Below are 140015 nucleotides of genomic sequence, written 5' to 3'. Positions count from 1 at the left end.
GTACCTATTTTAGATGTAATTCTGCTTCTGATTTTGTGGGAGCCCATTAATGCTGCTAACCCTACCATTCCCACATCTGTAATCATCGTGGGCTGTAGTGCTTTTAATTTCAGGAACTTTTAGAAAGCTCTCACAAACAAACATAGCAGAAGTAAGTGGCTCTGCTTGTTAATACGTTGTACTACATGTTACAGACCTTATGATGTCTGGCCTCTTTCTCCAAACCAAAATGTGCTTTGTCCAAACAACAAAATCTCATCTCTTTATGTGAAGGAATTAAAAAAAGCAACCAGCAAAAAAACTCCCTATCAGCCCTCCTCTTGCCTGGTCCCTCCCAGCTTTCCAGTATCGGTGACTATTTTCAATTGCTACGCAATATGCATGTTTTCTGTTGTGAATTATAAGTATCTGAGCTGAAATCCATCAGACAAACCCTATTTTTCAAACATGAGTAAAGGATACACTTGAGTAAGGCTGCAGATCTCTTTGATTATCACTCTGGAAAGAAGATAAAATGAATGAGAGCCCAGAAAGTTCTCCATGTGAGATATGCAGCTTAAAATAGGTATAATTGGCATGCTGTTTTTAAAACATATAATTTTTAACTCTGCTGGGGTGTCCCCCTGCACCCTGACACTGTCCCAGCCACCTCATCTGGCTCCTCTCAGTTGTGCTGGCCCGCAGGAGCCGCTAACCCTGCCGGGAGGTGCAGGGACCATCGGCCTCCTGCGAGTGGCTTCCCTGCCACGCCACGCAAGGTGTCTTCCAGTGTTTACTCGGAAGGACTGACCACTGTCAGCACAAACATCTGCTTTTTTGCCCCAATACAAACAGCCGATTTCCTTTGCTTTACTAGCCTGGGGAATTCCTCAACCCCAGTCAACAAGCTTTCCGTTTGTGCCCACCCTTTGCTTACTTGATTATTTTCAAGCAAGTGGAAACATTGGCTGAGCAAGGAGTCACAAACCCAATATCAAAATAATGCCATGGCAGCAAAACGTCCGCAATCACACGTAGAGCAGTTTTGTTTCTTGTTATCTCTCTCTGAACTGCGTGCTGAGAAGTTCAAGTTTAGGCTCGGTTTAGGCTCTGTGTTCATTTTGGCAGGATTACCAGACGTGCTGTGACATTTTGCCACACGCGCATGTTTCCCAGCAGCTGCTGAAGAGCAGTGCAGTTGGTTCCGACCACCCAGGGCCAGGCTGGAGCTGAGCAGCAGCAGTGCCCCTGCCCAGAGCCGCCGGTGCCCCGTGGGTCTGCCCCCGGCAGCAACGCCCGCGCGCAGCCGCCGCATCCTCACCCAGCCTGACGCTTCCTTGTAGTCACGTTACAAACTGGAATGTGTGGAAGTGTAAGAGACTGCGGCTGAGCCTTATACTCAAAATCCCAGAGCTCTACAAAGTTTTGTATCCTGAGGAGGTTCCAATCTTTGTCTTTGGTCCAATTTTGCCTTGGTGAAGATGCCAGTGCAAAACAACCCTAAAGGTTTGAAGGCATTTGAAGATGAGCAGTCTGGCTGCTGCATAAAGCTTGACGATATTTTCAGATTAACTTATTGTTAAGTTGTTCCCCTCACCTACATGGAACACGTTTCAAAACAAAACCACGTCTCTCTCATTGCCTATAGATACACTTCTTACTGTAGCTAGAGATATTACTGCTGAAAAAAAGTTGTCTACTTAGATGTGGAATGAGAAAGCGAGAGGTTGGGGCAAAAGGGCTCGCTTAGTAAGCTTTGCGTGTTTAGCAATATTGATCTTTAGCAAATTGCTTCATCTGCTCTTCATTACCTGCTCTGCATGCTGCTATTTCAGCAGCAAAACCAAACGCTGATCTCCCTGTGCTATGAGGTACACAGCCTGCAGATGCTGGGCTGGCAGGGGTGGATGCTGGCAGAAGCGGGTTGGTTTCGAAGCTCCCAGGTAGTCATTCAAACCCGAGCTGGCTTTGACTGCGTAACACTCCTTGTCCTGTGTTTAGCACAGGTGGAAATGGAGGAAAACGTGCGCCAGAGACTGACGCCGAGTTATCGGTTATCAGCCACGTGGATTCAGAATCAGCCAAAACCCTGCATTAAGAACTCAGCAGTGCTGACTCGTATCAGAAAGGGTTTAACTCTGTGTTTACACTAATTTTGCTGGCGACGGCATAGGCAGCAGTTGATCTTGTGCCATGTAAACACTGCAGAGGAATAATCCTTTCTAAATGTTGGGCTCCCATCCAGAGACCCAGCCTTCGCCCAGTGACATGCGGCCGTCTGGGGATGTGTTTGAGGGGCAAACCTGCAGAGCAGCTGGGAGGAGCGGGGCCTCTCCATCGGAAGAGTGGCTCTGTGGAGGAAAGGAGCTTGAAATGGTCTTGTTTCTCCCGTTATCTTGCTTTCGTGCCTCAAATTCCCTGGCGGGGCTCTACAGCATGTCACACTCACGTTTGCAGCCATTCTACAAGCACCCTGAGCGCCCTGCCTGACGTGGGGCAGCCTCGCAAAAATGTGCATGAGCCGGAGCAAGGGACTTGTGAGTGCAAGCTGGCTGTCCAGGAAGGAACTGCAGAGCCCTGAAGAAATGTGAGTTTTCATTGCAAGTTACATAGATCAAATAATAATTAACTGTGCGACCACGACCGATACATCAATAGAAAAGGGCGGGTTTGGTTGAAGTGGCAGGTCTATAGTGTATGTCTAATGACATGGAGAACAACGGCTGGTGAGTTAACACAGCTAACCTAGTACTCTATGAACCAAGTCCAGGCAGGGCTGATCCGGCGTGTTGCTGAGGGTTGGTAAATATTAACGGCGCAAAGCCGGTGGGCCACGGCTGGGCACCGGCCGCTGGAGCTGCTGGGCTTTGGGGCTGCTGGGGGGGGCCCTTTGCGAGGCGGCCCCTTCGGGGGTCCCCACGGACCCCCTGGTGCTTTGTTGGCTGCAGGCACTGGGGCAGGCTCGGGGGGAGGCAGGCTGGGGGGGGTCACCCACGGTGCGGGGAAGAAGTGGAGAGGGGTGACCCACCCCTCCTGGGAGCGATCCGGGGGGGGGGTGGTGTCTCACCCACCGCCCCTGAGAGGTGATGTCAGGAGGAACCATCGCTCTGAGCGGTGACCCGGTGGGCGACCCGCCGCATCCGCCCCTGCGAGGCGGCGACCCGGCGGAGGGGACCCCCCCGGCGAACCGCCCCCCCGCGGGGTCCCGGTTCCGCCGCCGGGCGCCGGGGACTCCCGGCGGGGTTCCCGCGGGGGGGTGGGGGCGTGTCGCGGCGGGGGCGGCCCCGCTCCTCCCCCCCGTGGGCGGCGGCGGGGCCGCGGCGATTTTAGGCGGCGGCGGCGGCGGGGCCGCGCTGTGCGGTGCGGGATGTCGTCGGGGGCCGCGGTGCTGGCGCTGGCCGCGCTGCTCTGCGCCGCCCCGCCGCCGGGTCCTGGCGGGGGTGGGGGGGTGGCGGCGGCGGTGTGGCCCGCCTGGGTGAACGTGTCGTGGGAGGACGGCGGGGACCGCAACCGGAGCGGCTGGGAGGCGAGCGAGAGCGGCCTGTACGGGCTGGACTCGCCGCTGCAGGCGGCCGCGGGGGTGCTGGTGCTGCCCGACGGCCGCGACTCCTTCAACGCCTGCAGCGCCCGCACGAACTTCAGCGGGGCCCCCCCGCCCGGCGGCGGCTCCCCGGGCTGGCTCGCCCTCATCCAGCGCGGCGGCGGCTGCTCCTTCGCCGACAAGATCCGTCTGGCCACCGAGCGCGGCGCCGCCGCCGCCGTCATCTACAACTACCGCGGGACCGGCAACGAGGTGCTGCCCATGTCCCACCACGGTGAGCGGCCGCGGGGAGCGGAGCGGAGCGGGGGGGGTCCCTGCCCTCCCCTCGGGGCCGGGGCGCGTCGTGGGTTTAACCTCCCCGCGGATTCCGCTTGAAGGTGGATGCTCGGTGAGAGACTGGAATTTTGCTTTCTGCAGAAGAAGAGTTTCTGCCGGGACTAGCCGGTCCCGTCCAAGGCGCTGCTGTTGTTGAATTCTCTGATTAACGAGTAACGATGTCTGGTGGCTGAGGGCGAGCAGGCGGCTGCCTGAGCTTGCTGGCCTGGGTGGGCTGGGCTCTGGCCGCAGGTGTGCGGGGCCCAAGGTGGGAACGGTGCCTCCGGCTTCCTTGGATTTCTGGCATGGCCCGGTAGCTGCCCGGAGTTGATGGATGCTGGCTGTTTTTAAAGTCTGTGGGGTAGATTTGGGCCCTGAATTAGGGTAGGTTTCTGCACCCACACACAGTTTATCCCCATCTCCTTTGTGCTAACCAGCTCAGAAATAGGCAGAGTGTGAGACTCTTCCACAGGTAACTTTTCATCAGCAAAAGGCTATTTCCAGTGCGAGTAGCTAAAGCCCGTTAAAGGTTGTTTCCATTTCGCAGAGGCTGATGACAGAGCCTCTCTTCTCTCGCTATAGAAAACCTCTTACTTGCCAGCAGTGGTGTTGTTTTTTGTTTTTTCTGAACTACCTATCTTTCAACTGAAGAATGACTTTTGACTGTATTTCAGGCTAGTGTTTCCTGAGAAACAGCCCTGGGCTGAGAGCTGTGCAACTGCCTCCTGGTGACAAGCACAAGTCTGGAGGGGCAGGGTGGGCTGGCTCGGGGGGCTCTGTCCTGATGCACACACACCTCACGGGTGTGCTGGTATTCTGCCAAGTGGCGCTGCTTTGGGGAGCCACATCTTCTGGAGAGAAATACTGCAGTGAGAATGAATAGTAAGTCTTAAAGCTTTGACTGGGCTGAAAAATAATTATGCCCTTGCAGCACCTCTCTTAGAAGGGGTGGGGGGGATTTCTGTCTGTTAACGGCGGAGGTAAGCGTTCTGGTGAGACAAGGAAACAGTAGCTGCCTCTGGAGGTTGGTTGAGTGCAGTCTTAATGAGCTGTATGACTGCCTGTACTCTGCTTTTAAGAATTTAAGATGTAACATCTGGATGGGCTCTGGCCTTTGAGGCAGAGCTTTCTTATGTAATCAAATCATCTGCTGACAGAGGCTACTGAGATCTGGCTATCGCTGGGTGAGTTCCTCCTGCTGAACTGGCAGTAACATCCCTGCCCGCAGCACTGTGCACTGTGTGCCTGCCTCATCCTGCAGCTCTCCACGGAGCTCCTTTGGCACTGCTGAACCTGTTCTTGAGGGGAAGGTGTCTGTGACCCCTCCTCCATCCTGGCTGCTGGGAGACCCACACCATCTTAATCTTGCTCGGAGCCGTCTCTTGAAATGAGCCATCTGTTCTCTGCAGGGCCTGCCCCAAGAGGAGCTCCCTCCTTTCCCATGCTGGCCTTAAGCTTTCTGCTAAGGGATTTATGTCAGAGTGGCTCTAGCTGTCCTGATTATCCTGCATGATGGGTTACGGGCTCGAGGGCATGTTGAAATTTCCTAGCTGAACTGTAGACAAACAGGACAAGGACTTCTTGGAGAAGACAGTTTCTGTCAAACGGCTTCTTTCATCTGCATGACTCCTCCTCGCCATGTCCTAGGACAATTACTGGGCCAAGCTTGCTGCTGTTGCTTTATTCCTTGTCCTTGTTTTAGTTCCTCACTTTATCTCCCGTTCCACCCTCCCTTTTCTTCCTCTCTGGACCCGAGTGTCCCTGTTCTTGCCTCTTCCCACAGCGATGCTCATCCTTCTGCTCAGAGGCTCTGGTGCCACGTTGTGCTTGGGCCACCCCTGCCCTGTGCCCCTGCTGGGAGCCAACGCTCACCAGACAAACGTTGCTGGATTTCAACACAGCACGGCCAAGAGGAAGCAAGCTACAAGTAATCAGCCTCATTCATTTTGCCAAGTGCAGGATATTCCTTGTATAGTGCTGGTATAGTGCTGTAGGCTGAGCTCAAACTTAAGAGTTAGGAACTGGTCCTGTGCTGAACTGTGGTTTGGTATGGGTCTCCTCTTCTGGCCTCCAGTGGTGGTACTGGTGAATGTAGCCCTGCTCATTAAAGAAGAAGGTTTTTTGTGCATCTGCGACTCCTGCCACTGCTGTAACGGCTGTAGCTGTGCTAATGGTGATTTCCCAGTCAGGGTTTCCTAACTGGCTTCATTTCTGCTTTAACTGGGCCATCATATGCTGTCAAGTGAAACCAGACAAGGCTGAGCACTTCCTCCAAGCTGAGGCAGGGGGATGTAATGGGAGGTGGCTTTGCTGGGGCAAGGGCGAGCTAAGCCTGAGGGCTTTCCCATCTCCTGACATGCCTGGACTAGCATCTCCTGCCCAGGCTGCAGCTGAGCCCAGGGCTCCCCTCTCTGCGGTGGGGCACGGGAGGGAGCTGTCATCTGCTTAGCAGAGAAGGAAGATGCCCGTGGGTGGGCTTTGATAAAACCTATGGCACAACATTCTTTTCTTCTCAGAACTTTGGTAGCAACAGAGCACAAAGTAACTAACAGAAGCTTAACTAAAAGTATAGTGTGCATTTTGGGGGTTGGTAAGCTTGGCTTTTGAAGCAACTTTCTTGTTTAGAGACTTAAACGTGCCTGTATTTGACAGCAGTGTTTGTCCTAGTCATCCAGCTTCCAGAGAGTTCTTATAATCATCATGTTTAGTCTGATGAATTCTTTATTGCTTATATCAGTGTACTGTGTGGAAACTTTTTGGTGTGCCAACTTTTTTTTTTAAAAAAAGACCAAAAACCAAACCACCCTGGCAATGAAAACAACAGAAGACAATAAATAGCCAAATCAGATATGATCAAATCCTGCCTAATCCTTTCTAACACATAGAATGTCAAGGATTTAATGGAGTCCAAAGTAATATTTACTTTGTACTTGTATAAGCACAAAACCGTATCAATTAGCAAACTTGAGTTTTAATTGTGCTCATTTTAAGAAGATGGTACCGCTCTGTGGCAGGCTGAGCAGGGTTTCAAAGTACAGTTCTGTGTGCTTATAATTGCACCTCTCTGTAATCTATATTGACCTTCTGAAAAAGACATTTGATTGGAGAAAAACAGCAGCATGTGGGGAAAAAGTGCACGATGAGTTGGTTTGTTTTAAAGGTGGACCTTGACTTAAGATAGAACCAGGCTGTTAGGTGGCTTTGGTGTCAGTGTACGGTGGTAACCATGGAAAGTGGTTTTCAGTGTTACATATTTCCTTGCAGCTTGTAAAGAAGGATTCTTTGCAGGTCAGAAAGCCATTGTGATAATTTTCTTTGGTTTCTCTCTTGGTGTGTAACTCTAGTCTTGAGAAGCACATCACCTGATCCGCAGATGGCTTATTCTGGGGGAACACAGCTAAATAATTCTGGCTAAAACAGTAAGTGTGTCTCAGGCTAAGAAGATGGGGTTCAAGTGTAAACTTGCATCAGTGGGTGAAAGGGGAAGGAAAGGTTAAATATGTAGTACTGCCACTCAACTAGTTCTGCAGGAATTTCACTGAGGTGAAGGCTAATTTCCATATGCTTAGAGGAAATGGTGTATGGCAAAAGTGTATGATTGTGTTCTTCTCCATCTTCGTGTGGGGCATGATCTTTAGAAACAAGCTAAAACTTTCCCATGTATTAAAAGGCTGATGTGACCTGTAAAACTGTTCCTGTTAGAGACTGAGACAGAATAGTAATCCCAAGGCAGGCTGTGCTGAGGCTTTGTAAATGTTGTGTAAACAAGTAGTGCACATCTCCTTTGCAGTGGTTGAAGACTTGTGCTGAGTACATCGAGGTGAGGAATGAGGATGCAAGGTCTAATTAATGACACTGGCTCTCCTGTGTTCCCTGTCCGGGTGAGCTTCTGAAGGTTATTTAGTCCTTCCTACCACCAGCTCCTTATTGAGAAGGAGCTTGAATGGACCTGCTGTGCCTGGGATCATATTTGCAGTCTGTACTGCCTGGAGTTGGTAGCTCTTTGGATCTGAGAAGAGCTATTTGATGTGTATGTGCTGCAAATTTGTGTTCAGTTATCCTGGCTTCCTGGTTTACAGGAAGTTTGTCACAGCTATAGTGGCATTTGGGCGACTGACTGTGGTGCTCAGAGTCTGGCTGGTGACCCTGATCTCCCACCTGCAGGGTATGGGGGGTGCCATAGTGACCTGGGGTTGCCCACAGCACAGAGGCGTGTGAGCAAGCATGAAGGGCACTGAGAAGCGGCACAGGCTGAGCAGTGCTACTGACAGCTGCTGATCCCTGCCCTTGCTCCTTTGGGTCTCCTTTAGGTACCTCTGGGCCATGGAAAACTGCAGGGTAGGCACCAGCCCTTAGATAGCCTGGAACAGTCTGTGATGTGCCCTTGCTCGTCGGGTTAACTGTGCTGCTGAAATGTGAAAGGATGAATTAAAATCCTGAGTGACAGCTGTGGTAGCAGAGGCTTCCTTGTGTGACATATGGCCCTGAAACAATGACGGTGCTTGTTTGCCTCCAGTCTTGAATGTGTCAGTGAGCAAACAGCGGTCAGGCTCAGCACTGTTGCCCACTGTATCAAACGTGACCTGTCGTCTTTCTGCAGACAGATGCCTTCTGGCTTACACTGTGCTGGCTTACGTTATTTTATCATTAGCGTTTTCAAACTTGCTTGTTTCCAGTGGACACTTAGCTGTTACCAGTATGTTGAGAGCAAGGGGTATTAGCTGGGAGCTCAATCTCGTCTGAAGAGGGTGAGCGGTGCATTCACTAAATCAAAACTGCTGAAAGCTGTTGAGTAAATTCACTGAACAGTTTTCATTAGGGAATATTGGTTGCTGTCTCTCCAGATGATTTTAGATGCTGTTTGCTAGATTGAAAGATGATACTTTACTCTTGCAAGTGCCATTGACCGAACAGCATGTAAAGAGAGCTGTCCTACAGAGCTCATTCATCTCGGTGCCCTTAAGCGTACTGTCTTGGCTGCTGTTTTAAAGGATGATTTCATGTTCTAAAGGTTCTAAGATTTAGGGCCTGGCAGCATTTACATAAATCTTAAAGGCTTGGGGGGGAGGAGGGGTGGGAAGGCTGGTAATTGTTGGATTCACTTGGCAAATAATAACTTTTAACACTATTTAAACTAAATAGAATGTAGGTTGCTTTGCACCTCCAGTATCCCCTGGGGGCCCATGGAAACTCATGTCATGTAAAAGTACATTTGGTCTTGATGTGCTCCTTAGACACCCAGCCTGTTTAGTAAAAGTTTCCCCACACTTCCTAGTGTGAAAATCTTCCTTATCCACAGTAACTGTTGGGTGGCTGGTCTGGAGGCCAACCTCACCAAAGAGTCTCCCTAAACAAACATGGGTGGTAGTTCCCAAGCAGTGTAGTCCCATTAACAGATGCAGTGTTGGGGAGGAGGATATGGGGGGGGGGGTGTTTCCAGGTAAAGACTGCTGTGGGCATGAATTCTCCAAAACAGGTGTTTTTGTGTAGCACAACCACCAGTTAGCAGGGGGCTTCTTTTCTTCCCTCTCTTCTGTCCTTACCATGCTGAAGATCTTTGAAGGGGCTGTGATGGTCCTTCTCCCCCCTCTTTTTTTTTTTTTTTTTTGGAAACATTTTCTTTTTAAAGCTCTGTCTATTGCTTCCTTCTCCAGAGTACTCCTGCCAATTTTTGCAACTTTTTCAAGGGTCTTGCTGTTGAATGTTTACCTTTGTACTCTTGAAAGACTTGTATGTTGAAAAGGAAGAGATCCGGCATAGTGCCAGCTGCCAAGTAAAGCAAGCTGAAAGTAGATTTCATTAAGCTTAGGTGGTAGTGTGAGCAAGACAGTTCAATCAGAAGGCTGGGGTCATAAGGAGCTATTGCTTTAAATAACTGCAAGGTAGCCTGGAAGTGAGCAATTCTTTTATCTTGATGCCAGGTAATGTTTGGGGTGGAGAGGATGCAGAGCAGAAGAACGGGGAGGGACAAGCCTACCTATGTGTCAGTTTATCTAGGCTTAAATTGCTCCTGGAACTATGAGTTCAGCCACCCTCCCCTCTTGCAAAGGGGATCGCTTATCACAGGGCAATAAAGGCACGAGGATGACGTTTCCTCTGACAGTGTCTGGGCTGGAGGGTGAGTGCCAGGATAGGCGCTGCTCGGTCAGATCTGCGTTCCTGATAAGACTTGGCCTTGTGCACGTGGATGAGCAATCGTTAGATTTTTGTCAACATTGTACCATTGATGGGAGCAGAGCTGGCGTGCAGGTGTCTGGTTTCATAGCCCAGCTCCGAGGGCGCGCGTAGCCCTTGCGTGTACAGCCCTTGTGTCCCTGGTGTGGTATGGAGCCCAGACACAATGGCTTTTGTGTGCAGTGCTGGCCTTTCGGTCGAGATGAATTGCATCATGTCCGGAATATCGGCTCAGTCTGTGTGTGCTGTTAGTTTTCTCTTCCCTTCTACTGTAACAGATAACAGTAAACTTGCACCAACCTGTTTGATAACCACCAAAAATCCCCTATTTCTTCCTATTTCAAGAAGATGAGATAAGTGGTAGTCACTGTTAGGTCTTTTTTTTTTTTTTTTTCCAAAACCTGAAAGACAGTATATCAAATATTCTTATGTGCCTGAAGAGCCAGGTGTGCTAATCTGGTAGGAAATTGTTGGTGAGTCAACTGACAGTGCCTTTCATGTTAAAGTACAGGAGATGGCTTGATCCCCTAATGTCTTTTTGCTGATGTTGGAGGGATGCCAGGGGAGTGCTACTTACTCCTTTGGCTAAGGCTGAAGGCACAGCTAGTGCTGATCTTCTGTGCTGCAAGCACTGTATCATGTAGATAAAAGATCCAGCCACCATCTGACCAAGAGCAGGGTTTGTATTTCATCTCCCTAAAGAGTCTTCAGGTAGTAATTCTGCTGTGGTTAAGGAGAGCCTATCCTTTCCTTTACAATTCAAACTCTGAAGTCTGCTTTTTGCTGCTCCTTTTGTATGTGAAGCAATCAAAATCAAAAGTAATTTCTTCCATTCTGCTTTTTCTGAGCATGTGGCTTACATGGTGGTCAGCTGGAGCTTTCTATAGCTGCAGAAAGGGGATGTGATGGGTTATTGCTGTGGCACTTTGAACAGTTCTTGTATGACTGCATTCTCTGAAGGCTTCTCTGCAAGATCATGCAAGCACTTTAAAAAGAAAATCCTTCATCCTGTAGTAGTTCTCTGGCAGAACTTACTCAGCTGAGTAGCAGAATGCCTGCAGCCTTTAATCTGTTAATAACTGCATCCTTCATTTCTCAGTCATCTTAAAACATTCAGAGAAAACAGTTCATTGGGTGACTCCTGGATTGCTGTTTAATTCCTTTGTAAAACAAAGAATAGTGATCTTTTTTCAATGACAAAAAATTCTTTGTTTATCTGGACTCTGCCACTGTGATATTAAACAACTTCCAGTGAGCTAGCTGTGGCTAGCCTGTCAGAAAACCCCTTTCTACACAGGGAAAGATAATGTTTAACTTTCAGGTAGAGTTACGATACTGTTTCCTTACCTTTCCTTTCCAGTGAATCCTGTGCAACTGTTTGTCTTCAATATTAAAAACCCAGTTGAGTCCTAAGGAAGATTTAGTGTTGGTTGGATTTTAGGTTAAAATATTGTTGAAAGGGATTTCTGATACCCCCAAGACCAAGGACTGTTTGTGGGTATACCCGAGTGGTGGGGTGAGCTGTGCTGGTTCCTGGGGAGACGAAGCTGTGGCTGTGCCAGGGCAGATGTGTTGGTTGCACGAGGTGCTCTCTGGACAAAGTGAAATAATACTGACAAAACTCCAGGTGCCTGATTTCACTCTGCTTAAAGATGATGCAAAACTGTAGACTTTCAGAAAGAGTGAAAAAGAATTATGGAATCTGAAATGTTGGAGGTTGTGTGTGGCATGCTAGCTTTTCCCTTGTTCCGAAATAACTTGCCTACTTAGCATGTTTATATCTTCCCCCCCGTCCCCCCCCAAAATGCCTACAAAACTGTTGTCTTAATCGAACGTTTTCACCACACTGTTGTAGCTAGGTCTGCTCCCAAAGGGGAAAGGGTCCCATCATGCTGTTCTACATCCTGTTTTGGTAAACAGTGATAGAGACATTAGAGAGGCTTGGCTTTCTGAGAAAATGAAGATCTATAGAATTTGCCCTAGGTTACACTGAGGCCTTTAAAATGAAATGAAAGGGCCTTTCATGACTTACCTGAAGCTGAATTTTGTTGCTTTAAAGCAAGTTTAAACAATGCAAAACGGTTCCAACGCCTGAACCAGCTGAGAAACCAATTTTAGGTGAGGCTAGAGGAGCTGACTTGGAGCTGGAGCTCTTGAGTTGACTTCCATGACATGAGAAGCTGTCAGACAGCTGGAAGTTAATTATTCACTGCAAAAAACTTTGCCAGGGCTTCACAAGAGTTGGAAAAACATACGCAGCGTTTGTCAGCGTCACCTCAGAGTATTGCACAGAGAAAATGGTAAATGCTGCTCTTAGATTAAACTAACGTTCTCTGTGGTGTTAGGTGGGGTTTCAGAGTCAGTGGTAGAGGAGGGGAAAGCATGTGGAGATGGCAAGTTTCTTAACTGAATTTTTTGCTTAAGTTTTGAAGGCACATGATGTTTTGTGTTAAGTACTAGTATATTAGACCTTAAAATGGGTTGCAACAGAAAATAGCATACAGTTGTAAAGCTGGCACTGTGGTCAGCAGTCTGAGCCAGTTCAGTTTTCTTGGTTATGGAACTGAAGCGTTAAATAAGAAATGGGGTATTACAATAAAGATTCCTTAAATTCAAATGCTGAAAATGGTTTTCTTAAAACTAAACTTGTTTTCTGGCACTTAATTGGCTGGGGGACTTAAATACTGCCTTCATAAGCTTGAGGGGGTTTTGCTAACACATCAGAGATGCAAATTACTGGAGGGCGTGCTCTTTCCTCCCCTTCCCAGGCTGTTCTTCAGATTTATTAAATGTGCAATGCAAAAGCTAAATTAAGATTAACACGGCGGCAAAGTATTCTTTTTTTTTTTTCCTAACATCTGGAAGAAAAGTCAAAGATCTGAAAGTGAAACAACAAAGTTTGACTTCAGACTGGTTGGAGCTTTGAGGAGGAGCAGCATGCACAAACAGGCCTGTTTTCTTCCTCTTGAGCTGGCTGCCACACATGGTGTGCTTTCAACTTGTAGGAGCCTGCACTGGAGTGTCTGGGAGGCAGGATTTTACCCTGGAAAACACACGGCTGTAGCAACACCCTGCTCTCCTCAAGGGGAGATTTGCTTACCAAAGCTGTCTCAGAAGGGATGGTTGCTGTGGGAGCAGCAGTGGGTGAAGTTTAGGCAGTACCCTGTGTTTGTTCTGATGCTCTCGTGCAGTGAGGGGCTTGCCTGCAAGGCTGGAGATGCAGGACACAAGGGATAAATTTTAGTTATGGTTAAGGTAGGGTTCAACTTTCATCCCAGTAGGGAAAGCTGCCTGTTAAGTTCACGCGTACAGCTAGCAGCTGTACTCTTGGAGGGCTGATGGAGCCTCCCCGGTCTCCCCAGCAAGCACAGATCTCAAGGCCATGAGCAAACTCACTGTCACCATTGCAGAGCCTCTTGTGGGCAGAACCTTCCTGCAAGTCTGCATGCTGTGGCTGTAGTCTCTGGCTTTTAAGTCTTACTCTACTGTATTTAGTCCACTTGGAGTACTAGTATAGCTCCCTTCTGAAATTTTATTTTCTCTTTCTGTATTATAGAAGGGCTTTAACAGTAGTGAGTTTTGGGGGCTGGGCAGAAAACTTTCACTCATGTAGCTTCTAGTTACTGCAAAATGTGGTGCATTCCTTAATATCTGAATCTACTTGACAGTTTGAACCCCAGACCTGGAAGCTGTACCATAACTACCTGGAAGGGTAGACAACTTCAGTTCTCTACAGAGAAATGAGAAAGGAATGCTCAGTACAAGATATTAATAATCAGTATCTAGAGAAAAACAGTTCCCTTTTAATTAAAAAAAAAGACATTTCACTGTAACATCCGGGGAAACCTGCTTGTAGTGTTTCTAGAAGTTGTTGTTATACTTGTAATATGCCTGAGAAGGAGGTAGTTCTTCTAAGCTGCTTCATATCTTCACCTGCATGGGGGAGGAAGGGAAAAAAATTCAGCAAGTTTGGAAGTCCCACCTTCTATGGGAATCAGCTTGCAGGTTTGTTCACCCTGAGAACACTGTGACAGCTCTTCTGAGTTGCTTCTGTGGGAAGAGGGTTTATGATGATAGTTGTGCAAGAATGGAGACGGTGGAAGCATCAGTGCTGTGCCCAAGCATGGATCTGCAGTGCTAGTGTTGCCTTGAGGTGTGCCGTGGAGTCCCACCATACTTAGCAATGGCACATAGAGGCTTACTTGTCTGGGACTTAGTCATGTGCAGTGGCCCAAAGAACTAAAGTTCTGGTTATCCTGTACATTGAGTATACTTAATCTGAACTGGGTAAGCAATACTTTTACCATCCCTTGTTTTGAAGCAGGGGATTTGGTTGGCCCCAAGACCTAATCCTTGCCTTCATGTGCTTTAATGCATGAACAGGTTGTGATTTTTTTTTTTTTTTTAGCTAAAAAAGACTGCTGCTAAGGCATTGATTAAGTTATGTTGCAGTCTGCTAAATATTGGGGGGTGACTGTTCTCCAGGACCAACAATTTCCTTGGTTCAAAATAGGTTTATCTGTAGCACATACACAAGTAGCACTGAATTACAATAATCCCCTTAATGAATGTGAAAAAGATGTTTACTGTGCAAAAATTAATGCTCCCAGTTCTGTGCACCTCTTGCACATTGCATTTCTCTACTGAATTGTCAGACCTGTAGCTTTGTTTACAGGGAGCAGGAGTGTAATGGCAGAACAAGTGAAGCCTTTGCAGGGCAGAGTTTAATATAGATTTAATTATATAAATAGATGCAACTCCACTCTGCATCTAAGTAAATCTGATACAGGAAGGTAAAACTTTGATCCCAGTCATGCACTCTCCTTGCATGCCAAACGTGCTCGTGTCCCAGCTCCTCCTCCACCACAACAAACCATTTAAATTCTTGTGCTTCATCTGTGCCAACCTGTATCGCAAAACGGCATCCTTCAGATTTTTGACCAGCGTGCTGCCTTCCGATTTCTGCAAAACTCCAAATATACAGAGGCAGACTATATTTGTGTAAGGTCTTGAATAACTTTCCTTCTCCAATTTCGAGGGATATGGGAAAGAGGCTGGGAAATGTTTGTTTTTGATTAGCAATGAGCCCATTATTAGCTAAACAGGCAGCAGCTTAATCTCACCTTCTAATGTCCCTTAAACTGTTACAGAAAGCTCTGCCTGAATCACAAAGCTGATGCCTAGGCAAGGAACTTGTGTTTCTGTGAGGTTTTTGCCAGGCAGAAACTGATTTTCCTCTTGCTTTGCTGGAGTCTGGGGGCGGAGGGGAAGCTGACAGTTCAGAGCAGCTGCTGCGGTTGAGACACCGCTGCAGATGTCCCCTCAGATATTTCCATTAAGATGCCCAAGTACTGTCAGGAGCGGCTCTCTAGGTTGGTGGTTTCCAGGCCACGGTGACACGCTTCAGTAATTGTCATGGTGGACCCCATGTAGTGGCTCAGGAAACGTTGTGGGTGGATGATCCTAGCTGGTTTGATTCTAGAAGCACAACAGTAGTGCTAAACATGGATTCTGGGCTTCTATCTTTGCTTCAGGCTAACAGGGCATCATCGAATCTCCTCTTGGCAGACAAGGAGGCCTTGTCTTGTGCCAGGTAAGGGTGATGCCCCCATGACAGGCCCTGTGTGATGGTGACAGAGCTTTGTTCCTCTCCAAAAGGAGCTGCTGAAGTGACTAAACTCCTCCTGTGCCACTGATGGCCAGAATTTAGATGCAGTTTCTGGGTAATTTTCCCCTGTTGTTGGCATAAGGCATTTGGTTAACTTCATGTGATGTCAGGTTACCTCACCTGTAATTGCCTTTAGAAATTAACTGTTGGTCCTAAGAGTTTGTATTACAAAATACTGAAGATGGATGCTGATGTATGCCAGTGGGGGTTCGCTCCAAGGCGGGGAGCATAGTGCAGGTGCTGATGGAAATGACTGCTCTCTCCCTCCCTCCCTTGTTGCTCCAGTGTCAAAGCTACCAGCTGACCACTTGCATGTGTTTATCTAAACCAGAGCTGACACTGCAAGAGGAATCTCTGGGGGGAAAACTGTCAGGAAAAGACCTAGAACTGTCATCTAATGACATCCTGGTGAACTGATTAGCCTGAAACTTAAATGGAAGACTTTTTTTTTTTTCTTTAAGGGTAAAACTTATTCACAACTGATGGCTTAGTAGCTGAAGTGGTTTTGCAGGCTGATGGTGACATTTCATTAACAGGAGTCCCTACGCTACATTGTGTTGCGCATAACCACAAGCTATATTTGACTAGTGAGACATGCAGGAGCGAAGGGAAACAAAGCAGAACGAGGTTTTTTTTTTCTTTTTTGGCAGGCTTTTTATTTTCTTGTTGCTACAGCTTGTTCTTCCACACTTTCTTCCATGCTTATGAAAGTCTCGGCTTCTGACTTGACCCATGCTTAATTCTTTACTTGCTCCTAACACCTGACTCCAGCTCATTTTATAACTGATGTATAAGCCCTAGTTCATCATAAAGGAGAGTAGTTGCCATCTGGCTGATTGGTTTTGTGTTGTTTTGGGTTTTTTTCCTCTTCTCTGTATGAGGTACTTCTCATTACAAGGAGCTTTCTGAATAAAAGATTACTTTAGTCACACTGAGGAGAGTTGCAAGACATCATGCTTAGCCATCTTGGATCAAAGGCATTATGTGGACAAGCTGGAAAACTAGTAAGTGCTTTCAAATAAGAGCCTTTGTGGTTTAACACCAATTCTAGGGCTTTTTTCATAGCTGAATGTTGGCTAAGGTTTCTCTTAATGGAGGGGGAAAAAAATTGGTCTCCCCATTAAAAGTGTTTGGCTGGGAGGTGAGCTAAAAATAACACTTATGTAACAGCCTTTATTCCTTCACCATGCAATATCTATTATGGATGTTGTGCACCTGATGGTTTAATGCAGTGAGACTCCTGACCAGCTAGTCTTCAAATCCATTTTTCTTGTATTTAGTTTGTCACTGGTCTAGTGACAATCTACTCTTCTCGCTTTCTCCCTTTTTTTCCTCTTAAGAGACTCTCTGTTATATTGAAGTTCCTGCAAATAGTATCAAGTGTCGTCAAGCACTTGCTTGTCACTAAAATGAAAGCAGCTTTGTTCTGGTCTGTACTTGGTGACCGGAGTTGCTTGAAATTTCTTCCTACCATAAAATTCCTTCCTTGGTTCCTCTGATGGCTTGTCATGACATTCAACTGGGTAAATGAAATCTGTTGTTAAAATCTGGATGGAGTTTGCAGTCTGCCACCAACTGTTTAAAAGCTAGGCACACCTCCATATTTGCTTCCCTCTGAATTTGCATTAGAAACCCACAACAGCATTTATAGTTCACAACCAGATTTCACTCAAACATTTCTCAATTGCTTCTGAAAATACAGAAGCAAAAGCTGATCTGTGGCTTTGATTGCTCAGTGTCTGGGGAGGTTCTTAACAGTACTGTCAAACTTAGAAAAGAGGTGTTAAGAAGTAGCAGTGGAGCAGGGAGGGAGTCAGATCCATTACAGGAAGGGTCCCTAAGCCACCATCTGTGGACCTGGCATCTCTGAGCTCCTGGAGATACCACAATCCCTAGTGACCTCACTCTGTATAGGGCTTATTTTTAACTTCATGTAGTCCAAAGGCATGTTAAAATGCAAATTGCCAAAGTCTCGAGTCTAAAATAATGACAATGCATGTCCTACATGGGAGTGAGGAGTGCTATGGAGAGGAATAAATTCTACCCATGACCTGCACAAGTGAACCATATTTAATCATACATACCTTTCAAACAGATGAAGATGACACTTAATTCCATCAGTGCATGTTGAATCTGCAAATGCTAGTTAGAAACATTCCAGTCTGTTCTTTAGCACAATGACTTCTATACAACACCTGGGAATTGAGCATGGATTCTCTTTCTCCTTTGCAGGTGCTGAAAGCATTGTTGCAATCATGATTGGCAACCTGAAAGGCATGGAGATCTTACACCGGATTGAGAGTGGCATGAAAGTGACGATGGTTATTGAAGTGGGGAAAAAACATGGTCCTTGGATGAATCAATACTCCATCTTCTTCATCTCAGTGTCATTTTTCATCGTCACAGCAGCAACCATGGGCTACTTTGTTTTTTATTCTGCTCGGAGACTCAGGATTGCCAGGGCCCAGTCCAGGACCCAGGTAAGTTTGTGTGTGCCATTGCTTGTTTTATACCCTTGAGCTGTGGATATTGAGGGCAAAATACTAGTTGAGCACCAAAATTATTGAATTTGTTCATTCAATAGGAAAGCGAGTGTGATCTTTAAAATGCTAAAAGATAGATCTTTAAACATCTTAAAACTTTCCAAAGAAACAACAAAAAGTAAACTGTCTGGAGAAAGCAACTGATCATGTTTATTATAGTTAACTGTCTCCTACAAGTTTTACTCCCTGAACTGTAGTGCAGCAGTAGTGCTGATATATTGGAGGCGGTGAGAGCGCTGAACTGCTTTTAGCTGACCCTCACACTTCCCACGTAGCGCTGCCTATGTGCTAGCTGTTATGTGAGACACGACTGCAACAGTGTCTGCAAAATGGTGCATGACTTCGGGTTGCCTTTAGACCACAAGTTGGGGAGCTGCTGCTTGTTGAAAACTGCTTTTTGAGGATTGCAGTGACGCTCTCAATTAGGAGAAAAAAAGCACTGTTAAATTGTGTTCCTTTTAAACCCTAGGCAGGCAGCTGCTAATGAGTTAAGTTTCCAAGTAACTCCCTTCTGTGCAATAATCTGATCAGATGATAGGACTAATGCTTACAGCTTTGTCTTCAGTCTTATTGAACCTACCTTATACCTGCTGCTTTAGAGTTTAAGCAAAAGCCTTAAAAGTGAGAATAAAGTCCTGGCATGACATCTGTCAGAGGTGATGGGCAGCAGTAGGAACAGGATCTGAGTGGGTCAGCTGTACCTCAGCCTTGTCCTTAGAGCTGTGTTGCAGAGGAGACCATTGGTATTTGCAGTGCTTCTTTCAGGAGCTACTTGAACTCTAAAAGAAGAGTTGTTAGAGTCATCTCCTACAGACAGCAACAGCATGAGCATCTTGCTCTACCTGGGCTCAGAGTTATGTGGATTATCTCTGGATTGGTAGTTAAATAGTTAAAGAAGTGACAGACTTCTCTGCCACTGCAGAACACCTGCCCTACTCAGGTTCTCTGCTGTCCTGGAACTTTCAGGCCCCTTGAGCAATATCCTTCTAGCTTTATCAGCTTATTTCAGAAGTTGGACACAGGTGTTGAAATTCAAGCCAATTTCAGGCTTCTGTAACACTTTAGGAGTGGCTTCTTCAAAATGTCAATGTGCAAAACCATCGTTGTTCTTGGCAGGCGGAGAGACTAGCTAGGGTGAACGACAGCAGTATTCCCAGAATTGAATGCTGGGTTCAAGTATTGGCCAGAGTTGAATGCTGGGTTCTCTCTAGTAATCACAGAACCTAACTCAGTTGAGTTTGTGTTCTGAAATCCTGTAGTCTATGTGTAATCTTGTGGCTGGTGGTCAGCTGGCTATATCCTTACTGAGACTAAAGATCTAACAGTGAGCAGAACTGTATTTGTGCCTTGTCTAAGCTCTGCCTCGGTGTCTGGACTAGACCTTCTCTAAGTGCTTTTGGATGTTCAGGTGTTATGCTACACCTGGAAGTGACATGAGGCTAATAAGGGAATAAGGATACAATAGGGAATAGTTGGAAGAGCAGTATTAGAAGTTGTCATCTGCCTGTGAGATGTAGCATTGCTGGATGCCATATGGAGTTGTCTCTGTATACCTTTCATGGAGCTCTGTAACTTGATGCTGTTCTTGCTGACATCTGTGGACAGAGATGCACACGGTGTCTCCTGCTGATGAACTCCCTCTTTCATTCCCTATCTGCCCAAGTATGAGAACTCAGTTTTTCCTGTCCAGGTTTGTTTAGCATTAAACAAGGTGCCCTAGAATCTGGTCTACAAAAGACACTGTTTATCAAATCACATGAAATTTTTTTCCTGCTCTGAAGGTATTTAGTGGAGCAGTTGTGGAAGTCCAGCTCTATTCTGAGCTATCAGGCTTTCAAAAAGCTACAAAGTTTATTAATGCCTCAGTGGTAGAGGGTACTGGGACAATCCAGTCTGCTTGGCTAGCACCTTCACAAACTATTTCTGTCTTGGGCTCTGTGTGCACAAGGAATTTACTGTAGATTGAAAAATAACATTCATGAACGACATGCCAGTTCCACATGATTTCAGCTGAACTGAAATTAAGGAGCCTTAAAAAGTGCTTTATAAACTATAAGAATAGAAGAAGGCTTCTCTGCTGTCAGGGGGTAAAAATGTACTGTTTTGTAAAAGTGAAACTCAAGACAACAATTGAAAACAGTTCTGGATTTTTATACCATGGCACCTAAAAACTGACCTCTCAATGATTAGATAAGCAAAGAATAACAAGAAAGTTGTTGTTAGTGAAGGTGAACTACAAAAGATGATGCTACAGTCTTCCCTGTTAACCAGCTGATTGGGTTTTCAGGTATATCCAAAGTTTGAGACTTAACTGCTTTAGCTCCATGAAATACCGAGTATTAGTCAAACTAGTGATCAACTTGCATGCTACATGGGGAGCTTTCCTGTCATCATTCAGCCCTTTGGAAACTCAGATTGCCTGGACTTCAGTCTGTTATTTGGTGGAGTAAAGGAGTGTGTTTTGTCTCCTTTATTGCACAGATGTCCAAGGGTTATATGTTCTTTTGGGGGGTGTCTTTAGGAAACAGCAAGTGTGGTGATAGTTAAGTATTACAAATTTTCCCTCTTTCAAAGTGAACTGCTGTTATGAACGCATCCCTTTACTTGGGGTTACTACTCTTCAAAGTATCTGTCTGCTTTTTTGACCTTTCCTATGGGGCTGTATTGCTGTTATAAGGAGTCTTGTAAAGTGTCAGTCTACCACTTGAACCAAAACGAACACTTTTGAATTGCTCTACAGAACGCTATGATACGCGATTGTGATATGTGATAATGATGCTCTGCAGCTTGTCTCTTGTTTGTTCAGGTTCAGGTTTGTCTTGTTCTTGTGGACTGAGCCAAGCCCCAGGAGAGCTCTTGCCTTGGACTGAAAAGGGCGATTAAGTTTTTGAGTCCCATTTGCTTACTAAGGGGTAGAACAAAAAGAGGGGAGACCATTTTCTAGATCCTTTGTCTCTTCTGTAAAGGCTTCTTGAAAACAAGAGCCTGGCTAGATATAAATTTTCATTCATGCGTGGGACTAGCAGTAACCCCTGCTTGAACTGGACGGCTTCCAGGTGTTGCCGTATTGGCAATATGATTTTTTTTTTTTGGCTTGAGAAAAATCTTCAGACTTCAGTGCTATCTGAAGCAAACTCTTGTTTTATAGATAGGCTGTTGAGTACCTTTAAACTTTGCCATTTGCCAATACAGTTTCTGTACTTCTTGGTGTGACTACTCGCTGCTTCTGGTGAAGGCACTTGCCTTGGATGGCTTGATCACATATAATCCAGGTTTTAAACATGTTCTCTTCAGACTTTTCTTGAAGGCAGCAGCTGTCTCTCAGCTTGAGCAGCAATTGCATACAAGTCAGTAATGTAAAACTGTGCAAAGGTTTTCTTTAAAAAGTTGAGTGACTATTGAGAAGAGCCAGTCATGTAATCTTGCAGTCCAAGCAAAAACATGAGTTTAGTGGTACATCTGCCCTGTGAATTAAAATAGAGTAGCTTTTTTTTTTCCTGATGAGCCAGCTAGCTAAGCTGTTTACAACCTGCTAGTTCTTATCTGAATGTGTATTTTCTTCTAGGCTTGAAATTTAAGGCCCCACCTCTGATCTCTTACTGCATTGTGAGGTCTGTGAGCAAGAAGGTGTTAAAACAAGGCAAGAATGTTAGGTGGCTTGCTACCTTTCTAGTCAGTGGAGTATTGGCAAATTCAGTTCCTCAATATATTAACCTTTCTTAATAATGCAAAATGGCCAGCGATGTTATCTGTGGCCTGGTTTCTAATTTTAAGCTTGAGTCTTCACTTCCATTGATTTCATAAAGATTAGATGTTGCAGCTGAGAAATGACCTAATTAATGGCTTGGAGGAGGTGAGTTGCTCAACTTCCCACAGTTCAAACCTGTTTTGGTGGCGGTAGCTACGTGTGGGGAAGAACTTCCTTAGCTTACAGGAGAAAAGGAGGAGTTCCTGACCTCCTTAGAGCTCGCCAGTCTGCACTGCCATGACCGTGCCAGGTACCTTATGCAGAAAGGGCTGGGGATAAAACTGGCAGCATTGGGCTAGGAAAGACTGAGGACGAAGCAACAACAAACCTAATTTTCCCAGTTAGGAACCTCTCTACTTCAGTATGCTAGAGCCTGGATAGGAGCTGGGACCTGACCTGATTTGTAATGTCCTAATTCTTTTTTTTCCTGACTCAACTTAGCTATTTTTTTTCTAGAGTTGCTGGGTTGGGGCTTTTAGACTTTTAATGTCATTAACATTTAATGTTTGCTTTAAAAACTTGGCTTCACAAAATGCTTTGACATTCCAAGCTTGAGTATCCTGGATCTCCTGGTAGGCTATTGAATAAAAAGCTTCCTCCTCAAAGCTTTCTCTATTCCCCTGTAGGGGTGTTCTGCTGTACTTAGAAAAATCAGTGTTGAAGGTGACTTTGCCATTGGTGCATTTCATGAAGAGCAATTAAACTTGTGCCCAGGCAAAACTTAAAATATTGTTTCAGTAAATTATTAACAATACAGCCAGTTGGGTCCTGTCTAATATTCTTGGCCTGACATTAGATGTGTAGATTAGATACTGTATGAGGGAGTACATTCCTAGAAAGTTTAGTTTTCAGTTAATAACAAGTAGCACTGATGGATAGTTCTGGCTGTGTATAAGTACAAATAATGCTGCATTCCTGCTTTATGGATGTTACCATGTTTGTTGCTGAAACTTTTGGGGGCCTCTGTTTACTGAGATGAGTATGTGGCTCCTTCTCGGGCTTCAGTCTGAAACACTGACAAGGGGAATATCATGCTAAAGTTAACCTTAAGTGACATACAGAAAGATATATTGATGTCTTCAGCAGAAGAACTTTGTGAGCTTTGAAGAAAGCTTGACTAGTTATTATTCCTAAAAATATACCTGAAAACTTGTTTGCATCCTTCACTTTTGGATTGTATGCCTCTCTTCCTTGATAGTTTTTAATAGCGATCACCTATTAAATTCCTAAAAGCATGCACATTGATGTGATGCTGTATCTTAAGACCCCAAAACAATGCTGGTGTACAAATAGATCATTTTGCACCAAAACTGTTTGACAGGGTCTCAGCAGACCGTATAAATCAGCTTGTTTGCCTTGGACTGCTTCAGCACAGGGAATCTTACTCAGACTTGAATTACCAGTTCTTGCTGAGTTTGTTAGGTGTCAGCAGCAGCCTTCCACCCGCTTGTTCCTTCTGTGCTTGTGCCACTAGCACTGCACCATCATCCCAGAAAAGATTCTTGTAACAGAACTAAAATGCGTGAAGGGGAAGTAATGCTAGAAAGCTAACATTGGCGTTCTGCACTGAGCAGACGAATTGGGGAGGGTTTTTGGTTAGCTGCAAAACTTGAGTCTAGGCTCTTCTCCGGGTAAGTCCCATGTTGGATGGCTTTGCCAGAGCTGTCTGATATGCCTCCATGTCCTGAGGCAGTAAATGCACTGAGGAGGGAGAGGACAGTCATATTGGTGGAAAGGCACTGTGACCTTTAAACAGAGATGTTGGCTCCTGTGCTAATTAAATGCTTTGCAATGACAGCTGGACAGCAACAGTAGCCAGGCAAGCTGGGCTTCTGCTGTCTGCTCATCTGCTATCCTGACAGCAGCAAGCAAATTATTGCATGAAGGGGAATGCTTCCGCCTCTGCTTTCATTAAAGCTGCCCTGTAATCCACCTGGGGCTAGTAATTTGATTTGTTTCACACCTTATGTCATGGGGAAGGGGAGAAATAACTCTGAGCCTTTTGTGGGGGTGTTTTGTTTTTTCCTTTGTGCATGCTACTTTGAATCAATATTGAGATAAAACTGCATTCTTCCACTTGTCCAGTGCTAGGATGGTCCTGAGGCGTTCATGTGCTCTGTAGAGCAGTTGAGGGGGCTAGTTCAGGGCGCACTGCAGGTAGCTGAGGTGCTTGGTAAAAATCTCACCCTTCATCAGGATGTGAGCTTGATGCCAGGAACCTGTCATAAAGTGAGTAGCTAAAATTACTGATTGTTGGACTCCTTGTTCAGTCTTAAGTACCAAGTCAGTTTGAAGGGTTCTGTTTGTTTTGGCTAGGTCTAATCTGATCAAGGTATTATCTTGCATCTTAAAGAAGAAAGCCTTGAAGTTCCTGTGCTTTGTGAAAAAGTTAGGTAAAAACAAAGCATATGCATCTTGGTGTCATCCAGAGTCAATAACCACATCAGTATGTCCTGAAACTGTTTCATGTTGTCTCTAAATAGCATAGTCATGCTTACTTGGCTTGTTTTGATAACATCTAGGTTATAAAACTGGTGCCTGCTTGCAGTAGGCACCTCGGTAAGTATTAGTAACCACCACTTAAGAGAAAAATGACTGTGTTTAACCAGGACTGCTTTCTGTTACAGCGACAACTAAAGGCCAAGGCTAAAAAGGCCATTGAACAGTTACAGCTGCGCACCCTGAAGCCAGGGGACAAGGTATGATCGATTCCGTAATCCCCCAAGCATTATGGCACACCCCCTGCACAGAACCCCGAGTGGTCCTTAGTACTGGAGCAGGCTGCAGAAGTCTCTCTGAGCCCTCAACTGTCTCTTGCAGAGATGGTTCCTCTTTCAGAGCAGGTCCTTTTTTGGGGTGCAAGACTTTCCAGTTTGCACGTTCTTATAAATCAAATTACTTTTTTTAGCTGCTTGCTTGTAGTCTTGCTGAGGTGAGAGATCCTAATTTGCTGGTAAACTAGTATATCTAATCAGCTTCCCTGGCTATTCTTTTTGTACCTAAAACTGGAAGTAGCAGTTTCTAAACCTATGCAGTAGTGCCTCAAATAATCCAGTGATGGTTTGCAGATGGACTTCTAAACTATGGGATTAAATTTTCAATGCTTCTGTTAAAGCATCAGCTTGACTAGGAGTAATCCACACAATGTGTTTATATAAGATTATATACAGGAGCTATTTTAGATTACTTTAGACCCCTCTATCTGCAGTAAATCTGACTGTATTTCAAAGGAAGCTTTCAAAATCTGTTAACGCGGTAAATTTCTTTCACTGCTTTAGGAAACTGGTCCTGATGGAGATAGCTGTGTTGTGTGCATTGAGCAGTACAAGCCGAATGAAGTAGTGCGTATTCTGACTTGCAAGTAAGTTGTCTTCCGAAGTGCCCCTTAATCCAAAATCTGGAAGCATGCCTCTTTCTGATTGTTCCTTCTGCTGTGTTAACAAAGCTGATCAAACTTTAATCAAGCTGTTGCACAGCAAGAATTCTTGAATCTCTGTCAAACAGTGTTTTGAACAACAGGAACTGTGTAAATAGACACTTGTAGTGTGCCCCGATGGCTTGTGTTCATAACTTCCCCTGTGAGTGAATTGACAAGTGTAACTTGGCAGACCACAGTGTCTCTCCAGGGGATGTCAGGGCTTTTTATTCACCAGCAAAGGAAGACATCTTTAAGGATGTTACCTCTAAATTGCAGAGAACTGGCAAAACTATGCCCATTTCTTGTCACTTAGTTTACTGGTTACTAAGAGTGTTGTGTTCCTGCTAAACTTGTTAAACCGTGCCAACTTCTGTAGTTTAAAAGAAAGCACTTCTATTCTTGTATGCATCATCCGAGATAGAGACCAAAATAGAGCTATAGCTGTTTATTTTTCTAGAATTCTCTACTGTTGTATCTCATTGCTCTGCTGCTGTGGAGGCCCGGTCTTACAGCACTAAGGGTTTAACTTGATTGCTCCTAACATGAGCAATGAAGCATTTTCAGGGCTTAAGGAAACTTGCTCTGTGGGACTTCCCCCTGTACCTGCTGAATGAGATTGCTATGGCAGAGCTTCTAAAATCAGAGGGCTGCAGTGTGAAGTGCATAAATCTTGTATGGGAAGAGGTTTTTGTAGCCCTTGGAGAAGGTTACAAAAAAGCCCTTGGAAAAATTTTGACATAGGAAAAGTCAAGTTCTGAAGAGTAGAAAAATCTGTAGCTGCTGTTGTGTGCTGAGCAGTGTTATTTGTTAAACACTATCAAATCTGAGCTGGGGTTACCTTTGTACCAGGTTAGTTTTGCAAAAGCTTTCTCTCCTCCCAAGCAGCAGGACTTCTGAGCTGTTTCGATATCACGAAGTTGGCCTGTTAAGGTGTTATCAACAAACCTCCTTGATCTAATGCTTAATAGCTTAGAAAAACCCAGAACTGAATAAGCTGTCAGACACGTGTGTTAATGATTATTCAGTTGTCTTGTCAGGTTTATGCTCATAGGTAGTGCTGTTTAGTAATGAAGTAAGTCCCATGAGTACAGAAGCATTTAGACAAGCTCTAGATACTTTTGGCTGATAGGAGACCTGTCTTCTCATTATTTCCTTATAAACCCTACTAATCTTGATATGAACTTGCAAACAAAGAATGACTTATTGGGTTAAGAGGAGAGTAACTTTTCGAGTATATTCTTTATACACAAATTTACAGCATTATGCTTTGCTCTGAGAGTGCTTTTACATGTTTATGATGTTTCATTCCTCTTTGGTCCAAATGTAGCTTTAAGGAACTAGTTTAAGATGACTGCATTTACTTGATAGTCTTCACCAATGGTAATCTCTGGCCTTATTAAATTCTTTCACATGAATTATAAACTGGTATTTACTGCAATAGCATACTTGATGTTGGTGGTTGACCTCAATGCTGAGACCCCACTTGTTGAAAGCATTTAAGTATTTCCATGAAAAAAAACAAGCAATCAAATGCTCCTGTGAGTCACATCAGTGGTATCTAAGTATCTGGGGTGTGTGTATTTGCAGAAGGCATTCTTGTCCAGATAGTCAAACTGAAGGCATTTATAGTAGCAGAGGTACACAAGACCAGTATTAAGGCCAAGTATTTAGAATAGTTGCGCATCAAGGAAGTTTCAGGTTGTACTCTAGACATCATGTTGGTGCAGCTGGAAGGAGGTGCTGGTTACATGGGCTGAATTGGAGAGTCCTGGTATCGTGATGGGGCGTAGGATAGTGAGCACTGGCTGTGGTGATCTCTGTACTTGTCTCATAATAGAGTTCTGATTAATATTGAGCAGTGCCTATCTGCCTTGATATTTCTATTCAGGTTGAGGGAACAGGCAGATTACAGGATTTCAAGTCATCCTCCTAAATCTGTGGCCTAATTCAGACCCACTGTAGAATTAAGTGTCTTCATAGAAGCACACATTTGCATCTGTAATGGCTAAACTGTATTTATTTTCTTGAGTACACAGCCTGCCGAATATCCCCTTGGAATACACAGTGAGTGCATAGACAAAGTAAATCTGTGGGAATATAGTTTATCTTGAGGGCATAACTGTCAGATGATTTTTCTGTGTAGTTTTAACAGAAACAAATGCTATTTAGTCATCTGCATGTGCATGACAGAAGTTAATCTTAAAGCTAAGGCTGAGATGTCAGTATTTGTATTAGTTAAATTATTGGCTGGGTTGTACTGTACACAGATTTTAAAAAAAACGCAAAACAAACAACAACTTAAGACTGATGTAGCAAAGATGGTAATGCTGAATTCTAGCAACTTGTGTAGAGATACTAATAAGCATAAACTGGCTACAGATTGAGAGATTAACTATCCATAATCTTACACTGAAACTTGTGGCAAAATAAGGTAATCCATTCTAGAATGAATAAATTCTCCGTGTTTCTAAATGGGCCTTCATAGCTGCCATGTGAACTTTTTTCCTGGTGTGAAACTGAACTTGTTGGTTACCTTCTTCCCCCAGCCATCTCTTCCACAAGAACTGTATTGACCCCTGGCTTCTGGAACGCAGGACATGCCCGATGTGCAAATGTGACATACTCAAGGCTTTGGGTGTTGAGGTAAGCCAGTAGTCTCTTAGTGGCAGATGCCATTATTAGTATTACACTAGCATAGTAACCACATATTAAGCTATTTAATGCTGCCTCTGGAGTGCAGGTGATAAGCACAGGCATTGCCATGTCAATGGCAAAATACTACAGGACTAATTGCCATTTACCCTTCAGCAAAGCCTGCAGCTGACCTGGTCTGAGCTGGTATCATCTAAAGCCTTGGGCAGAACATCAACCAAAATTGATTGTAGCGCATGACTGAAGAATTGCTCCTAACTCTTGTGCTTGCAGCTAAGGGTGTTTCTCAAAGCTTCAGGCAAATTTTGACAATTTGTACTGTCCCTGAAACCAGCCTCTGTTCAGTTACTAAGTATCCAGAGTCCTTGAAAGGTGAATGTGTTGGCATGTATGGCTTTTCTGGAGCCACATGACTTCCTGGGATATATAAGGAGTTTCTGATCTGTTCTATAACTGCTCATTGTGGCAAGTGCCAGGGGAAGATGCTGTTGCCAATTCCTGATGCTGCCTGGATCAGTTGAAATATATGTCAGAGTTTGCCTGGGGGAGGGAGATCTGCACCGAGTGGAAGACTCTTATTTTCCTGGCACTGGGCAGCAAAAGGGAAGAGCTGACTGAAGAATGCAGAGGCTGCATCTGAACTTCCCACTCAATTAGGCAGGAACTAGTTTTCACCTATGATGCTGGAGGTTAACAGTAGAGTGGTTTTTTTCAATTTTAAACTTTTTTTTCTGGGTAAAAGTTCACTAGACTCCAGTACTCACATGCATTGGTCTCCTGGAAAGATGTAGCCTCCTACAAAGTTCTAACTTAATTGTTTTCTCTTTTTTCATGAAGGTGGATGTAGAAGAAGTGGCTGAGTCTGTGCAAGCCACAGTATCCAGTGGGACATCAAATGGCTATAATGTTAATGAAGATGATAATCAGAGTGAAACAGCATCATCTGGATATGCTTCTGTCGAAGGAGCCGATGAATCTGCTCTGGAGGAACATGCACCATCGGAAAGTGCGTCTGCTGTTTCATCTGTTTTGCTAGATTGCATTGCACTTTGCTTATGTCTGCTGTGAATTGGGGGGCGGGAATTGCTTTAACATCTCACTGTGCTTGAATACCTTGTCTTTTGGGGTAATCTTCCCTTTTGTCTTAGCGCTTGATGCTGACACTTGGTCTTTGTTTTCAAATGGAACACAACCTAAATGTGAATTAGAAACTGAAGCCTGTGGAAAGAGTAGTTGAAAATCAGAGGGTTACTACTTAGAGGCCAAAGAGATTTTTGTGAAGATGTCCCTCATCGTTGTCTCTTTGGAAATTTCATTTAGATGAGTGAATCCTGCTTTGCCACCAGATCTGTCTGCTTTAAGTAGTTAATTACTTACAGAAAGCTTCTGGGGTGTCAGTCCTGCTCTAGCTTAAATGATGCGAAATAGAGATGACAGATACTTCAACTGTATTTCAGATTTTGCCAAGGCTGAGTCATCCTTGAACACTTTCAGAGAATTTTAATTGGAAAAGACTATCAGCTTTTCCAAATACCTTATCTTTTTGAACAGCAGCAAGCTAATTGAAAATGTCTTTTTAGTGCTCAACTTTGACAAAACACACTTAGTGTTGCTGTTGATTTAAAAAAATTGAAAGATTCCAGATAAACAAACAAAAGTAACTATCCCCTGGATTGTGGAATGGCCTTGGGAAGAGGATTGAGCAGGGAAGCTTTCAGAGGGAAAAGGGATGCTCTGGCTGTGTTTCCTTAGATTTCCTGCAGGAAGCCTAGCTGATAGGAAAATGTGGGATTTGCTGCCTGCCTACTGTAGGATAGGTTGTTCCAGTGAGTGACATGTGTACAGGAGTGCATTGTGTAGGCATCCCAGTAGAGTGTAGGGGGCACTTCCTATGAGCTAAACAGTCAGAAGTTGAAATTGAATCCCTATAACTAGTGATGCTGGATTAGTTACATGGCTCAGGCCCTTATGTGTTGTCACTTTGAGTGACAAGGACACACGCTAACACCATCCTAACAAGGTTATTCTGTCAGGAGAAGGCTTTCCTCTCTGAATCAGCCTGTGTTCCACAGTTTATCCTGAGCTTAGTCCCTAGAAGTTGCTCCTGATGCCTGTCTTCAGCAGCCCTGAAATGATGAGAATTGCCAGTCTCCTTAGAGTTGGATTTCATAGCCTCACGCGGCCTTCTGCCACTTAAGCACACAACCTAGGCTTCTTCAGCCTTAGTGAGAAGTGAATTCCAGTTCAAAACAGATACCTCTAGAAATGACAAGTAGTGTCAAGAATGGGCTCACCAACTAATGAGGGGCAGAAGAAGAGTGGTAGCTGGAGGAAAGCCTCAGATTTCCCACTCTGCAGGAAGAGTGCTGGGAAAAGACTCCACTCTAGTAGGCTTGTGGGAAATAAAGCAAGCATGGTTTGCTTTAAGGTAGCAAAGCTTGATTATGACACTTCTTAACTTGTCTTTTTCTTGGTTTTGTTCTGGACAGATGACAACATGCAGCTTGTAAACAATGAATCCCAGCCCTCCGCTGGGACTGTCCTTCCGCACGTTGACAACCCAAGTTTTGAGGCAGATGAAGCACAAGTTTGTGAAGTCAGGTCCTAAGAACATACCCAGCAACATGTTGTAAGCCTTCTTCAAGGAGCTGCCTACTGCCATCACATGCATACCAAACATTGCAAGACAGTAGCAGAAAAACATTGCCTTGACAATGCTGAGATAAAATAGACTTGTTCAAATCATAATCGTATGGTTTGCAATTCTTTAAAACTGCGTCTCCCATGTGGAATTTAGTTTTAGCACTCTTCAAATAAAGCTGTCTTAAATATAAAGAAAACCATCAGATTTTAACACTAGAGTTCCTGTTCAGCAAACTTCTCTTCAGTGTTTGAGTCATTTAAATAAGGAGATTCTTTGTCATACCTGTCTCTGGGAGTTGTTTTGACTTGGGGTTGTCATTTATTGTTTTTAATTCAAGTGGATTTTTCACTGTAAGCAGATTGACTTTGATCTGGTGTAATACTTATTTACCAGACAGTTTGGTTTAAAGCAACACTGTATTTAATATTTCAGTGCACTAATTTGATAGGAGAAAGTACAAACTAATGCCTGTCAAACTGGATTTTTGCCCATAGTGTCTTTGGTTCTCTAGTAAACAGACTGATTCTCTACCTCTCAACTCCAACCTGCCAACCACACATTCCTAAAGGAAAAAGAGAGCTTCAAGCTGACAGGCCAAACCTGACTTGCACAATACTGTAAAGGGAACAATTGTAAGAACTTTTCAAACCTGTTGATACTAGACAGTCTGAAAGATCCTCCGTGATTTTTTGGGAGTTAGAACCATCTCTAGCACCAGCAATATGCCAGAGTCCTGGCTTTAAGAGTCTGCGTTGACTTCAGGAAGACTGAACTAAAGATTAAAAGATTCTTCCCAAAGGATCTGCTGTGTTTTGTTCAGAAAATGATCCAGCCTCTGAAAAATGCTGGGCTGTTGCTGTGCATTGTCTTGCCTGTGTGCTAAAGCTGCTGCAGGGAGAGCTGACGTCCTGTAAACAGACGACGAGAAATTGTTGTCTGCTGTCTGTGGGGAGTTGGATCTGAGGACGAAGAGGAACACTGGGTGCCTCAGTAGTGAGTGTGTAGGGCCTTGCCCAGCGAAGGTAACTAAGGACATCTTATAGATGCACTTTATTTTTTTTATCTCTGTATCTATGGCTTGTTTCTAACGTTAGCAGAACTTTGTCTTAAAACCCGCAATAAAGTACTATTGAATCTGGAGAGGAAAAGCAATGCATTTTCTTAGCTATAGTACATTTAAAATTGTTGTAAATATTTCATGATTTGTATTGAATTTGAATATGAAAATGTAAATAAAACTATATTTTGATGACCCTGACTGACATTAAATGTTGATTACTAGCTCTGAGGGGAACAGATGCTGAATTTGCTCTGTCCCACAACCCTAAAACTCATTTGGTTTTGGGAGGCCAAGAAGCAGCAGTGCTTGCTCACACTAATTGGAATAAGGAGTATGAATAATGTGCAGGGTGCTACTGTTACATAGCTTGAAATTGTGTTGAGAGGCTTAAACCTGGTAGCTGTACTCTATATAAAAAACCCAAGGAGCTTAGGGTGTGTTCAGTGAGCTGCTTGATACGTTTCTGAACTGTTCTAGGCATGTTTGGGCCAAGACAGTTATATATGAACTCTTCAGATTACATCTCACTTTCCTGTCAGGCTCCTCAGCATCCCTCCCTTACTCAAAAGTTTGTTTGCTTTGCATGATAAAGCATTTTAAAAACAAATGCCTTTGGTTCTGTACTATGCAATTAGTAAAAACTTACCGCTCCCCTGGCCAGTTCAGTGGTAGTTAGGCTTGTGTATCTTTTTAGCTCAGTTCCAAGTCTAGTCTAGGAAGCGTTGGTTATGGACTCAAATTGCAAAGGTCAGTATAAGCAGACTTTACTTCAAAGCTGTATTCTGCTGCGATCACCTTTCTCTCCTACAGCTGAGGTGCAGAGCAGAGAAAGGAGCAGCCAAGCAGTAAATATACAACCCCTGAGCACTCAGTTTCATTTTCATTTCAAAAAGCACTTATAAACTTACTGTGGTGTGTAAGATGTAATATAGTAGAATTTCATGATGATATGCTCTCAAGAAATCATTTGCCAGTCTTCTGTGTTTAATAGGAACAAGATTTGACCTTCACAAAAACTCGGGGATTCAGATCAATACATTCAAAGGTGCTTTGGCTTTTTTTTGTTTGTTTCAGTCTATACATTTGGGTTGCTTGCTTTATAGGATTCGAGCCTTTCTATGTACTGTATTTTAAGAGCAATAAACCTGCCTTTTTTCCCAGTACTGATATTTCTAAGGGTAAGGTAGATGCACAGCATTGTCTCAAGGAACGTACTAGTGGAGCACTGGGGGATGCAGCAGTTCATCAGTGAACTCATACTACTGTAGGACCAGATGATGTGTATGTATTCTGTCAAGATGTGAACTGGCTTGGAGCTCAATGCACTTATGCTAATTTCCAGGAAGATTAAGATCCTTGTATCATATGTGAAGTACTGCTGAAGGAATAAATGCAGCATTTGTACCTGAACGCTATTTGAGCCACTGCTAGGCAGAAGAATTTAATGCTTCAATGGTTTTGCAGCTTAACCTGCAGGTCTGCCATGTTGTTGTGTGTGCGGATTTATTTGTAAATATTAGCTATGCAAGGGTTTTTGTTTAAAAATGAAACTATAAAAATTTCATGCCCACAGTCTGTGATACTCAACTTGGGTCTGTTGCTGTCGGACTGGAGAAAAAAAAAAAAAGTAATTTTATTGAGCTCTGCAGAGGTTTTCCCCTTTGAGTACATTGCTACAATTCTACTTACATTAAAGACATTTCCAAGCTCTACTCTCTCACTTTGTATTTTCAAGCTTCCACAGATAGCAGCTGTCTTCAGCTGACTCTCAGAGCACTGTGCAGCAGGTATTGGGGTTTTCTGTTGATGCTATGGGCTTGAATGGCTTTGTTATGTATACATACATATGTGCACTATGATGTGATAGACTTACCTCTAAGCAAGAGGCAAACAGAAATATGCCTGGGGGTAGGGTTGTTCCTGAAGTGCCACGGAAGCTTGCTGTTATTGTGCAATAGTTTTTGGGTTTGCTATATATGCACTAATGTTTGCATATAAGATGGTGGAAATTATGTGCCCACGAGTGGTAACGGTTGCTAAAATGTGTGCCTCTTGACTGTTAATATTCCCATTGAGTCACACAGACATGTCAATTATTCTGCCCCTAAAGAGAAAGCAGAACAGGCTCCAGCATCATCTCCAAGTGTTTACTCACTGCTGTCATTTATCTCTCCCCCAGGAAAGCTCTGATCTAGACACTTCACTCAAATGCTTGTATGCTCTCAAAGGGGGACTGGGAAAGAAAATTTTTTCTTTTTTTTTTTTTTTTTTTTTTAATCCCTGTAGGAGAGGAAGCCTTGTCACCTGGTGCTGTTATTACTGTGTGTTCTTGTAAACCAGTCTTTACAGCAGTGGCATTTTATTTTAAATCCCAAACCAAAATAATACAATTTTCTCATACTGAGGAAAATTTTCTGGTGTCCCTATAGAAATTCTAGCTGAGATTTTTGCTTAAGGGAGGGGCTGCAAACATAAAAGCAGTTTGAGTCAAAAGGGCAGTTAGACTCTTCCCATAAAATTGACTTAGTCCATCTCAGTATTTAGATGGAAAGATCTGCACTTGTCAAGTGACCTAACAGTTGGACAGAATAAATATTTGTATCTACCTTGGCTGTGTGATTTAATGTAATTTCATTATGTGTTTAACATACATTAGTTCAGAAGGTAGCCCTGCCTTTTCACCCAGGTTTAGATGTTTTTCCTGTGTGGGTTTGAATAGTGTTCCACTCCCACAGGGGTGTAATGGCTAGCATTTTGGAATAGATAAAAGAAAATCTAACTGGCTTTGGCAATTTAATTTTGGCTCTAAGGGAAACTTGGAACCAAACTGGAGTGTTCACCTGCTGTGAATTAACAACTATGTAATTCTCTGCACTGGTTGTTCAACTGTTGGTTATTCACAGTGAAGTCAAAATTTATTTACATATAGCTAGTTATCTATGTATATAATCTTGGATATGGTTACTTGAGGGAAGTAATTTACCATTTTTAGGAGGTCTTTAATACAGTGAAAGAAAAATTCTGCAGCACTAAATGGCTCTCTGTTGCTGCAGAATGCATTGATTAGACTGTAAAATGATTGTGCGGTGATGAAGAAAGAATTTAAGTGCCTATAAATAAATGTCTCCAAGCCGATAAAGGGGCACTCTTTGCACCTTAATAGTATTTGGTTAAGAATCCAGTGCCTGAGGGAATTGAAAAAAGACAGACATTCAAGACCTTGAACCTAGGGAGAGGAAAACAAAACCGAGGTTTTCTAAGCAGTAGCATTTTACTGTTCATTTTTTATGCAATTAACAGAGTTTGAATCTTAAATAAGAAATGTCTGTCCTAACATGTCCAGCCTGTGTGAGACGCCAAAAGCCAAGCTCTGGGTTGGAAATGCCAAGGGCAACTCTCCTTGCAATTAGCAGTGAAATTAGAAGACCTGTGTTAGATCTTTAATGGGTATTTCCTATCCAAGGGCTTGGCTAATTGGGGAAAATTAAATGGTAAACATTCTCTCTGGGAATGCTCTTAGAAGAGCAGCATCCATGCAGGAATCACTCTGTTGGTCCAGCTGGTAAATCTCCAGGAACCTGCTAATGTCTGTTACTCTCAGTCACTTGAAGTTGGGGGGATTGGAGAAACTACCTCGTGAAGATTCGTGATTATATCTAGGAGTTGATTGCCTTGTCTCCGTAGTGTTTTATCTGTGTTAGTTATCACATGCTGGCTAATGACTTTTAATTCATTTTTCCTTTCTAGTAAAGGTAAAGCACCATAAATTTGTTGCTTCCTAATCTGTTATAAAAATGGGTAAAAAAGAATAGTAGTATTAGTTAAATCTATATTCAGTCCCAAAGGTAAAACCTTTTAATACTACAGCTTCTCTTGCTGTGGTGAAATGAGTGATCTGAGGAAAAAAAAGTCTCAGTGCAATTCACCCAGTTTTGAAGCCTTCCATGAGTTAAATGTGACTGCACACTCCATTCTGCTTTCACACTGGTGCCTCTGGGTAGGCGGTTCCTTACGCAGCTGCAACTGGACGGGCATTGCCAAACATCTTTCTGTGAGCACTTGGCAAAATCTGCTGTGCCTGTGCTCACAAATAGCCCAGTGCTGGCAGAAGCATTTTTGGTAGTGAAGTACATTTGGAACTGTTGAAAGGGATGAAAGGAAGACAGGATAAAGCAAAAGTGCCAAGTTTGCAACCTATAGTTACTGCATGATGGGCATAATTTTTTTTAGAAAGAGCTCAAAGTAGAGGCTGAGGTTAAACAACTGTGTGCTGAATTTTTTGTGATACACAATTAATAAAGTATCATTCTTTAAAATCTCAGAAAGGTCAATTATGCTGGAAAGAGAGTGCCAAGGGAAAGATCCATCAGGACAGCAAACTACAGAGAAGTTCCTGGGAAATGGGAATGTCCTAACTTGCTCCATTTGTATCAAATGACATTGTGTCAGGACCAGGAGTGAATCTTGCACAGAGGTGGGAAAAGATGGTAACTCTGAGAAGTCCCCAGCACCAGCGATCTGGAACGGAAGACGCAGTGGGGCTTCCACTCCTGGATAGTTTTTGTGGTTTTGGTCAGAACCAAAAGATACCATTTAGGAAACAGAGTGCTATCAAGTCTAAGGCCTTGGGGAGAGATTTTGGAGCTCTTTGGGACGTGGTGAAGAGACTGGAGAAGAACCAGCAAGAGCGGCGTCTCAAAAGAGGCAGACAGCAGCTGGGTGGCTCTGATCATGACTGCATGGGGAGCTGGAAATTACCCTGCCGACCAGTGCTCATGGAAAGCAAGTCCCAAGGTTGTCCCACAGCCTTGGGAAATCCTCAGCTGCCAGGGACATATGGCAGAATGGTTCCAGCACCTGATTTTTTTTGAAACCTGGATGTGAGAGAACTGCTCTTTAACTTAGGAGACAGCACTAGAAGACCGGTAAGAGCAGATACTGAAGTCCAGTCCCTATGAGTATGAAAGCCACTGTCTTGTTCCTTAACAGGATAGATTGATTTATTCTAGTGCAGAGCAACTGGTAAAGTTAGTCTGAAAATAATCTGAAGAGCTAGCCACTGAGGAAAGATGCTCAAAGTCTTGCAGACAAATCATGAAAATACTGAGATGACTCAAGCTCCTGTTAAGGCAATGAAAACATCTACTCCAAATTAGTGCTGAATTGTGTTAGGTGATAGAAGCAATGAGGCAGAGATTGCCTTTTTATAATGTGAAATGTAAATAAACAACGCTGACCATCTGTCTGCTGCTGCAGCTGGGGGTGTGTGTGTGTGTGTGTATGTCACTCCTCCACTCCCGCTGTGGCCTGTGGAGGGGACATGCACTCCACAGTCGGTGGAGGTGGCAGTCATGGCTCCCTCCCTTGTGTGACAGCTTTTTCCTGTGTGTGTTTTTCTGGTTTTGGTGGTGTTTGTTTGTTTGTTTTTCTGCGTCCCAGTCTCCTGCTGCAGCGTAAGACTTAGTGCTGACAGGAGGACAATCGTAAACGTCAGTGTCTTCAGTGACGGCCGTCTTCTGCGCTGAAAATGGAATGACGTTTGGCCAGAATTGAAGATGGGACTTCTCTGACTGGCAGGGAGGACAAAACACTACCCAGCCCGCTTTATGAAGGCGGTTTAGGGACACACTGGAGGCCCGCCGGGGAGCTCCGAGCCTGCCGCGGCCAGGCCTGACAGGAGCGGGGCCGGGGCCGCGCAGCTCCCGGACAGGGTCGGGGCGGTGCCGCGTGCGCGGAGCGGAAGGACAAAGTCTCTCCCCGAGCCTGTGGGACAGAAGGGGCCGCCATTCTGGGGCCGCCCCCCGCGCGGAGCCGGGCCTCGGCGGGCGGCGTCTGCCCGTCCCCGCTCCGGCGGCCCGCGGGGGCCGGGCGGGCCGCGGCCGCGCAAGGCCCGACGGGAGCTGCAGGCCCCAGGCGGCGGCGCTGCGCGGGCGGGCGGGCGCGGGAACCACAGTTCCCAGCATGCCTCGGGGCAGCGCCGCCCCCCCCGCCCGCCCGGCGGCGGCGCTTGGCAGCGGGGCGATGGGCGGCGGCGGGCAGTGAGGGCGCCGCCGCGATGTGGCTGAAGCCCGAGGAGGTGCTGCTGAAAAATGCCCTCAAGCTGTGGGTGCAGGAGCGTTCTAACCAGTACTTCGTGCTGCAGAGGCGGCGGGGCTACGGAGAGGAGGGCGGAGGCGGGCTGGCAGGTACTGCCTCCCCCGGGGGCCGGGGCAGGGTCTCCCCGCGGCTCGGCGGCGGGGCGGGGCCGCCTCAGGCCCCGTCCCTCAGCGGCCGGCGGGAGAGGGGCCTGGACGAAGGGCTGGAGGGGCGGAGGTGGCCGTTTGCCGGTCCTGGGACCCCCACGCTCCGGAGGGCCAGTGGGGGGGCGGGGGGAGGCCTGCCTGAGGTTTGAGCTCTTGACCTGCGTGGGGTTTCTCATGTGGTTCTTTTCCCTTCTTCCCCATCCTTCCCGTCCTTTTTCCTTGCATGAGAGAGGCGTTTCCAAAGACATCCTACTGTAAAAACGGAGGTTGGATGAAGTTTCCGGCGTGTTCCATGCGGGACGGGACCTGCTGGTGCCGCGGTGGCCGGCGCCGGGATGCGAGGGGCCCGCTGGGCCTGTGCACCCCGGCAGGGCTGGCGGCAGGGGCCAGCTGCCTCCCTCGGGGTCGCCCGTCGAGCTGAGGTCAGGCTAGCCCAACGCTGGATACTACCGTAGCAGCCCATTGCTCCAGCGGCCACGCTGGCAGAGTTCGATTTGCAGCTTGTTGGAAGAGGAGACGTCAGAAGAAATGACAGCTCTGCCTTTCTTTGGCAAGATGCTCATTTCCAAATCCCTTTTCCTGCGTGCATCTGAGGCTGCTAGAGATGAGCTCCTTATTAAGCATTTCAGATCACTTATTTTAAAAACAAGCATATGATCTGATGGAGCTTGTCAGGAGGGGTGAGTCAGGAAAGGGACAGGACACTGACCGCTGTATAATAAACTTTATTTCATGCGAACTTCAAGGTATGGAGCTGAGTTTCTATGTTAAAATCTTGTCTGTTTGTATCATTATGTACTGCAGGGACCCCAGCTACCACTGAGACCTCTGCTGTGGTGGTAGCTATTCAGGCTAGAACTGGCTGCTTCACAGTCTGGTGGCGTCTGTCATTGACCCTGTCAAGGAGAAATGCTACAGGGAAGCAGAGTAAAGCTTTTCCTGAGTGGGATCTGGTTCCTGAGTGCATGCATGAGATGCATCTCTAGATTTTCTAGGGGCTCTCTAATTGTGTCATCAGAAAGCAAGCTATATTAAACATGAGGTGTAACTGTCTTGCTGAAGCATTCATTCATTCTCCCAGACAAAATTACAAAGTCCAAACTTCTGGCTGATGAATTTCAGATGTAGAAATAGCCTCCCAGCTGCAGGCTGGACATTCTTTATTGGCATCTGAACCACCTGCAGGGCACAAGGGAAGTGTAAAAAGAAAGCGTCATAAGAGCCCAGATTCTTTTCTAGGGATATCATAATATAGGTAGGTATGATATCTAGGGATATCATAATATAGAGTAGGCTTCAGCCTAGAGCCAAGCATGATATTTTGCAACCTTGGAAGTCTTGTGGTCATCAGGCTAGATGGGCCATTCTCTGCTCTGGTATCTTTGGGAGCCAGGGAAGCTGTGTCGGTATGAAGGTTGTCTTTCTGTGTGATAAAATTCATTTCAGAATTGTGACTAAAGTGAAACCATGAGAACTAGAATTAGGTGTTAATTTAAAAATGTATTCGCAGGCTTACAGCTGGGCCCTCCAAGTGCCCTTCAGTTTTTGTTGAAGGTGAGACTTCCAACACTAGTCTTCTGACCTTGACAGCATTTGACAGAGTGGAAAAACACTTGAATGGGATAGTTCCTGTAGTATGCTTTTTTTTTTTTTTTTTAACGTGGCATTGCTCATTTTATTTCTGTAGCTTTTCTCATAATGTTGGATTTATACATATTTCATCTGTGCAAGTTATGTTTTTCACTGGGCAGAAACAAAAAGTGAGATGTTATTAAAATTGTGATAAGAAAGATTAACAAGAAAATTGGAAAAAATGCTGTTACATTTGTGTTAACAGGTTTGAAAATATTCAAACCTCCTAGGTATAAGCATAATTTGCTATGCCTGGTTTTAATTTTATATTGCTATGTGTCACTCAAGAAACTCTGCACTCACTTTAGTAAAAAACAATGAATAGCTGTTATCTTATGAGGTCATCACAAATGTGCCAAGTAAAATCTTCTCCTAAGCAGCATTTTTCAGCTGGTGAGCTGAGGCTAGAGGTGACTGGCAGCAGTGAGGGACTGCGGAGTTAAGAGTGAAAGAGGCAGGCAGCAGTCCAAGAGAGGGGCAACACCTGAAGACAGGAGTGGGAAGATGGAGAACACTGCAGGGTTTGAATAGCAGTAATGGGGATTAGCTGAGGAGACATTAGCAAAGGATTCCCGAGAATACAGGAGGCTTTAAAGAGGGGAGGTGTGAATTTTGAGGGGGCAGCCAATAGCTGGAGAAGGAGAAAAAAAGATAGATGACAGCAGAAACACTTACCTGAAGGAAGGCTGGGAATTCTGGTGCTGTCCTAGGTTTAGAAAGAAGGCTGCAGTTGGATTTGTTTGTAGGACCGCTCTGGACTGACTGTCCAGATGAAATTTGTAATCTGTAAATGATACAGTCAGTTCTTAGGGCTTGTGTCCCCACACAGCATAGTTCTGTGTTGGCTAGTGTGGATAAAAATGGACAGAAGTATCTCGTGCTGGTTTTGCTTAGCCTTGGCTCTCTTCCTGCTGGTATGCACCTGCTTAGCTTTACATTTTGTTCTTTCCTTTTTTAGACCTCACCTAAAGATACAGATACTATAACCTGTTTGACTGGTTCTACATCTGATAATTCAGCATGCAGTAGACTGTCCCAAAGTATGTTGTTGTTTATCTGGCAGCGCAACTTGTCCCTCTGGTGGTTCTGTCTCTGGGAGAGGTACTCAGGTTTGCTGAGTGTATTGATAAGAATATGGGTAGGCAAAACGACCCGTGTGTGAAGCACAGTTATAATGACGCAAAACCTGTGTTGTGAGTGCACATGCAGTAACCAAGGTCTAGTGAGATTAAGCATGTTGGTCACAAAGATGTTGCTTTGGTTATAGTTTAGGCAGAACCTTAATTAGGAGATGGGTATTCCTGGAGTAGTTATACCAATGAGTATTTGGTGTCATAAAATACCAATCTTTCACTGAAATGTGAACAAATTATTTGTTTTCTGCTTCCATTGATTCAATTTGTGTCTTTCTGCTTGAGAGATTTAAGTCAAATCAACTGTGAGAGGAGAACAACTTGCTGATTAAATACCTGTTTGGAACTAGTCTTCCTTACTTGTTGTATGTGCTGTGCTTGGAAAGGTAGGGGAAAAACCTTGACTCTTCAAGTTCCAGATTTCCTGCAGCAGTTATTGCATCCAGAATCTGTAGAAGGGCCCTGCTGGTACTCCTGCTTTTCAAAAGATGTAGTTTGTTGTCTGCATCATTTCTATAGCTTGCTTGCAGGCATAGGAGTTTGGAGGAAGGGGAGACAGCTAGGCTTGTATGTGTGCTCTGGGGAAATTTTCCTTATCTGGTATCTGTCTAAGGGAATAACGCTGAAGTATTATCAAGTAGTGGATGTCAGTAACAAGGACATTTTCTCTAACAGAATTTCATGGTGGACCTTTGTGATCTTTGTACAAAAGTACTTTGTGATCTTTGTGCAAGCTTAAAGAAATTTATTTTCGTAGAAACTGCAGGACAGGTGAGGAGACTTACACTGTAGATAGACTTGGCATGCAGCAAAGCAGATGCTTGCTTTTCGAAATGTAAAGGTCTGTGCTGTGACATCACTAAATATACAGTAGTAGAATAAATGGCATAAATCGGTTATACCTCCTGGCATTTTAGCACACTGAGCTTTTGGTGTGGTTCACTTGCTGCAGGCCCTCAACTGAGATGGGAATCAAAAAGAAAACTTGCTGGTTAATAAAGATCTGAAATGATCTCTGCTGCATCCTTTTTTCAGCAAGTGTAGCAAAGATTATTTTGCAGTGTATATATTTGTGAGACAAATAACACCACTCTGTTAAAAAGCATATTTACAGTTGGGGTGACAGTTGGGAGAATGACCAGCACATGCTTCCCCATTTATGTTACACAGCTTTTTAGCCGTACAGAAACAAAAGTAAGGAGGAGCTGTGATATTTGTGATGTTTTCTTTGTACCTTCTAAGGAGGTTAATACCTTTTTTTCAGAGTTGTGCTTCTGATTTTCCCTTCTTTCAAGAATAGCTTTATTGCCACACAGAGAAGATTGCCACACAAGGGCTTGGATACACACCTTAGTTTAATGAGTTAACTGTTGTCTTACCTAAGTCATAACCACTGACCATAATGTACTTGAGCTATTGTAAATGGAGATGAAATCTGTTTTCATTGAAGGCTTAAACTAACCTGGTTTACATCTTAATTGACTAAGAACATTTGTGTCTTAGCCCATGCTCAGTATTTTATTAAGCTGAGGTTTCTTAGTCGTGAGATCAAGTTCACTTGGGAAACAAAATTAAGCAAAAAATGAGTTCTTGTGCTTAATTTGAGAAAGTAGAAAAAAGGGTCTTACGTACAAGTTGTCATTCATGTGTTTTAAATCAACTACACAGAGACAATGCCTTTTCATGGTTTATATAGTATTTGTACCCTATTTATATAGTGAAAATTGGGGATTCAGTCTTTTTTTTAAAAACTGAACCAAAATGCTCTGTAAAAATGCTGTTATGGAATGAAGCTTCATCCTGCCTGTGTAAATAAATATTTACCAGGGATTTACAATTTACCTCTCCTGCATTGTAATTTGGCAATGGTTCATTCTGGATGTGTGTTTCTCCCCTGGTATTATATCATGCACCAGAGAAGAAGCCTTTGTGGAAGTTACGTAGTGTCTGCTATGTTACTCTGGTAGTTTGTGTTTTAACAGAGCTGCATCTTCTGGGTTTTTTTTAAGAATTGCTGAAAAATGCAGTCCATTTAAATTGTAGTTGGGATACTCAAATTTGTCTTTGCTTACTTATGCAATGGATTTCCATTTTGTAGTAAATATTTTACATATTATTCCCATTGATTTTATTCCTTGAGTTGTATCTAGGTATTACATTGCCTTCAAGATTTATTTTTCTTTTTAATTCACAATTTATTGACTATGGTACCAAACCAACTAAAAAAAATAATTTTAAGTTCATTATTTTTATTCTTCACATTTATACTTCTTCAAACCTAGAAATTTTAAATACCAGGACATAGCTATTAAAAACCTCTCTTAAGGTTGCTCTAGGCGTCCTTGCTGTGACCTGTCCTCTGCATGATTCTATGAAGTCTCTTTGTGTACCCAAGAATCATATGCTGAAAGCTGAGGAGAATGCCTGTAGATGGTTTTAACTCTTGAACTATGACAGACATCTGATCAAAATGAAGGATGTTTGCTATTGTATTGGGTTTGTGTGGCAAGGTTTTGGTAGTGGGGGGCTACAGGGGTGGCTTCTTCTCCAAGACAGGCCCGGCGCTGGCCAAGGCCATCAGTGATGGTGGCAGCAACTCTGGGATGACAGATTTAAGAAGTGGGGGGGAAAAAACTGCCAGGCAACAGCAGCTGGGAGAGAGGAGCGAGAATATGTGAGAGAAACAGCCCTGCAGAGCCCAAGTGAGTGCAGGAGGAGGGGCAGGAGGTGCTCCAGGCCCGGGGCAGAGGTTCCCCTGCAGCCCGTGGGGCAGCCCGTGGGGAGGCAGCTGTGCCCTGCGCCCAGGGAGCTCCACGGGGGAGCAGACACCCACCTGCAGCCCGGGGGGGACCCCACGGCGGAGCAGGGGGATGTGCCCGAAGGGGGCTGTGACCCCGTGGAGAGCCCACGCTGGAGCAGGCTCCTGGCAGGAGCTGTGGCCCCGTGGAGAGAGGAGCCCCCGCGGGAGCAGGTTTGCTGGCAGCACTTGTGACCCCGCGGGGGACCCACGCTGGAGCAGCCTGTGCCTGAAGGGCTGCAGCCCGTGGGAGGGACCCACGCTGGGGCAGGTTGTGAAGAGCTGCAGCCCCTGAGTGGGAAGGACTCGGGCTGGAGAAGTTCACAAAGGGCTGTCTCCTGTGGGAGGGACCCCACGCTGGAGCAGGGGAGAGTGTGAGGAGTCCTCCCCGGAGGAGGAGGGAGCGGCAGAGACAGCAGGTGATGAACTGACCACAACCCCCGTTCCTCATCCCTCTGTGCTGCTGTGGGGGAGAAGGGAGAGGAATTGGGAGCAAAGCTGAGCCCAGGAAGAAGGGAGGGGTGGGCACAAGGTGTGTTTAAGATTTGGTTTTATTTCTCATTACCCTACTCTGATTTGACTGACAATAAATTAAATTAATTTCCCCATCGAGTCTGTTTTGTCTGTGACAGTAATTGCTAAGTGATCTCCCTGTTCTTATCTCAACCCACAAGGCTTTTGTTTTATTTTTCTCCCCCTATCCACTTGAGCAGGGCAGTGATAGAGCAGCTTTGGTGGTCACCTGGCATCCAGCCGGGGTCAACCCACCACAACTATCTATCACAAACTTACTTGTTTTGGAGTATTTTTTTCCCCTTTTGTTCTGCTCTGATTAGCCTTTGGATTCTTCAAATTGTAGAAGTGAGCAGTTATTGCCAAAATGAAGCTGACTGTAGCTGCAGAATATCACTTTCTGCTGCTGCCACTCAGGCCTTTTACAGTATTTTCAAACAGCTTCTTTTTGCGATGATGTAAATAGAGAGGGAGAACTCAGCTGTACCTCAAAGTGTCTACTTTTCAAAATCCTTGGTGTAATGGAGCCGACCAGTGTTGTGCTAATAGAACATTTCTGTTTGCAAGGAACTCTTACAGTCTTATAAATATTTTATGTCCCTTAACACTTCTAATGTAGCAAATCAGGAGGCTGTCTGATCTAGTTTTAATATAATTAATTATCAACCTCAAAGGTACTGTTATGCATTAGAGGAGAGAACAGGCTTGTGCTAACTTTGCTTCAGAACAATAGTGCTCTTTTAAAAGAAGACAACAGCATGTTTTCTTTGCTTCCAATTCTTCATTGGTAAAATGGAACTCATGTTATTCTGTTTGAATTACACTAGTCCCACAAAGGATAGGAAGTAATCAGGTTGCTGAGTATGATATACATATTTAAAATAAAGAAGATTCTCAGCAATAAAAAAGATGTAACTGACAGCTATAAATTAAGTCTTTGAGACTGTGGGTTGAAAATGACACCCCACCCCACCCCCTAAAAGCGTGAATATTAGTACTCTCTTGATGTACTTGGTGAAATAAATATAGGAGAACAAAGTGGTGTTGCCCCCAAATGGCAAAATGCTCAGCAGTTATTTTCATGTAACATATTGGCTTTATTGCCATAAATTGGTACAATTGAGAGCAAAATTCATTGCTGAAATGTATTGGTGCGTGCCAGTGCAGCTAATGTTGATCTTTTGCTAACCAAGTGTTTTAGAGACTTGGGAAGAGTACATCCTTATTTCAAAGCTATTCTAGATTCCTTGCCCTTTATTTTGTTTTCTAGGATATTTAACCTTATTTATTTAAGTATCTGGGGTATTTCCCAGTAGTTTTATTCAAGTATCTGTGAAGCTGAAAATATTTTCTAAAAGCTGAGCTCTTTCTCTGTGTAAATGTGTATCACCTTCTGTATCTACAGCTGAAGTCATTCCCTGAGTGAGGCAAGAGGATGATTTAGGTGGAATCCCCAGTAGAAGCTGTGGGGCCTAGCTTTGAGCAGAGATGAGAGTAGATGACCTTCTGTAGGCTGTCCCTAAAATTGGTTGTTTGAGAGCAACATGTACTGCATTTCATCAGTGAGGGATTGGTAAGTATGGCCTGAGCTGCTCTTTCCCCTTGCCTCCCTTACGGAGATAATGCTAGTGTCTGGGCTGAGCAGTTACTGATTCTTTTATTACCTACTCCTTTATTTTACAATTATTATCCTTGTCATTATACAGGTGAATTTTAAATCTTTGCAACCCTGGAAAGTGATTCATTCTTCAGCAGGCTTGTGTGAATGGAGCTAGCAGAGTGCCAGCAAACTGCTTAGTGGTCTTACTGGCCTGGTTGAAAATGGTTCTTGATTTCCTACTGGGAAACAGCAATAAAAGGGAGTGCTTGCTGAGGAGCACCCAACAACTTCTAGTTATGGACACTCTGACTGATAATACAGTACTCAAAAAATTCACAGCTCATAGAGCACTTCCAGGACTAGGGTAAGAAGGTGAGACTAATTCCTCGCAATTATGCCGGTCCCCATAGCTGTGAAATTAATTCATAATGTATGGAGTATTTGTCATCTTAAGCACAAACCTGTAGTCTGTATCACATTTCTGGATTAAGCAGCACTGACTAGTGGAACTGTTGAAGTGACTGATACTAACCTCATGCAGTTTACTGTGTCTAAAATCTAATGACCTTCCAAGCAGATGGAAACTGTTGTGGCATTTTGCAGAGTGCTGCTTTCTGGTGCGCTGTTATAATCATCCTCTCAAGCTGAGCAGTTGCATCAACCTTACAAATAGTGACTAATGTCCTTGTACTGTATATCATAACAGAAAATGATATGAGGAGAATTGTGAATGAAATAAAACATTTGCTGAAGCAAAGCCAACTTTGAGATCAGCTCAGTGTTATGACTCATTCAGTAAGCCAAAGCTCTTTAAACAGACATAAATGTTACCTATTGAATGGCTGACTTCAGTTAGAAACTACAAAAAAATTCTACTTTCCGATAATAACTTACAGTCTATGAATCACAGACAAGACAATATAGTATTTTTGATGGATTTAATGTACTGGTCTATGAGGGTTTTTTGTGTTTTTCATTATTATTCACTTCTTTTTTTTGAAGAAGAGAGGCAAAAGCATTCTGAAACTTGGATAGCCACAGTAAGGTAGTCACACAGGCTCTATGCTGAAAGTGTATCCTTAGGAAAACTGTACTCTGAGGATGATTGTCTAAACTTCTCAGTTTTGTCTTTACTTTGCTTTCTTGTATTCTCTCACAACTGTTACTTTTCAGAATTGGAGAGGGGGTTAATGGAAAGGAAGGGGAGCAAGAAGTTCCAGAAGCCAACCTAAAAATTCTGAAGTAACTTTTGAGGGATGTGTTTGAAATGACCTAGATCTAATGCTTCTATGTAATATTAAAAGCCTGAATAAAAAGATAATTTTCTGTTACTAATGGAAGGGTACTTAGAGGTACCATAAGTGATATATTAACTTTACATACAAGCTCTCTAGCCTAATAGAATATTTTGGGGAATGCCCTGCAGCCATGATCTCAGTGGGTTTGTGGAGCAGACTTTACAACATCTCTTTGGCCAATTGCATCTTTCATATTTTTGGGGGTAATCTCTGCTCTTATTTTGCAGCTCTTCTGTAGGATAGTAAAAGCTCTGTGTGATTGCTTTGGTAGCTTTGCTTTAGTTAAACTTTCTGTTTATGTGGCCACGCTAGAAAGGTGGTAAGCATACAGGAAGAAAGCATGAGGTACTGTTGCTAGTATTTTTGTTTCTGTTGTAGCAAGAAGAAAATGTTTTCCTCATGCATCAGGATCCAAAATCTTTTATCTTTTCTGTATGAATTTTTCTTCTTTTAGAATTCCCCAATTCTTAGATTTGAAAGGAACTTTTAAGATATATGGGCTAATTATTTTTATTCCGGTGCAGAAAGAATGATTTTGGCAGCCAAGATAAAATGTGTACTAATTTTCTCAGGAAACTTTTTGCTCCCAGTTATGGAGAGATAAAGTGTGTCTCATTAATTAAATTAGTATATTTTGGTCTGAACTCTGTTTAATAGGAGCTAATTCAATATCTATTGACAAGGAGGTGACATGGCCATTGTATCTGGGCTGTATAATCTATATGGGAATAATGCACTTTATGTAATAAACTTATGCATGTGATGGTAGGATGAAATATTAGTGTTCCACACTTTATGTAGGAGTCATCTGATAGGCTGTTTATGAAGAAGAGCAGGCATTTTCTAGCTATAGTGTGGTACAAGCAGCAAAACTTTTATATGTACAGGAAGTGTGATATGGTGTTCTCATGTAAAAATGGTGGGATTTTCATAAAAATCAGACATAATGGAATTACTGTATCCTAAGAGCTGTTTCCTGTGACTGGAAAGTGGAACAACAGTAAATGACTGATTAAGAGGGAGTTCAATTACTGCTTGTGCTCGTTGAAGCCTAGGAGCTACCATGTTATGTTTCAGGTTGTCCTCTGGTTTACCATACTACGTGGCTGTTGTTTTCAAGGGGTCATCTCAAAAAATGGCTTATAATGGCTTTTACTGGATCAAAATATCATCACCTCCCAAAGAGTTTCTTCTGGGAGCACTTCTTGCTTTACTTATTTGTGCTTCTGAGTTCATTAATCCTTACTTGGGTAGGATTCTTATTCAATAGGAATCAGAAGTGAGTGTACATTTCAGAACCTTAGTTTCACTATGCTGTCTACATTTTCTTAAACGCAACAGGTCTTCTTGTGGGAACATTAGATGCGGTGTTGGATTCTACATCGAAAGTTGCCCCATTTCGCATCCTGCATCAGACACCAGACTCTCAAGTCTACTGGTCCATTGCATGCGGTATGTACTATGATTTAGAAGCTAATGGAGTTTATTAAGTGAAAAATGAGGGTACAAAGCACAAGATCCATTTTTGGGTTAATCCTTTCACATCATTATTCATTCCTGTGACCTCTAACTGGTTTAAAATTATTTGCAAACCTGTGATTGACAGTAGTGTGTGGATATATCTATGGACTCTTCATATTACAACTTCAGATTACCTGCTTTCTGCAGCAGTCCATCTAAGTACTAAAGTGCTCTCTTAGATTACCAGAGGCAAAATCTTTTCTTCGGTAAGCTGCAAATTAACTTGGTACAGTTCAGAATGACAGGGATAAATTGACCTGTGCCAGTACCAAGTGTGCTGTAGGTAGGAATAACAGAAGCTGTTTATCCTAATTTTTTTTCTACTTTATCTTTACTTGTTAAAATGAGCTGGGTTTCTAGTTATGGTCAGAGCCGAATTCTTCCTCATATCTGTTGCTTTCGTAGTGTAAGAAGTTCATTCTCATGTTATGTTGCTAATCAGTAGGAAATGGAAAAGAAAATTGACCTTGAGAGTGGAGTATGTGATTTTTCTGAGAGCATGCTTTTTGATAGCGTGCATGGGTTTATTTTTTTGTGCTCTGTTTTTTTTGTTTGTTTTTTAGTTTTTTTTTTTTTTAATTATTTTAAGTTTTGCAGCTTCTGAAAATAAAGATTCCTTTATGCAGACTGCTTAACCACTGGGTATCTGAAGAGACCTGCATTTCAAAAGTTGAGAGGATGCTTTTATTCTTTAGATGAATCATTGTTTTTTCTTCTTAGGCATGGTCTTCTCGTTATATTAAAATGAATTAATATTGTCATGTGGTCTAATGCTAAAAAGTCACTGTTGTGGAATTAATCTATTTCTCAGGCTTATTGAAAACTCTGAAAACATCTATAATTACAGTGAAAAAGAACCATATATTTTAGTTCATTTTTCCATGCTTTAATTTTTTTTAATTGGTAGTGTTCATTAACGAAACAAGACTCCATTAGACTTCTCTGGGCTCTAGGCCTTCCTTTTAGCTTTCTGTGGTAAAAGATGAGCTTTGCAGGCAATCTGTCATTCTGCAAACACTTACATGCATGAGTAATTCCACTGGCAAGTACTATGCTGTTGTTACATTGGATTTTGCTATTATTGCTTTATTATGAATCGTCATTGCTTCACCTTAAATAAAAAATTGTGCCTCTTGCTGTTTAGTTAATAGTTTGCACATTTCATGATGTAATGCTAATCTGCTCCTGTTCACGTTCTGCAAGGACTTCTCTGAAGGGCAGTAGTCAGTGCTGGAACCCTTTAGTAACGATTAAATGTAATTCTTGACATGGCAGTTTGAACGGGCAGCCTTATAAAGTTGATAGAATTTGAACAGCTTGTAAATTGGTAGTAAATAAAATTTTAGGACTCCTTCTGAAGAAGTTAGAACTGATGGTGACAGGCTATCAAAAAGATACTTTGATAAGTATGTTGGAAGTACAGTCTGGGGAATTCTAATGCCAACAGGTCAGCCCTTGGGAAAACATAAGGATAATCTTTGCCTTAGGACTGAATTTATATCAGTTCTGTGCTGCATTTATATACATAAAGTATACATTACAACAAAAGGCCATATAATATAGTTGTACGTTGTATTAGAAAACAGATTGTTCCTTCTGTGAAATGAAGAAATTGAAGAGACTGCATTTTGTTCCTGCTATTGCATATTAAGGATCTGAAACAGTGCTCCTAAATCATTTAAATATTTATTAAAAAGTTTAATCTTTACTGTGTTACATCTGTGCCTCTGATTCACACTGTGACTCAAATAATTGGTCTACATTTTTAGTCTGAGAAAAATAATTAGTTTGTAATTTAATTGCTATGTTAATTACTCTTCATATAATTTTTTGAAGTGTTGCTGCAAATCCACCCCGTGTGGTGCAGTCTAACTATTTAAGCATTTTTAGAACAATTTCTATTCATTCCCAAGGCAACTTTAGCTAATTCTGTGGGGTCGATTGTAAGTTGTTTAATTAGTGTTTGCAAAGTAATTTGAGAAAAAAGAAATCGTTCAAGGTGTGTTCTTGCTTAGGGCTATTGGTAGTATGTGATTACACTGACTGATTTTATTTGTGCGCATTCCTGTGGAGGATGAAATTGCCAATTAATTTATATTCTAGAATCTCTTTATTCAAACCTGTGTAAGTTCTTTCCCTCTCTTTACCTCTCCCTGTATCCTGCCATCTGGTGGGGAGCCACCTGTCTTTAAAGAACTGGCCTGGTATTGAATTTCATGGACCTCTACTGTTGTTTCACTAGTTGTCATCTCTGCTTATTACCTATTACCACTTGCATAATTTGTAATTGAGTATATGTGAAAAGAATAAGATGAATTATCATAAGATTTTTGAAGTTGGCCTACCACATTAGTTATAAAAGTAGCTAGTGAGTAAGAGTGTTCCTTTGGCTTTGAAGTAAAACAGTAATCTAAATGTATTTCTGGAAAGTTCAGGTGAGATAGGTTTTTCTTTGCTATAAAGTTGCAGTGACATTCACCATATAATAGGTGATAGCTTTCTGAAACCTAAATTAAAAAGCAGTGTAAAGTAAGTAAAGTAACAAGGTTGTCTTCTCTCTAACATGTTTGAAAATGCAGTATTTATATTTTTGGAACATTGAATTTTATCTTGGCTCTATGGTTTCTGGTTACTTGGTTACTGATGACAGTTTTTTTAAATTACTCCTCCTCTCGCACATATGTAATGAATATGTAATGTCCTTATTCCTATGTGTTTGAGTCCCAGAGGGTCCAGAATAAAAAAAAACGAATTCTGGTGGTGCCAAATGTTGTTTCAAGGATCGTTCAGCTTGTATGAATCAGTGAACATTTTTTCTTGCATCAGGAGTTAGTTCTGATATATGTTTTCCCTATGGGGTGCAGCTCTGCTTCTGTCCCCCTGTAGAAGCCTGCAACTGCATGAAAAAAAAAATGCATTGTTTGGAATTAAATAAACAGAACTTTATTGTAGGCAGGATAACATTGTTTCCTGAATGATGGTTGCCTAAACTTTAGTGTGGTTAGAAACATAGTTCAAATATGACTTGATAGAGAATGAGATGAAACCATGACTTATACTGAGCACAAGCAGCAACTGATTGTTGGAAGCAGCATAAATGGTTGTTTCAAGTATCCAAAGAGAAATCTTTGCTACCTTCCTGGTTACAGTGATGTAATCTTTACATCCTCACCCTTGTTAGAAGGGGTTTTGCACAGCAGGTCTAACTCTTGGAGTTCTGCTCTGGAAACTGTTGTGGGCCAGTGATTGAAGCTGAGGATATCAGAAGCTCAGATTTCATTTTCTTAGTCTCAATTTGATCTCACATTTCCCATCTTCTGGACTTTTAGACTGGGATTGTCCAGTGATGCTCTGCCATCTGTGTTGGGGGAGGTACTGCTGAGCTGAAGGAGCTGTCAGTCCAAGTTGGACTTCAGCACTGAGCCACACAATGTTGACAAAGTTGAGATGCTTCTGGATGAAAAGGCTAGAAATATAGCTGCATAAAGGGCTTGAAAGATAAAAACACAGCAGGGCACGCTTTTAATATACGCCAAATACATTTTTAGTGTACACAAGAGTTGGATGATAAATTTGAGACTTGTGATTTGGACTTGTGTATCTAAATTACTCTGTGAATTGGGAATTTGCTAGGTGTTCTCTTGGTTAACATTTTTAGTGAAATGATTAAAGTCTGTCCTAATTTTAAATAATATTAACTTTCTCTTTCAATCAGGATCCAGCAGAGAAGAAATAACAGAGCACTGGGACTGGTTAGAACACAATGTTATGAAGACTTTATCAGTATTTGATTCAAATGAAGATATTACGAGCTTTGTCCAGGGAAAGATAAGAGTAAGTAACAGGCACAGGACATAATTAGAAAAGGCTAAGTATTTTTGTATTTTTGTATTTTTGTTTTTTATAAACGTTCGCAAATAATATGTCCTCTTTAGAATATCAAAGGACAGATCCATAATGCTACATACTTCTGTTTGAGTAGTATGTGGCTGTTAACTTCCACACAATTTAATGTTCCTGTTTATCTGCCTCACAATTATGTAAAGTTGTTTGACATAAACTCTTCTTGCTAAATGACACACCAGATAGTGATCTTTAGATAGTGGCCTAAAACTGCTGATAAATTATTTCACAATAATTTTAATAATGCCTGGGAAGTACATAGTATATTTTTGTGAAGGTGCAACAGTTCACTTCATATATGCTAAATATTTAGCCCAGGAATTCTTGTAATTAAGTGAGGAAAATGTATCTATTTCAGAAGAGTAGATCTGGGAATGTGGGTCTTGCCTGAGTTGTGTGGGAAACTTGATGGATGAGCCTCAAATAGCACATTTGATTTGTGACCTGTGTTTTGATCCTCAAGACTATTATTCCTGTGAAACTTACTGTCCTGTTAGGAGAGTGCTGCACTGTATGTATTCAGGTGCATATATGACACCCACCCGTGTGGATGCATATGTAAAGTAACTGGTTCTTTTGTTTTAGGGTTTGATTGCTGAAGAAGGAAAAGGTTCTTTTGTAAAAGAAGAAGATCCCGAGAAGTTTCGTGAAGGTCTTATGAAGTTTGAAAAGTGTTTTGGGCTACCAGAGCAGGAGAAGTTGGTTACCTATTACTCATGCAGTTATTGGAAGGGCAGAGTGCCCTGTCAAGGGTGGCTTTATCTTAGTACCAACTTCCTTAGCTTTTACTCATTTTTGCTGGGAGCAGAAAGTAAGTAAGCTTCAATACTAAGCATAGTCCATTCACATTTTACTACGTATCTTTCAGACATGGAAGAATTTTCCCCGTGTCTTAAGGGAGTTATTTTGCCATGTTTTAGATGTCAGTGTAGGATAGAAAAAACTGCAAACATAAAATACCTTATGGAAATGAATACGTTTGTGTAACTTGCTGCACAATGTCCATAGTTTTCTTTCTCTACATAAGCTTCAGCGAGAAGGCAGACCTGTTGCAGTTGACTGTAACTAAAAGTTGTCTGTCATCTTAAGTTCATGCTGCACGTTAATTCAGTCTGTGAGGATTGCAGTTGTTTCTTCACACACAGACAATATTTCACATGGGTGCACTATGCACTGGTGATAATTGCACATGTCTTTTTTTTTTTCTGTGTAACATTTGCATGTGTTTCAATTGTCCAAACGCCTCTAAGAGTGTGAGCTGTAACTGTATTTATCTGAAAACTAGAAAACTTAAAGAAATTAGGATCTTTTCTGAGCTAATTTTCATTTGTGTTGGGAAATGTCATACCTAATGGGCATGGTTCCTCTAAATGATCAATTTACTTCAAGATGCCCTATTGGTAAACTGTTGAAGTGGGGTAGCTTATATGATGGTGTTTGTTTGCAATTTGCAGTTTCACATGACAGCGAAGGAAAGGTGATGTAAGCTTGTATTTTCATACATGGTGTGTCTTTAATGTTTTTCTTTCTATAAAACTTTTTCTAATGGAATTATTTATAGGAATTGTGAGATAGTGTTTTTTGTGCGTGTGAGTTTGTAGCCCTTTCCAAGTGTTTATCATTTAACTATATTGCTTAATTATCTTTTATTGGTGCTGTTGACTACTATTCTTTTTTAATATGAGGGTAGCAGCTAACAAGAAGTTACTCACATCTGCTTATATTTGTATTTTCAGTAAAACTTATTATCTCCTGGGATGAAATATCAAAACTTGAGAAGACTTCCAATGTGATTCTGACAGAGAATATTCATGTGTGCTCCCATGGGGAAGATCACTATTTTTCCATGTTTTTACACATCAGTGAAACGTTCCTTCTCATGGAGCAGCTGGCAAACTATGCTGTTAGAAGACTTTTTGACAAAGAGACATTTGAAAATGATCTAGTCCTTCATGACCCCCTGCAGATCACCAAGAGGTAATATATTACTTAGGGTCTGTCTGATCTGGGCTCAGAGAGACTTTTTTAGGCAAAGGGGAAGAGAGTCCTTGTCTGAAGGAGATAAGTAGATGTCAGCAAAGCTGGTGTTCTCTTAAACAAGTGTCTCATTAAAATTTGGGTTTGAAACAATGTGAGGCATTGTAATTTGTTGTTACTTTTCAGTATCAGAAGTCTACATGAAGGCAGGAAGTGATCACATCTTGAGAGCAGGTCTTCAACTATAGGTTTGAATTTTTAAACAGCATTCTAGCAGCATTTAGGATTAGAAAATTAAGAACAAAGCTGCAGTGTCTCCAGAGAGACTGATGAGGAAGGAGAAGGTGGAGAATAAATCATTTAATAAACATGTAAATAATAACTGCCTGGCTTTTCTGCCACTGAAGATGGATGATAAAATCAATGAGTTGCCGATGAGTGCATGGCTTTCCTTATTTATGGCAGTATTTTAGGCAGTAGAAAAGTTGTGTACATTAATAACCTGATGGTTGGAGTCCTTCTTTCTCAAGGAATGTGTGTGATTATTTCTTGTAATTTTCTAGTTTCTCTTCAGTTCTGGTTTCTGTTGAAGCAAATGTCACCTTTTCTTCAGGGCACTGTCCAAATCCTCACTCAAATGTTCAGGTTTTGATATGTGGACCTCAGCTATTTACTGTTGAAAAGTAACCAGAAAAAGCAAGTCTGTTGTTAGGTAATTTGAATTCACATAAAGGGACTAATTCTTTGTCTGCAAATCAGAAATTAAGATAAAGCATTTTTCTCATAATTGTTCCTACTTAAAGCTCCATGTACTTGTGATTTAAGAAAAAAAATCTATTTAGTTTCATAGTACGCTGATAGTAAAACCTGGTTTAAGTTGTATTTCCTGGCTGATGGATACCTCAGTTTGGTAACAATGCTGGAGGGATGTTGCTTTACAACCAAAACATTGTTTCTGGTTGCAGTTACCTGTGAAGAATTAGCCCCTGGCAGATGTTTACAACATGTGCTACATTTCTAGCTAATTAACCCTCTGTCAAGCAAAAACTTGTTCTAGGTTTAAGCAGACTATTCTGATGGGTGCGGTAACAGAACAGATCAGGCTATTAGTATGTTCTTCTGCACTACCTTTAGGCCTTGATTTGGCAAAGTGCTTCACTGTGTAAGAACATGTTGAATCTATTCCTGTTTAATGAAGTATTCAAGTATTTTGTTAAGTGGGTGTATATAGATAGGTGTGGTCCTGCCCTTTGTGGCCTCTTCAAGCAAACCATAGAACCCTCCAGATCGACCCCATGGATTATGGGAGAGCATGATGATTTACGGTCTTTTCCCAAGGTATTTTTAATTTTGGTGTTTGTAAAGGCATTTTAAACTTACTTAATTTTTCTTTTCTCTCTCCTACCCCTTTTTTTGTTTTGTTTTTAACCTAGAGGCCTGGAGAGCCATGCCCACAGTGAACAGTTTAGTGCATTCTTCCGGCTACCCAAAGAAGAGACCTTGAAGGAAGTTCATGAATGCTTCTTATGGGTTCCTTTCAGTCATTACAACACCCATGGAAAAATGTGCATTTCAGAAAACTACATCTGCTTTGCTAGCCAGGATGGCAGCCTGTGCAGTGTAATCATTCCATTAAGAGAGGTAATGCAAACTGCAAGACAGAGATAGTTACACTAGAAGTTTTGCCCTTGTGTAGTTTAATGCCAGTTTAGCAAATTTTCATTAGAATCTGCTTACTTTACACGATGTTATGTATTTCCCCCTACCTTGGATACCACATGTAGGAATTCTGTTTGTAGGTTTATAGAACTGTTTTCACGTTTCAGCTTTGTTCCCTGTATCCTCTTTCCCTTTTCTGTTTGCTCTGTTTTCTGTAGCTGGGTGCAGAATGCAATTTTTTTAATACTTTTTAAAAATGAAATGCTTAATTCTTGAAGTTGAGTTAATGACAGATTCTCAAGATAAAAAGTAAAGAATTGGAGAGTGTAGAGGATCTTGAAGATTAGTAATCGCTCTGCAGTGTTTCTTTCTTAGCTCAGTAGTGCAATTCTTTTTGCAGCAGTTGAGCAGTGCTGTCTGTTCAAAAGTCAGGAAATTCCACTGACGGTCATCAGTGAACAAGTATCGATGCCGTTACAGCTGATGTCTCAACACACTGAATAGGGACTGTATTGCAAAGGACACAGCATTCATATTTCTATAGAGTACTATAGCTAGACTGTGGAATAACTTCTGATAATACAAACCCTTTTCCATCCCTCTCTTGACTTCCTGTGATCCGGGACATTGCCACATTTTAGTCTTCCAGTGATAAAAGCTTTTTGTCAGCACCTAGACATATTTTACAACAGCCTCAAAGTTAACCAGGTTCTGTAATTGCTCTATGTATCCTGTGTACATACTGCCTGACATAAGACACCTGACAGAGGGGGGTGAGCTGACATAATTTCAACAATACACTCGGTGTTCCTCACCCAGGTGAAGCATTTTATATGATCCTCTATAAATAGTCCTGCAAACAATAGATACTTCTGCAACCTGTGAAAAACAAGAAGAGGCTGTTTAAAGGAGCTGACTCTAAATATATTCTTGTGGGTTGTCAGGCCCTCACTATTTGTTCTACAGTACTGCATAGTTAAGTGGTCTTTCATTCTTCACCTATAACAATGTAAAAGCATCAGCAATGGCAGCTGGTCTAGCTATTCATGATTGTCTCACTTCTATGTGCATTATTAAAGTGCGTTATTAACTTCTCTAATCTGTAACTGTTCCATCACGGCAATTAAAATCAGCTCCAGCTCTGCCATGTGATATGACAGCTGTCTTTGAAAGGATATTCTCAGTGGAAATTCATTCTTGTGAAACTTGTTTCATTTGATTACTTTCAAAGGCCATGTTGTGTCTGCTTTCAGATGGTAAGAAAAAAAAGTAACAGCTTCAGCAGGTAGGAGGTGGCAAGATTTTCAAATAAGCTCAGTGCCCGCAGCTGGGAAAACCTTTCCAAAGATTTTTGGTACTCTGTTGAAAATCTGTTGCATAATACTTATTACCTTGTGCTAAAATAGGTCCAGACCACTGAGCTTTAAGAGTAGAGAGTTTGTTACTTGTGTTACTGATTCTGCTTGTGTGGTGCTTTATACTAATGTTTCACCTACTTTTAGCAGGTGAACCTGCTAAAACCTGTTTTTAACAGGTTTTCTCTTTCAGAAATAAGCTAGTGAAATTTGTTGCCTAATTTCTGTATCCTTGCTTCTGTAGGTCATCGGTGTGGACAAGGCAGATCCAGCCAACAGAGGAGTCAGCATTAGTACCAAAGGCAAAACAGCTTTTCGTTTCACGGAGGTCAGGGATTTCGAACAGCTTGTGGCAAAGCTCAGAATGAAATGCAATGCAACTTCAAGTCCACAACACATCAATACTGAGGTAACTGCTTTGCTAATTCTAATTTCTTAGTATCTGTTCCTAGGAATAAGGTTGTGTAATCTTACTAAGAATTTACATATCATTGTCAGTGTTTTGCTGTGTAATGCAATACATTTATATTTAAGCCTGAATCTGGATACAAGATGGGTAACAATGTCTGCTGTACCTCTAGATTTCAAGTTGTCTAAATCTACTTTTTTTTGCTTTAAAAAAATCACGTTCCCATCTCTCGCCCCCAGACCTTTCACATTAAAACAAAAGTCTACCAGTGTGATGTCAAATTACGTGTACCTGTGTTGGTTTTTGCCAGCTGACTGTTTGACTTGGGAAGTTGATGGAATGTTTATAAGGTGGTTTTTAGATGTGAAGCAGTCCGTACGTGTAGTTTCATGCATGAGAAATAAGAAAGCAATGACAAAACAGGCCTAACAAGCATTGCTTATTATAGTTGCTGTATCTTTTCTATGAAGATTTTCCCCTGAAAAACATTTAGAATCAGCTGGAGTAGCCTCTAAAGTGACAGTTGTAAGAGTGGAGAAGCGTACAAATAAATGCCTTTTGGTAGACAATAATTATTATATCAGCAAATTCTCTACCTTGAGATTTTGATTCTTAAGTGTTAAAAAGCAAAAATGAGAAATAAAAGCAAGATAGTTTGATATTAGCAGAAATGCTCAGCTGATAAGGTACAGCACAGCCTTGGGAGACCTGAGTGTTATGGTCTGCTGCTCAGAGGTGTTCCCTTTTATATTACCTTACTAGGTTATATCTGCATTATTTTGGCATACCAGGCTAAGTCATGTCCCTCTGGTTTTAAGGTGTGGAAAAATAAATAACTCTGTGCCTATATGAAAGAGAATGTATTAAACAATGGTGCTACTGTGAATGCATTCTTGTTTGGGTTCTTTTACTTTGTTTTCCATCAGGTTTTGAAAAACAATCCAGGTTCTAATGCTGGTTTTTAGATGCTCTTGGCATTTCTCTGTAGCTCAGTATATGGCTCTGTTTAAGTTAATGTTTTGCTTATGAATTCAGTGGTGATGGATGGTCAGGCCTCCCTATCTGTTACAGTTCTCATTATGAATATTTGTCCTTGCATAATTAAGTTTTTGGCCGTAGAGACAGATTTTTTTTTTTTTTTTTCAAGTGCAGCCCCCTGAAAGCCCAGCTGTGCAGAGCAGGGATTGCTGGTTTTAATTTATTTTGGAAGTCTGTATCTGGTACCTGTAACAATATAATAAATAATCATGCTTTAGAAGCAAAACAGTTTCTGGTATCAGTGGTGCTTCTTGAAGGATTGTTTGGCATTTATAACTACCACTGTTACATTTTTTTTAAAGGTTGCAGCTAGTTCTACCTCTGAGAGTCCAAAGGATTTTGATGTGGGACCATCAAAGATGGGTCAGAGAGATAACAGCAAAACTGTCGGTACAGAAGCCCTAATGACTGTCTACCATCCTCAGGATGCTGAGAATCTAGACTCTAAAATGGTAAGGGATAGAATGGCTAACAGTTTTTGGAATTTAATTGGGAAGGACTGAAGTATATTCAAAATGTATTCCAGCAAGGCTGCTGATTTCCTCTAGGGCTTTGCCAGTCTTCTTTCATCTGCATTTTCTGTATTTGGGGTCCACAGGGTGCTTCTTCGTAGCTCCATTCAATTTTATGCTTATCTTGTTTAATAATGATATGCTTTATCTTCGTGGAACTAATACCCCCTGCTCTTCTACTCCTCAGGGAAGAGTTGGATGTTTGTTTTGTGATAGTTGAACGTGTTTCATATCTATCTGAATTGTCAAGATACAAAGTCACTACAAACTCTTTGGTGGCAAGGAGAATGTTATCAAGAAATTGACTTCATTTCTTCTTTGCTTCGTTCTTTTGCATTTCTGTCTAACAAAGTTATGCGCTGGACAATGTTTCTTTATTGTTTTTGTGGTAGGACATCCTATTTTTGCTTCTCCATAGTGTGTGCAAGAAGACAGAAAGGTTTTATTTAAAGTTAAGTCTTTCAGCAGAACTGAGTAAATTAAGATATGAATTTTGATATTAGAACTATCAGAAAATAAACACCCTTTGTTCAGGAGAAAAGGGAATCCAGAATTTTAAGTTCTGCTTTTTATGGTATGTTGAACGAAAGTGAACAAAATCTACTTTTCCTTTAGGCACCTTTAATTGCTTTAACAATGTTAAATCTTACTGCTGTGTGTACACAAAATGTAGCAGCAACGTTCACCCTCTCTTAGCCCTGAAGCCTCGTGAGTTGGAGTGCCTGATCATCAGTTACTTTGCTTCAGAAAATTGCATTTTAGGTTCATACTCAATAGTTTATTAGTACCCTTGTACTTTACAAAGAATCTATCTCACTGTTTCTATCGTCTCCACTGCCTACTCTGAAGGCAAAATACCTGTAACTTCAGTTTTGTCTGAATAGGAAATTTTTGCCAGTTTCCATTTTGTGAAGCAGGTTTTATTTACATGGCTGGTCCTACTGAAGTTCATAAGCACACACTCTTTATCTTCTGTGTTGACAGAAATTGCTAGTTTGTAAAAACATTCTATCTGATTGCTAAATACTTGATGAAATCTAAAATTTATACAGGCATAAGTGTTTTAAGCTATTAATTCCCCTCCTTAATCCAGCTTCATTCTCCTGCAGATTTTCCTGATCATTGATTCTCTCCTAGTCCTGTTTGGAGCTTATGTAAATAAACTGAGGAAAGATTGAGAAACTGTGGGAGAATAAGGACACTGATGTCACGTCATCCCTCTGTGTGCTTTCCACCGTTTTTAGGCATTCTGTTCCAAATCTGTCAACTGATATAATGCAACAAAGCATGATGAATCAAAAAAAGGAAGCAACTCATTATGCCCGTTGAATTTCTGTGGGATATTATTTAGAGTTAGTACATTTTTATTGCTGTTACAAAGAGCAGTTCATAGACATGTTGGGATCGAAATATGTTAATTTATCAGAGTAATTAAAGATGTGTCTGTGACAGTGAGTTGCCTTTGCAAATAATCGTTGCTTGATTTCATTGCACCATCATGGCCAAGTACTTTTTCTCATAGTTTGTTAGAGCTCTCAAATTAGCACAGAGAAACCTGCCACCATACATAAGCAATGTAAACCTTCTTTTCACCCTCCTTCTATTGATTTACTCTTTACCAAGGAAACATTATGCTGTATATCACAAAGCAGCAACAAAAATGGGACATTTGAAAATTGGCTCAAGTTACAACAAGCAGATTTGTTTGTATGTATGTATCATACATATATATATATATATGTATATTTACATGCAAGATTCTTTTTCAGCTGTTTCCAAGAGGGAGTTTTAATGTACCTCTAATTTTTTGCCATAGGAATTATATAAATTGTTGAATTTTCTTATCCATTATGCTGGCAGTGCATTTTTGGCATGCCTCAGGAGAACTATGATGGCACAATTTGTCCACACAGTTGCACCTTGCACTGGTTAACTGTCTTGCTGCTTTATCACTGTTCATTCACTCCCTTTAAATCTGTAGTACTTTGTGATCCTTTGATAATTATGCGGTTTTGTTGATGTGATGCCAAAGCTGCAAATGGTTCAGTCCAGAGGTAAGAAATGGGGCTGTCTACCTATTGATTTAATTAAAAAAAAAAAAAAAAAAAAGTTTAGCTGAATAGTGAACAATAAAACATAACAAATAGATGGTGATGACCATTTAAAATCATGATAGAATACATGCTGTTTCAGGGGACAATGAGTTTCAGCAAAGCCTCTTTACTTGCTAAAAAGAAAACATATTTGTATTTTATAATAACAGGCTGAGAGAGTTGGGGTTGTTCAGCCTGGAGAAGAGAAGGCTCTGGGGAGACCCTATAGTGGCCTCCCAGGACTTAAAGGGGCTACAGGAAGGCTGGGGAGTGACTCTTGATCAGGGGGTGTAGGTATAGGATGAGGGGTAACAGTTTTAAACTGAAAGAGGGGAGATTTAGATTAGATATAAGGAAGAAATTCTTCCCTGTGAGGGTGGTGAGGCCCTGGCACAGGTTGCCCAGAGAAGCTGCGGCTGCCCCCTCCCTGGCAGGGTTCAAGGCCAGGTTGGACGGGGCTTGGAGCAACCTGGGCTGGTGGAAGGTGTTCCTGGCCATGGCAGGGGAGTTGGAGCTAGATGAGCTTCCATGTCCCAGTCCAAAGCATTTAATGTTCCAATCCAAAGCATTATATGATTCTCTGAAAATGAAAACCCAGCCTGCATACAGTTATTGCTGTTTATGGGTTGGAATCATTCTCAAGTGGGATGTAAGGAAATAGTTGATTTTAGAAGTGGCTTGAAAAAGGTGAAAGGGACTGATTGTTGGCTGTCTTAATACAGCAACAAGGGAGCTTCAAGTGAAGTTAGAAGGTGGCAGGTTTGAATTCAGAAAGCAATTTGCACAGAAAAATATGCTGTGTGTTGTTAAATTCAGAGAGATTGTCTCTGCTGAGGAGATGCCTGAGCTTCTATTTGCTGGACGATGGAGGAGGATTTTGCAGGTGTTTGCTTGACCTTGCTGTCCTGTGGCACATGTTTCTGTCAGATGGGATACTGGATTAGATTTCTTTACCTTTTGTCTTATCTGGTATAGACATTCTTGTAATAATACACTTGGAAGAATAGTAGGTCATGTAGGAGATTGCATTGTATGCCAAACTGATACTATGCACAGGTTAGATTTTGCTCTGATTTGCCTCAGCACTCATTTCATGTATCAGTACAGATGCCAATGCTGTCATTTCCAGTTTATGTGTATGTAACTAGAGCAAAATTTGGTCCTGTTCTCTGAAACCTGGGGAAAATCTTCCAGTATACTTTAATGCTTTCTTCTGCTTTTCATAGTTGAAAGAAAAAATGAAAGAACAGTCCTGGAACATCCTCTTTGTTGAACGGGGACATGGTGTCAGTATGTTTCGAACGAAGAAGACTCGAGACCTTGTTGTAAGAGGGATCCCAGAGGCGTTAAGAGGAGAGCTCTGGCTACTCTTCTCAGGTATTGCGTAGCAAGTATAATTGATCCATTTTGTGAACTCTACTGTACGGATGTTCTAGTTACTAACTGAACACAGTCTGACAAAAAATGCTCTTACCTTTGGCAATATATGTAAATTTTTCTGAGGAAAGACACTTTAAAATTACAGTTTTGTCTATTATTTTGGTTTGCATGGATTCAAACTAAACCTGCATCTGCTTCTTTTACATCAAGCTTAATTGAAAAATAACAATAAGAATACATGCTGTTCCAGGGGACAATCAATTTCAGCAAAGCCTCTTTACTTGCTAAAAAGCAAAGTATGTTTGTGAGCCCGTGTTTCAGTCGTTTTGATTTAAGCTTTCTGAGAGGATAGCATTACCAGACACAAAAAAAAAAAAAAGGGAATTTGGCCCCAGTTATTGGCAGCTCTTTGCTATGTGCTGTTGCTTGGTTTAAAGAGCGAGATGTACAGGAATTGTGGACTTTCTTACACACATGGGATCTCTTTCCAAAGCTCCGAGTGTGCTTTTGTGGCTTTCTTCTGTAGAACACACCTGTATCAGAGCATTTAACTTGAAGAAATGGGGCCCCAGGGATTTAAGACACTGCTTTACAGCACCTCTGCACTTTCTATTTCTGTTCACTGAAACACTTGGAAAAGCAGCAGCCGCTGACTTGAGCAGGATCATACAGGAAGCCTGTGTCAGATTCAGAAAACAAGCTGTGGATTTTGAGGAGCCACCCAGGACCTTTACCACTAGCTGTACTCACTGTGCTCCCCTGGGTAGAGCTTTCTGCTCTTCCATAAGATCTGTTTATTGTAACAAATGCATTTTGTACTCGTAATTCAGCCTACTATATGGTAGTTCCTTTGAGGACATGTGAACATGATTTATCTTTACTAGTGTTGTTTTTATGCTTCTGTTACCAGACTAATCTCTCTGTCTTGGAAGGTGTTGTCATAGTTATGGAATGAATTAGGTAAATATCAGTCCTTTGCCTGTTTTTTTTCTAATCTGTTCCCAGCTTTACATATGGAAAGGTATTGTGTTCGCCAGAAAACTTGGGCAAAATCGTAGGTGAAAAGATGTTTCCCTTGCCCCCAATGCAACAAAAAAATAAAAATCAACTTTATAATGGAAAGTGACTTAGATTTCCTCCAAGCCTGATTTTAGTTTGCTTTTCTGTTTTCATTTCAGAGTAAGTTCATTAATTTCAGTAGAATTAGTCTGATACAGTACTGCAGTAACATCTGGAGATTCATGAGGTACCTCAGTAGACACCAAAAATTTTTATACAAATTACAGACAATCATATAGATACTTGACTGTTGTCCTCTAATACTATGCAATACAATGTATTGGCAGGTGCTGTAAATGATATGGCGTCCAACCCTGGTTATTACACTGAGTTGGTGGAAAAGTCCTTAGGAACCTGCACTTTAGCTACTGATGAAATTGAACGAGATTTACGTCGCTCCTTACCTGAGCATCCTGCTTTTCAAAGTGACACAGGAATTTCTGCACTCAGGAGAGTTCTTACAGCTTATGCGTACAGGAATCCCCAAATTGGATATTGTCAGGTACAGCAGTTTTGAGACTCTTAGTGTTGGTTGTCTAAATACTAGCTCATGATGGCCGTATAGTGGCACCTCATAAAATCAGTCACATAAATATGTAAATGGTTTCTTGCTCAGTAGTTCACTTTGCTTATTTCATGTGTAACAGGAGTTTTTACATTGTACTTGAATTTATTGATAAATGCGGTCATGCCCACTTCATATATGCCTTTGCGTTCTTACAACATTTTTAGCACTTAAAAATATTTTAAGTAGTTTGAATACTGTGCTCTGTATTTTATAATATAGAGGTAAAAGTCTTACACTGGATACAACTGTAGGTTATCCCAGCACTCTAAAAACATGCTGTAAAGTGCTTTCAGAAATATAAATTTTAAAAAATGACACCAGTTGTGTTTTCACTATCTTTCCTCATAAATGCTTCCTTTCCTGTTCAAATGTTACAGGCAATGAATATTTTGACATCAGTCCTTCTGCTGTATGCTAAAGAGGAGGAAGCGTTCTGGCTTTTGGTTGCTGTGTGTGAAAGGATGCTACCCGATTATTTCAATCGTCGAATCATTGGTAACATCCGTCTGTCTTTTTATCTATCTAGAATTGAATGTAAATGATCATTCATTAAGAGCAAATATAAGGAATGAGCGGAAGGCAGAACAGTGGAGAGAAACTGTTGCATTTGTTTCTGTACTTGCAGTAGAAATTGGAACTTAGAGAGACTGTCCCAAGGCTCCTTCTTAAGCAGGAGTGGATATGTTTTTCAGATATTGTCATTACTCTAGGCATAACTACTCAGGAAGTAGTCAGTTAGACTATTATATTATTCTTTTGGAATTATAACTGCAATTCATACTATTTCTTTGAAAGTTAGACAGCTTAAATAAAGGAAAAAGAGTTACTCCAGGTCCAGATTTAGTCTTTGATCTCATACTCAGTACTTGCAGGTGTATATGCTAGAGGAAAATTGGATGTGAAGTTTCTCTCTCATTGCAGAGAGGGTGTATTGGCTGACAGGAGAATCACTGGAAGTAGCCACACCCCCCCAAACTGCTAACACACTTCACAGCCTGCAGAAAGGCTCTAGACCCATGCATAGAGTGTATAGCTTCCAGCACAGGGAATGAAGCCTGTGTTCCATGCAGCTAGGCCTGTGTTTGTTTTTTTGACAAAGTTGCATTAGGACAGGGGCTTTATTTCTGGCCAATGCTCTGAGAAAAGTATGCTTCTCTGTATTAAGATTTGGGTGGTGGTTTTGTTATCCTTTCCCTGCAGGTGCCTTGGTAGATCAGGCAGTGTTTGAGGAGCTCATCAGAGTTCATCTGCCTCAGTTGACAGACCACATGTCGGACATGACTTTTTTCTCCTCGGTCTCTCTCTCCTGGTTCCTTACCCTTTTTATCAGCGTGCTGCCTATTGAAAGTGCAGTCAATGTGGTGGACTGTTTCTTCTATGATGGAATAAAGGCAATCTTGCAGCTGGGTCTCGCAGTGCTGGAATACAACATGGAGAAGTTGCTGACTTGTAAGGATGATGCAGAAGCAGTCACTGTTCTCAACAGGTATCAGTGTAACTGTTATTCTCAGGGGTTGCATAGCAGCTACTATAATTACAGATAGGTAAGTCATTCTGGGCAGCTGAGAAGACATTTGATCAAGACTTCCAAAGGCTTTAAAGGAATCAAGTGTTCATCTCAGGCTGAAATTCTGGAATGGGTGGCTGTAAAGTGTGCCTGGATCCTCTGAAAATCCCATCCTCCAATAAAGTTCTTCTAAAAGCATTGCCAATTTTTGTATTTTAAAGTAAAAGCAGTGTGGGTTTTGCCTAGTATTTATATCACTTATAGAAGGTGGCTTTCCTTAATCATGGGGTAATCTAGAGCACACTAAGACTGTTCCAAACAGTCTGGGCATTAACTTACTGACAACATATTCTACAGCCTGTTCTTGTAGTTTAAAAGGCTCCTGGCTCCTCTACTGCTCATGGCTTAAAATATAAATAAGTAAAAAAAAATAAAGCAATGAGGACAATCATGACGAGATGTTTGTTCTATATTAGCATTTGAAGAATAAATTCAAATATGCAACATAAAATGCATCTTAAACTGATGTACTGCAGGCAAAGCTTGCACAGTTTTTGCTTCACTACCTACCTAAATTCTGTTGTTGCTGTGATTTTGTTGTTTTAGTACCCACAATACACAATGGCTGTGCTGTAGGAGTCCCCAAGTTATGACTATTAAGAACTGATAATAAGAATTTCCTTTTAGTGAGACTTTCAAGTGTTGCATGTTTGAATAGGGTAGAGCTACAGAATTAATGAGGAAGATGTAATTTTTATTATAAGAGACCATGCAGCTTGGTATTTATTGTAAAACCTAGCTGTACTCATTTAAATATTTAACACTTAAAAAAACCTAACAGTAGGAGTATATTCACCTAGTTTAAATATATTAAAATCTAAAATCTAGAAGTGTAATGAAATTTTAAATTGATTAATTGATTTAATTCAATAATTAATAAAAAACTGCTGTTTCTACTTGACACTCAAGATTTTGGTGATTATTATGAACTCCTTTTGAACTTTTGCTTTCAGCATTTTATCTGTCTGTAATACTTCTGTTGCACAGTTAATCCAGCATGCAGCATGCTGGTCTGTTTAAAAAATGATTACAGTAGCTTGCCTCTTCTCAAGAAAAAGGAAGCCATCAGTCTGCAGATATGTCTTCCTCAGGACTTGGCCAGCCTCCATAATGGGTCTGTTTAAGTTGGTTATGTAGGTATGATGAATAGGTGCAGATCAGACATGTCCTGATTTATGCATCTGAGGGAATTAAGACTGCCTCAGTCACAGTTCAGAACAAGCCTCTTTTCCTCTCTCCCAGTTATGTATTACAACCTTACTAGATGGATTAGAAGACCAGGGAAATGCTGAGTGGAAGGGACCTTGGCAAGTCTCTAGTCTAACTTCCCACTCAACAGAGGATTACTGCTAGCACTAGATCACATCAGCCATGGTATTGTCTAGCTGGGTCGTTAAAAAATCCCAAGGCTAGAAGCTCTACAACCTCCTCTGGATAGGTGGTTCCCATGTTTTTTTTTATCTTTGTTACTATTACAGCATATTTGTGCTACTCATGCTGATATTCCTTGCTATTTTCCATTTTCTGCACACTTTTTATTAGGTAGTTGCTAATGTTATTGTTCTGTTGTGATAAACTGGTTCCTACTGATTTCTCGTGTGTTTGCTTTGTGCAGATTTTTTGACAGTGTCACTAACAAAGACAGTCCTTTGCCTCCAGCTGTGCAGCAGGGCTCCAGCCTCAGCGATACAAAGAGTGACCATCCAAAAGTGGATATTACTGATTTGATCCGAGAGTCGAATGAAGTATGTGTTCTTGTGGGTATGTTTTTACATCCCAGGCAGTGTTTACATTGGGCTACCTTAAAAATAGTGCAGCTACACTGTACAAACTAGAGCTGTCTAATTTTATCTAGAAACTGAGCTCTGTATTTTGTTGAGCCTCACTGAAAACCTTACAGGTTATGGCATAGGGGTTTTTTGTATTGTTTTGGTTTTTTAACTGCCTGGAAGTGCTTGCTGAGCTGTCCTGGAGTTCTGTCACAGGTCATGTACTGCGATCCCTCATTTACTTTTTTAATACGTCAACTAAATGACAAAGTACAGCAGAAACGGTTCTTGCATTTACTAATTTGAGACTTATTACTGCACATTGCAGGTAGTGGTAACATTTCATAACAACCTGTGCAGGAAACTGTGTACTTGAGTAGTTCATTGTATGGGTTTAATGACTGTTTAGATATGTGTTGGGTGAGGAAGACCAGTTAGGATCTTTTAGCATTTTCCTCCAATTTGCAAGTTTGATTTCTGCAGTGTCTAACTTTGCAGCTCTGCACTGGGAAGGAAATAGGTCTAGATTCTCCTTCTACTTTCGTTCTCAGATTTTCATGAGGCATTTCCTTCATTGGCATGATTTGTATCATGGTATTAATCCATTTGTAGATAGGTTTCTGCTCAGCCCACCTGAAGTGAAAGGCAAGTTGAGAGAAGAGATTTGTTCACACTTTGGGTTCTTTATTAGCTAGTTATTTTTAGCTGCTTTTTTTTTTTTTTTTTTCTTTACTGATTCTCAGTCGTATGTTTCTAGTGAAAGATCCACAATACATCTCTTGGAAAAATGCCCTGGCCTTGACTCAGAAAAAGATTAACTAACTGTAATTTGTGTAATTTAGAACTGTCTCTTTTGATTTTTACTGAGAAAAGGGCTTTGCCTTTAGTGGGTTGAACAAAGACAAGAAAGAATCAGAAATGTAAGTTTTCTTTAAGTGTCTTTATAGTGTTGGGCTATCAATATTGTTTCACAAGATGTTATACTGAAGAATCATGCTTGTAGAACACTTTAAGATTCTTGTAAGAATAGTTGCAAACTATTATGGGTCTTGTCATGGTGAGATCTCACAGTGAGGATGAATATTTGCAGAATAAAGAACAGAGATGATAAATAATGAAGTGCTCTTTATTGCATTCTGAAGTGTAAGCTGAATCTTTCCCAGAGATGGAATCGTTACTGAAAAACAAAGCAAAAGAAACTCCCTTTCTTCTTCCCCTGCCTTTGCAGGCAGGTGCCTGAAGCAAAGCAATAGCCTCTGATCTGGTATAGCTTTTGAACACTGATTTGGGCAGATCCTTGAAACTGAATCTCCCACTTCCAAGTTGACAGCCCTGTTCCTAGGCCCATATCCCCATTTCTATCTCATAACCTGTTTTCTGGTTGCAATTTTTTTTTCCTCAGTTGAAATTGAATTTCTTAAGTGCTGGTAAGTGTCAAAACCCCTTGTTTGAGAACTGCTGATACAAAGTGAGAGTCAATTTCCTGCTTCCCATTTTGACCAGACAGTTTCAACACAATTCTGTTCTGCTGAAGGGTTTTATTTTCGTATCACTGCGGAAATAAAACAAATTTCAAAATGGGGTGATTGCTGCAATGGGAAGTTGTCATTCTGCAGATAGATCTAGTTACAAATCATGAATAAGTGAACAGAGATGTTCTTTGTGATACTGTTGCTTTGCATGGGTAGATAAATGAGATTAAGTGAAAAGATACGGAGTTGAATTTTAAAATGATGTTCAGTTTCATGCCTTTCATGACTCAGGCACAAATGCAAGACTCATTCTTTGGCTGTCTAAGCAGGTATGAAGAAGTCACATTTAACTTGAGAATGGAAGAACGTGTTACATTTTATCACATCACACTAATTCAGAATTAGATTATACATCTTGTTTATATTGTTGCTGGGGCCGTTGCACAATACCAGTGCCCAGAAGCCAGACCAGTGAATGAGTTATGATTCAGAGATGCAATTTCTCTCTGCTTCCTCTTTGTTTCAAGTCAGAAGTAGGCTGGTGTGGCCTTCACAGGAACATAGAAATACAGTTCTGGAAGAGAGCTCCACAGGTCACCTAGTTCAGCTCCCTGTCCAGCATACCTCCTTGAAAAATGTCTACTGTTGTTAAAACTCTTAAACAAAAGAAAATCTGAAAGTACTTTAGCCTATTGTAGGGTTTCTCTGTCCTCATCAGAAAATATCCAGTCTAATTCCTCTTGGATGCTCATAAAGCACTGTCAAGGATGGGCAATTGCAGTTTTCTCTGCAATTCCTTGTTGCTATTAAGTTGTTGTTCATCATTTACCCTTCGAGCTGTGATCTTTTCTTTTTCTAGATTCAACACAACCAGTTCCTCTAACCTTTCCTCAGAGCTCATGTGCTTGGACTCTTTATGACTGTGCTGCAGTTTTTAATATGTAGTTTAAAGTACATTACTGAAAATGGGAAGAAAACACACTATGGATAAACTTCTCAAAGTCCTGCCTAATTTGATCATTTATCCCTCAGTTGTCCTTGAAGTTTGTTATTAGAACCAGTTGTGCAGATGGTGCATGGTGATCGTGGTTAGGCCATGTCTTCCTGGTTGCGTGTGTGGCTGGAGTGTCAAAAACCTTACAGAAGTAAAGATGTATCATATCCGCTGTTTCAGTTCTACAAACTAGACTGAGTTTCCTCATAGGAGGAAATTAAATTGATTTGACATGATCTTAATTTATCATATCTGTTTCTATTTTGACTTTACTTGTTTAATAATTTGTGCCATGATTTCTCTGGGAATTTATTTCTAGTTTTTGCCTACTATCCTGCTTTTCTTTAAAGGTAAATACATTTATTCTACTCCTATGCTCAGACACCTTCCCTGTCCTTCAGAGATTCCAGAGGTAGCTAAGAACAGTTCAGAAATCACTTCAACTGATTTCTGAAGTTCACTAGAGTGAACTTCAAGACCTAACAATACACACATCTTAGACTCTGCTACCCTGCAGTAGTAGTCACTGGTGATAGCAGCGTTGGATATAGAGCTGACACACAGTAAAATCCCTTCCTTTGTCTTCCCACACAGTGAACTGCTCCAGTTTCTTCTTTCTCCATCACTCTTTAAAACACCTGCCCTTTTAAAAGTCACACTGTTTAGGGGGAATGTTAATGCTCTAATAAATTATTTTTTGCTCAGAGTTTTTGGGCTCTTCCTTTGTGTCCATACTTGTATTGTGCTTAGCTGCAAGAAAGACAAAAATATCTGCTTAGATGTGTGTAGCAACAGCTGATTTAATGGAACGATGCTTTTCTTCTTAGAGATACGGTGATATTCGATATGAGGATGTTGAGAGCATGCGCTGCAGGAACAGGCTTTATGTGATCCAGACGTTAGAAGCTACGACCAAGCAGAATGTGGTGAGTGACTTGGAAGAGCTAAACCCTTCCCTCTGGTAATACTTTTTCTGTTTTGGAAAATTCTGAGAAGAGCTACATTTTCCAGGGCCAAATATATGCTTTTATATGCTGTAATCCCTCTTGTCTGCAGGGTGTCTGTTAACTGAGGTTTTGCCTGTGATGTTTTCAGTCTGTGAATCACAGCATGACCTTCTGGTCTCTTTACAAGTAACACCATTGCAGAGGCTTCTAAAGGCTGGCATATCTCTGATGCTTTGCATTTATTGGAACAGGCTGACCTATATTTCTATCTGCTGTTGTTAATTGTTAATCATTTCTCGTAGAGGCATAGAGCACTGTAAAATGTCCACAGTGCTACAGTAAAACAATTAATCACCTGCATTTTTACTTTTGGGAAGCAACCCCAAATGTCACTGAAAAGATGATTGTACTGTGTTGAACGAGGGTTGCTTTTTGTCTGAGGCGTGTGTGGATGTCCAGTTGTGTGTGCGTGGTGTGGTAGCTCTTCAGCTGCCAATACCATCCTTCAAGTTCAGACTCTTGAATGAAGGTGGAGGTTGCAAGGTGCTTCCTTTGCCTGTTTTCTTCAGTGGCTCATTTCCAGTAACTGATGGCAATACTAGTCTATTTTAACAAGCAGTGCTTCTTTCTGTAGTAAATGTGGCTTGTAGCGACTAATGCTAAATCATGCTGTTGGTTGTGCTAAGATGATAACTATTGTATTTCACTTTACAAAACATACTTACTGTGAAGATGGAATCTGGTCGTGTAGCTAACTTTGTTTTAAAAAGCTGTAAACATATTTTTTTCTTAAATTGAAAAAATGAGGAATCAGCTTCACTGTTGAGAACTGAACATGCATTTGGCCATTATAAAGGAAGCTATATGTTACATCATTATAGATAATTGAGTTTTATGTCCTGGGTTTCATAGTGTAGGCTCCATGTATGCAAGTAATGTGACTAGCTTTAATTTTTTTGGGAGAAATTATTTCTTTCAGTCTATAACAGGGGTTAGACTAGATGACCTTTAAAGGTCCCTTCCAACTCAAACCATTCTATGATTCTATAATCTTCTGATTGCTTTTAAGAAGAAGTTCTATTCTTACTTCTAATTGTAACATGCCAAAACCTGGAATATTCAAACAGTGTCTTTTAATCTAAGGTTAAATCTCCCATAACTTCATCCTGCAGGCTTATTCCAAGGAGAGAAGACTCATTAATTAATTTTCTCTTAATTTTGTTCCAGCTACGTGTTGTGTCCCAGGATGTAAAATTCAGTCCTGGTGATCTTGAAGAGCTTTATGAGTTATTCAAGGTAATGTGCAATTTTTCTCACTTACCAAACACCCATCTTAATGGTAGACTGTGTTACAGGTATGAAACAGTTTTGACAAATGGAGATAAAAGCTAGATTCAACATATGTTTTTCATGTCAGCTTTAAATCAAATGACATAGTTAACTTCCCACATCTTTCATTTGGAGAGAGTTGTTGTTTCAGAAAATCTAACATTTTATCTTTTCTTTGCAGAAGGAGCACTTTCTTTCCTGTTATTGGAATGTAAATAGTCCTGTCTTGCAACATCATGATGCCAGTCTGCCATATCTTGACCAGTATCGGATTGATTGCCAGCAATTCAGGGTTCTGTGTCACCTCTTGAGCCCCTGGTCACACTGTGCAAACAGAGACTCGCTTGCATTGTGGACATTCAGACTGATGGATGAGAGCTCCGACTGTCTGATAAACTTCAAACAATTTGCCTGTGTTTTTGGTATGAGAACAACACATATATGCAGCACATTCACAAGGGAACTCCCATCTTGGGAATAGTCCTGGAGTGTATCACCTTCCATACACTTTATAAAGACCCTAAGGAGACTAGCCTCTTAACTTGGGATCAAATAGTCTCATTTTTATCATGTGACATTAAATGCAAAGACTATTTAAATGGCAAGCCAAATGCTGAAATTGCATTTATAAGCTTGAGAGTGGGAGCTACACTATTTAGTGAATTATAAAGGCTTGAAGTTATGGAACTATGCTTTCATTTTCTTGTCTGTATTTCACCATAAAATAGCTAACACAAGGCTTTACAAACTAGTAACTTTCCAGAGATGTTAATCCCCTGGAGAATAACCTTCTATTTGAGATTAAATTTAAACATGACTTTACCATCAAAATGTCAGAAAGTTAGGAAATGGTATGATCTCATTGCCCAGCCTGTTTGGTTAATGATAAATGCTTCCTCATACTAAGCCATCTCATACACAGATCGTGCAAGATGACCAATGCCTTATATCTCTGGGGAACTGAAAGTTCTCTTGATTTACTACTGTGTTCCCTTTATCAAAGTGACTTTTCAAAGTGACATTGTTCAGGAAACAAACATTTAAGGGAAAATGCTGAGAAGACATTATTTCTTTGGTGCTGTGGTTTTATTTTAGTAAGTTAGAGACATTATTAGTGTTCTTTCCTCAGTGTAGGCAAAGCCCAGGCTCAGATGCAGGTGATACTCCCTTCCTTAAGCTTCATTTCTAATTATACTCCATGTAAGGTAGGACACATGCAGTTCCAACCTCCCTGGGTTGTATTTATTTAAGAGGGTGTTTTTTAAAGGTTGGTCCAGTTGAACAGACTGTCTTGCCTCTTTCCTCTAACAGATATCATGTATAACGGAAGTTTCACTGACAAACTCAAGCTTCTTTTTAAGTTGCACATCCCTCCAGGTAGGTGAGAGGTAGTGGCTTTTAACATCTTGCATGGTTTTTTTTCTTAGCTTTACTTTTCTTCCTATTGTCACCAGTCCTGGCTACAGTACAGTCCCATAACTATAATACAGTTCTTCCATAATGATGTATTCTTTGGGAAGGACTTAACCTGCTCCAGCACCATTTCTCTTGATAGGTTTCATTTGTCTGTACAAATTTTTTTTCACTGCTTTGGGTAATGCTTGGGAGCCCTAAACCCACTTCATTTACTTATTGCAGCTTTTACTGAAGTAGAATCTCTAAGCCCTTCCAAAGGTGGTGATCTTTCAAAAGAAGAACTAATCCACTTCAGCCAACTCAGTGGTAAGCTCCAGAGTGTGACGCTTTGCCCGCAGAATATTAGAAAGATTCTATTAATTATCTCTTGGTGAAAAATGGGGAGCACTTTTCTGAAAACTAGTAAATGGAGATGGGGGAATTGCATGGAAATAGGGAAGTGTATTTGCTCAGCATTTGTCAGCATAGCAGGCAACCTCTTGCAGTGGTTGTTGAAGTGATGACCATTTCACTTTTGCATTCAAGGCATAAAGAAATTATATTTCCTGCCTCAAGAAATAAAATATCCAAATCCATAATTATTTTGGGGCACATATGTAAGCGTTTCAAAATCCTTTGCTTCCATTTTAAACCAAGTAAGCTGAAAAAAGTTTTGTGGAGTCTGTGGAGTTGATAAAACATTCTGTTTGGAAAGCTGTGCAGTTTTACTTCTTTGGAAGACACCCTTTTTTGGTCTTTAAAAATCCAGAAGTACCTTGTCTGTAATACATGGGTACTGTTCTCGCCACTGTTCAAGAAATGGGTCATGAACATCATGAAGATCATTTTCTTGATATAACTGTTGGCAGTTTCTTTTGTGATCTCCAGCCTCATGGTGGCTTCTATTTTTATAGTAAGTATACAGATCTTACCATGTGGTTTCTTCTCAGCCTAACTTGTTATGAGAACACAGGGGTTGGTTAGGGTCTTGATCCTTAAGGAAGGAATATTTGATAAAAGGAAATGAACCATTGGTCTTGTTTTCTCAAAGAAATAACTTTTTCTTCTTTTTCTTCTCGTAAATTGTAGTTTCATCTGTTGGGGATAGTCTTGAACGTGATTCTTTGAAGAGCAGCCCAGAAAAAGGTAAAGAATCCTGGGGACATGTTTGGTAATTGTGTGTCTCTTGGGGGAGTAGAGCTGGGAAGTGGTGTGGTGACAAAGTGTATGTATGTATTCTAACGTCATCTCTAGCGTAGTGCTAACGCTGTATCCACTTCTCTAAGTATAGTCCTGGGCAGCGAGAGGGCAATGCAAACTCTGATCCTTTTTAGTCCTTGGCCCCACCGCTCTGTTGAGAAGGAATGACATTGAGGATGCCTGTTCTTCAGCTCATCATCCTTCATAGGAAGCTCTTAGTTCTTGTTTGTTCACTTTTTTTTTTTTCTCTTTTTTTTTTTTTTTTTTTTGTCAAGTAGGAAAGGGGAAGGTTGATATTCAGGCATATCTGAAACAATGGCAAGATGAACTTCTTAAAAAAGAAGAAAACATTATGGATTTGCCAAGAATGAATCAGGTAAAGTCTGTCCGAATCTTATTTAAGTCTATTTTTGATTGTTGTGTATCCTTTAAGTTCTGTTAGTAATTTTCTAAAGGATTTGTAGGATCCCTTAAATTTCAGACCTTCACATTAATCATTAGACTGAGTTTTTTTAAACTGCTGTAACTGTAAGCTTATGAAGAGAGGGACTTTCATATACACTTAGTTTATGAGGGCTGGTCCCCACCCATGTTGTCATTAGAGTAGTTGTACCAGGTGCGCAGCAGCAGCAGGTGCTGGATGAAGGTCACAATGTGTAGTGAAACAGGACGGTTGTGTTGCTGTTCTCTGAATTGTCTCCTCTGTATCTGTCTGTAGTCTCAGTTCATCCAGTTCTCAAAAACTCTGTACAATCTGTTCCATGGGGATCCCGAGGAGGAACTGTTATATCAGGCTATAGCGGTGGTTACCAGCCTCCTGCTAAAAATAGAAGAAGTTGGGAGAAGACTGCAGAGTTCCACATCAGCAGTCAAAAGTCCTGTTGCCGTTACGGAGGTGCCTGCTGAAATCCCCAGGAAAGGGCAGGAGGAAAGCAGCTCTGAGCAGACTGAAGGCAGCAGAGCACAGAGTTTGAGAGACAACCATGAATGGTCTTTTGCCTTTGAACAGATTCTGGCGTCCTTATTAAATGAGCCAGCCTTTGTCAGATTTTTTGAGAAACCTCATGACATAAAAGTTAAAATAGAGAGTGCTAAAAATTTACAACTTAAGGCAAGAATCAGAGTGTAATTTTCTTTACCTTTGACTCTGAATTAACCACATAAAGCACTTACAAATGAAGATTGTTACTATGGAATTTGAGTCTGGTGTTTACATAGGGAATGGAGTTTGAAGAGTTAGCTTTAAATATCAGATTACTGGTATGTAATGTAAATAAAAATAGTTTGAAGCACAATTACTTTCTTGCATTGTTCATAAGTTTCACTCTGAAAAAAAGTACTGAGTAATAAACTGTCTTTACCATGTTATTAAAATATGCAACATTGCTTGGAAATACTGGATGTGACCTGTTGCGAACCTATCGAATGACAGCTGTTACAATGTGTGCTCTCCAGCTTCATTTCTATTACTGTGGTGAAAGGAATGACTTCCAGCCGTTTTCACTTAAAAGGAGTATCGACAGCTTAGAGGTTGTCTTCCAGGTTAGTTTAATTAGTTATTTCCAAACTTGCATGTAGACTGGGATCAAAGCAGGGTCAAGACTAAGAATAGAGGCTGCAGTAGGCACAAGAGCATGAGGTTAGAGAAGGAAGTTGTCTTGCTCTCAATTTCTCTGCTTTGGTGTTACCAGTGGTCCTGGACTCTTGCAGATTCCAGCCCCTTGTTGGCAGTTTGCAGACTGCGTTCTGCCAACCCATCTCATTTTTTGCAACAAACAAATGGTTTCCTGCTTTTCTAGCTCAGCCTATATATGAGTTCTCTCTCCCATTTTCCTACCAATCCTCCTACAATACTGGTGAAAAGAATGGAAGCTTGTTAGGTCGTCCAGGCTGCACACAGATGCGAAAGCTAGTACAAATTGTTGAAAGCAAGGGAAAGCAGTGGCTAAATCTGTCTGATCACGTGGTGGTTGTCATTCATCTTGCAAGAGGAGCCATTGTTGGCTTCTTAGGAGCATGTTGATGAAATCTAGTTTTTCTTGTGTCTGGAAAACCCAAGCACAGACCATCTTTAGCTGCTTCACAGTTAGCTGAATGCTGGCTATTGAACAGCCAGGGACAGATTACAGTTGCTCCTTTGCCTACCCTGAGTCCATACCTCAGCCTGGTAATTAGGGTTTCTTTTCTATAGCGCTCTGGATTATTGCTGCTGTAATATTTTCTATCTGCCAGGATTCATGGCAACAAGAAAATCCTCTGGAATCTGACTTGAAATTTTTAATATATTAAAAAATGATATAGTAAAGATCCTGTGCAGGCAAGCTCTGCCAGTGATAATGCTGATATATGTTGACCTTGAACCTACAGTAGCTGGTGCTAGAATGGGTTTAGAGAAGGAGGGGAAGACCTTGTATTTTAACAGCAACAAAGAAGTAAACTGGGACTCTGCTAAACTGGTTTTAAAAGGCTGTTTCTAAAGCCTGTGTGACAATCTTTCTCTGCAGAGCAGCATTATTTTTGTACTGTGCATGTTTTTTGTAAAGAAGCAGAATGGGGATGGTATCATTCACTGGCACTTTTCTTGCAATACTAATATGAATAAAGAACAAAATGAAATTCTGACTTGTGTTATAAACACTTGGTGAAATACCATCATTGCAATCGGTGTTGAAGTTCCCATGCTACTTCTGAAGAATACAGTTTTGATCAGGAGCAATGAATTTATGAATTAATTATTCTGTTCTCCCCCATACTCTCAGGTATTATTGTAAAATAAAGTTTTATTGAATGAACAGTAACTCCAAAAACTATATCATATATGTGAGAAATGAAGCTTTTTTCAGAAGCCTTCATCAAGTAATTAACCTTGATAGAATATGATACTGATTTGTATTTTTATGTGTAAAATATAAAAACTAATTCATACGGATGTGTTTCTGAGGCAAAGTAGGGCAACACTGTGTTACTTTTAAAATGTATTTACTCACTCTTTTCCTAATGTTGTTTTAGTAATACAGAGCAGATGATGTATTTGTTCTAGTCCAGGACGTACTCAGATAAGGTTTGCTCAGTAAGTAATTCTTCTGCAAATAGCTGTACTGAAATTAATGGACCCCCATGAAAATAGATGCAGCTGCCCATCCAAAAAGCTTTTGCAGGTTTATGATGGATTATTATTCATTTCAAGAAGCAGTCAAAGTTATGAACTATTTGCTAAGCAGGAGTGCACAGAGATATGAAAATCTTAAAACTCAATGACATTTTTCGTTTGAGAGCCAAGATGTTAAGATCTAAGTACAGAAGACTCTACTGAAGGCACCTGCAGAACACAATCGCCTTGTGACATTAGTTGGTTTGGTTATGCAAAACTGAGCAGCTTTTTAAAACACTATTTTCTATTAGTTTATTTATATAGTTTATTTCAATTCAATCCAAGAGACTGTAGGGCCATTAGCAATTATGTAGTAGCTCATCTCAGCTATCATATCTATGTATAAAGAGAGATTACCAGCATATATATGTATATAAAAAAAAATAGATTTTAAGGTGAGAAGTTAGGATATATAGGGGGACACTAGCTTTTAGTAACTGCATGGATTTTCTATTCAGCTTGTTTCTATTTTTTTCCAAAAAGAGTAATGTCTTTAAATCATTCCTGTAATACGCCTGCAGGTTGATCCAACAAGAGTAGTCAGAGTGGCGGGGCTCCGCAGGCCGGAGGCTGGAGCAAGGTCACTCGCTCCACAGTGTGCCATAACACTGAGGGACACTTGTGCTTTGCTTGTGACAGGGTAACTCTGGAGTCAGGGTCTAGCTCCTTCCCTTCCTGCTGTGGAGGTCGGCTGGCTAACATATGTGCAGGGTCAGCTGGGACGGGGGGAGCTGGAGCAATAGAAGCTTTTGCCCGCTCTTCAGTCCCAAAGGGTGATGCCTTGACTTTAAAGCCCTGGGGCCTTATCTGGGCACGGAGATCGCCATGCGATACAGCTTTTTGGCCATCTGAAGTTCTTGGTGATGCAAAGCTGAACCCAGCTTGCCATCGTGGTGCATTGGGGCGCTGCGGGTGCACACACGTGTTGCGGGAGGTCGGCTGCCCCTGTAGCTGGGAATTCAGCAGAAGTGCTCACAAGAAGTCTGGCAGTTGCGCAGCATCTGACCCAGAATTACTCAGCTACTCCCCAAGCAGGGGACTTTCCATTCAAATTGTAACGGAAGTTTTTAGAAGTATTTCTGAACTTTTGAACAGTTCATTCACAAACAGGAAGCAGCGTGGTTGAGTACTGATGTGTCACTTCACGTATCCGTCCTTTTTTTCTATAACAATTTTCATGACGTTATCTCTTATTTTTTTTGGTTCAATCAGAAAAACTGAACGAATGTGCAGCATTCAGTACAAACTAGACAGTTGTAGGTAGGAGATAGATTGCTAAAACTAGTGATGCTGTTTATACAGTTTTAAAATTGCACTACCTGCTGCCATATCACCAGTGTGACTTGGCAGCTCTGCCATGGTTATTTATCCCGAAACGTTCTCGGTGGCCGTTAGCATTCACTGCACAGTCCCTTCTAGTGGCTAGGCCATTATTATTGTTGCTGTGCTCATAAGATGCCTTTTGTCATACGTAACCCTTAGCCCAGGGGGAGGGCTGGCAGAGCTGTGATGCTCCCTCTCTCTTGCAACACGGCATGTGCTCGGGGAGCCTGTGGCTGTTGCCCACGCTCCCAGAGAACAGCAGCAGCCCTGGCCACCCCGAGGAGCGGGCTGCTCAGCCTCGCTGTGCGCCCAGTTCAGGGCTGGAACACATGAGGGGAGGGAATAGCTCAACTAATAGTAATAAAGGTACGAACCCTTTCTACCAGGGGGAGAACTGCTTCTAAGTCAACCAGTAGCATTTCCCAGGACATGGAAATGGTCACTGCCATTTGATTCAGAAAAAGCACTCTGTGTTTCCATCCATTCCTAAAGCAAACCACTTGTTCATCACTAATGGCTAGATGAGAATGTATTTTAGAAGAGTTAGCTACCATAGAGACTAAGAAATAGCTGTGTGTTGATTTTTTTTTTTTGCAGTTGTTATCTGGACTAAAACATAAAGATATATTCTAATTTGTTTCCAGAAAAATAGGCTACGTTGTCTTTTTTGCTATAGCTTTGTCACTTTACCAAGAAGGCAACACATGTTTGTGTTGGCAGGTTGGCTTTTTATACAATGTGTTGTATGCAGAAGTACTGTAAGACAAATGGGGTGTTAAATAAAAATGTGTTTTACTTGAGAAAAAAAAAAAATCTGCGTTTGAGGCACTATTATTTCTCATGATGGACTGTTTCAGAAGTTCCTTTAAGAGCACTGGTCATGTTAAAGCTATGTTTAGCGAGTTCAAAGCTTTTCAAAGCAAGGACCAAGCCAAAAACCATGCTAAGGTGACAACCTCCCCAGAAGTGTAAATGAAGAGGAAACCCAGATTTTGAAGCCTAGGCCTAGTTTAGCCTTTCATACAGCCTGGGCTTGCTTCAGTGCCCAGTGGGCAAGTGCGTTAGCCCAGGAAGAGTACCGTTACGTGGTTTTTGCATCCAAATTAAAACATTTACAGTGTGCAGACTTGTCTACACTGACTCTGAGGCCTTGTTCCAATTTATGCGGTGCCCCTACTGCTGGCCCTGGAAATCCCCGTCTCCATCTTGAGCCCCATCCCTGCAGCTGTTTTTACACATATGCGATGGCTGCTGCTCATGGGCCTCTTGTGGAGCAGGGAGCAGATTCTGATCCCCATCAGACCCATACCACCCAAGGAATAACAACAGCACAGAGCGTGTAAGAGGTCTTACAAGTAGTATTTTATTTCTTCTTTTTTTTCTTTCTTTTTTTTTTAAAATACTATGTACAATCTGTTTAAAGCTTGTTAAAATGCATGGGCTCCCACTCAATGGAGCTGTGCAGGGACATAGAGTCAAGACAAATAAAATCTTTACTGTTCATCTTCATAAGACACTTTCTTTTTCCCATTACAAAATACTTTTAAGAATAGTAACATTTATAAATGTATCTATATTCGACATCATATAAAATAAACCAAGATTTATACTCAATTCTAATATTTTTTCTTATTTTCTTTTTTTTGCATGAAGTATATACAATATATACAGTAACTTTTCACTGTGTTTGTCAAACCAGCCTGATTATACCCACCAGGCTTTAGCTTATATGTACAAATATGCTAAAAGTGCAAGACTTAATTAAAGCTGCCTGTGTTTTCAGAGGTCTGGAATTGTGTGGCCTATATATACATTTTAATATACAGATATACACATATGTGTATATTAAAAATACATGTATCTGTATATCTATATATAGAGAGATATATAGTATATAGGTGCTTGTGTACTAGAAAGCCTCAGAACATTAATGACTAATAGATTGACACCAACCCTGGAGCCCAACCCCGGCGCAGGTGGCATCAGTCATGTTCCTTCTGCTTGTCACCACAGGTCACGCTTGTGCTGCCTCATAAGCACCCGAGGGTGTGTGACCCAAGCCCAGCAGCAGCTCTCAATTCCAAATGAGTCCCAAAAACACAGGTCATAGCTAACACCGAGGTAAACAAATACAAATCAACCTGAATAAAGAGATTCATTTATTCATGTATTTTTTGAGAGTGAGTGATGATATAAGGCAAAAATCCCATGGCCCTGACTCAGCCTTTCCCCAGCCCAGAGGCAGACCAAGCAGGGACCAAGCAAGCCCCAAAACGGGGCTGTGGGATTTTGTCCTTTGGAGCATGCCTGGAAAACACAGCTCTACCCGCAAGCCAGCAGCCGGGCTAGCGCCTGGGGCGGGGGGACACTGGCAATAAAGGGGGAATTGGGCACGTGATAAAGTGCGTTTTACCTCTCTTGTTTTATCAAGGCCAATCTAACATGTAAACATCCTTGCAAACCTCCTGTGCTCCTTGATGAGTGGCTGCGAGCAGGGATAGCTGTGCCACCCTCCCCAGGCCTCCCTGTCTGTGGAGCCCAGCGCTGCCATCAGAAGGGCTGTGCCCATGGCACAGCCCCATCCGGCACACCCCCCACCCCCCCAGTCCCTTCCCAACCCTTGGACTTGCTTTCAAAGCCACAGCAATGCCAGAGCACTACTCTGCCTTGGCTACCTCCCTACCAAGACCCATTAAAAAAAAAAAGTCCCTGACCCCCCCAACCATCACCATGGCTGAGATACACTTGATTGACACCTGACATGTCTGGGCTTATGTACAGTGATGGGACACTCTAGAACAGCCACGGTGGTGTGTTGGGGTGATGCAGGTTTAACAGGCAAGATCGGAAAATGCAATCCCCTCCTGCCAGCCACACTGGGCCACTAATTGTGTACAATAGCAGAGCCCTAACGTAAATGGGTGTGTTTGCCCCCCTCCCCACTGTGCCACTAACATTATGTGCCAAGGTTGGGGGGGGGGGGGGGGGGGGGAATAATTAAAAAAACCCACCAACCAACCCAAACAACTCCCCCAAAATACAGCAAACACACACACACACACACACACCCTCCCCCTCCTGCCACAACATTGTGAGCAACCCTACTGTCTTGGGATGGGGAGGGGGGGGGGTCACCTGAAAAGTAATAGTGCTTTTAAAGAAGAAAACAAACAACTAAACAAAACATTTCCTACGTGAGAAAGGCTCCACGCTGGCCCTTGCAGCAGCCTGTCCCGTGCCGTGCAGGGAAGACACCCCCTGCTCGCCCCAAGACTTGGGCTCTAAGAGCCAGGGGTTGGGGTGGCCCCAGCCCATGGCTCCACTGCACCCACAGCTACTTGTAGGGGTTCGGGGGGGGGGGGGGGGGGAGTGTGGGGGGGGTGCACTTCAAACTGTGCCCAAGAGCAGCTGCGCAGCCACCCCCTGCCCAGGGGCCAGCTGGGCCCGGCTGCACCAGCAAGGCACTAGCCCCGATACCATAAGCCCAGGGCTAAGGGCTGCCTGGCACCTCTGTGGCTGCCTGCGATGGCCCCCCCAGAACACTGCTGGGGCCGGGAGGCTGCACACCCCCCCTCCGCCTGCTCTGCACCCTGCGCTCTGTAACCGCTGGCACACCAGCCAACGCCAACCCCTGCACAGGTGCTTACCAAGGGAGGGGCCCCGTGGCAAGCCGGGGGCTCACACAGCTTTTGTTCACATGCCCACCCCTGCCCTGGCCAAAACACCAAAGCAGCCCCGTGCCTTGCATCAGCCCCACAAAAGCTCCCAGCTGCTGTGGGTGCACCTCGCTCCGGCAGCCCGGGCCCCCCCACCCAATGCAACGCGTCAAAACCCCTTCCCCTTCCCCAGGAAAAACCCGGCGGGTGGGAGACAGCCCCTCGTGTGCCGGGGCACACAAAGGCTGCACTCAAAGCCATCTGGGGCAGATCTCTCCCGCTCCCCGTTTCATTCCTGAGCTCTCCAGGAAACTCAGGCTGCTGCAGCCGGCTTCTGTCAGGCTGAAACAGTCAGGGTTTTTTTCTGCCCCCATGCTACCGAGCCCACACGCTCATGCCTGGACCCAAAGCTAATGAAATCATCCCAGTGCTGCAGCACAGAAAAGGTGTGTGGCTGGTGGGGGGAGCAAGCTAGCTAGCTGTATCTACAGCATTAGATACCTCTAGCTATAGATATATATATATCATCAGCTATCCCTATTCTTTCTGCATGCTAACTTTCCCACTTCCCCCCTTTCTCTGAATGACAGGGCTGCTTGGGGTTGCTTGTGCCAAAGGCTGCTCTGTTGGTAAGCACCAGTGTCCAGCTGCTGCAATGGTTGATGAGCCAAGAAAGCAGCTTGCACAGGAAAAAAGCAAACAAATGCAAAAGAAAAAAAAAAGCTGGGATTCAACAGAGGGTATGAACTAGCTCACCCCTAAACCTTGCCCTGACTGACAGATGGATCTTTGCTGCTAGATGGAGCTAGTCCTAACTACCCATTTTCTTGCAAAATTATAGCAATGGCCTAATCCCTCTCCTACATCTGGGCTCTAACTGTGCCCAAAGTTAGTACTCAGCTACTAACACATCAGAAATGTACACTTCCATTTTTCCTTTGGAAAGACACAAACAGTAGGGACACTTAACTATACACCCACTGAGGAATAAACTGTTTTTTTCAATTCATAAATATAAACTTATAGTTAAAAAGTGACAATTTACAAAAATACAATTTATTGCTGACCCTACGGGCTTGTAACATCGCTTGTGTCGTTGTGATCATACGTTTCAGGTTTGCCAAATTGAAACATGACCTAGCAAAACCACAAAGTTTGCTGTCACATGCTGTTCTATGCTTTGTCTTCACGTATAGAAACACATACAACTACATCACTTGAAACAGAACAACCAAAAAAAGAACGAGTAAGGATTCTTTGTCTGTAACCTGACAAATATTTGGCTACAGGGAATAAAAACCATATAAATTTATCTGTACTTGTTAACGAAAATAAAACATGACAGATATCTTACTAGCTGCGATGTGAGCTGGTATAACAACAGTAAGAAATTCAGGCAAAAGTGGTGTTATGTAAATTAGCAGCATTATCCAATCTCCTGGAAAACAAAAAATTGCGGGACTGAGGTATAGAAAAAAAGGAAAAAAACCCACAATGGACCTACTACAGTGAACCGAGTTATGTACATGGTAATCCAGTGGCGTCCTGTGGACCAGTACAGTCTGTGGATGTGCTCCAAACGCTGGGCTTAAATTCACAGTGACTTTCAGCATTGAAGTCCTGAATGGAAAAGGGTTTTCTCCGTTGCAAAGCAATCTTCGTGGTGACCTGGTAACTGACCTCCCTGCAGCCAGAAAGGCATCGCCTTCTAGTTGTACCGCAGGGCTGGGCAAGGGCACGTACAGCCACTGGAGCAGCATCACGGACCGGCAAAATCCCAACCGAGGAGGCGTCCCCGGAGGCGCCCGCCCGCCGTGGGAACCATCCCCCCAGCCACCACCGTCCAGCTGAGCCCGACCTCACCCATCCCGTGCTCTGACGGTGTCGTCCTCCCCTCCACGCGCACCAGGGCGCCGAGCGAGCGGCTGCAGCCTCAGCGGTCCCTTCGTCCTGGCCCCCGCGCTCAGGGCAGCTGCATCTCGGGCAGGTCCGGCAGGTTGCAGGCCTGGCCCTGTGTGTGGCGGCTCTGCTGCTGCGGGTGGAGGAAGTAGCTCAGGGGATTCTGCTGTGGGGGGTGGGGGGGCTGGAAAATACGCTGTGTTGGACCCCCAGGCACCGGCTCAGGACCTTGCATCTGCCAGAGACACAAATCCTACAAGTCAGAGCTGCCCTGTGGCCCACCCGCTCCCTCTCTTGCTGCAGGGCTGATGCTGAGGCTTGTAGCCAGGGGTGTGAGTATCAAGTCCTAACGGTTATCCCCACCCATCAAGGCTTGGGATGCTGGTGCTATCAGCATGACTAACAATGCCTGGAGAGTACAGAGGGGAAGCAGGATCCAGCCGTCCTCCCAGCCCCATGAGGAGCCCAGCAGGAATGGAGACCGCCAGAAGCTACTGGGACACAAGGTAAAATCTGCAGGACATGCAACTTCCCTCTTCCATGTGAAAGATTTTCAGGCAACCAGTGAAGAGGTTGTAGAGCAACCTTGTCCATGTATCACCCCGTGGCTGGTACCCCAAAGACCTGGACTTGCTGGTTCACCCGCTATTAAAGGCATTGTGGCACCAAAGCCTGGTTTTCTGATGCTCTGGAGCTATTTATCTCCCCCAGCATCATCATTCTGCTGTCCACATTGCTAGTCCTCAGGACCTCAGTGCAGCCTGTAAGAACATGCTCGTGCTCACATTTGCTAGCAACGATTCATTTCCTGCCTAAATCCAGCCCTGTTGCATGGTTACTTTCAGCTGTACCTACTTCCCCTGCTTTGATTTCTACCATCTTTGCCTGGAGAATTGTAACTTACCTCTGCCAACCAGGCAAGTCTTGGAGAGTGTATTACTAATTTTAACAACCCCTCTCCTTGGCAGCATTATTGGTTTGGCATGCATTGATGAAGCTGCGCTTTGAAGAACCAAAAACACCTTCTCCAGAGATTTGTGTTGTGAAACATCCATTTATTAAAAGAAAGCAGTGATGGCAGCTGATAAAAAACCTTGCTATGCTGAGACATAACAGCAGGAGGCATGTTTGCAAAAGAGCTTATCCCTTATCAAGTTTCACATCTCCAGCAAGACTCCCACCAGAGCTCCTCTGGATGACAAGTGGTGTTTGAAAAACCGAGAATTTCTTCTGGACACTAAACGATAACCGAGTTCGCTGGAAATTACGGCCTTGAACAGGCACAGAGCCAGCCAGGAAAGGCTGAGCACTGGGGTACATGCAGATACAACGGGCATGGAGGATGTGTGAGTGCACTGACCAGGTTTGACTAGCCAGGTAAGTCCCATTTCTTAAAAAAAAAACCCCGACCCAACCTCAAAGCCATCCCTGTGCATCCTCAGAAACCTATTGCAGCTCCATTACCTGAAGGTAGAGACGGTGCTGCTGAACCTGTTGCTGTGGCCACTGGTGGAGGTGAACTGGTGTGTTTGCCTGGTGGGATGTGAAGCTGGTGTGTGGGATCATCAGAGACGGGGAGAAAACGGGTGATGGGGCTGGAGGTCGGACGGTACTACAGGTAACTGGTTGCATCTGTATTGGGGGAGGCAAGATCTGCTGCTCTGCAACGAATCTGCCACAGGGAGGAAAATAAAATGTGAGAACCCAAACCCACACCCACCGTTGGAGAGGGCCCTGGGGAGCCCAGGTGCTGCAGGAACCAGACTGGAGCAGGGTTTGTCAAAGCATGCAGAGCCCGGCGAGAGCAGGCCACAGATATCCCCTTCCCCATCAAGCATGGACTGCAACAGCATAAATTAAGGTTTTTAAGGCTATACATCTCCTTCATGACCTCATTAGGCATTTTAGGCTTTGCTAAAGCCATAAAATAGTTCAAAAATATTTTTTAAAGCATTTTAAAGTTCTTTGTAATTAAAAAAATATTCTCATTACTTTTTCTCCTAACCAGTTGAGCTGCTTTTTCTTTTAGGACTGAGATTGCCTTAACATGATCACGTACAAGTTTTTCAAAGTCATTTTCAGTGCCACAAAATGCCCTGCTAAAACACTGCATGAAAGCAAGGGCCCGCAAAGACTCACTTTCCTTGCTGTCTGCTGGCACTGCTCTGCGTAGACTGGCTGCTGCTGTTGGAGGCGGGCATCATGGCTTGGATAGACTGATCCAACAGCATCCTGTGGTGGAATTAAAAATGAGGACAGTCAGGGATGGGAGAGGTCCAGACTCCTGACTGTCAGTCCCTGGAAACAGATCCCTGAAAATTCTCCCTGAGAGCAAGCAAACCATCACCCTGAAAAAAACCTAATGAAATAGGCGCTTGTCACCTTGTCTAATGTACTCGCAGAGGTGAGCTGAAACGTGCTAAATCTTTCATGTAAGAAATATATTTTATAGATGGTGAGACCTTCAGGGTTTATCTTGTTTCCTTACACAGTATTTCAAAACGGCTGGGTCCTGTGGGTAGTGTCTGTAGATACCTCCCTGAAAGGTGGTTGAATAGTTTGGGGCAGTTGAATGTTTTATACGTTTCTATAGAAGAAAAACAGCTTTGCCACGGCACTTGTCCTGGCTGGAGAAAAGACACTCTGGAGCTTCAGAGCAAGTAGAGACAGGTTTGGGAAAGGCTGTCCCAGCTAGTTTTTCCTGTTCACTCCCTCTGACAGCAGCAGATGTCCAAAGGTTACTGAGCTACATGGACAATTTATGGATATACGAAGGATTTCAGGCTCCTGAGGGATTTCAGCACCCTGTTTGCATGTACCTCGGGCTCACCATTAACCCAGACCTTTGCAGGAGGGAACAGCCCTACACCCCTGCTGTGGCATCCAGGGACCATGACCCTGCTGAGCCCAGATGCGCCTGCCTTCCCCATCGCCCAGGGATTGCTATTCTCTGTCACCGCCATCAGGTCGGTCCCAGCAGGGCTGCATTCACACCTGAGGCTCCTGTCCTGGCTGTAGTCAGACTGTGGTTGCCTTTCGCTGCTGTCAGTCGTCATCTGTGCAGCCACTGTGATGGGATGTGTTTGTGAAAACACCACGGGGTTGTTGTAGAGGGGCACTGAAATGCTCGTCTGCCCCGGCAGACGTATTTGCTGGGCATGGTTTCCTCTCATTAGGTGCTGCTGCTGCTGCTGTACCTGGAAGACATAGATACCCACGTAAGTTTTTAAAGCTCCCTAAGAGAAAGCTAAAATAACTGCTTCCAGTATGCAGATGGGAAGATGAGAAGGAACAGTAGGATATTTTCCCTGAACACAGCAGTAGGCACAGTATACCTATGCAGGACAGCCAACCCATTTGCATTTATTGCTCCTGCACGGCAGGTGCCGGGATCCCCAGCAGTGGGAGCAGACGGTCTCTTGAGAAATCAGAGTACTAGGGTAAGGGCACACAAGGCACGAGGGAGAGGAGAGAAGCTTAAGAGAGGAGGAGTGGAAATCTGAAGTCACCAAAGAAAGTATCTCATCCATCCTTTAAAGCAGTAGTTTCATCTTTTTTTGCTTTTGGACACCTCAATTCTTTCTCAAGAAGATGTGGCCATCTATATAGTGGATTTAGGTCTAGTGTTGACAAACTTGTTTTTAAAAGCTGCCTTCCAAAACTTCTCAGGCAGAAGGAAATTGGTCTTTTAAAGTTATTCTTACTTCCCCACATTACAAAGTCACAACTCCCACTGGCTACGAACAAGCACCATGTTGCTATCACAAACAGAAGCAAACAAGAGCCCAAACCTCCCACCCAGTTCCTCTCTGGTCACCAGGACAGCTCCAGCGGTCCCCAGGGTTTAATGCTTTTAGGCAACCTGGCTTTTATTTTTACAGCTGAATGACATCATTCACCACTGACTCGACACAAATTTCGCAATGCCAGCTATGGAGTAAAACCAGCACAGAGGAGATGCGTGGGGCTGCGGGGAGAGGGCATATGGCAGACAAGTATTTAAACGCCAGGAAAGGGGACAACGAAGACAAGGAAGCAGCCAGAGACCTGGGCGGCTGTGCCGCAGGGGTCCCTGAGGAATTGGCGCGGTGACGGCAGGGGGGTGCTGCAGAAGGGCTTCGTCCCCATAAGGCCTGGCTGTTGTGACTTCTTGGCTGTGGTCTGCCTGGGCGTCCCCGGTGCCGGTGGCCTCCTGGGGCTCGGGTGTTGCACGTTGTTAAAGACGACAGGGATCGGCTGCTGCATCAGCATCTTTAAATAAAAGAGACACTTGAGCTGTTGCAGCAGTTGTACTGCCTGAGAGGTACTGTCCCGGCTCCCAGGCTGTCTCTGTCAACACTGCGACAGCAACGTCTCTAAATTCAGGGGCAAAGTGAACCACAAATAACAGAAAATCAGATGTTAGCTTGTGCCTAAGCATTTATTCAGAGCCACCACCATTCCAGCCCCATTATGCCTGTTGCATTTTGCAGGAAGGGCACTGGGGATCCAGCAGCACTAACCAGCCTCTGAACCACCGAGCTTTTTGTGAAGGGAGGACTTCAGATTAGCTTGGTATAGTTTTTTCTAAATCATGCAAATTACTGCTTCAATACTTAAGCAGATACTGACACCACTCATCTCTTGGGAGACACTACTCCCACATCTGAGACCAAACTACCAATTTATCCAGAGCTCATTTCTAAATGCTTCTGACATTGACAGTTTTGTCACCAATCTGCGGGCTCAAAGGAAAAGCAAATGTTTTGTGGGTTTGGGAATGCTGGGGGCAGCGGCAGTGGGTACCTGCAGGTTGGAGTCCTGTACTAGCTGGAGTTGCTCCTTGATGACGTGGAGCTCTTCTTGCTGTGTCTTGATGTCAGCCTGCAGTATGCGAGTCCTCTCCTCCAGCTGCTCTTTCAGCTGATGCATCATCCCCAGCTGGGTCGGGAAATGGTACACTGGCTGTGGAGAACAGAGAGCAAGATGACAGGGTAGGACCAGTCCTGCTACTACTCACATACATAGTGATGCTGGCTTCAGGAAAATGACTGCTTTTCAGCTTTTGGCATAGAAAATATGATGCTGACAGAAAATGTCAATTGCACATTTAAGGAAAGTACCACTGTACTTCCAGAGCAGCAGCCCAACTGGCTCACACTCAGTGTCTCTTAAATTCCTGAGCACAGGTAGTGCCTATGCACAGCACTCCTCTGTCCCTTTAGTGACACCATGCTCATTTTGGACCCCTTGCATTTTGGGGCAGACACCGCATGCAAACCCTTGCCACACCTCCAGGCTGGGTTTTCAGTGGTGCTGATAATTATATTTGCCAAGTGCCAGGCCCAGGTTAGGTTGTAATCCCACCCTGGGATCCATCCTTCACACCGACATTGGCCATCCTCAAACCCTGTATTACAGCCTGACTGTGTATTGCACTGACCTCAAAGCTCTGTGAGGACAGGCCTCATTGTTTTGGTTTATGACTTCCACATTTTTCTTGTGTGTTGTTTTGTTTTTTTTTTTTTAATTTTCTGGCCTAACTCAAACCTTCCATGACATACCCTTCCTCTGCCAGGGCAGTAAAGCTGTTCAGCATCATATCAGCCTGTAGTTAGTTGCTAGCAATTCAGAGATGACCCTTCAGCAGCCCCCCAATGGTTTTGACCAGTGTAAACCTTCTAATCTATTTCCTTGTGTGTCCTGCTTTGTATCCTTGCTGAAAGAAGTGGTTGCAGTGATTTTGTTGCAGGTGAATCTCAGTAACAGAAAGGTTCCTGAAACCTTGCCCCCATGCTGAGACTAGCCAGCAAGGAGGTAAGAGCAGTGAACTGGAGCCACTGAGACCGCCCCGCTGACTGGCCATACCAGTGTGTTTAACAAAAATAAAGGACGTACCATCACCGTGTGCTGAGAGGGGACTGCCGGCTGAGCCACGGGATGCTGAGGGAGGTGTTCACCAGGGGCTTGAGGAGCTGCTATGGCCTAGAAATGAAAACTTTGCCTTATTGTAGGTCCATAGCACCTCTAGTGCAGAGTTGGTGTGACACCAGCTCGTACTGGTGACAAACATGTTACGAAGAAGAATTAGACAACTCCAGGTGGAGATCTGAGGATGAGTCTGAAGGGAGAGTTTAAGCTCCTGCATGCCCCCTGCTAATTGCAAATCCTCAGTGTCAGCATCCATTTTTGGATAAAGGCCATTTCATGTGTACAAACCCCATGAAAAGAGGGCTCTCGGAGTGAGGAGTTGTTTGGCCTGGGGGAGCAAACTGAGCCCTGGGAGGAGGCAGCAGAGGAGCCTGCAGCAGCTCTCCACAGCCCTGGGAAATCCCACGCTCAGGCCCAGCACACTCAGAGGTGGGAATCCAGCCTCTCTGAGGGCGAGATAGAGGTTTGTCATGCTCGTTTCTTTATGGCCTCAGAAAGGTTTTTGCTCGCTGGGACCACTGACCTGAGCGCTTCCAGCTGACGCCAGCCGCAGGGCTGCCTTCTCCGCCTGCCCCCCCGGCACCGACGACCGGGTGGGTGTGCTGGTGTCCGTGTGGCGCATGGATGACGTGGCTGGAAAAGAGATGGTTTATTGTGATATGGCAGACCCGTGCCTGGCTAAGCCTGAACTCCACCTATGCAGATGAGCAGTGGCTCAAACGCTGCCAAACTGGGTCCCCAAACTGCCACTCCATGGTGCCTCTGGCTCCCCGCCTGACTCATGGGGTTCTGTTCTGATGTTAATGCCCCGTTTTTGTCCTCCCTCCACAGGCATCTCCAGATGAGCATTCCCACTCTCCCACTGGCAAGTATTACAAGAAAAGCCCTCCAAGTAGGCTCCTACCCATGGCCCTGCACGCATGGGCACTGCAGTCACCTCATTGCTGCCCCCAGGGCTGGGGGACACTCGTGGGAGCTGGCATGAAGCCGTCAGCAAGGCAAGCAGCCTTCTGCACACTTGCAGGGATTTATCACCAGGGACCAAATTACCCCATAACAAAAGTTTTGTCAGTGAGGTTCAGGGCTCAATGAAATTGCTCCATCTTAGCAAGTCACCTCCTGTCCCCTGAGTCACAGCAAACAACCACAACCCTCAGCTGGTGGGAAACTGAGGGAAAGCTGCTCTCACACTGGCAGTCTGTTAAGAGAGAGGAGTCAGCATGTGGCCACAGCTCTGCTGCCATGCCATAACTTATTATGGAATCACAGAATGGTTTGGGTTGGAAAGGACACTAAAGATCACCTAGTTCCACCCCCTGCCATGGGCAGGGACACCTTCCACTAGCCCAGGTTGCTCAACCTGGCCTTGAACACTGCCAGGGAGCTTCTTTGGGCAACCTGTGCCAGTACTTAACCATCCTCACAGGGAAGAATTTCTTCCTTAGATCTAATTTAAATCTCCCCTCTTTCATTTTAAAACAATTATCCCTCATCCTATCCCTACATCCCCTGATCAAGAGTCCTTTCCCCATCTGTCCTGTAGCCCCTTTAAGTACTGTGAGCTGCTATAAGGTCTCCCCAGAGCCTTCTCTTCCCCAGCTGAACACCCCCAACTCTCTCAGCATGTCCTCACAGGGGAGGTGCTCCAGCCCCTGATCATCTTCGTGGCCTCCTCTGGACCCTCTTGAGCAGGTCCATGTCCTTCTGATGTTTGTGCCCCCAGAGCTGGACACAGCACTGCAGGGGGGGTCTCACGAGAGCAGAGCAGAGGGGGAGAATCCCCTCCCTCGCCCTGCTGCCCACACTGCTCTGGATGCAGCCCAGGACACGGTTGGCTTTCTGGGCTGCAAGGGCACATTGCTGGCTCACAGTCAGTTTTCCATCCACCAACACCCCCAAGTCCTTCTCCTTGGGGCTGCTCTCAACCCACTCCTCACCCAGCCTGGATTGTGCTTGGGATTGCCCTGACCCATGTTACAGCACGGTAAGTCAGTCCTGGTGCTTGGCACCCCGCTTGCACGCTGACTCAGTCACTCCCCCAGCCGAACCCCAGTATTTTGGAGGCTGCTCTGCCCTCCAGCCCTCTTCCTTGCCCTCACGCTGGGCTGCCCCCGGCTGCGCTGGCACCTACAGGCGGAGTCGGAGAGGGCGGTGTGCGAGGAGCGCCGGGAGCTGTGGGATGACAGTGACACTCCCTCCCGGCTGGCGTCCTGGCTGCTGCCGCACTGCCCCACGTCCAGGTAGCTGCTGTGGCTCTGCGGGGAGCGAAGCACAAGCGGTGAGATTGTCAGCAGGAGGGGATGGTGCTGGAGGGGACCTCCACCTCCCTGACCGCTTGTTTTTGGAGAAAAATAACAGTCTGGGTGCGTAGAGGGCCAGCACTGCAGCATCACACCACCAAAGCCTGGTCAGCCCCTCAGTATTCACCCTAAAGCCTTCAGGCACCCTGTGCAGACAGAACCCTCAGGATCACACCCCAGGCACCCCTGGCTTTGGGGCAAAGCCACACATTTCTGTCACGGGACACCCGTCTGATGGCAGCAGCAAGTGGCGGTGGAGGGGACACAAACGCTCTAGTGTGCCACCCTCCTGCTCTCCTGCCCATGGAGCTGCGTGCAGATGGAAATATGCTTTTATAATTAGCTTCCTTCTGCCCGATTCTTTCCGGGATGTCACAGTTCGTTGGCCGTGGAGCAGTGTGGGGTGGTGGCAGAGGTAATGAATGAAGGCAGGAGGGGCTGGCTGGCTGGGGAATCATTCTATTCATTGAAGAGATGGAGAGGTATCTGGGAAGGGACATGGAACAGTGGCACAGCGACATCAGCTGCAGCCTGAGGAGAACCTAGAGCAAACAGCTCCTGTGGGGGACAGTACCAGGTGATGCTGAGAGCTGATCCCTGGGGAGCAGCGCTGCCGGCAGGCTGCTCAGGCAGGAACCTGGCAGCACATCCACAGTGGGGAACAGCCTCAGCTAGTGAATATTAACAGCTTCGGAGCTGTCACACCAAAATGACAGATGCCACCTGGCAGATGGTTTATGGCAAACAGCCCATAACTGTTGGGTAGTAGGAGACTGTTTCACTATCAGGATGTGGGTGACCATGATGACCATGCCACCACCCTCCCCGTGTCTCCCAGGGAGCTCCCCAGCTTCCCACTCCCCTCCAGAAGATTAAGCTCTGCCTCTCCTCCAGCTGCCTTACATCAACAGATGCAGCTTAAGGTCTGCAGAAAAATATCTCAGCTATCGTGTGAAAAGGGGAAAAAGACACAGAGTGTCTTTTCTTCTCTGTGGTGACAGAGAAGCAATTTGTTTGCAAGATGGTCCTTGCTCAAATGCAAAATGTCTCTGGGACATCTTCCCCTATATATCCCATAAATGGCTTCTGTAAAATAATGTCTGAAGAGCAATGAGGCTAATGGAATGATAATTACACAACAATTCACTTGAAATTACTTTGATCACTGGTCTTATTTGTAAACTACTGAGATGAAGAATGTAAAAGTAATTAAAATGACCTTGTTAACTGGGCAGGTGTGTTGGGATGCTGGGATGCCAGATTGATTCAAACCATGGAAATTATTGCTCTGGTCACAGTCCTACACTTGATGCAATCCTGCCCAATGGTGTAAACAGAGCTGAAGTCTGGAATAAGTGTTCTGCCTTCACTTCCAATCTTTGTCTGAGTATCAGTGATGAGCTGGCACCTGACAGAACAGGTACCATGTGGTGCTGCCCTGCGCTCGGATCCTCTGCGCCTTACTAACAGTGACAGGTACAGCAATCTAGCCTTCAGCTCTACTCTTCTGCTTCTGAACCGAGGTGGTTTGACCTATTGTTTGAGTAACGATCTCAGGATAGTGAATAGAAGAACAGCAGCAATACAACTGATGAATTTGCAGTTATATCTCCAACCAAGACAGGCAAGTTTAGAGCCACATAGTGGAAAACTTATCAGGGTCTGCTTGAGTCATAACCCAACTGAAGGCTTAGAAGGAGATGGGAGTAAAGAAGGAGAAGAAAGAACAGATATTTTCCTAAGATTTTTAAGTGGTTACTCAGTTTGGTTTAAACATCTGGTCATTCAACTGTGAAGGGACATGGTACCTTTAGAGAAGAGGATGCCAGTTCAATTGATGACTCTTCAAGGCCAAGATCTCGCCTTCTTTCAGCTCGAACCTCCGCATAACTGAAAAATTGGGATTTAAAATTTATTGGGTTTTTTAATCTAGATATTGTTTACTCTATGTTAACTATCCTACCATACAGGTCACTACGGAGTTTCCATGTTGAGTAACAAGCTTTGTGCAGCACACACTCACACTCTCTCATACACAAGGTGCTTAGAGGACCATCACCATACAGCCTTGCAATCAGAGAACAACAGCACATGCTGCATATCCACAGATTAGAAACAACAGGGCAGTGTCCCAGTCCCACTGCGCCCAGGACTGCAGAGCCTACAGGATTAACCGCACTAATCATTCCAAGCACAAACGTAGACCCTCCTTTGTAAATGTTGGCCCTGGATGCCTTTAAGCAAAACTGATCTAAAAGCAAAGTGCACTTGGTTACTGAAGACAAAATTGGTGTCTTTGTCCTCAGTACAATTTTCCTAATAAAGGACATTCCCATTTTCCATAATCAGGCAGAAGAATGATCCTACAGCTTCTGTGCAGGTAAACCGCCAAAGCAAATGTACATACATTTTCTAACCTGCTGACGATCCAGAATCAAGCTTTTGCATGTTGTATGGTAGCTCAGTGAGACCTAAGCCAGTGCCGTGGGGAGGAGGAGGTCAGATCCCCTCTTTCTGAGGGTGCCCACAGCACCGAGCAGTGTGCTACAGCAGAGTTAACATCCCTCCCTCCACTGGAAGCTTTGAATACAAACCAATGGCTGCCAAGGTGCAACGGGAGGTTCAGGAATCCCCAGGAATGTGCCTCTAAAAGTGTATATTTGCTTTCCTTACTATTTTTTCTCTTAAATAATATTTACAGTAAACAATGCCACATGATTCACCACTGGGATAAACTGGAGAAGGTGTTTTAAAGATACTGAGTGCTTGTGGATCATGGGCACTGAAAGGTGCCAGAATTTAGGGTGCTGAAATATTAATGGGAAATATTAATCCTCGTGGGAGGCAAGAGAAGTTGCTAAACTGAACTCACCTATATCATTTTAAGCAATAATTTTAAAATAATGTTTTATCTTGTGTATTTCAACAATATAATCTATACCTTAACTATATGAGACAGAATTGAATTTCAAATCTGTTTAGGACTATATCACTAGGTTTAAGAGGCACTAGAAGCAGAAAGGAGAAACAAGTTCATGCACAGTAAATTCAGGCTTGAAGTGAAGCCAAATTCCCTGAAGGACAGCAGAAGCCACACAACTTGGAAGCAATCTCTCTGTCTAATGTTTGCTTATGATAAGGCTTGTAGTCTATACCAGCACACACAGCTTTAATCACACCTGTTTAGTGGTGTAAGGTGCAGTCTGTGTTTCAGAATACAGACAAGAATCCCAGTTGACTAGATATTTGACAAGAAAAAGAGGGACCAGAAAAAACATCACAAACTGATTCCTGACAGCAAAGAAAGATGCCATGAGCAATATGTTTACTCAAGTTAACAGAGCAAACCAGTAAGTCACTATTTTTTCAAGCCCTTCAGTAAATATATTTTCAGTCTTACAAAATCTTTTTTGAGATGAAAGTGGTAATCAAGCAGATTTCCCTCCAGAAGGTGCGTATCACAGAACATCCCACACACGCACTGCCTTACAACACAGGTTTGCATCCAAGCACAAGCAGCTTCCCACTAGAGGGGGATCCTGGGCTGAATTTCAGGTGAGGATAAGGCTAGCAGGACAGCAGCTAACTTCAAGTCACAAATATTTAAAGCTCTGATCAAAACATTTTGTAGGAGATGTATGATCCCATTCATGCCCATAAAACCATCTGATTCTTAACAGCTTTAATTCTTCCTATGGCCATATCATTGATAGGTATAAAAAGGGAATTAACACACTGATAGACCAGGCCAATGGTGGCTTCCAGGCTTTTGGCCCCATTGCCAAAAAAAAAGTGAGTAGTGAAAACATATTATGCTTTTCCCCGTATTCCCAGTCATAATAGTTTAAAAGAATTACATACCATCTTAGCGTGTCAATATGCACAGAAAATATTTGGCTAACACAATACGGAACTAGAAAAAATAATGGTCGAGCACATGGGACATGCATTGTGAAGAGTTTGGTGTTTGCTCCTACCTAACAACCAGGTGAGTGCAAACGATGAACTCGGGTTTGGAATTCCACTGGTGGTAGGTGATATAGTAGTGTGTCTGCAGCCATATCCACTGCTGGCCTTTGGTCAGGAACCGATAGTAACAGGACTTTCCCTTTCCAAACTGCATCACTGTTAAACAAACAAGAAAGCAATTTATAGCAAACAGGAATTTCATGGTGCAAAGGTGATTAGAAAAACTACTCAGTCCCATGTCCCTCTTGCAGTCTGCTACTGCACTAAAATGGCTCTGGTGGCTTTATAAACATGACAGATGATACACAAGCATGTACTGAGCTGGGTTCTTTTCTGCTACTGATTTTCAAGACTGCACTTTGCTATTTTGAGAATGTTCTTATAACTACAAATTGTCATAACTATGTAACTAGATATTGGCCTTTCGCAAGTACATGAAAATGCATTTCAAAGACTAGGGGCTTCAAGTCAGGATCCTAATAATGGCACAAAACTATAAGATAGTGGAGTTTTAGCAGTTTAACTGAGAGTTTTCTTCTGAGTGATGACCAAAAAAATCTCAAGTGATGTAATACAACTGGAAAATAATGAGAACTACATTAAATAACCACATTAATTGCTCCCAGACTGCTGGGAGTACAAAATGAAACATGCTCACTTAAAATACCCATAATTAATGCAAAGTAAAATACAAACGTGGTTTAAGCAAACCCATTTCACTTCACAGTAGGCAAGATGTCTGCCCAGAGCGGTCAACTAGATGAACAGGAACTTATTGAGCCACACTAACCCAAGTATTTCTACTCACCTGCACACCTTTACTTTGTTAAATGTCAGGACTAACTTATTTAGTAATCCCATTAACACTGCTGGGCTTTAGATGAAGCACTTAGCAAAGGTCTTCTGGCTAACACACCGTGCTGGGGATCACTCAGCTCCTAGTCCTGGCAGAGATTTCCTGAAGCAACTTCTATAAGTCACTTTGCCAGCACCTTACTTTGCCCCCCTGCATAGTAAGATTAAAAGATCCTTTCCTTCAGGTGTGTAGTGCAAAGACTCTCTTAGTATGTAAGATGAGATCTGTGGCTAGTGGAGATGTAGAACATAAATCACTAAATAGATTCTCTCCTGACCCCACTCTCAATATAGTTAGCATCTACGTCAAACTGCACGCATATATTACCTTTAAAAGGACATCATCTAGTTAAATAGCCCACTTCTGTCTGAATGGTCTTTTAAGCAAACAGCACTAAAAAGTACTGTACTTGAGAGCAATTAAAATATTCCTTTAATATTTCTGTCTACATGCTTGCTGCACTTGACACAACTTGTGTCTAGCCCCTTTCACAGCTTCCTTCATGTGCTCAGCCGGGCCACCCACTTCCCCCCGCCTGTTTTGCACCAGCACTTTGCCTTGACAGGACAGAAAAGCCATCAGGAACGTGGAGTGGGGAAACTTGACATTCAGAGAAGTCATTTTCTCCATTCTCTACTTTGTCCTTTAGCATCTTCTACGTGTAAGTGGTAGAGGGTACGTGGTGGAGATGGGGGTGGTTTGTAACTCAGAGATGAAAGCTTGTCTAGCTCCAGTGTGCTGGGGGGACTGTGGAGTTTCTTGGTGTCCCGCCATCGCACTGCTCTATATCTCAGAGTAATTACAGCATCCCACTTTCTCCACTCTCTGGGTTGTCATTGTTTCCTTTTGACAAAACACTCTCTTTTCAAACAGAGATAGCAGAGACAAACAGACACAGAGTTTGCCCAACAGGAAACCTATAAGTAATATTTTTATGGCAAAATATTTGATTACCTAGATGCACTTTACAAAGTGCATAGCTACTTTTCATTACAGTGCTTGGCGATGCAAACCAGATGGAGGACAGACCTAGTGCTGGCTCAGTTATCTCAGCCTGAAGCGCATGGAATAAAATGGAAAAAATACAGTCTCGGGGTAAAGCATCTCATATGCTCCTCTGGTAGGAACAGCACACTGATTAACAGTAGACCACATCTGCTGCCACCTTTTGCCCTTCCTCACATCAGCCCCAGCCTTCAGCAAGACACGGCTCTTCAGCAGCGGGCTGCCTTGCCGGAGCACTCGGGTTAAGTGCTCCTTCTGACCTGGGTGCCCCTGGGCTCTTGCAGATCACAGTATTTCACCTTGCACAAAGATGAACTTCATGGATATTCTCTGGTGTTCCCACATCAGTCTGAACTGGACTTTTCTGCTTTTCTGCTTTACTTTCAGGTTGACCAAAACCAAGCCATCTTCACCCACAGGGAATCTTTCTGCAGTACTTTTGTATTTAAAAAAGAGTCTGAATCTCTGGAAGCGTTTTACTAACAGTAAGTGAGGTTCACAACACCTAATTGCACAGGCAGGTGATCCAAATACTGCTTTCAGAAGGCATTTATGTGAGCTGAGCCTCCTGGCTGACTCTGGAGCCAAAGGGAACAGCAAGTCCCCATGAACTGTGACAAGCAACAAAACTCACAGGGTTTGGGGCTGCCCTCACCAACTGGGGGCAGAGGGTGGAAAGTTCTGACTTCCCATTTATTAATCTCATTTCACTCTCAGACAGCCTGTGCTCAAACAGGGTATCTGCCACTTTGGGAAACTGGCACAAAGAGTTCCTGATCTGAGTGAATTCTACAGGGATTCAACCTCCCAGGTAAGCGTCAGCTGTGACAGCCTGTCTTGGGAAGAGAGAATTCCTTTGCGCCCCAGATAAAGATGCCTTTAGCGATGACAGCAAAAGGTTTTGCACAAGTGACATACGAGATCAAAGACAGGCATGCTGCAGAGGGAGAGGAACTTACAGTGTTCATGGCACCTAGCAAGAAGCTCCAGGTCATCTGCGTGGTAGTAATCATACCCTGATGTTCCCAGAACCTCAAAGGGTAAATATCCTATAATAGGTGGAGCCCTAGAAGGGAAGCAAAGGGCAGGGAGTGAGCACAAAATCTGACACTTTGACATCCTGGCAGATACACTGTGATACTAGCAACCAAAACCACCATCTCGTACGTTCACTTGGCGAGAAATCAGGAGTGGATTTTCATACACACAACAATATATTTTCATATACAAGCAAAAAAAAACAGCGAGAGAGAAGTAAAAATTGAGAAAATGAAAAGGTGTGTGTTTACTGTTTCGTAGCCTATTCATTATGTGGGTGTAGAGAAATGCAAGTGACTCAATTCATGCTTGTGAGACACACAGCTTGAGAAATGCTATGGCTGTTCGTGTGCATAATAACTTGGAGCTCAAGTAAAATTATCCAGTAGGTTGGATGTAAATGTCATCTGGGTAGTAACTGTAGAAGAAAGAGTAAGTGGGAAGCTGCAGTGTGTGTCAGGACCAGCTTGGGTAAAAGAAAAAGTAATTGTTCCCATGAAAAATCTTGGGAAATTATAACCAGCAAAAAAGTTTCTATGGTGGTAGTAAAGACAAGCATAGGCATGGGGCTGATTTTAAGGACTGCTATTTCTATGGCAGGTAGAGAAGGAATCGAGGAAGTATTTAGATGGGCACATTGCAATGATTTACCTGACTGTTCTGCTGTAATTCTAGACTTTCCATTTTCTAGGCAAAGTGAGATATTTTATTTTAAACAAGTGCCCTAACAACACTGAGCTTATGGACAGCCTTTGCTGGAGCCTGCTAGCTCATGATTATGAAATAACACTGAAATGTGAGGATAAAACCACTATTTTTGCCTCTACTCCCTATATCTGCATGCCAACTTATGTCCCCTAGCGCTCAAGTACACTCCTGTTTGCACCAATTCAAGTGCCACAGTGAGGCAGGACTTGTGCTAATTTGGCTCCACCTATTTGTTTTGGCTTCTGGATGTGCTGATAGCATGAGGCTCACCTGCCAAGTTCAGCATGTTCCTCAGGAATAAGGCGGCAGTGTGTTAGCAAAACGGTTAATTCTTCAAAACCAGGACAGTGTGAAGGTGTCATTGCCTATCAAACCTGCCTCTCCTGCTGCCTTTCTCTTGGGGTGTGGAGTGGCCCTCTTAACAAAGGTGAATGCCATAAAGCAGCCAAAAATATGAGCAAAAATTATTTAAGTGTAAATGTGTTTAGGTTTGGGTGGATCAGTCCTGAGTTTTCCGGATATTAATGTGGGAAGTTCTCCTGTCCTGGCTGAGCGACCCAGCTCTACATCTGTACTCTTGAGAGACATGGTGGGCATAGATTATTCAACTAAAGAGCCCAGACAGGTCTACAGCCTCTTTCTTCCCCATAGCCACGAGCAGTTTTTCACTAAATGGGAAACAGGGGAAAAGGAGGGACAGCAAGGGATCTGCTCAACAGCAGCCCCAGGAGGACCAAGGTCTGAGCACGAGCTCCTGAGTCCCAGCACAAAGGCTTGGCTGGAAAAGCCAGTCCTCCACACTCTTTGATGGCAAATCTCTTGAAACAGAGCACGCTGAGTACACAGTGGTCTCCTCCACAATGCAGCTTTATTTATTCAAATAACTTTTTATAGAGCACTGTGTTCCTTTTCCTCATGTGACCCAGATTTCTGTTAACGATGATAATATGTGTATTTATTAAAGTGTCCTTCCTTGCCGTCTCTTTGGCAGAACACACCAGTGTCTCTCCTATCTTTAATGACATGCTTATATTCAAGACAAAAATGTCTTTCAGATGCACATCAAATAAACTTTTAAGCTGATCGGGAAATTATTTTGCTTTCCTGACTTTTGACAGAATTCTTTAAATGAGAAAGCAACCTCAAACTGCTCCTCATCTGCCATTTGACAAGGACCTGTCTTGCTTGTGAAACAATTTTAAAGTGTCTTGTTAGCTTAAGTTCCAGCCTTGAGGCCTGCAACTTGCTGTGCAAATGGAAATGCAGAGTCTGCAGAGAACCTTTCAAGTGCAGTCTTGTAATAAATGAAGGGAAAATAAGGAGAGGACCACAGTGCAGAAGAGAAATAGACCATTACCAAAGTCGCTAGGTTTTCCTCCTCTACACTTATTTACATGTATACCCAGAATACAGATTTTTCCTAGTTTTCTAATGTTTATCCAGATCTATGGAGTGCTTTCTGCATTATCTATCTTTACTCTAGTTTATGTTCTCATCATGATAGCAAAGGTCCTGATTCCAACTCATGCTGGGTACCCTCTGCCCCTCCTGGCGGCACAGCACACCTCAGCGTCAGGCAGCGTGAGTTGACGCAGATAAGCAAGAAACAGCAAAATACCCAACAAGAGAAGTTTGAACTGGTGATTAAATGAGACAACCCACACAATCCCCTACTCATCCCTGGGTCTGGGCTCACCGCTTGCATCTGGGGCTGTCACAGACTGCCTCAGCATCTGCATCAGCTTAATTTACTCTCCGTAACAATGGTTTCCTTACTGGGGATATCAGTGGGACCAGAGTGGCTGCAAGCACCCAGCGCAGAGAGATTCCTCTCTGTGTCATAACCCAGATTCATCAAAAGACTCTTTGATAGGTTTCAAAGCAGCTCCTGCTTGCTATATTCACAGGAGCTGTTGGGACACAGCCCTTTGGAAAACCAGTTCACTCCATCAGTGAGGAAGGGGCTTAGGACTCTTTCAGGAATCTTAACATTAATCACCTGATTATGAAAATGTGCACTACTGGACAGGCCAATTCAAGTCTAACAAGGTCACTCCAGCAAGATCTTGACATGAATAATAAGCCAACTGTCCCAAACCACACAGCATTAACTGCAGGGCTGTGGCAGGGTCAATTCTTCCATGCTTCAAGGTATGATGTGTGAGGTACACATCTTGCTTATTATATAAATGCAAGTTATTATTAATTTATATTTGCTCTACCTCTTCTTTCCTCTAAATGTGCAGATGATATTTAGGGTTTTTTGTCCCAAATATTTTTTTTCCCTACAGCCTTATTTACTAGTCTTCTATTTCTAGTAATGACTACCTTTTCACAGCTTGCAAAGGGAGGGATAATGAGAAGGGCAGGATTTTGCAATGTGCTTATGCTTAGTCAAATACAGAGAGGTAAAAGAGTGAACAAAAACCTCCATTTTCTTTTGGAGAAAATGAATCCTATATTCATCAGCTTAATAAAGTGGGTCCAGTCTAGTGCATTCAGCAAGCTGAATCTTAGCCCACCATATGACATTGTCAAAACCAAATCTGCAATTAAATAATCTAATCATCTGCTTTTTCTTTTATTTTTACAAATTTCATCATTTCTCAAGGTGAAAATCAAAAGTTTATTGACACAGCAAAAGATTTAGAAGGATTCCTGGAAGCTGTAGCTGGAAAACAAAGGAGCTAAACGAATCCAGTGAACAGGACTCACACTGCTCAGTTTTAATGATTTAATATCTTGGTGAAGTTAGACATTTTTCTAGACATATTCCCATCATTTTATATGGTTTCTTACCTGCCTAAAATATGAAAAGCATTTAAGGATGCCTAATAAGTAAGTTCAGAGCATTATTACTTACTCAGTTGCATTAATTAGAGCTATTCTACTTGGGATCTCAGGCAATAGCTTCACAAAGTTTTCTATTTTTAAACTACTTTGTTTATTCTTCAGTGACTAAAACCAAATCTCTTACCTGTGGTCCAAGAATAAAAACTTCCATTCCAAACTATGCCTCGATGTAAATTCTTCACATGGCTCTTCAACATTGCAGAGCTCCTGCAAAACAGTTGGCACATTCAGACATTTAATCCTATGAAATGACAAAAGTAGCCCTCTATCAAGACCAAGGATGCATCTTCTTGGTATAACAAACCCTAGCAAAATACAGTGCTTTTAAAGCACTTGACTTATTTTCCTCTAAGGAATGTATAAGCCTTGTTTCATAGATGCATAAGCTGATGAAAAGTGGATGAATAATTTACCCTGGGCTGAATTTCAAAGCTAGGACAAATAGTCCAAGGGCCTCATCTTGCAGTCTGTAGGCAAAATTCCCCAGATTTCTGTAAATATTGGTATCTGAATATGGATGACATCACCAGGTCCAGCCTCAAACTGAGCTGCCTAATGCTGTCTTCAGCAAGAAGCACCCATGGTCGTTATCCCTGTCACCACTGCCCTGTGCCACAGGACACATTGCAGCAGAAAGGGTCCACAAAACACGTTGTTCACAGTGTTTCAAGATGCGGGTGGCCTTCTTACACAAAGGAGAGGTGGGATGTATTTCTTTTAAGGATGCAACTTTTCAAGGAGTTTAGCTGGTCAGCTGGGCTGACTGCTCCCAGACACCCCATCACACAACTGCCTCTTCTAAAAAGCAACTCCTGCTTCATATCTCATCACTCCATAATATATATTTATGTCATCTCCCACTCCCAAACACAGCAGAGTCCCCTCTCATTTACCAACCCTCTGCACAAGGATCTGTGCTGCTCTTTGAGAGGCTGCTGCACCACGGCTCCCCGCGCAGCAGCCGAGCCCGTGCCCGTGGTACCAGCAGCATCTCCGGCTGAGCACCGGCCGATCCCCACATGAAAGGGAAGAGGCAGTCGCAAAGCTCTCACCTTTAAGAACTGTGGTGTGACAAGACGAACAGTTGCTACAAGGCAAATCTGCTCCTCCGTGGCTGACCTGAAAGCTCGTGCAATAGCTGACTCAAAGCCATTACAGGAGGGTGTAGGCACTAGACACAACCAGACAATTTATTTAAGAAGAAGAGGAAGGACAGCTTTCTTTTCATGTTAAGACAGGTACAATGACTGATGAAATCCAAGCAACAAACTCCTCCTACCCACAAGGTGATGCCACACTGATACACGCCGATGTTATTTAAAGCATGACCCTCTAGGCTCCAAGTTACACAGCTGTAACCACGTGCCCCTGGCTTGCAGGGAAGCTTCGTAAGACAGCTCTGAGCAGCTCACATTGTGCAGCTACAGCCTCCTTGTCAGCCTTTCTCCAGCTCAACTTTTGCAAGATTCAAGATTTTACAGGTTTCTCAAACTATTTAATCTTTTAAAAGTGTCATTTGATTGCCACAAGTGAAACAGAATAGTCTGTTTTACTGGTTATTTGAATAAGTAGGCTGCTTTACAGTTGGCAGTGGGTCAAATGGAGGTAGGATCAGTCTGGCATCAGTTCTTTAAACACAGCATGCAGAAGAGTGTGCTCTTCTGACCCACAGCCTCCCCACCACTTTTATATGAAAAATACCTCCAACATATCCACAGTTCATTCCACCCCTGCCAATTACAGTGCATTTTCAGCTGAAACGAGGCCTTTAGGAAGCTACAGATCAACACGCAACTTAAAGGAGAGAAGGAGAGAGGTAAAGGTAGGATGGAGCAGTCACTTACCATGAGTAAAATATTTAAAATCCACTACAAATTTCACGTATTCATACATCAGGGGTTCATTTGGATCTAAGCTGCCTCTTGCTAAATGGCAGCAAAACTCTATTTGTTTTTCCACTGAAATGAGAGAAAGAGAGGCAGGCATACACAATGTTACTAGAAGTCTGCACTTCAGCACATTCCATATATTGAATCTATCTAGGTGTTTATACTAACCCTACCACTGTGGTATCTGAACACACCCTGCCAGGATGCTCCTGATACCCATAAGTAAATATGTAACTACTAGGAGCAATAAACAGCTGGTTCTGCTTAAGGAAATGTATTCTTACCCTTTCTCCCATGGCTTTGCAGCCACCCTGCTACGCTGGGCATGAAACCCTGGCAATATTGGTCAGTAGTGTTTTCCCCTGACCTCGTGCATGCACAGTTTCATGCAAAGCTGTTTAAGTGGTATTGCAGAACCGTGCTCTGGCACCGCTCAGCAGGACCCAGATCCAAAGGGCACTCAAGTCACCCTAAGCTGTTCCATTAACAGTGGAGGGCACCGTGCCAAGCTCTTATTCACTTCTCTGCCCAAGGTCTGAACTCTGTGGAGCTTTCAGCCAGAGGGAAATCAGCCTCAGAGCAGAGCACCAGCACAAGGTCTGCCCAGTTCCCACTGACACTTACAGGGCAGCAGAGAGGGGAGGCCAGCACTGCCCGGCCATGCCAAATCCCCTGGGAAAGGGGGTTCCAACACAGGCTTGGTGGAATGTGGATGTTAGGAAGATGCCACTGCCCGCTCTGGTGCTGGGGATGGTTTCTCGGGGAAAGGGATATTTTGGGGGTGGAACAGCATCCAGCAATAGAGACCCAGATGGACTGTTAAGATAGGAAGGCTGTTACATGTAGGGTTTTTCAGGTGTCCTGAGACATGCAAGCTTCCTAAGGAACAAAGATTCTGCCAAAACCCTTTGGAATTTCTCCTACCCTTTTCCTTCTCCCAAGCCCCTCACTCCTTTCAGAGGCTCAGTCCAGCATTCCACCCTGGGAAAAATATCTAATGAGGGCAGTTTCACTGTCCTGTGATGCAAAGCAGAGAGCAAATCAAAGACGAAGTACTGGGAGCATGCAGGAACATTAGATGATGTGCTGAATTAAAAACCAGAAATACTAACTGTGGCAAAGCAGAAGTGGCAGGCAGGAGAATTAAATAGCTGGTGAGCCCTGTGCAGGCTCCCCTGGGAGCTGTTTGCCTTTGGCAAATTTCCCTGGCCAACAGACAAGAGCAGAGCTTACCGTTTAGAAAATCAGCTGCAACAGGATCTGTCATGAGCACATGTGGAGAAAGAAGCTTGTACACCTCGCTCTGCTCCCGCTCAGGCAGAAAGTTTAATATATTTTGGTCCACCAAATCTGACTGATACAAAAGAATGCTTTGTCATGTTCAGCAGTGCAGCCTGACACAACCACACATCCTTTCACCCACATCAGAGCACAGATGCTACCAGTCTAGCACGGATGTTTAAGACAAGGAAGCCCTGTCAAGGAAGCCCAGTCAATCTGCAGATGGATCTAGGGCAGAATATAACCCTTAGGTTATTTTACCCCAGGGTTGCTATCTATTTGCAAAAGGTTGAATGGGTCCCAGACCCAGAGGTTGCCCTTCAGTTCAGCCAGATGCAAGCTCGAGAAGAATCCCGGTACCACAGGAATATAACATGATGAGAAATATCATATCAAAATGAAAATTTTAAACATTTCCCCTTGGAAGCACAAGACAGAAGTGGGAGAGCTCCTCCTCACATCCTCCATTTGTCTTCTGGGCTGAACGTCTGTCAAAATCTGCTCAACCTGCAAGTGTGTCAGTGCTGATAAACCCACACACCCTGACTAAAGGGGTTCTGCTAAAATGTCAGCATGTATTTGTTTCTTAGCACACCATGACATTCAGCCAGGTTAACTGTGTGCTCAAATCTTCCCTCACATGGCATCACTAGTGCCTCATGCTTGGCACCAGATAAAAATTAAAAATGTTTTTGAGGGGCCAGCAGAAACTTCTGTACCCAACAGCCAACTGATGTCTAGAAATTCTCCCAGAAAACTCTGAGGCCACATATTTGTTACTGAAGATGATGGGGTCAGAGTGAAAAAAACAATGACATTGGAAAAGCATATATTCGGCCCTGAAATAATCTTTAAATCATCTGAGGAGAGCTTCAGCACGCACGAATTTTGTAAGCATGAGATTTTTCCATATATCTGGTGGGATAAATACCACTCAGACCATCCTTCAGAAGCACAACCAAGTAGTGAGCTACGGGTATAATGATTTCTCATAGGGGTTTATTTAGCTAACTCGCAGACCCTGAGAGAGTCTCTGTTATTCACAGGAGCTTGAGAAACTCCCTGAGTTTGTTGGTTTATCCCCCACCCACTGTTAGTTGCCTCTTTGGTTGGACAAAAACAAGCCCCAGCCCTGCAGTGACGGGACTGCGTTAAGGCAGGGGAATGATTCTTCAACGTATTGCGTGGTCAGAACTTACCGGTAAGTGTCCAAGCAGAGATGAAACACTATCAGATACATAAATAATAATCCCATCAGTGGTAAGAGCAATGAGAAAGCCATCTAGTGCCTAATGATGAAAAGGCAGGCAAAAAAGAAAAAAATAAAAAGAATTGTGCAAGGGAACAACTTAAACTATAAGAGGCTAATTTATTCTTTTGTGGTGCTTCTAGCAGCCTAAAACTAATATAAATCAATGATGGAAATGATAGTTCGAAGCAGATAAATAAAAATTACACATGCAGTCTAATTCAACATTCTTCTTATACTCTTATTTGCTCATTAATATTAAATTGACTTGTATTTCTCACCCAGGGAGTATTTATTTAACATGAAGCAAGACAGTGATGGTTAGATTTCTACACCCACACAATCCCAGTGACTTCAGTCACTTCATTATGTGTTCTGAGTTGCACAATAGTTAACCAATTTGGTGTGTAAGGATAGATATCATCATGGCAAACCCAGCATTGTAGATGGATGGATGGACAGACAGACAGATAAGCAGAGACAGAAAAATTATACAATGCTGTATTTATGGACTATATGGACAAGATCTAAAGCCTTATTTATGTAAAGCACTCATTTCTTATGCTAGTGACACAACAATTTTAAACTTTTTTTTTTTTTTTTTCCCCTTTCTTATTCACAATGGTTTCTGTCCTGGAGTCAAAGTTCTCTGTCCCTTTTAAGTCACTGCATGTGCCTTCCTCTTTGGGTGTTCTCTCTATTCTTCACAACATCTTCTGGTACCATTGATCTAGTGTCTCACCTTATTCTTCTCTAACACTTACCAATATCTGTGAGTTTTAACCTCGGATCAGCACCATGCACAAAGCCAACTCTTCTAAAGACACTGTTAGGCTGCTCTGCAGCTTAGCTACAGGGAGCCAAAGATGCAGCATTCACTGTCCTCCCCACCTCACTGTCATACTCTGCCTTTGCTGAAAATAAGATGTCTCTGGAAAAAAACACTGATTTTAAATAATGGTCAACCGTCTAACATAGCCCCGAAAGTCAACAGTTATTCAAGGGCTCTCTCTCCTCCACCACTTCTTCGGGGGGAATTTGTTTTGATTCAGCTGGAACAAACTAGCTTGTTTGGTGAGAGAAATTCCCAGAAAGAATGAACAGATTTTTCCAGGGAGGTGAGTCATGACATCCTGATGAAAAGGAATAACTAAGACACTGCAGCACCTCCCAGCTCAGCCCAGCATACACCCTTATTTTGGTGGGGCAAAGAGCAACAGCTGCCCACGCAGGGTAGGAGACATCCTCGCCAGAGGAGCATGCAGCGCAAACCCAAAGCTGCATCCTTAAGAAAGGAAAAATGTAGGCTCTTGGGGTGTTTCTAGATCAGCTAAGCATTTTAGAGGTATCAGAGCTGTTCTCCCGAATGCACTTAAAGACAAGCCAAGCAAAAGACACAGCATTGACATCACAAGTACGGCACTGCACAGCTAGCAGCAGCAAAGGCAGTGAAGTAAATGCTGCCTGGCTAATGGGATGTGGGAGGAAGAGAGCTGTTCTGCTTTTTTCAGGTCCTTTCAAGTTTTTGCTAAAACTGCTAGCTCTAGCGGCTCTTCTGGGAAGGGCACTTCTCATTTTCCTCTCTCACCAAGCCAAATCTGGGCCAAATTGTTCTTAATTCCTAAATGAAAAACTTTAAGGGGAAGCAATCATATTTTTAATTCTGTGTCTGCAAAGCATTTAGCAGAACCTTGGTCTCTGTCAGGTTTGTATTATATATGCCAGTAGAGTAGAAATCATTAACATTGGGACCTACGGGTTTTCACCTGTATACTATACGTCTCTGAACTACTCCACTGAACTGATTACTTCTCGCTAATCTATGCAGCTTTAATTTCTTCTTACCTCTAACATCAACTGGGTGAACTCCTCGTTGCTAAGAAATGAAGGCTTCCAGTCTTGTCTAATCTCACAGGCTTCTGTCTGTGCTGTGATTTCTTAAAGAGAAAACATCAAAAAAGCAACATGACTCATGCTACTTGGATTTCTTTTTTCCATTTTCAAGTAACACTAGATTTCCTCTAAGAGGCTTTCAGAGGAATCATCCTCAGATCATTCTCCGCACAAAGCCTTCTTGTATGCAAGTCATTTTCCACACTATGATAACAGAAATGCATTAGAAATCAAGAAAAGGAAGAGGAGACATTTTGGGTGGTCTGAAGAAATCCTTCAAAAATTAAGGTCAGTGGGCTTATTTCAGAGTAGCTGAGCAACACTGGGAGCAGAGGGTGTCTGTGACTCTGAGGCTATTTCAGGAAGGCTCACAGGAGTGCCCAGGCAGCAGGACAGGCTGTGCCCAGTCACATTCTACCCCAGGAGACCTGGGAATAGGGCACAGAAACCCTCTTCCCCTGGCTTTTGTAGTGTGTGTTGTTCCTCAGCTCTTCCTCCTTCATGCCTTGTTTGAGAGTACACAAAGCATGCCAGGGGATGAGGAGGCCAGCGAGGGAAATGGAGCAATGCCACTACATTAAGAAGCGTACAGCACTGCATCTTCTCCAGTATATCCATGTTTAACTGGTCAGCACTGTACTCAAACCTAGCCCATTCCCTGAGGCCAAACGCTGTGCCTTATTCTGACCCTCACTTAGGTTCATGTCTTCTCTGGAGGTCTGAGATGCTTGGGAAAAGCAGTTTTCATCTGAGTGGAAACTGGCTTCTGGGCAGATGCCGAGCCAGTGCTTTCAACAGGAGCTGGCCAGCACCCTCCAGTACCTTTCTGTTTCTGCAAGAAGTCAATGGTCCTCTGCAGTATTGTGGACTTGTCCATCTTGAGAGGGTGGCCGTGGCCCTGCAGCATCGTGCAAAGCTCTTTAATGAGGACATTGAACTGGTCTCTCCTCTTCTTTTCAGATTTGTTGCGTGATGCCCTGGGTGACAGAAACATAAACGCTGCTAAGTAAAGTGAAGGACCTACAGCTCAGCCCAGGGAGAGGTAAATAGCCCTGCACCAGCAAAACACTTTAAATACAAGAATCTAAACTCTGCTGGGACTGCTCATTTGTTTAAAATTAGACTTGGGTGTAAGCGCCTTGCTGCTGCTTAGAGCCTTGCAGCAGGACTGAACTCACCCTTGGCAAGCAACACCTGAAGGTAACAAATGTGATTTACATTAATTTGAGCAAGACCATATCCTTACATACATTTCAGCAGCAGTTCCCACTGTTTCAAAAGTGGTGATAATGAGCTGAAGGTGTTATGGGCAAAATTTCTCCAGCAAGAGAAGTCCTGGCATCTACATGCTCATGTTTTGACCACTTCATTTTTATGAACTTTTGTTTTGCAGATAGTACACACACATTTAAAGGTCAAAATGTGATGGATTCTTTATTCCCTGATTTGTACTTGCAAAAGCAACTTATCAAGAGACAATACTGTGCAGAGACGACTGCAGAGTAAAGTCAAGCACATGCTCTGTATCTGGTTTTGAAAAGCTGCTGCCAGAATACAAAATTGGGAATGTTAAGAGTCTAGCTGCAGAAACCACAGACTAGTTTCCAGCTTGCATTAATACAATTCAAGAATGTTTTATTAGGGTTTTCCCCTCCATTAAAAACAATAAAGGAGAAAGCAAATCCATTCAGTTTCTTCTCAAAATGCTCTTTCCAGTGCTCGTATCTGAGATAACCCTATTTTCATACCACCTCTTTGGTAGTAATTAATTTTCTTTACAAGTGTAGTCATAATGATACATGCTTCCTGTGATCTAGACTGAGTGTGGTATGTAGAAAGCATTTCCATTCATATTCAGGTCGGCATTTGGAGGTTCTCAGATCCAGCATTTATGTTCACAGTCATCTCTGTTTTGGCACTTGTGTACGATGACTAATTAGAACTGAGCCAAATGCTTCTCTGAAGGGAGACTAACTCCTACCTGTGCTAAAGCAGGACTGCTCTCTAAGTTTCACAGGGAACTCTACCCCAGGTGGGCAGCACTGCATGATGCCAATAATCACAGGTCAGGAGTCCTGCATCAAGATAACAAATAGCCATGGGATAACATGAGATTCTGAGGGCACAACAACATAATTTAAGGGCCACTCAGCTGATTAACCCATTGTAGGGATGGTCAAACACACAGGGAAGCTTGCAAGTGGTGACTTAATTATGCTGTTTGTGGTCTGCTATACAGTCTGTAAACTGCACGGGGGTTTTGCCTCTGACATCAGTGGTCCCAAGTACTTTTTGAAGCATTGGACAACACAGCATTTACAATTCTCCCCTAAGAGAGCTTCCACTCTCTGTGCTCTGTGCATCCCTTCATACCTCTTTGCCCTGTCCTTCTCATCTTCATCCATCAGTTCGTTTACACAACACAGGGCTCTGGAAGGAAAAGAGAATTATTTACTGAGACATATTCTGAGACATATTTACTGAGACATGTTTACTGAGACATTGTTGAGGATGGCAGAATATGGAGCTTACTGGTTTGTACTTTATGACTGTCTGGATGTTTCAATCTTCCCTTTCCCAAACTCCACTCTTGTTATGTAGTTTCTTGCTTGTTTTGTCAGCTACTGAGGCTTGAGAAGTGAAAACGCTGCTATATGCCCAAACATACAGCTATAATAAGCATGATTTTAGAAAGAGCTAAGAGCCAGCAGCCCCTCAGCCTGCCTTTGTACTCCCCTCTGCCACAGGATGGGGAACCCAGCTGAAACACTGAACTCTGCACAGGAATCAGCATCTCCTCTGCAAATCTGCATAGCAATCAGCATCTCCTCTACTAATGTGAGAGCTGATTTGACTCTGATGTCCGTACCAGACAGCATTGTGCCTGGTCCTGTTTGGGGAAATCAAACAGGCTGATGGTTGATTTCAAGCATTGCAATGCCTGAAAAGCATCTGAGCTTTCTTACCCAGTGGAAGGGCATAGGAGGAAGAGGGAAACTGTGCTAATCTCCCAAAGGATTAGTATTAGGCAACAGCGGGGTACTATGAGGACATCTAAGAGATGATATGATAGAAAGGTTCATCCAAAGCATCCTGCAGCCAATGACTGCTGCTTGTGCTGGTGGACTTCCACCATCTCATCTGAGCTGTGTCCTACCACTAGGATTCATACCCAAGACTTCAAGTTAAAGCTTCCTCATCTGGCACTAACCAGGAAAAAGAAGGGAATGTGACCTGGGTTCCCTGGGTTCTGTACGTTCCTGCACCACAGCAGTCATTACGGGCTGCGGTCTTTACTTATCTAACTGTTCCTGCAGCACAGGTATGAGAACAGTTGGCCACAACTCTCAGTAAGGACACGGTACTGTCAACCCCCGTGAAATGATGGAAAATTCAACATGAGGGTAGCTTCTTCACTGATGACTAGCTTTCTGTGACTCAGATGGGCTAAGTGCGAGGGAAGGGAGCCAGGGATGCAGGCAAGCCAGCTGCTGCCGCTCCACACTGCGTCGTCTGGGTCAGCTCTGCTGGGCTGCACCCCCCCTGCCTCAGACACCTCCAAAGAGGAATTTGCACCCATCCCCAGCATCAGCACCAATCTGCCTCCATCTCTAGCGAGCACTTTCACCTCCCACCCTGCCCAGCACCCAAGGGGCATCTTTCAGTGGGTACATTCAAATGTTTTCCCTGCTCAAACTACTGCTCAGACAATTCAAACAAGCTCAAACAACGTGGTGGCTACAAAAGTAACATGAAATAAAACTACCCAGAACTGACAGAAAGTCAAAGATGTTGCTCACAGTAAAAGCTACAAAAATTTTCCCTTCCCTTCGTGCTTCAGGGCAAGAATCTCCCACCCTGCAGATGACCTGGGCAGAAGAAACTGTACGATTTCTTTTGTCCCAAAATATGAATGCACTCCATGAGGCCCTCCTCATGGAGAACCACATTCAGTGGTTCTCACTGCCTGAAACACTGAAAGCTACAAGCCAAATTAGAAATTACCTGTTCTATTCCTCAGATTCATCAGTCCAGACTGATGGAGTGAGATTAGCACTTCTTATCACCATGTAAATAGAGACGGAGAAAAATTAATCCTGAAAGGAAAAGCAAATCCAGTTAAAACACAGTTGCAGGCATGACTTAGCCTAGAGAGCAGCAATCACTTCAAACTGAAAAAGTCTACCACTCTTAAGTTAGAAACATGCTCAAGTACAACTGGTGAAAGTTCAGCAAAGCCTCCAGGAACCGTGTTCCGGGGCTCCTGGCTCTGTGTACACCACCTATATCCACAGAAACAGCCTGGGAAGGCCAACTTGACCTCTTGTGTCCAAAAAGCCATGAGGCCCAGCAGGGTGGAGGAGTGGCCCTACTAGCTTGGGGCCACTGAGGATTGATCGGAGTCCCTTCAAAGTATGATAGTTTACATGGCATGGATGCTGTGAAAACCAGCGGGTATGATCCATCCTTCATCTACCCAATCATGCAACCAAAACTCTCCTTTGAGGTGAACATGGTCAGCTCAAGCCGCAATCACCCACCTGTGGATGGATTTAAGGCCTCCCATTAAGATTTGCTACCAACAGGACACACAACTCCTTTTTGTTTGCAATTTAAACAGTTACTAATGAACACCCTGAACTCCTGACTACACCCACACTATAGTGCTCACCTCCCTGAAACCATCACTGTTGAAACTTGTCTGGCTTCAGATGAGCCTCATTCTCAGGAAGGACATGAATGTAACCAGACTGTTCATGACGGACAGTAATATCTTCAGCAACAGCCAAGTGCTGGGCTTCCAAATTTAACAAGCTTTTGATGCCCTTAAAGTGACCTCCCTGCTTTGAACCCAGGTTCATGGCTGTTTCATCTGTTACCATTAGTACAAGCTAACATCAGCTCAAGACACCACAAAAAACTCGCTGCCACGACCAGAGATGACATATTTGTAACCACGGTGAATGAGCAAACATACCTCAACATTTTTGATCATGTAAAAGACTAGAAAGAGCTTGTTTGTTCCTCCAGCTAGTGAAAACATCTCAAAGGGAGGAAACACAAGAAGGTGGTTGAAGAACCACTGCAAGAGACACACGCCAGGCAGGCACGCTGGGAAGGGCAGCTGGGACAGGGTAGGGGCTGGCACTGTGGGGTTGCTGCTAAATACCGTGAGCAACACAGATCCCAACCGGTGATACAGTGAGAGTGCTTTGTAGGGGAGGTTTATGTGAGTAACGTGAGACAACGAGCCAAATTCCTGCTCATTGCAGCTAAACGAAATTATGTCAGTCCATTTGCTCAAAAAAATTGGCTCAGATAAAGTGTGATACAGTCATTGTAAACAGTAATATGGAAGCTACCTGCAAGAGGCCTCAACCTCCTGACATGACAGAAGTACGAGAGTAACATACAAAATACCTAATGTGTTCCAATGGTAAGTGAATCAGTAAAAAATGCAGTTGGGACAAAGTGATCATTTTCAGTTTGGAACATGAACTTCCAGGGAAAAAATCTCACAGAACTCCAGATATCCTCAGTGAAGCTGCAACTGAGAACATCTGTGTAGCGAGTTTAAACATGGTGGATCTGCTATGCTGCTGTTCTCACAGTCCTAATACACTGGTCAAGTTACGAGCTTTTATCCTAGTTCAAAAGGAGAGTGTGATCTTATTTGTTACCCTATTGAGCTATCACAGAACTGAGTTGCTTATCTTAATCACTGTTGCTCATTGGTCAGTGCTGTTTTATTCAACTCATACAGTTGTTTCTCCACTAGAAGAATGACCTATACAGAAATTTTGCTAACTTGTAATAATTTTGGAGATATGCAGGTATAAAGAAAATTCTTCTTAAAGCAACAGGTTAAATTATAAAAAATGCTTGCGAATAAACAGATCTATCACAATTTTTCAGGAAAATTTTCTTCTATATGGGCTTAAGTACACACAAATTCAGCCAAACTAAAGATTCTTCCTGAGCTTTATGAGTGGAAAGCTTTACGCAGAAACCTTCACACTGCCCACAGGTTGCCTAAAAACTGAAAACTCCTGGGAAGCCTTATGGATTTTTCTGCCTTGTACATGTGGTTGCCCTCCCAGCCAGTTTGAATCGCAGTAAGCTGAGGGAAGCTGTTTGGTTGCTGAGAGAGACAACAGACCAGTTAACACTCACTGAGTCTAAACTGGGAAATGAAGCCCAGATTCTCCAGTAGCAGCTATCACATTGTGCTGCAGCGAGCTGCCAGGGGCAGAGAATGAGGCTTCCCAGGTCTGTCCCAACGGGACACTCCTTATGAATGTGAGAGATGTCCTCAGTCAACGCCAGACTTCGAGGCTCTAACAGAATAAGTGATCATGAGAGAATTCACAGGCCCAAACACACAGAGAAGCTTTTTGCATGATACAGCAGGATGGTGAGCTACAAAAAGTCTTAGTAGAAGACACCTAAGGACAAAATATTCTTAACCGGATTAAGCACTTCAGGACTACATTTAGCTAAGTGCTTTTTGTCTTGTTATGAGCCAGAGCTAAATATAGTAACCAGAATACTTAAGAATAGTTTCATAAGGGTTGTATACACTCCTCAGCAAGATAAGGCACTTAGCACTACAGACAGCAGTATGTCTACATGTTAAGAGTATTTTAAATAGCTCCAGATAGAATCTCTTTGACCTTAACTGTATTAACCAGAGGGATCAAAATTTATTTATTGCCTCCTGAAAATCCTCTCCTGCAACACTTGGAGAGAAGGATTTCTGAACTCTATGGGCAGGTAAAAAGAGAGGAGGACACTTGTCAGTGCTGCTCGCATCATCTTTCACCCCACCTACAACAGGTGTGGATCAACTTTCTCACAAAGAAATGCACATCCATCATTGCTTATTGCCCTCTGTAAAGGGAAAAGATTTTTTCTTCCCTTGTACAGGGAGTCTCAAAAAACACTCATAGCATTTTAAGGGCAAGTTATATTTTAGACTTTTCAAATATCACAGTATTGGAGGTTGTTTCCAGGGTTACAGAAAGGCTAATGTAGAATGACAGCCTTAACAAGACAAATGGACTTCTCAGACACACAGCTAATAGTTAAAGCACTGTTCCATGCTTCCTATCTGCAATATTCTGGTGTATTTTTTACTGAAGAGAGAATGGGTGAGGGAATTTTTTTAAAATTCTTTGTTTTGCAGAACTGTCTGACTTCAAGAGCTATCTAAAACTGCAAACTTCTGACTAAAAAAAGAATGTTTATTTATTGGCTCGCTGCAAATCATCAAAATATTAACATTACCTTAGGATAACTCTTAATGGAACATCACATTAGTAAGAATTATCCCCCGAAACCAACAGTTCCTATGAATGCTTCATTCTAGCTTTAATTTTAATTATTTGGTTATACCACTGACGGCAAGGCAAAGATCACTCTAGGAGTATAATGCTGCACATTTCTTTGTGATCAGCACCAAATAAAGCTTTCATAGGCCAACCCAGCTGATTTGATTGCTTTTCCCAAATATATCAATGAGTCTAATTAAAAATATTCTCGATGCATAAAAACTTTGTTGTGCTTGTATTTAAGTTTTCATAAAATTTTGCATTTAAGTAATGTACAGCAGTTAGGGAGTCTTCAAATCTATGCTGTAGGAAGTATTTTAATTACGGAAATGTGATGTGCTAATAATTTCCATGGATTTTACATGCAACGAATTCAGCAGAGAGCCCCCAATTACAAGATGCAGCACTCTGTGGCACAATGCAGTCATAAATAAGAGAGTTAATGCATTCTCCAGCAATACGATTTATATGTCAATATGCCAATGTTTCATTCTTCTTGAGGCAACAGGAGGGCATGACTGTGGTTGACAGCTAAACAGCTGATTTAATTTTTAAAAGGCAGAATTTAACCTTTTCCGTAAAGTGCTACTGATTCAATTATAAGATGCTAATGTAAATGACATTTAAAAAAACCAAACAGTGCCACTGAATCTTTATGGCTGTTTAGCACAGAAGCGGTCGTCGCCTGGGCTGGTGCCCTGGAGCACCGCAGCCCTGCCGCCCGTCCTGTGCCACCCGCTGCTGGGCTACGTGGGCGCTCGCCCATCACACGTGGCTCTCACAGCCCTCTGCTGAACAGTGCCTTTCTCTTATACTGAACAGACTTGACTGGATGACCTTCAAGGTCTTTTCCAACCTTGATGGAAAAAAATTCTGTGATTCTGTGACTTGATGACAAACTTACCCACCTTCAGGACAAATGTTCTTGGGCAGGCTTTGTCCCAGCGCTACAGCAAGTGGGCAACAGCAGCAGTAGCTGCTCTGTAGACTCTCTGCCGGAGTACCCCATCCAGCACTGCCTGGCTGCTGCCACGCCACAGCTCAGTGTGAAAGCATGACACAGAAATGCAAAGGCTAAAACATGTGGCAAAGGAGTTGCATCTCTGCACTATTTGACCTGCTTGCTTATTTTTTTTCTGCTTGCATTTTACCCTCTCCTTTCCTTGCCATACCTTGCCTTCTGTTGTTCTTCACTCTTTCCTGTTCTTCTTTCACTTATCCCCCTTACTTAGCATCCATTAGTTTGCAATTGAGAGAATTGGATCTTTCTTGAATGTGCTTTCTCTCCATCTTGTTGTTTCTTATGTCATCTGCTTTCACCTTTCCACTGCTTTATCTTCATGTTCTTTGCTTTCCTCTTCTCAAAAGAGAAAAAAAATGTTCTAATGATCTCAGTACCGACAATCGATCAGCCATTTAACTGTGGGAACTCTTGGTTTGCCCAGGGGACACACCACCTTAGGGATTGTGCTGGTGGGGATCAAACGGGTGCCTTCATCATGGTTGGCTCCCACACCACCTTGCTCCGGGCCCAGGAGCACTGGGTCCTGTCCTGCCTGAGAGCTCTTAATGCCAGTTTCAGACCCTTTGCCTCTTTAGAGGAACTGGAATTTCCTTCACAGAAACACCACCCCACATCTCCACCGTGGGACAGCTGAGGGAAAGGGCCCACTACAGCACGCTCATCTGTGGCAGCTAACCTTCACTCTTTGGGGGTGACACGCCGTGACTGAACCTATACTTTCATACAGCAGCTTTGTTTACTGGAACATGGGTAATGGTGGTAAATCAGTGAGGGGACCAAATATTCTGTGTCCTCTTTCGTTAATCTGTCAGAAGTGAACTTTTTGTGCCACTATTATAACTATAGCATCTCGATGCACTCACTTATCTACAGCATACTCTCCTGGTTTACTGAACTCTAAATTTAGGTTGTTACCTGTGACAGATTTATGACTACATTCATTATAGCAGTAACGGCTTCAGAGGGAAGCTAAGAGGTGCCCAAAGAAAATGGATTATACAAAACAATTACACCATCAAAAAGGCTATATCAGAACACTGTGATTCAGCACAGAAATTAAATGAAAGATAGAGGGAGGAACAATGGTGGTGTGTTGGGGGTTTTTTGTGGTGGTTTTTTTTTTTTTTAACCAGGATATGCTGTTTTCTCACAAAAGAAAAGGGGAAAACAGACACTCAAAAAGAAAAGATGATTACTGGAACATTTTGTTCTCTAGGATTTTTGTCAGATCCTGGAAAAAATAGCTGGCCAAGTGTGTTCTGTTCCAGCAAATTACTGAACCTTGCAGGGTGAAGATACAACATTGTAGAATATTATTTAAAATGTCTCCAGGGTTTCTGTAACAAGAAGGGTGTGAATTTAATTAATTCCATCAATTTGTCTAATAGCCCCTTAAAATTCTCAAAACATGGCAAAAGGCAGAACTGCTGATTCACGACCCTAAGTAGTACCAAACTATACTTCTACTGTCACAAACAGGGTAGGATAAAAACTCATATATAAATAATGCTTCTTCCACAGTCTGGGCTGAATAGAATACCTGTGTTCATCTGCAGCCATTCCGTTACTACAGGAAAGGTAAATGTGTGTTGTAGCATGAAAAGATGATATCTAACTTATAAACGATTCTTTAACACACCTGACTCAGTCAGACACAGAACCAAATAATCCTCAAATAATAACATAGTTTTCCCTTGTGTAGGATGGGAGCAAGGGCAGTTGTCCACAGTTGATCCTTCAGCAGAAATTGAGAATCGTGTTTTCACGATACCATTTCCAGGAAAGGCACATAGAGCTAAAGAGAAGGCAGTAATATTGAAATCTAACAGTCAGAAATCTTTTGAACAGAACGCTCTCCAAAATTTCCAGCAAATACGAACACACCTAAATACGAACACACCTGATCCTGATGGTGCAAATGCATGTGTGTGGGGGTGAGTGCATAGACACACATTATCTATAAACACACATTATACTTCAGAGCAATCTGCAACAAAATACCAAGAGCAATTTCTAGCAAGGAAAGCAGCGGTGACATTCAGCATGACTCTTGCACTGCTCACCTCCTGATGTTGGGAGTTAAGTAACCTTTCCTGCTGGGTACATGAGAAGGGAAGGTGAGCAGAGCTCCCTCTCTCATGCCTCAGGCTACTTTCTATCATATTCACTTCTCTGGCAAATCACAAAGGATGGGGTGTGTGTGTGGGAAGGTTAGCCTAATAAATTTCAGCAATAAAAAGAGTGTCTCAACAAGTTAAAAAAAACCACCCAAAGCTATTGTTTCTGCAGCTTAAACAATATGGACAACATCTGATCATAAATCCACTGATGAAATTCTGACTAATTTCAGGGTTTCGTTCAGAATAGTTTCAACACTATCATAGCAAACCAGCTAGGAACAGTTTTAAAAGAAACCAACCCTCTTTGCTACCTTGACAGCGTTAGCTTCTGCACCTACTGCAGAACTGCCTATGAAGTGGGTGCTGGGCACCCCAACACCCTGTGCTCCATCTTCAGGGATCACCAGCTGAAACTTCTCCCTGGGAGGTGCTGTGCGTTACTCCCACCGAAAGGACAGAGCTTGCATCAACTGTATTTATGGCATTGTGAGGTCACTGGGCCTTTTTTCGGTTTCAGATTTTGTTTTGGCAACTATGTAGATACTAGGACAAACACATCAAAGCTGTCTTTTTGGATGTGTTACCCTGAAATCCCTCTTGTAAGTCCTCTTGTCTTCTATTTACTACGGGTGAAACTCATCCCAAGCAGACAGCTACACAAAGTCTATGTGTCATTCAACTACCTACTTTTATGCCTTACGCTCTCCCTGTGCACAGAATAAATGTAATCATTAGACAACAAAGAAAATCAGCTATCTAATTAAACTAAATACCTTCTCCTCTACTTTTCTCAGCAAGAGAACACCCACAGCAACTACCAGTTCATTGAAAGAGTCAATCGTAGCATTCATGTCCTTAGCTGTTCACTTTTTCTCTTCAAATGATACATTTTTTGACTTTTTTCTTCTTTGCCTTTCTCCTCAGTCCTGTATATAAAATGCATTTCAGATGCTTGAGGATGGTACAGATGAGGAGATGAGCACTTATGCTTTGTGTTTGCTTGTGCTGGAGGATGAACTCATAATGTAAATATAAACCTAAGGCCTGGGGACTGCTTGCCTTGCACAGTAAAAGCAGGGGCCTTCAACTGGGTCAGGAGTGGGTCATAGGTGGTTCCAGGACCACACTTCCAAAGTGCTCTGCTCCAGTGAGGAGAAAAACACTGTGTATGACTTGGCTTCAAAGCCCATCTGCTCACAGGTTGCTGGACCAGCAGATGGTGGGAGCTATTTGTGGACTGGAGGATTTTCTTTCAAACTTGAACATTTTCTGTCTACGTGCAGTACTCCCCTGGCCATTCCCCTGTAAATGTGCATCAGCTCACTTCAGAGCCCAAAAGCAAACACAGTCCATCTTGGAGTCAGGATGTACCTGTGAAAGTGCTGTACACTCCTGTCATCCCTGAAAGCAAGAAGAGTCTACCAATTCCCTAGCCTGTTTAATGAAAGGAGCCTGATACTATCAGGACTCTTTCACTACATGACCAGATGTTTAGCATAGCTGATCCACACCTGCACAGGTAGGTCTGCCCCTGTCCGGCATGCAGACCGACGGTACGTGACGCAAATCAGAGCCTCCTGGAAGCACATGGCTTGCTACACCTTCACTGCCCTGCCCACACTCAGTGCTACACCCCCGGATCTCCCCTCCAAGAAAGGGCAACTCTGCTGCTGTTGGGCAACACGTGGGCAGATGGCTGGATGGGCTGGATGTCTGCAGATAGCCAGCTAGCCTTGGTTCTGCCATTTCTGCACTTCCTTAGATCTGCTTGGTCCTCTACATGGTCTGGGGAGCCCTTTGGCTGGTAAAGTGGGAAGTCTTGAAAGTCTGGTTCTTGTTCAACATCCTTCGATTTCTGCTGAACAATGTCTAATTTTCTGATGCTTTGCAAGCAGCTTGCTGCCATTCTTTCTCTTCACTAACGCTTTTACATCAGGAAGCCTTGGCACACTCCATAAACAACCATCCTTGTTGTACAAGTGAGGAAACAGGGGCACACATTTTACTTCTGTCTCTTTTTACGAGTGTCCCAGTTTTGGGGAGCTGAATTTGAAACAGTAAATGCAATTACAGCCTAATTTTCAGTAATGCTGAAACCCAGCATTAGCACCTACAAATAATGCTCGTTTTGGAAAAGCTCGACCTGAATCATTGACCCAAGGTCACACAGCAGATTTAAGAAGTGAAGCCAGACGTCCTGATGATTAGCTCTGTCTATTGGCATTCAGTCAAGTCTTCTCTCCTAAAATAAGCTTCCTGAAGCATCTAAGACTATAGTCTTAGAACTCCCTTAAATACGCAGCACTGGTAAGAACTGATTTTCAAATGAAGGAGGGGGGAAAACCCCAGTTCGTTATTTTTTCCTCAAGTGATCACTGACTGACCAATGAAAGGGCCGCTCAGAGTCAGTTGCTTTCAAACTTCTTCCTATAAATAAAAAAAAAAAAAGAAGATTCTTCTCCCTTTTCAAACAACATGAAGAAAAAATGCTCTGCCTCACTAATCCTAGACCTGAGTAATTTAATCTGCTCTCTGTTACAATCTGTTTCCCATGTGTATCACCAGCCTGGAATTTCTGGAACTCAATACATAAGGAAGCTATTCATAAAAAGGAAATACTACGACAAAAGGATTAGAGATAATTCTGAACCAGATTTAAAGCCTGCCTATACCAGAGGAGAATTCAGCGCCTGATCCAGAGCTCATCTTCTTGACTTCAACCCAAATCTCAAACCTAAAGACTTCCAAAATGATGAGTTTCCCAGAGCCACACCACCTTTCACCTCTGGTTCAGAGAAAGAAGAAATAAGAAAACAGGCTGAGGAGATCTGCAGTGGTATTGCAGCAGAAGTGGAACAGCATTAGCTGTCTGAACAATTAAAATGCAGAATAGAATAGAATAGAATAGAATAGAATAGAATAGAATAGAATAGAATAGAATAGAATAGAATGGTTTCCGTTGGAATGGACCTACAGCAATCATGTTAGACCAACTGCCTGACCACTTCAGGGCGGACCAAAAGTTAAAGTGTGTTATTAAGGGCATTGTCCAAATGCCTTTTAATACTGACAGGCTTCGGACATCAACCACCTCTCTAGGAAGCCTGTTCCAGTGTTTGACCACTCTCTTGGTAAAGAAATGATGCCTAATGTCCAGTCTATGTAAAAGACATGTGAGAAAATTATAAAGAGCTTTAGTAGTTAAAATTCAGTCTCCCATGCAAGCTTACTTAGAATTTTATCTACTTACTCATTAAATGAATATCAAAGGATTCGCTGCAGCCAAGCTAACTGACCTCATTTTACATCTTTGGCTTCACACGTCCAAGTTCAAGCATAAGAAACCTCTTCACCCTCTTGGTGTGTTTAATTCTCGAGCATTCCAGGTATAATGTGCACATAAGTCAAAAGGAATTTAAACAAAGACCTTACATTTCAAAATTTGTCTTATCCTCATTTGGCTCCGAGAATTTCAGCTGCTTTCCTTAAATGATCTGCTCACATCTGCTCTCCAGCTGAGCTGTGTTCATGCCCCACTGACCTTACTGCTGCCATCTCTGTAATCTTGCAGCTGAGAATAACCAGCAACGCACCCAGTCCCTGTAAGCGTCAAAAGCCTTTCAAGAAAGAGGAGGTAAAAAAGAATCAGCCTTTATATAACAGGGAAAAGAAGGATTTCAGAGAAAAACCATTGTTTGACTAAGGTGAGTAATGGGAGCCGCACGCCTGAAGTGCCCTGGCCCAGCTCCCTCAGGCAATGGGAACTGGAGGCATCAGCATCTTGCAGGATTATACTCCACAAGGGCAGCTGGCAGATATTTTTCTAATAGTGAGCACAGCAGCATCGTTCACACTCATTTGATTCTATTTGCTGCTGTTCCTATTCAAACTCAGCTAATCAGATCAAGTTATTTCTTGGCCTGGGCCTTAAAGCTGAATAAGTAAACATCTTTCATAAGGCCTGAGCCCACTCATTTCAAGTGTATGAACAAGGGCTGAACTTGAGTATTACTGTGAGAAAACTCACCTCATTACTCAGAATTTACAAAATCACTCACAGTTGTCTTGAAGTGGCACTTTTACATCTAGGGTTTTACTTCCTGCGTTACAAATATATAATGCAGTTGCAAAGGGTCCCAAACACCAAATACACATTTGTGTTTCAGTTGCCCCGAAGAACAGATCTTTGAACTGAGAATAGCTCATAATGGCATCGGTTAGACACTATGATGCAAAATATTTTCTGTGGCTACCAGAGCTTCTCTACAGATCTCTCTTCTTGTTTACTGTGAAGAAAAATGATGATAAATACAGCTAGCAAATGCATTTTGGACAAAGTCATGCTTATTTGTAGTATTTGCATTAAGTAACACTAGAAAACTTTTGCACCATAAAGTAAGTTGATCCAAGTGTAATTCCATCGCTGCTACACCAAGGATGGATTTGAAGTATTGAAGCTTACAAATTTTTTTCAAGAAGAATTGCTGCCACTTTTGTTACGGGTATTGTTAGTAATATAACCAGTTTTCTTTCTTTAAAACACTCCCCACACACTTCTCTTTCTTTTCTCTGAAGCATTTTAACTTCACATGCAATTTTTTTTGTACTATCTTGCCCACATCACTTCTCAACTACCTCCTCAAAAGATGGTTATTTGTTTTGAAAGCTTCAGGAATAAAAGACTATTTAAACAATTAACTGCAATCATATTCATCATTCAGCATGGTACACTGATATGCACTAGAAATACAATGAGAAAGCAAAACTTTCCTTTAGAAAGAAGAAAAAAGAAGATAAAACATTCACAGATCTCTCTCATTACTTTGTTATCTTCTTTAGACTGCAAATATGTCAGTCACTGGAACACTTGCATACTAGGTCATTATTGTAACACATATTATGCACAAAGACCCAAGGCCTCATTCTGTCACAGATAAGATATTCACAAACATCCGGTTTTTTTTCCCCCCTTGCAGTTTATTTGCATGGCTGGCTGGATCATCAGCCATAATAACAAAATATGACTCAGCACGACCGAATGTCCACTTCACTTTAGAGGTTCGCTTGGACATTTGGGGTTTTTTTTGACTATTTAAGACAGGAAAAGATGTGTCCCTCCCAGATAATGTTCATGTAAAAAGATTTGAGTAAACACAGAGACTGGTGGGAAAGGAAGTGGATCAAACAGCAATGTTTCTGCTATCGTGCCCTCCAAGAGGCTCTGATCTCTTCAGCCACTCTGCCTGGGTCCCTCATTGCCTGCTGCAGCACAGACAGGCACACAGAGACAGACTGCTCACTGACAACCAAGGGAAGACACAGGACAGAGAACTGGTCATTTCCCACAAGAATATCCCTGAAATTAAGGATATGAGGGTTTTTCTGGACATCTAAGTGCTGTCTATGGATTACAATTGTGCAAGCACACAGAACATTTTAAAATATCCTTTATTTCACATCTGCAATGGTCCAGTACTAAGAATCCTCCTAGTACAAGTCAAAATCAAGACTCAAGTACAACCAGTAAATTAGACATGGGTCCACCTCTCTCAAAGGATAACACTCCTCTACTAAGTTAATGGCAGCAGTGATGGATACTGCCATCTTCTTGAGCAATCCTGGTTGTGTATGGATGTGGCTGACAAGGATGGTGGATTTGTACGTATAGATAACTGTGATCCCTGGTTTTCAAGTGAGGGACGAGGCCAGCTGAAAAGGCTGCCGTGTGAGATTGCATCTCACCTGGGACAGAGTGAAAAGAGCACTGAAGAGCTTGGCCCTTCATTCAGCCAGATCCATTGGCACATGCCTCTTTTTTAAATGATCTGTGTAATTTGTGGGTGAAAATAGTGGGATTTATTTGTGCTTTCCAGAATTAGGATACACATTAATTTTATTACCTAGGGCTTTCCTGACCAAAGCACCTTAAACTGCATATCCATATATTAACAATGTCTATACTGTATTTAACACAACAAAATTAAGCTGGCCAAGAAATCACACATTAAAACCAGTTGATGGAAAGAATCAAACTGTAATGTACATGCATAAAAAACACATGGGTAAAAAGGGAGCTTGTTTCTGTGATAATCTGACTACGTAATACCACCAAGGCCAGCAAGATCCCTGACAAGCATCTACGCAGTAGCATGAAGCCAGCAGCTGAAGTTAAAAATGCCCATGACCTTTAGCTGGCAGTCCCAGTTTCCTCAGAATTTCACACTGTGTTTGAAAGGCAAATATCATCTGTACTTTCAACCTCCTTGTTTCATGCACTGCTTTTGTGCACGTCTTCTAAAAATCACAAGCAAATAATACAATAGTTTAGCCAAAACTCAAACAGGCAAAACATTCAATTATGCAGAGAGAAAAGCTAACTTCCTCCTTCCTTCTCTTCCTCTCATCAGCCCTTCTGCAAAAGATCAGTACTAAAATTCCTGTCTGCTTCACTGAAATTAGTATGACACCCATCCTGATTTAATAGTGTTTCTTCCAATTCAATTCAGTTTTGTTTTCAACAAGTGAGAAGTGCAAAACAAATAAGAAACTAAAGCCATGTCCTTAATTATTGCTTATGTATAGCCAATGCTTCAAAGAGCCATCAGAGCTATCGCAGAGCAATTGCACAACAGGGGCACAGGGCACCTAGTCCTGGCTCAACTCCCAACCAAGGTCTATGCTCACCACCAAAGCTTGAAATCGCATGGGTAGCAGCAAAATTGAAGCAGAGGATGGAGGGTTTGGTGCTCAGGCTGTCATCTTCCTACCGAAGCCAAAATTCCTTCCTGTGCCATGATCATGTCCCAGCGGCAAAATCTGCAGCTTTGTGCTCACCCTCTGGACAAAAGCTGCACGTTGTAAACCAGGATGAAGCTGGCTGTGTTTATTAGGGTTAAGCATATTTGGCTCTCTTCAAAGTGAGCCCCTGGTTATGATCAGTGCTGTCACAAAAGTAATCTGAAGTACCTAAGATGCTTTCTCCTACACTAAAGTTTAAATGAATAAGAAATCAAGTACAGTACCACAGAATGCTTCTCTTGAGCCTCAGAAGCTTGTTTACCATTGCCGGAGTAGCTGAATTGCTGAATGAAATATTTACAACTATTCATGCAATCAAACTCATTTTCCTTAGGAAATAACTGATTAGGTATCTCACATCTGTTCCCAACAATGATTTAAGCCTGTGCTGATCCATATCTAGACCTGACATGAATGTTAATGTTTTAGAAACAGTCATGCTTAATAGGAGGGTGATGACAGGCTACCCAGTTCTGGGTGCGATTGACTGCAATTGGGAAGTTCTGTATGTATAGATGAAGGATGACACAATCAGCCCACAATTTTCTCTAACCTTATGACCTAGGGCTTAGGAAGCCTGGCAGGGGATAGAGGTTAGAGCAGAGCTTGACGCAGAATTGTCTTGAAAATTATCTTTCTATCCCTGTCAAAAGTTTTTAACATCTCACATTTGTTTGCTTCCTCTATTCAGAACAGCAATCCTGCTCCTCCAGAGTCCAGCACTGCATGTCATCCCTCCAGCAGTATTTCCCCATCAGGATGCTTTGATCGAAGCTGATGCAAATGTTGCAAAGCTGGGAGGAAAAATCAGCTACTAGTAAAGTTGAATGAGATGATTCCTTAATAAAGCACAGTGTTCATGTCAGGGAAGACACAAAAATAAATTCCACTTTTTTTCTCAAGAAATAGCTGTTCTATGGGTAAACAGTCAATGACAATGCACTGTTAGAGAGAGAAATCTAATGTTTAGTTAATCTGATTTAATTCATCCAGAAATCCTCTTTTCCACGGGAAGCTTATGACAAGAACTTACAAAAAAAGAAGGAAAAAGAAGTATTTACTGCAGTGGCTCCAAACTCCATACTCTTCATTGCTGCACAGAGCAAGGGAGTAATCTTCATCCCTCTCAGGTCAACTGCAAAGCTCTGCAGTGTTGTGTCAAAGATGCCAGTGACAGATGATCTGTATTACTGCTCCTTCTGGTAAGGTGCATCCATTGAGATAACACTGCTTCCTGAATTCTGACAAGAGCAACTAGGTCAGAAGAAAATTTTGACAACACCTATAATCACTACAAATTTTACTTCAGGGTCAAGGAACCAAGTAAAAACAACTGAAGAAAATGAGCATTTGCCTGCAGAGAACCTTGTAGAGCTGTAAATCAAATACAAATGAAGTCTAGATAAGTGTCTGAACGGTAATCTCTGGAAGAGTCAGGAATGCCTCATAAAAGTAGATTTCAAACACAATCCAAAGAAGATTAAACTGACAATTCATCTCTCTTAGGACTTCTATACATCATAAATAGGCATTATGCCTTCTATGTAAAGCAGCTCATTATCTGATTTATTCACTGATATCTCTTCTTATTCAAACAATTCAAACCGGACTATATTAGAAAATCCCAGAATAGTTTCCTCGGCACTGCAGCTTTTGAAATAAGATGGTGATTTATATTTAGAAAATTTTACTTACCATGCAATCAAATCTGTGTTAATATAATACACTATTTCTATAATACACAATCTCTAAGGACAATTTTTAAGAAAGATGCTATTCCAGCTGGATCACTTATTAATATTCATATGCTTTCCTTCACAAAAAAAAAAAAAAAAAATCAAAACACAGAAGTTGGTCTTCTCTGCGTTAGTCTTTTTTCCATCCCTCAAGGGAAAACAGAGATTCTGCTCTAGTCACAACAGCCTGCTACCAACAAACTAACCAATCTAACACTCTAGATTTTGATTGCTCTACTAGTTGCCTTATTAATATACCCAAGATAAGGAATTCAGTTCCAGATTCAAAACGTATGCTGGATAAGACAAAGTTCTGATTCAGCCTCATTTCTTGTTTCCAAATGGGTTGGTGGCAATTTTAGTCCATTGCACTTATTCCTCTCCCATTTTGGGCAACAGATCTTTGCCCTTTCCAGGCAGTATACCAGGACTTTTGCAGAATCATATATACTCTTAACAACCTTCTTCTGGGACCCTCTCCTTCCAAACTCTGAATTATTTCTAGAAAGTAGAAAAATGGAGTTGTAGACAATTTTCTCACTTAATAAAATTTTCAGCAAGAGCTCCTGAGCTGTGCAAACTTCCCCAAATAACAGACTTCTGGCTCTGGGCCTGGTGAGACATAGATACCAGGAGGTCTTGCAGTTGAAGAGTCAAGTCCCAAGAGGTGTGAAGATGCCCCAGATAAGAAAGTGATTTAGCTTCACAGAAGTCCATGCTCCAGCAGAATGAGCAATGAGAATTGTCTGTTCCAGGACTGGCACCCAAGGGCCAATGTATACTCCCTCTGCAATTACATGGCTCCACATGACTGCTGCCATGTGGGAGGCCAACCCCAGAGCTTATGAGAAAGAAAATAAAGTAACTCACTTTTCCTATGTTGACACATTGTCTTCCCTAATGACAAGGCTCAGCCCTCTGCAATAAGCAAGATTAAATAGAAAATGTAGGCGCTAAGCACAAAGGTGTTAGCACAAAGACTGTTTTATTAATATTTGCTACTGTGTCCTTGCCATTAAAAGCCTGCCCAAAACTGAAGCCACTCCAATTATTCTGTCTGAGAGAAAAGGCAAGCTGTTGATATTCATCTTTAACATATACATCAGTAGCAGAGTCAATCAAAGTCCTGCCTTTTTGCTGCACATGACTCACTTAACACACACACTTAACAAAATTTGATTTGAAACAGTTTGATGGAAGTGAATATTTTTAATTTACTGTAAATTGTGCCAGTGTACGTTGCACTCAGAGACAGGACAAACAGGTTTATGGCCAAACTTCCTCAGCAAGGGGTGTAACCCTCCCCAGCTATTACAGCCTCTCTAATTGCTGCGTTTGCTGTGACAAGCCAACAGTGGACCAAACACACAGCATCCTCCTCTATACATAACAACGTATTTGCAGTTTGTGCAGTAGAGCTTTAAACAGCCTAAACACAAGGGCTGACTCCCAGAGGCATTTATTTTTCTCTTTGGCTGATGCTCTGGGAGAGGTCCTCACTGCACAGAAGTTGTTGGAAGTTCAACCTTTGCTTTCATCAGGGCCAGCGGTTCCTCTCATTCCCCTTCAGAAAAGCCTCTGCATTTGCTTGAAAATCTTTCTATTATGCTGCCGTGTCTATTAAAATAATTAATGGCAATAGGAGCTATTATCAGCTCATCTATTGTTCATTTATTTATCAAAAAACTGGTTTAGAGAGTACATTGCTTATGGTCAAAACTTTATTGTCCTGAAGCAATGTGCCACACTGTGCTGTAAGTTAAAACAAGATTAAAGAAGGCTGAGCCCAGAAGAGAACAAACAAACCTTATTAATTTCTTTTAAGCATTCGTGTATGCGTGTGTTTGTGGGCTGAACAGATGAAGCAAGAGAGGAGATTAGCATTTTTATGGATATGATTCCCGCCGTTGCTACATACGCAAAAATCTTGCGTAAGCTTGGGCAGTTTGTAAACAAGAACAAACACACCTTTGTGTTTATCAGTCAATCAATTAATCACTCTGCCTATAGCTGGCATTCAACAAAGCACCTCGCATTGATTTATAGATCCCCTGTAGGTGAGGGGGAATCCTAATCGTGAGGAGACAGAGGCCCAGGTGAGTGTCTGCTGAGCCGTGACACTGCCCTGGGGAACAGAGGGGCTCGCCCAAAGCCCTGCCCGGCGCCAGGGCACAGCCAGCCGCGGGTGGCAACTGCAGGTACAACACAGCCACCAGCCAAGCCCAGGGTACTACTCAGTGTAAAATGCCACATGTTTCTGTTTCATGCAACAGGTCCCTGAGGCCTGAGGTCCCAGAAGCCGGTGGAGCGTGGCGTGCAGGGTGGCACAGCCCTCCACGTCGTGTGAGCAGCAGTGCAGGGAAGAACAAGCCCTTTGCTCTCAGCATCCCTGGGTGACAGGGACCTGGTGGGAGGGTGGCACCGTTGACCTCAGTCCATCTGCTCCGCAAAGGTCGGGTAGCACCAGTGTTCAAGGCAGTTGTTAGGCAGTGCCACTTCTTCAATCATATCCAGAACACGTACGTCACTGGCAAACCCTCCTATGCTCACTTCCAACACCAGCAACAGGAGGTTGTTTCTAGCTGCTCATGTTTGCTTGTGTGTACTCGTGTATCAGTCCGCCAAAGCTAAGAGCTCCAAGGTCTTGCTCTGCCTCTCTCCCCCACTCCTAAGGAAAGATATACTTTACAGTGATCTCTGTGACAAGATTTAGCGAACCTCTTGGTTACCATAGTGTTATGCACTAAAGAAATGTTGACAAATTAATCAATTATACAGTTGTGTTTGCCTAAGAACACAAGTCACAGTCAGACGATTCAACACATTTCAACAACTCTGTAGTGTCTGGTTAACACACTTCCTCTTCTACCACCTCAATATTATCCTCATCTGCACTGTCATTTTCCCATATTTCAACTTCTCTTTACAGACAGCTTAGCAGGTATGTGATCTTTGCTTCAGGCTAAGTCAAGCTGTTTTCCTTCTTGCTAGCCTGTTTGCTTTCTGTCATTTGTTTTTTCTTTCCTTCTCTCTTTCTTGTAATAAGATGCACATTATGCATCCAGCTTTCCTACAACAAAATGATGTTTTTAAAATTACTAATCCATCACTAATGGTCAGCAATCACTTCTTTCTCCTAGAGGTTATCCTGCACAATTCACAGAATTTTGCTCTGATCAGCATCAGAGCAGAGCTGATTTAAAATCCAGCTTTGCAACTTATTTTAGGAATATCAGGTAGAAAAGGAGCATCAGCCCCAGCACTCCAGTCTCAGAAAACAACACTATTAATGGCTACTTCACAACATCTCTTCAACCTGCTGAAATGCACCAGGACACCCAGAACACATCCTCACATCATACAACAAACTTATGACACACATCAGAAGCACAAAAGATTAAACTGTGTGGTGACACAGAAAAAGGCAGGTGAAGATCCCTGCCAGTACTGCATGTCCTTGTATCCTTACAAAGTTCATCAGACAACACTAGCAACAGATCCCAGAAAATATATCATGAAGTACAATACAGTTACTGGCAACACAACCTGAAGGAAAAATGTCTCTCCGGCCCAAAATCAGGTTAAACTAGGGAGCATGCCAGAAAAAACTGCAGGCAATTGTGACCATCTAATGCTACAAGGAGTCACTGCACTGCACACTTTCAACATCTAGTGCTTGAGAGGAAGGCAAATATGGGGGAAAAAAAGATTCGAATCTACAGCAACAGGGAAAATTAATTCTTGCCTTGGCTCCCAACAAAACAGCAGGAGCCTTGATGTACGGGGTTAATAGTGCAAACAAAACCAGGTCCATTTTCCTTTCAACCTTACGTTAGAAATACAACTACACCGGAGACCAAAGGACTAACTCTGCAAACTTAATTTCCTATCTCCAGGAACTCTCTAATTTAATTGTATAATATCTTTCATAAGATTATCAAGATCTATCTCAAAACTACCCTAATTGAAAGACTATTACACAACTTCAGTCTTTAGGTAGCTAAAAGCTTTCTTCTAATTTCCCATCCAAATTTATTCATGACTAACTTAGACAATCTGATCTTGTGTGCATGCTCTTTTGACTTAGTTTTTCCGCCTTCTTGCTGTTTAGTCCCAGCTGTGTATAAAAAGACCTACTGTAACCTGCCCCCTCATTTGTTCAACTGGTCAGAGCTAAACAAACTACCCTCTTTAACCTCCCTTGATACAACAGACAGACCATTTGTGTAACCACACCTCTAGCCCTCCCACAGTTCTAATTTAACATTTTCTTGACTGTGGTGTCTAGAGCTATACAAAATCCCAGTGGGCTACTCCATGAGCAGCAGAAAGCTTTTGCATGATGATTTGTACAACGATAATATCAGACTTCCCCGAATCCCTCACATTATGTCCCTTTGATATCCAAGGTTGTCATCAGTGTCCTTCACCGGTGAGCTGTACCTCACTGCCTGCTCGCAGGTATCTCCTGACCAGCCAGTGCATCCACATCTCTCCTTTCTGTCACGGAGAGCTGACGAGCTCTTGTTTCACACTGGAAATTCTTGTTACCACTCTCCACGCTTAAAACTTTGCATGACTTTGCACTCAGGACTATTAAATGTCATTTTATATCTATCACTTCAATCAACAAAGTCATCTAAATTCCTTTCATATGATAATCTAATCCTCCTCCATATTGACAATACCTCCCAACTTTGTGTCATCCCGCACAGCTCTGGGCACACACCCAGCCCCTACCCACAGCCCAGAGCCGCTCCGTTCAACAGGCACAAGCCTCGTCCCAAGGGAGACAGCACTAATCTCTCTCCGTCCTGATGACGCTCTCTGAATACCTCTCTCCATTCAGACAACATATTTGCATGCAACTGCTGTATCTTTTCATTAGCCAGCTCCCTTTCCCCCTTTTTACTCTTGTATTGAACCACCATCTTCATTTTAAGCAATATTGTCCTGTGAGGCACAGTATCAAACACTTGGGTTTACATTCTGGCCTTACCCCACCTAAATAATCTGTTACACAAAAAAGATGTTAGATTAGACTAGCACAATCCATCTTTGATAAAATCTCGTTGTAATTTACCCCGCTTCCTCATTATTTCCATGTCTAATTATTCTTTCCTACAAAATACGTCATGAGACTCTGTGTACTATTCAAACCAGCAGGCCTATAGTTCCCTGCATCGCTTTTTCATTTTCTGACTGTATAGGCACTCTGTGTACAGGACACAAATGCTTCCCCTCTTCTGCAGCTGAAGAGCCATGGGAGAGCCTTGCTGCAAGCCATGCAAGCGGTGTGCCACTGCTTTCAGTATTCCTGGACTGGGATTCTTGGCACATCTGTCTTGCTAAGATACTTAAGTTTTGCTTCTTTTCTTTCTTTTTTTTTTTTTTTTTTTTACTTTGCTTTGAATATCTTTCAGTCTCCTGCAGATTTGTTAGTAATTACACTCTGTTCCAGATTCTATAGGAGGTTCTGCTTTCATGAGAAAGTTGTGTCATTATTTAGAGACACCAGTTCTCCTTTCAATTTGGGCATGGCTAATTTCAGTTCTGTGTAAATTAACTAAGTGTAGGTTTTGGTTGAACCCAAACAAGTTCATTTGAACCCAAATAAGAATGTCTTCATGCAAAGTCACATCAGGTTAATCAAATCACTTTAAAAACAGACTTAAACCAAATTGGTGTCATCTCCCCATGTAGACAAGGCCAAAACCAATAACGGAATCTGAAGTAGGTCAAAGTCTCTCATTAATTGCACACACCTCTGCAGTTTGACTGAATCTGGTGCTTCTGAGGCCAAGCAGATGTGCAGCCAGCAAGCCCAGCTGTGTACAGAGCGCTTGTCGAGGCCTTGTCACCACCTCAACCTCATGTAAAATCAGAGCTCGAGAGAGACTGGAGTAATCATAAAGAGGCTTTTGCAGGTCTTCTGCACAGGGGTGTCACAGGGCAAGAACTCATGCTGTGCTACATAGCCCTCCATACACCAAAAGTAGCAGAACAATAAAGAAAAAAGAGAAATGTCCCCAGCCTGGGCAGCAGAACAGGGCACAGCATCGGTTTTGAAGCAGGACAACGTGGAGCACGTTGAGCAGAGCATGGCCTTAGGTGAACAAAGATTCACGTGAAAGAAGAGTGTCATCCAGGTCATAACAAATAAACACAGTTTTTGTACCTGCCTCACTTCCTTAACAGAGATTTGGAACTGAAGCAATACAAAGGTGTATCATTTTAATAACACCAGCAAAGACCAGCCTACACTATTTTGGGTTCTATAGGTTTTACTATTTTGATTAAAGCCATATTATTCCACTAGAATCAGTAACTGCTCCAGTACAAGCCTGGATTCAGTTGTTCTGGTATGGGCATGTAGCTTACTCCCCCAGTCTTGAAGGAATGAGCTATGTTGGCATTAAAACTTTTGTATCATTACATGTGAATCTTGAGAGATTGTGTAATTTAGGGCAAAACAATGCAACTTCTGTGCACAGACAAGCCACAGCTCCAAACTGTAAAGACATCCTACCAGTTTTTCGATACTACTAATGCGCAGAAATTGGATTCAACATCAGTATGACTGAAATGTAATGCTGCTTCCAACACCGTGAGACTTTAATTATGAACTACTCATTTTCTAATTTTAATCTTTAACCTTGAGCTATTTTTGAGTACTTGACGCATGTCTTAAACCAGCAAAATAACGTAATACAGGCGTAGTCTGAGTGGCTAAAACCCAGGAACCATCACATACCTTCCTGCGAAATTTCACTGAAGTTTGTAGCTTATCAAAAAAATTTCAAACCAATTTTACTTCTTCCTCTAGATCAAACAACTCTCATCCACAGCTCTAAATGAACAGAATGAATGGGCAGTAAGCAACCACTCCTCAAGCCATTTGCATTTTTCCTATTACATCTTACAGAAAAATTCTAAAGATTCAGTAGTAAACACATTTAGCCCAAGAGATACAAATGCCTCCCTTCCACACAAACTTCCACTTTTGGCTTAACTCCTGAGCCTCCCTCTCCTCGTTAGCGCTCGCTGCATTTGTCAGAACTTTGTCAGCCACAGGGCCCCGAGTGCCGTCCTTATGGCGCATCCGTGCACAGGGTGCTCCGTTCCTCACTGACGCCACGCCTCACTGACACGCTGGTTTACTCTGATCAGCACATTACAGGAAAGCCATCTTTTTAAAAATACAGTTTCTGGAAAACCAAAAATTCAAATGTATTTTTCTGACTGGGTAACTACGGCAAGGCATTGCAGCCTAGGAAGTTTATAAAAATTACACCAATTCCCAAGCAAAACATCACGTACGTTCAGTAGTTGTAGTATGTTCAGTACAAGGGGTTTACTCTGCAGACTCCCGAAATTATCTGCTGCTTCAAAAAACAGTCATAGGACCCATGAGGACTGTAAAGCCTACGTATCAAAAACACGAAGAGCTGCCTCTTTAAGGTAAATTCCCATTTCCAGAGCTAGGGATTAGCGAGCAGCGATCCAGCAAAATAAGGGCAGGGGAGCACCGTCATTCTGCCTAAAAATGTGGCAAGTCCTGAGATTCTCCCATTTATACACCAGAACGTCTCATCCCATTACTTAAATCAGCACCGCCGCTTTCACTGCACATGACAAAATAAACTCAGGCTGATAAAGAACCCTGCCCTCGCGGGTTTTACTGCCCGGGTAAAGCATGGGACATCTGAACAGCTCTGCTTGCAGGTGCATTGTCTCCAGGGCTGCTCCCCTGCTGAAGCAGCCAACTTCATTCAGGGATCAGTGCGACTTAGCACTTAGGTGCCAGTTCTGCCCCCAGAAAGGGATTGCTATGCTGCACTTCCCGAAATCCACTTCGGATGGCTCAGGAGCCTCCTGCCTTTGGGGAGTGTGACATCTGACAAAGGACAAGTGCTCTCTAAAGCGCGTATGACACTTCAGTTATGAATCACGCAGGGCTCAGCTTTGAACTGTGCTTCCAGTGCAAGCTACCCAGAGCAATCAGTCTGCAATTTCTGCCTGTAAGGACCGAGGCTCGGAGTTACCATTCACAAATCCACAGCTGAAACCTGTGAGGGACTTCCAAACCCTTTATAATTCCCCTCTCCTAATGTAAACAGTCTGTAAAAGCAAATGACACAATAACCCTGGTGGGAGGAGTAACTTTTCAACCTGGATTTTAGATGCTATCTTTAGGCGCAAGACTCCGTTCGGAGGTTTCTCCCCACCGTGTTTTCAGACAAACGCATTCCCAAAACGACAGAAATCCAAGACAGAAGGAGACAACTGCCATCAGGCCCGCTTCAGTCTCCCGTAAATCGGTTTCTCCCCCTCCAACCCCCCCGCAGCTCTGAGCTGTGCTCGGTCCCGTGGCTATTCCCGAGCCGGTCCCTAACCCGGTGCCCGGCCACCCCAGCATCCCCAGCACCCCCAGACCCAGCCCCGCCTCCTGTCTACAACGGGAAACCCACCGAGCCGCCGGCGCTGCAGTCCCGTGCCAGACCTGCGGATACACGGATTTTTTTTTTTTTTTTTTTTTTTTTGGGGGGGGGGGCGGGGGAGGATCAGACGACTTAAGTTGAGGCTGTGAATGTTCCTCTCCAAAACTTCACCGGGACGGTCCCGGGGGTGTTGGAGGAGGGCACGGGTGCTCGTCTCGAGTGAAGGGACCCCCTCCCGCCCCCCGCCGCGGGGCCGTACGTACCGTCCCGGAGGATGCGCGTCCCGGAGTCGCTCTCAGTGCCATGCCCGGCCCCGGCGCGGTGCCCCCCCGGTGCCAGGGGTTACCGCCCGCCCCGGGCTGCCGCTGCCCGGGGGGGGGGACATGGCATGAGGGCTGGCAGGGCAGGGGGAGGCGCGCGGTGGGCGCGGGCTGCCGGCGCGCTGCGGCGGGACTTGTGAAACTCGCCTATTGCGGCGGCCGGTTGTGTAACGCGGCGGCGGCGGCGGGCTGAGCCCGTCCTCCCCTCCCGGCACTGCACAGGCGCGCTCCTCCCCTCTGTCCCCCCCCCTCCCCGCCGCCACCGGCGGCTGCCGGGGCCGCCCCGCCCCGCATCGCATCGCCCGGCGGGACGCGGGACGCGCGGGGACCGGAGCGGGTCCCGCGGGGGGGAGCGGCGGGGCCGGCCGCTGCGAGGGGACGGCGGAAAGTGGGGCACCGGCACCGGCCCGGGGCGGCCGCTCCTCCCCGCCCCGCTGTTGGACGGGCGCGGCCCAGCGGGTGTCGCCCGCCCCGGCCCCGGCCCCGGCGCTGCCCCCCGGCCCGCGCTGCCCCCGCCGGGCCCCGCCGCCTGCCCGCTCGCTTTCCCCACGGGACGCTCGGCACCGCTTCCCGGCCCGACACGAGCTGCGCTTCGCCGGGATTAGTCACCCCGTGCCATGAGTCACTGCCGGAGCATTTGCCTCTTCCTTCCTCGTACGGCTCCTTTTATTTTTTTTTTTCCCTCCCCTTTCTCTACCGTAACCATCTTCCCTGCTCTCCCGGGCAGCGCCTTGCCCCTTCCCCGCGTCCCCCGAAGCCCAGCGGCGGGCGAGGAGCCGGGAGGCAGCGGGTCCCGCCGGACCGCCGGCGGAGGGGCCGCTTTGCCGCTGGTGCCATTAGGTGATGCCGGTTGCCGGTGCTCCGGTTTACACTTCTCTCGGTGCAGGGAAGCACTAGAAGCCAAAAGCCGTGGCACTGGGAGCGGCCTGTACCCCCCGCAGGCCCTGCAGCGGGGAACGCCGGGGTGGGGGTGACCCGGGGGGGCGCGGGGCTGGGGGCATCGCTGGGGCCCACAGCCCCCTGCAAGCAGCTGCACGATGGAATCCTCCTCAAAACTGAGCACACCCTCTCTTACCGAGAAGTCAGATTTTTTTTTTTGGGGGGGGGGGGGGCGCGGGGGTGGGTGTTTGGGGTTTTTGTCCGCTTCAACTCGTCTTGAAAAGCTGCTCCCCAACCTGCGCGATGCTGGGAGATCTCCTCCTTCTGGGAGCACGTTCCTGCCCGCAGCTGCCATACCTGAGCCCCGGGTTTTTTTGCTCACCCCAAATTCCCGTTCCGCTCCCAGCCCTCGCTCTGCCAGAGGAAGGGGGCGAGCGGGCAGCCGGCCTGCAGGGCCCAGTCCCTACACGTGCCAGTGGCCCAAAGCACAGCATGAGGGACAAAAGCAGAAACAAAAAGGGGACAGTGGACAAAAGGCTTTGCTATGAGATTTTTAATATAAACCTGATGCCAGTGAGGAAAGGGAAGTGATGTTGTTATAGCAATAACCCTGAGGAACATGGGCTATTACTGATAAAGACAAGAGAAAGGGCACCTCTGCACGCAGTATTTCTTATTTTCTTTCTTATCGGAGGCAAACAGCGTGGTTGTGCTGACTGCCACAAGTGGCAAATCTCACTGAGAGCCGGTTTCTGTGGCATGCAGCCTCGTCACACGAAACGCATCAACCCTTCCCTCCTTCACGTGGGAAAAAAGATCATTCTTGCCCTCTTTCAGGCAAGGTACAAATAGGTAACGAATGTAGCGTTTCTCTCCTTTTTTATTTGAGTTAAGGTGTGTCTCTGCAGCCTGCGGTGCAGCCCCGTCACCCGGGTGGTGGTCACTGAGAGAATGTCATCACTCGCATGCGTGGGTGCATGGATACATGTTTGGGGAATTAGATCAGGAATAAGGAGCATACCGCACTCTGCACCTGAAGCACTGATGATTAAGCCCCAGCGGACAGATGCTGGGGGCAGCGCAGGCAGGATTTGGCCCCAGATGGGCTGAGCCGGGGCTGGGGCAGGATTCCCCTGGAGGCACCAAGTGCCACAGCCATGGCCCTGGGTTGTGCTGGCACTGTTCGGCCAGCTCTGCGCCTCGGCCACTTCCACAGGCACCCCCCATCCCGTGAGCCTGACAGGCACAGCAAACACCATCAACACTCTCTTCTAATAAGGCA

At 43.4% G+C, this 140015-nt stretch overlaps 3 protein-coding genes across 8 annotated transcripts; 2 read left to right on the top strand and 1 right to left on the bottom strand.

Moving 5' to 3' along the window:
* The first annotated feature begins 3322 nt into the window (after nt 1–3322).
* RNF128 (ring finger protein 128) lies at nt 3323–31927 on the top strand. Its single transcript, XM_074915060.1, has 7 exons — nt 3323–3794; nt 17910–18157; nt 24596–24667; nt 25247–25329; nt 27933–28029; nt 28876–29044; nt 30528–31927. Exons 1-7 carry the CDS (start codon nt 3347–3349, stop codon nt 30644–30646), a joined length of 1236 nt encoding a protein of 411 aa, XP_074771161.1. The 5' UTR covers nt 3323–3346; the 3' UTR covers nt 30647–31927.
* A 5835-nt stretch (nt 31928–37762) lies between these two features.
* Nucleotides 37763–80488, top strand: TBC1D8B (TBC1 domain family member 8B). Of its 3 annotated transcripts, none has more exons than XM_074914756.1 (21): nt 37763–37927; nt 48299–48409; nt 52194–52312; nt 52967–53192; nt 54118–54358; nt 55792–55999; nt 57617–57781; nt 59122–59271; nt 62651–62801; nt 64151–64365; nt 64809–64926; nt 65632–65917; nt 67614–67743; nt 71061–71159; nt 72408–72476; nt 72691–72931; nt 73821–73886; nt 74148–74231; nt 74994–75050; nt 75383–75480; nt 75823–80488. In XM_074914756.1, the coding sequence occupies exons 1-21, from the start codon at nt 37798–37800 to the stop codon at nt 76231–76233; spliced, it is 3375 nt and encodes a 1124-aa protein (XP_074770857.1). In that variant the 5' UTR covers nt 37763–37797; the 3' UTR covers nt 76234–80488. The 3 variants fall into 3 exon arrangements, with proteins under 3 accessions (XP_074770857.1, XP_074770858.1, XP_074770859.1); XM_074914758.1 differs by lacking the exon at nt 37763–37927 and adding an exon at nt 45562–45632; XM_074914757.1 differs by lacking the exon at nt 59122–59271.
* A 2078-nt stretch (nt 80489–82566) lies between these two features.
* Nucleotides 82567–138052, bottom strand: PASD1 (PAS domain containing repressor 1). Of its 4 annotated transcripts, XM_074914890.1 has the most exons (22): nt 137798–138052; nt 114090–114181; nt 112458–112514; nt 110907–111061; nt 110037–110128; nt 108142–108231; nt 106895–107015; nt 105617–105730; nt 104825–104943; nt 103897–103979; nt 100133–100239; nt 97321–97468; nt 95152–95233; nt 93175–93298; nt 91567–91676; nt 91011–91097; nt 89919–90077; nt 89181–89384; nt 88128–88330; nt 87273–87365; nt 86598–86805; nt 82567–85368 (listed from the first exon to the last, which is right to left on the bottom strand). In XM_074914890.1, exons 3-22 carry the CDS (start codon nt 112487–112489, stop codon nt 85198–85200), a joined length of 2502 nt encoding a protein of 833 aa, XP_074770991.1. In that variant the 5' UTR covers nt 112490–112514; nt 114090–114181; nt 137798–138052; the 3' UTR covers nt 82567–85197. The 4 variants fall into 4 exon arrangements, with proteins under 4 accessions (XP_074770991.1, XP_074770993.1, XP_074770992.1 ...); XM_074914892.1 differs by lacking the exon at nt 89181–89384; XM_074914891.1 differs by lacking the exon at nt 91011–91097.
* Nucleotides 138053–140015: the final 1963 nt, after the last annotated feature.

This window comes from Athene noctua, chromosome 11 (assembly GCF_965140245.1).
Source record: "Athene noctua chromosome 11, bAthNoc1.hap1.1, whole genome shotgun sequence".
Taxonomy (NCBI): Eukaryota; Metazoa; Chordata; class Aves; order Strigiformes; family Strigidae; genus Athene; species Athene noctua.
Note: the sequence above shows the minus strand (reverse complement) of the source record. Positions and strands in the feature narration are given on the sequence as shown.

Excerpts from the sequence above, each read along its gene's own strand:
- RNF128 (XM_074915060.1), top strand. The coding sequence starts at position 3,347 with ATGTCGTCGGGGGCCGCGGTGCTGGCGCTGGCCGCGCTGCTCTGCGCC. Across the intron at positions 3,795-17,909 it reads GCTGCCCATGTCCCACCACG|GTGCTGAAAGCATTGTTGCA; the intron begins GTGAGCGGCCGC and ends TCTCCTTTGCAG. Across the intron at positions 25,330-27,932 it reads GTGCGTATTCTGACTTGCAA|CCATCTCTTCCACAAGAACT; the intron begins GTAAGTTGTCTT and ends TTCTTCCCCCAG.
- TBC1D8B (XM_074914756.1), top strand. The coding sequence starts at position 37,798 with ATGTGGCTGAAGCCCGAGGAGGTGCTGCTGAAAAATGCCCTCAAGCTG. Across the intron at positions 57,782-59,121 it reads CACAACACATCAATACTGAG|GTTGCAGCTAGTTCTACCTC; the intron begins GTAACTGCTTTG and ends TTTTTTTTAAAG. Across the intron at positions 62,802-64,150 it reads GCTCTGGCTACTCTTCTCAG|GTGCTGTAAATGATATGGCG; the intron begins GTATTGCGTAGC and ends ATGTATTGGCAG.
- PASD1 (XM_074914890.1), bottom strand. The coding sequence starts at position 112,489 with ATGGATGAAGATGAGAAGGACAGGGCAAAGAG. Across the intron at positions 95,234-97,320 it reads TGCACTCACCTGGTTGTTAG|TTATGCGGAGGTTCGAGCTG; the intron begins GTAGGAGCAAAC and ends CCAATTTTTCAG. Across the intron at positions 85,369-86,597 it reads AGCACCGTCTCTACCTTCAG|ATGCAAGGTCCTGAGCCGGT; the intron begins GTAATGGAGCTG and ends TGTCTCTGGCAG.